The 130,344-nt window shown below is 42.9% G+C and overlaps 4 protein-coding genes across 11 annotated transcripts; 3 read left to right on the plus strand and 1 right to left on the minus strand.

Annotated features, from left to right (window-relative positions):
* On the plus strand, nucleotides 24,083-30,265 carry PANX3 (pannexin 3). Its single transcript, XM_003130019.4, has 4 exons — nucleotides 24,083-24,263; nucleotides 25,108-25,250; nucleotides 27,795-28,009; nucleotides 29,626-30,265. The coding sequence occupies exons 1-4, from the start codon at nucleotides 24,083-24,085 to the stop codon at nucleotides 30,263-30,265; spliced, it is 1,179 nt and encodes a 392-aa protein (XP_003130067.1).
* TBRG1 (transforming growth factor beta regulator 1) lies at nucleotides 35,247-48,194 on the plus strand. The gene is made up of 9 exons (XM_003130020.4): nucleotides 35,247-35,636; nucleotides 37,578-37,648; nucleotides 38,998-39,230; nucleotides 39,965-40,101; nucleotides 40,400-40,546; nucleotides 43,714-43,811; nucleotides 44,037-44,147; nucleotides 44,540-44,682; nucleotides 45,289-48,194. The coding sequence occupies exons 1-9, from the start codon at nucleotides 35,487-35,489 to the stop codon at nucleotides 45,432-45,434; spliced, it is 1,236 nt and encodes a 411-aa protein (XP_003130068.1). The 5' UTR covers nucleotides 35,247-35,486; the 3' UTR covers nucleotides 45,435-48,194.
* Nucleotides 49,155-88,909, minus strand: SIAE (sialic acid acetylesterase). Of its 5 annotated transcripts, none has more exons than XM_013979529.2 (11): nucleotides 88,665-88,777; nucleotides 83,804-83,915; nucleotides 81,280-81,343; nucleotides 75,023-75,198; nucleotides 64,056-64,194; nucleotides 59,550-59,721; nucleotides 58,844-58,953; nucleotides 58,165-58,298; nucleotides 53,694-53,851; nucleotides 52,531-52,723; nucleotides 49,346-50,633 (listed from the first exon to the last, which is right to left on the minus strand). In XM_013979529.2, exons 4-11 carry the CDS (start codon nucleotides 75,179-75,181, stop codon nucleotides 50,352-50,354), a joined length of 1,347 nt encoding a protein of 448 aa, XP_013834983.1. In that variant the 5' UTR covers nucleotides 75,182-75,198; nucleotides 81,280-81,343; nucleotides 83,804-83,915; nucleotides 88,665-88,777; the 3' UTR covers nucleotides 49,346-50,351. The 5 variants fall into 5 exon arrangements, with proteins under 5 accessions (XP_013834980.1, XP_013834983.1, XP_020918717.1 ...); XM_021063058.1 differs by having other exon boundaries at nucleotides 83,804-83,965; nucleotides 88,665-88,736; XM_013979526.2 differs by lacking the exon at nucleotides 81,280-81,343 and having other exon boundaries at nucleotides 49,155-50,633; nucleotides 83,804-83,965; nucleotides 88,665-88,909.
* SPA17 (sperm autoantigenic protein 17) lies at nucleotides 88,851-101,394 on the plus strand. 4 transcript variants are annotated; one of them, XM_003130022.3, is made up of 5 exons: nucleotides 88,851-88,995; nucleotides 90,068-90,248; nucleotides 96,990-97,060; nucleotides 97,996-98,070; nucleotides 101,068-101,394. In XM_003130022.3, exons 2-5 carry the CDS (start codon nucleotides 90,095-90,097, stop codon nucleotides 101,227-101,229), a joined length of 462 nt encoding a protein of 153 aa, XP_003130070.1. In that variant the 5' UTR covers nucleotides 88,851-88,995; nucleotides 90,068-90,094; the 3' UTR covers nucleotides 101,230-101,394. The 4 variants fall into 4 exon arrangements, 3 of the variants coding, with proteins under 3 accessions (XP_003130070.1, XP_005667513.1, XP_003130071.1); XM_005667456.2 differs by having other exon boundaries at nucleotides 88,860-88,995; nucleotides 101,071-101,394; XM_003130023.3 differs by having other exon boundaries at nucleotides 88,860-88,995; nucleotides 101,089-101,394.

Below are 130,344 nucleotides of genomic sequence, written 5' to 3' on the forward strand. Positions count from 1 at the left end.
AGCAAGCCCCCCATACCGACTTCAGCCATGGGGGGAGACATCAGAAGTAAGAGAGGCTACAACTCTTTTATCTGTAAAAAGGTCACCACACCAAAAACCTATAAAAATGAAAAGACAGAGGAGTATAACTCAGATGAGGGAGAAAGGAAAAACCCCAGAAAAACAGCTAAGCGAGGAGGAGATTCTTGGCCTCCAGGAAAAAGACTTTAGATGATGCAAGACATTGGAAATAAACTGGAGGCAAAGATGGATAACTAACAGGAAACACTGACCAAAGAGATACAAGATATAAAACTTAAACAAGAAAAGATGCAAAATACAATAACTGAAATAAAAAATTCACCAGAAGCAGCTAACAGCAGAATACAGGAGGCAGAAGAACGAATAAGTGAGGTGGAGAACAGATTAGTGGAAATTACAGATGCGGAACAGAAAAGAGAAAAAAGATTGAAAACAAATAAAGAGAGTCTCAGAGAACTCTGGGACAATGTTAAATGCACCAACCTCTGTATTATAGGGGTGCCAGAAGGAGAAGAGAGAGAGAAAAGGACAGAAAAAAATATTCAAAGAGATAGTAGCCAAAAACTTCCCTAACATGGGGAAGGAGTCACTCACTCCAATCCAGGAAACACAACAAGTACCATATAAAATAAACCCAAGGAGGAACACCCCAAGACACATACTAACCAAACTGACCAAAATTAAAGATAAAGAGAAAATCTTGAAAGCAGCTAGGGAAAAGAAATCACATACAAGGGAACCCCGATAAGGTTATCAGCAGATTTTTCAGTAGAAACTCTGCAGGCCAGAAGGGAGTGGCATGATACACTTAATGTGATGAAAGGAAAAAACCTCCAACCAAGATTACTCTATCCAGCAAGGCTCTCATTCAGATTTGAAGGAGAAATCAAAACCTTCACAGATAAGCAAAAGCTGAGAGAATTCAGCAACACTAAACCAGCCTTACAACAAATACTAAAGGAACTTCTCTAGGCAGAAAAGAACAAGAGAAGAAGGAAAGAAAAAATAGCAGCAAAAACAAATCCAAAGTAATAAAATGGCAATAAGTACATACATATCAATAATTATCTTAAATGTGAATGGACTAAATGCCCCAACCAAAAGACATAGACTGGCTGAATGGATACAAAAACAAGACCCATATATATGCTGTCTTCAAGAGACCCACTTCACTTCTAGGGACACATACAAATTGAAAATGAGAGGATGGAAGAAAATATTTCATGCAAACGGGGATCAAAAGAAAGCTGGAGTAGCAATACTCATATCAGACAAAATAGACTATAAAATGAAGAATCTTTTAAGGGACAAAGAAGGACATTACATAATGATCAAAGGATCAATCCAAGAAAATTATATTACAATTTTAAATATCTACACACCCAAGTCAGGTTCACCACAATATATAAGGCAACTGATAACAACCTTAAAAGGACAAATCAACAATAACACAATAATAGTGGGGGACTTTAACAGCCCACTTACAGCAATGGATAGATCAACCAGACAGAAAATCAATAAGGAAACACAGGCCCTGAATGAAGCATTAAACCAGATGGACTTAATAGATATTTATAGGACATTTCAACCAAAAGCAACAGAATATACATTCTACTCAAGTGCACATGGGACGTTCTCTAAGATTGATCATATCCTGGGCTACAAATCCAACCTCAGTAACTTTAAGAAAATCGAAATCATATCAAGCATCTTTTCTGACCACAATGCTATACGACTAGAAATCAACAACAAGAAAAAACTGCAAAAAACACAAATAGGTGGAGACTAAACAACATGCTGCTAAACAACCAATGGATCACTGAAGAAATCAAAGAGGAAATTTAAAAATACCTAGCAACAAATGACAATGAAGATACGACACTCCAAAACCTATGGGATGCAGCAAAAGCCATTCTAAGAGGAAAGTTTATAGCAATACAAGCCCACCTCAGGAAACAAAAAAAAAGCTCAAATAAACAAGCTAACTTTACATCTAAAGCAGCTCGAGAGAGAACAGACAAGACCTAAAGCTAGTAGAAGGAAAGATATCATAAAGCTCAGAGCAGAAATCAATGAAACAGAAATAAAGAAAACCATACAAAAGATCAATGAAACGACAAGCTGGTTCATTGAAAAGATCAACCAAATTGATAAACCCCTAGCCAGACTTATCAAGCAAAAAAGAGAGAGGACTCAAATCAATAAAATTAGAAGTGAAAAAGAAGTAGCAACAGACATCACAGAAATACAAAGGACCATAAGAGACTACTATATGCAACTATATGCCAATAAAATGGAACACCTAGAAGAAATGGACAAATTCTTAGAAAAGTACAATCTTCCAAGACTAAACCAAGATGAAATAGAAAAGATGAATGGACCCATCACAAGAACTGAAATTGAAACTGTGATTTAAAAACTTCCAACAAACAAAAGTCCAGGACCAAATGGCTTCACAGGCAAATTCTATCAAACATTTAGAGAAGAGCTAACACCTCTCCTTCTGAAACTATTTCAAAAAATTGCAGAGGAAGGGATACTCTCAAACTCATTCTATGAGGCCACCATCACCGTGGTACCAAAACTAGAAAAATATTCCCCCAAAAAAGAAAACTACAGGCCAATTTCATCGATGAACATCGATGAAAAATCCTCAACTAAATACTAGCAAACCTCATCCAACAATACATTAAAAGGATTATACATCATGATCAAGTGGGATTTATCTCAGGGATGCAAGCGTTCTTCAATAGTTCTTCAATATCCGCAAATCCATCAGTGTGATACACCACATTAACAAACTGAAGAATAAAAACCATATGATCCTCTCAATAGATGCAGAAGAAGCCTTTGACAAAATCCAACACCCATTTCTGATAAAAACCTTTCAGAAAGTGGGCATAACGGGAACCTTCCTCAACATGATAAAGGCCGTATATGACAAACCCACAGCGAACATCATTCTCAATGGTGAAAAGCTGAAGGAATTCCCACTGAAATCAGGAACAAGACTAGGATGCCTGCTCCCACCACTACTCTTCAACATAGTTTTGGAATTCCTAGCCACAGCAATCAGAGAAGTAAAAGAAATAAAAGGAATCCAAATTGGAAAGGAAGAAGTAAAACTATCGCTATTTGCAGATGACATGATACTATACCTAGAGAATCCTAAAGACTCTACCAGAAAACTGTTAGAGCTCATCCACAAATTTGGCAAAGTCGCAGGATACAAAATCAATACACAGAAATCAACAGCATTTCTATATACTAACAATGAAAAAGCAGAAAAGGAAATTAGGGAAGCAATTCTGTTTACTATTGCATCCAAAAGAATAAAATACCTAGGAGTAAACCTACCTAAAGAAACAAAAGACCTATACTCTGAAAACTACAAGCCACTGATGAAAGAAATCAAAGATGACACAAATAGATGGAAAGATATACCATGCTCATGGATTGGAAGAGTTAATATTATCAAAATGACTATACTACCTAAGGCAATCTACAGATTCAATGCTATCCCTATCAAATCACCAAGGACATTTTTCACAGAACTTGAACAAAATATTTTAAAGTTTGCTTGGAAGCACAAAAGACCCAGAATAGCCAAAGACATCCTGAAAAAGAAAAATGGAGCTGGAGAAATCGGGCTCCCAGACTTCAGACTATACTACAAAGCAACAATCATCAAAACCGCATGGTACTGGCACAAAGACAGAGATAAAAATCAGTGGAACAGGATAGAAAGCCCAGAATTAAACCCACGCACTTACAGCCAACTAATCTATGACAAAGGAGGCAAGAATATACAATGGAGAAAGGACAGCTTGTTCAATAAGTGATGCTGGGAAAACTGGACAGCCACATGGAAAAGAATGAAATGAGAACACTCCCTAACACCATACACAAAAATAAACTCCAAATGGATTAAAGACCTAGGTATAAGACCAGACACTATAAAACTCCTAGAGGAAAACCTAGGCCAAACACTCTCTGACATAAACAACAGCAACATCTTCTCAGATCCACCTCTCAGAGTATTGACAACAAAAACAAAAATAAACAAATGGGACCTAATCAAACTTCAGAGTTTCTGCACAGCAAAGGAAACCCTAAACAACATAAAAAGACAACCCACAGAATGGGAGGAAATCTGCAAGTGAACCAACTGACAAGGGATTAATCTCCAAAATTTATAAACACCTTCTGCAACTCCATACCAAAAAAAAAAAAACAAACAAACAAGCCTATCTAAAAATGGGCAGAAGATCTAAACAGACAGTTCTCCAAAGAAGACATACAGATGGCCAGAAAACACATGAAAAGATCTTCAACATCTTTCCTTATTAGAGAACTGCAAGTCAAAACCACGATGAGGTACCACTTTACACCAGCCAGAATGGCCATCATCCAAAAGCCTACAAACAATAAGTGCTGGTGAGGGTGTGGAGAAAAAGGAACCCTATTACACTGTTGGTGGGATTGTAAATTGGTGCAACCACTGTGGAAAGCAGTATGGAGATTCCTCAGAAAACTAAACATAGAACTACCATTGGATCTAGCAATCCCACTCCTGGGCATCTATCCAGAGAAAACCATGACTCGCAAAGACACATGTACTCCAGTGTTCATTGCAGCACTATTTACAATAGCCAAAACACGGGAACAACCTAAATGTCCATCAACAGAGGAGTGGATCAAGAAGAAGTGGTACATATACACAGTGGAATATTACTCAGCCATTAAAAAGAATGAAATACCAGCATTTTTTGCAACATGGATGGACCTAGAAACTATCATGCTAAGTGAAGTCAGCCATACAATGAGACGCCAACATCAAATGCTTTCACTGACATGTGGAATCTGAAAAAAGGACAGACTGAACTTCTTTGCAGAACAGATGCTGACTCACAGACATTGAAAGACTTACCGGGAGTTCCTGTTGTGGCGCAGTGGTTAAAGAATCCGACTAGGAACCATGAGGTTGTGGGTTCCATCCCTGCCCTTGCTCAGTGGGTTAACGATCCAGCGTTGCCGTGAGCTGTGGTGTAGGTCACAGACTTGGCTCAGATCTGGCAGTTGCTGTGGCTGTGGTGTAGGCTGGCGGCTACAGCTCTGATTCGACCCCTAGCCTGGGAACCTTCATATGCCGCGGGAGTGGCCCAAGAAATAGCAAAAAGACAAAAAAAAAAAAAAAGAAAAGAAAAGAAAAGAAAGACTTACTGTCTCCATAGGAGACAGTTTGGGGGTGGGGGGATGTGCTTGGGCTGTGGGATGGAAATCCTGTGAAATCAGATTGTGATGATCATTATACAACTACAGATGGGATAAATTCATTTGAGTAATAAAAAAAATAAATAAACTTCATGTACAAATAAAAACCTGTTAGGACATAAAAATTAACCTCATTTTAAGGGAAAAGTAAAGTAAAATTCCTAGGCCAAAATCTAACAAGAATTTTACAAAACCTCTATGACTGAAGATAGAAACACACCTAAAGAATATGGAACCGAGCAGGACCCTGTGGGGCTTCTGGGCACATGAGCCTTTCTGAGTTCCTCATTTATTGTTTTTAGAAACTAAGCTTCAGGCTCCAAGACCTTCCCTGAGTTCCAAAGAGCAGGTGCAAACATTTGCTAATCAGGGAAGGGAGGGGATGCAAAGACCAAGGAGGAACAGTCAACAGTGACAAGAGACAACAGTGCAGCCTTTGGACAGGGTCCTGGTTCCTCTTCACTGAATATACATAGAAATATCTTTGCCTCAGAACTAAAAACCTCACCAAATGGAAGATATTAGCTACATGATGGAGCATTCTTCATTCCTGAAAAGAGGAAAGGAGGAACCAGTCCTGGGGCCACTAAACACCAGCTTTGAAAGACAATGCAAGCTTGCCTCTACCCTAATCCTTATCTGTGGCCCTATTTCCCACTTCCAAAACTATAAAACCACCTCCTAGTCTTTCCCAAAAGGGGCACAGTCTTTAAGGCTTTAGCCTGCTGTGGCCTCCTTTGCCTGGCAAAGCAGTAAAAGCTATCTTTTTCTCCTTCACCCAAAGCTCTGTCTCTGCCTTTCTATTCAGCACTGGTGCACAGAGGCCAGCTTTAGGCAACAAATGCAAAGAAGATCTAAGAAATAGAAAGACATTTCATATTCTTGAATTGGAATACTCAACCAAAATATCAACTCTTAAGTTTGTTTATAAGTGTAATGTGATTTCAAATAAAAATAACATCGGACTTTTTTTTTCAGGAGGAATATTAAAGAATAAACAAACAAGAATAGCATGAAAAATCCTGAACACATGCATTGTTTAGAAGCTAACCCTAACATATGAAAACATTATAGAGCTTCTATAATTAAAACAGGTTTAGAGTTCCCTGGTCACTCAGGGGGTTAAGGATCTGGCATTGTCAGTGCTGTGGCACAGGTTCAATCCCTGGCCCAGGAACTTCTATGTGCCGTAAGTGCAGAAAAAAAACGGTGTTAATACATGAATAGAAAGATAGAATGTTGGAACAGACTATAAAGCTCACATATAGACCCTTGAACAGTAAAAATGTAAAATGTGAGGAAGGTAGAATCTTAAATCAGTAGGGAAAAAATGGGTTCCCATTTTTTTAAATAGTGATGATACAACTGGATAGCCATATGAAAAATAATAAAATTTGATTCATTTTTCATACCATAAGCAATATAAATTTCAGATGTATTTGAATGCATATATTTATATCTCAAACAAAAATCTAATGTCATTCATATAGAGCTTCTAAAAATTGAGAATAAAAAGACCTACAACCCAAGAGAAACTGGGCAAAAGATATGAAGAGATTCCAGAGAAAAGAGAAAAACATATGAAAAAGATGATCAACTTTTATCATATAAGAAATGTACATTAAAACTTCAGAAAAAAATACTTCAAGAAAAAGTGGGGTTGAGGAGTTCCTGTTGTGACTCAGCAGAAATGAATCTGACTAGTATACATGAGGACACAGGTTCAATCCCCAGCCTTGCTCAGTGGGTTAAGAATCCCGCATTGCTGTGAGCTGTGGTATAGGTTGCAGATGCGGCTCAGATCTGTGTTGCTGTGGCTGTGGCACAGGCCAGCAGCTACAGGTCTAATTTGACCTCTAGCCTCAGAAACTCCGTATGCTGTGGGTACAGCCCCCCCCCAAAAAAAAGTGGGGTTGAGTCTTTCTTTTCCAACCATAATGAAGCAACAAGTTTCAGATTTTCCTTATGCCTCAAACAACTAGAAAAGTAAAGTATATGAAACAACTATTTTCAGACATTGACAAAAGGCAGCAGGAGAATCTAATTCTGGGGGTAGGGGTGGGAGAAGGAAAACAAATGTGATCATTCTGACTTTCTTCCTAGAGGCAATTTCCAAACAGGGGTGCCAGGAAAGGAAAGCAACAGAGCTTGGTAGTCTCACTGAAGTGAGGAGACAGATGCTGGAGCTCAGGGAGCCCAGAGCAGCTAGAATCTTTGGAGCAGAATATTGGAGCTGAGGGAGCTAGGCAAACTAGAACTCCACCAACCTGCATAAAAGTCCAGTTGAGACTTTGACTAAATTCCAAATCTGAGTACAGTTAAATTCCATAAGGCCAGGTTTAAGAAGGAAGGAGGGAAGGAAGGAAGGAAAGAGAAAGACAGAAAGAAAGGAAGGAAGAAAGAAAGAAGGGAGAGAGAGAGAAAGAGAAAAAGAAAGAGAAAAAAAGAATTAATTCCTTGGACAAAGCCAGTTATCAGAGAACAATAAGCAGAACAATCCTAGAACAGTTCCTAGAGCTCACACAGCCTGACATCTTTCAAATTCCCACCAGCCAGAGAGAAAAGATTTCAATAAATGCCTGGGGCATACCTTAGGCTATTCTAGATGTACCCTGGAAAAGCTTAAAAACAAACTTCAAAGGGTCACAGTGATTCTAAAGATACATAAAACGTGCCAGAAGAAAGTCCAGCACACTTTAAAAGAATATAATAAAATCCAGGATTCAACAACATATAATCCATAATGTCCACATCCAATCAAAAATTACTAGATATGGGAGTTCCTGTCGTGGCGCAGTGGTTAATGAATCTGACTAGGAACCATGAGGTTGCCCGTTCCATCCCCGGCCTTGCTCAGTGGTTTAAGGATCTGGCATTATCGTGAGCTATGGTGTAGGTTGCAGATGCAGCTCGGATCCCACATTGCTGTGGCGCTGGTGTAGGCCAGCGGCTACAGCTCCAATTGGACCCCTAACCTGGGAACCTCCATATGCTGTGAGAGCTGCCCTAAAAAGCAAAATAAATAAATAAATAAAAATAAATAGAATTGGAGTTCCCTAGTGGCTCAGCAGGTTAAGGATCCAGTGTCACTGCTGTGCCTCCAGCTACTGCACTGCTGTGGTTCTGGTTCAGTCCCTGACTAGAGAACTTCAGCATGCCATGGGCGTGGCCAAAAAAAATGAATAGAGTTTCAGTAATCTTCAGAACAATATCAAAAAGTCTAACATAGGTATGAGTTGAGTCCTAACAAGAGAAAGGGAAAGAAAAATATTTAAATAAATAATAGCTAAGTTTTTTCCAAATTAGATAAAAACTATATGCCCACATAACCAAGGAGCTCAATGAAACTACAAGCAGAATAAACAAAAATAAAACCACACAAAGCTACATCATAGTCAAATTACTGAATATCAATTATAAACAGAAATTTCGAAAGCAACCATAGGGGAAAAAGCACATTGCATTCAGAGGAACAAAATAAGAATGACTATAGATTTCTCAACAGAAATGCAAAAGATACAAGCAAAAAGATAATGGAATGCATCATTGAAGTACAGAAAGAAAAAAATGTCAATCTTGAATTCTATATTCAGTGGAAGCATCTTTCAAAATCAAAGGTGAAAGAAAGCTTTCTTCAAACAAACAGAAGCTTAAGAGAATCTGCTGCCAACAGACTATACTATAAGAAATGTAAAGGGAAATTCTCCAGACAGAAGGAAAAAGATACCAGATAAAAACCAGGGACCCCCTAAAATAACCTTGGAAATATAAAGTAAATGTAAACTTGGAGAGCACTTAAAATTATAAAATGTGTAGATTTAAAAAAAAAAAGATATTTTTCACTATTTTTTATTATGCTCAAAACTAAAGCAAATAAAGATGGTCGAAAAGGAACGTCATGGGCTACAATTTTAGGTCAAGTGGTGAGGTTAGGCCTCATTATGAAGGTAATATTTGTACAAATACTTGGAAAAGACATGGCCAGAGTTGCGCTCTGTAATATCAGCTATTCTAATGTCCTATTGGGTAAACGTAGCTCAGTGAAACATCCCTCGTGGGCAAAACATTTTTATCATGCACTTCAGTAACTAACTGTACCTTAACCCAAAACACTGGCTCTAAGGGAGAAAATTTTAGATATAGTGAGATCTTAAAGAAGCAAAAGAACTTTCTGAGCATTTTAAGAAATTATAAGTCATAACATTAAGGTAACTATATACACCTAATTCTGTTCTCCAAACACCTAGTCCTGGCACCTCTAAATTCCATACATTGTATAACTGACTTCGGGAAGGGTTTCTCATAAAATCATTCCTTCAAGGACTAATAAAGCTAATGTAACCACCTATACTCCACATTCCTTATTAAGGACTCTTTTTTTTTTTTTTTTTTAATAAAGTCAGACTTTTCAGCCAAAGCAGTAAGTCTGTTTGGGGAAATTAAAGCCCAGTAAGTGGATAAGTTAGAAATATTTTTAGCCAGAGTTAAGTGCTGGAGTCCCCTTGGAGAATTTATGAAATCATGATACAAAGGCCAAAATCCATCTTCTTCAAGGCCTGTTGATGCTTATGAGTATACATAAATACCTAGCAATGATTGCTTTTTCTGTGGCCAATATTCAGTAAAGACTCAGCAATGATGGTGCCTTATTTATAGATCTTCATTTAGAACTTTGCTACATCCTTCAATATCATTAATAAATCCCAATCCCTGTCCTCAATCCCACTGCACAAAATTTATAAATAGAGAAAAATAATGCTTGCTTCAGCAGCACATACACTGCACATAGGGAAAACAATTCATTATCACAAACTTCAAATAAGTCCCAGAAGGCTGACTCTCCTTGGGACTCAAGAGCAAATAAGACCTCAGGGATTCATTAAAAGTTGACTTTTCTCTAAAAACCTTTGAGGTTTCTTGTCTGAATGTTGCAACATCAGGGACAGTTCTCTGAGTTGATGTCACTGCCGAGACTGTTGCTATGGAAGCATCATTTCAAGTGCATTTCAGAGCTCTTTTTTTGCTCTGTTTGTTTTTATTTTTATTTTTATTGAGGTAAAATTCACTATTTTAAGCATTTTAAGGTATACATATTGGTGTTTTTAGTGCATTCACAATGCTGTGCAACCATCAGCACTATATAATTCCAGAACATTCTCCTGGCTGAAAAAGAAACCTCATAACCATAAGCAATCATTCCCTATTCTCCTAACCCCAGCCCCTGGCAATTATTAATCTGCTATCTGTCTCTGTTGATTTCCCTTTTCTGATCATTTCATATGAAGAAAATCATACAGCACATGGCCTTTTGTATCTGGCTTCTTGCACTCAGCATAATTGTTTTCACGTTTTGTCCATGTTGTAATATATATTAAGTACATAATTTCTTTTTCTTTTTTCAGCCACACCTGAGGCATATGAAAGTTCCCAAGCCAGGGGTCTAATCAGAAGGGCAGCTGTAATCTACATTGCAGCTTGAAGCAACTCTTAATCTCTAACCCACTGAGCGGGGTCAGGAATGGAACCTGCATCCTCACAGAGACAATGTCAGGTCCTTAACCCACTGAGCCACGTCAGGAATTCTGGATATATCATTTTTGAGGACTGAATAATATTCCATTGTATGGATATACTGCATTTTATTTATCCATGCCTCAGTTGATAGATATTTGAGTTGTTTCATTTGGGGACTATTATAAATAATGCTGCCTGAAGGTCAGCCAGAGGTGAGAGTTTAGAGTTTTTTCAGGTCTTGTCTGAGCATATGCCCAGCTGTAACCAAGTAGTGGACTTTTACGTTCTCAGGAAAATGTGGGCTCTTTTCAAAGCCCTTATTTTCAAAAACATCTCATTCCCTAGTTTTTCCTCCCAAGATTTTTGGCTAATCTATTGTTTGCTCCAACTGTTATCCCTTGTGCCAGGTGGCAATGACATACATTTTCTTTTAAACATTTTCCACAAATGGCCTCCTCCCCCTGTAGCCCCATCAGCCCTGGGAGTGTTCCATGTTAGACAAAATGGAGGCAAGCAAGCCCTTTGATAGTCTTTCAGAGAGGTCAAAACAAACAACCACAGTTTTTGGAGAATGAGGTCTGTTGTGCTCCTTCCAGTACTGTGCTTAAACCAGGAATGAAGGCTGTTGTCTTCAATGCCAACACTGAGCTGGGAGCAGGAGATACATCCAGAATAAGTTAAAATGCCATAAAGCTCTCTTCACAACATTCAGATTTTTTCTTGATTGTGTTCCCCTAGTTACTACAACCCAGAATTGCAAGCCAGTTTATTGTGAAAGTTTTTTTCCAGTTTATTTACTGTTTTGCAGATTGAAAGACTGTAAGTTCCCTACTCTGCCATCTTGGCTAATGTCACTCTGGACTCAACCCTTTTCAAATATGATATATCCCAGTTGAATGACAAATTATATGACCCTGCTAAGTATTCAGATGATAAACTTTGGAATCAGTCTGGCATCAGTACAAATCCTGGCTCTGACACTTTCCCAACTGAATGACAGTGGTAAATTTGTTTAACTACTCACTGAACTTCAAATCCTTTATCTTAAAAGAGGGATCATAAACACAACTCAGAGTTGTAGTTATGAATAAATAGTGCCATTTCTGGCACCATATTTTAAGGTACAAAGATTATGATGCAATGTGGTTTTCCCTGTCGTTACCACTGCAGCCTGAAGCCTAAAGCAGCATGGTTGGGGCAGGTATTGTTAGTGGAGAGTGTGTGTGGGTGTGTGTGGGGGTGTGTGTGCACTGAGAGGGGAATCCTATGAAACCATGTTTTTTTGTTTGTTTCTGTTTTTGTTTTTGTTTTGCTTTTTAGGGCCACACCTGCGGCATATGGAAGTTCCCAGGCTAGGGGTCCAATTGGAGCTTCAGCTGCCAGCACCACAGCCACAGAAACACCAGATCCGAGCTGCATCTGGCCCTACACCACAGCTCATGGCAACGCTGGATCATTAATCCACTGAGCGAGGCCAGGGGTCAAACACAAGTCCTCATGGATACTAGTGGGGTTCATTACCACTGAGCCACGAAGGGAACTCCTGAAACCATGTATTTTAAAAGGCAGCCCAATAAAGTAAGTTATAAACAGTATATGTAATATGATCTCATTTCAGAAAAAAAGAAATATGTATCCATATCTGGAAAGATAGACATTAAGTAGTTCAGAATATAGAGGAAATATGGTATTTTAATTTCTCATTTTGTTCTTACCTACTTATATTTTCTCACTTGCTTCATACATATATAATGCTTTAAAAATCTTTTTAAATGCTTATGAAATACGGTAATAAAATCTCATTTATCCCCAGAAATTAAATAACCCTATTTTACCTTAAAAACTAAAGTCCTATGCAAAAGTAAGTTAGAGCAAAACAGCACATTAGGCATTCCCGTCGTGGCGCAGCGGTTAATGAATCCGACTAGGAACCATGAGGTTGCGGGTTTGATCCCTGCCCCTGCTCAGAGGGTTAACCATCTGGCGTTGCCGTGAGCTGTGGAGTAGCTTGCAGACGCGGCTCGGATCCCGCGCTGCTGTGGCTCTGGCGCAGGCCGTCGGCTACAGCTCTGATTAGACCCCTAGCCTGGGAATCTCCATATGCCACGGGAGTGGCCCAAAGAAATAGCAAAAAGACAAAAACAAACAAACAAACAAACAAAAAAAAAAACAACAGCACATTACAGAGAGGACAGGATGGACCGGTGTCAGGAGTCCTAGGTACTAGGTCATGCCCAGGTCTGCCTCTTGCTCTCTCTGTGACCTTGGGTAACTTGAGTAAACTTCTTGAGCTTCAGTTTCCTAGAAGATGAAATCAGTAATGCAGCATTCCTCTTTTTCCCTATGCTATGCTGATAAGACATCAAGAAAATCACCCACCTGAGAAATACAGGTGTACAGATTTAAAAAGCTCCACATTGAGAACTATGTCTAGATACTCATGTTGCAACAGAAGAAAGGGTGGGGGAAAAACTGTAATTGCAATGTATACATGTAAGGATAACCTGACCCCCTTGCTGTACAGTGGGAAAATAAAAAAAATAAAATAAAATAAATAAAAATAAATAAAAAGCTCCAAACTCTAGCAGTGGTTCTCTAATATTAATGTACACCAGAACCAGCTAGAAAAGCTGTTAAGACTCAGATTACTGGGCCCCATCTCCAGGTTTTTCTATAGGTCTGGGCTGGGCTTAAGGATTTTTTTTTTTTCTTTTTACTGCTGGACCTGTGGCATATGGAAGTTCCCAGGCTAGGAGTCAAATTGGAGCTGCAGCTGCCAGCCTACACCACAGTCACGGCAACGCTGGATCCTTAACCCACTGAGCAAGGCCAGGGATGGAACCTGCATCCCCACAGAGACAATGTGAGGTTCTTAACCCACTGAGCCACAACAGAAACTCTGCCCTAAGGATTTATATTAAAGTTCCCAAGCAGTGCTGATGATGCTGGTCTGGGGACCACATGTTGACAACCACTGAACTAGAGGCAAAGAAAAAAAGCAGAGAATCTTCAGGTTCAAGTTCCAAGTCACCTTTCTTAGTTTTGTGACTTTGAAGAAATCTCTTCATCTATCGGCATGAGTTCCTTCACCAATTAAAAAATACACACACACACACACACACACACACACACACACACACATATTATGATTCTTGCTAATAAATACCATCTGCCCCCAAGATTTTTATGAGGATTAAAAGATTTAAACTTGTGAAAAGAATGCATAAACTCTACTGAATTATGCAAATAGCATTAATTATATAAGTTAGGCAACTAAAGTAGCTAGAATTTAAATTATTTTTATTTTAGGAAATACATCTCAGACACAAAGATGTCTGTCAGTTTAGATTCCCAACAGTGAAGATTCATGCTTCTAGAAAGCATGTCTGATATTTGAGTCCTTTGCCACTGCAGATGAAGATAACAGTGCCTTAGTTAGGTACCATGAGATGAATATGTAAATAATAATAATAGTAAACAACATAAGAGTTAAAATTTATTGAACACTTACTATTTACCAGGTATTGTGGTAATTTAAACCTTACAATCCATGAAATAGCTGCTATAGTAATTCCCAACCTGTAGCTTTCTAAAAAGCTGGGGCTTCAAACAGTCAAATAATTTGCTCAGGGTCACACAGCAAAGATTAGAAACAGGGTTTTTAAACAATATGCTTACAGTGCTCTTTGTTGATTCATCTAATTTAGACATTATTCATTGATTCAGGGCCTAGAGTAGTAGCTAACCCATGGTAGTTATTGCATCATGTTTTGCTTAGGAAATTACTGCCAATTAGATTTGATTGGGATTTAGACCTCTTATATTCCCCCACCCTCAGTTTGCTTCTCTCCTCCCAATGTGGGTATATCACGATTTGCATTTCTCAGCACTTAATGTCTGCTGTGCTATGGTTACATTCCCTTACTTGCTCCATTTTATTTTTTCCCAAAGTAGACATGTCCTCACAGTTTCCTATGTGCCTCTTCTTAATAATTCCATATACTTCAATATCAGGGGTAGAAGCTGACATGAGAAGAAGTCAGGGACAGACAGACTTCTTGAGACCCCAGTACAAAGGGCACAGAGCAGAGGGGATCTGGTTCCCCACTTAATCATTTCTCTTTTGATCTGTGAGTGTCATATTCTATTTCTAGTTCCACCTACTTCTAACCTGACCTAACCTGAATTTGCCTGAGCTCCTCTGAGCACAAAAGGAGCCATAGACCTCATCTTTTTTTCTTAGTTCCCTTATTTTACTCAGAGTAAGTTATAACCCAAGCCTGATATGCCCAATTTTTTAAAAGCTACAGACTTATTCTGATTCTCTAATTTTTCAAGCTACAAAATTCTCAGTTGCTATAATCTAACCTTTCTCTAGTAGAACAATGCCTTCAACCCAGAGTCAGAGATGCTGGCTTTTCAGCAATTATAGGACTTAAGCCCAATTACCAATTTGTTGGATTCAATTTCATATGCAGAATAAACCTAGTTCTTGGCCTAAATACACATAGTGCTATATCCTATTTCTTTTCATCATTTTAAACAACAAACATATATACAGTTTTCCACAAATATGTTACTGTAATAGCATGCATGTTTTTTCAGATGTGTATAATTCCTTGTTCTTTATTCATTTCCTTCCTCATTGACTACCTCAGGCCATGCTATGGACAGGCCACATGCAGGCACTTAACACAGTCTTCACGGTCTCCTTTTACATCTGTGTGCATTAAAATTCAATTAGGAGTCCCCCTTGTGGCTCAGTGTATTAAGAACTCAACATAGTCTCCATGAGGATGCAGGTTCAATCCCTGGCCTCTCTCAGTGGGTTAAGGATCCGGTGGATCCAGCATTACTGTTGCTGTGGCTGTGGTATAGGCCTGCAGCTGCAGCTCCAATTGGACCCCTAGACTGGGAACTTCCATATGCCACAGTTGCAGCCATAAAGAAAGAAAAAATTCAATTAGCCAAGCTCCATCAGTGCTGATATGCATGGCCTGTCAGGGTGCCCATCATACTCCTTTAAGGAATGGCTTCTCAAGCTCTAAAGTGTTAAGTGTACTTTTTTTAATATTACATTTTAATATTATATAAGCTGTGCCTACATGTTAACCACAATAATGAGATTTGGGGGAGGAGTTCTGTATAGAAGTTTTTAATTCCAAATCAAACTTAAATCTTGAAAACCGATTTTTTTGTGTTTATAAAAGTCCGTCATTTATAACCTCGTTTCAGATTTTTTTGCTTACAAAATAACATATTTCTTTTTAATAAAATACAGATATGTCTCAATGAAAAAGTAGCATTATAAATGTAAATCACATTGCTTCTAAATACCACTGGTTTGATTAAACTATAAAATGAAAAAGAAAAAAAAAAAGGAATGGCTTCTCAGGAACTCCCACATGATGCTTTCACCCCAGCTACTGCCCTCTGATTCACCTGGTAACTGACCTCCCCAAAGTGGGCATTAGATCACAGAGCCTCAAGTCCAGGGAAAAACTAAGGTCAATCTCCAGACGTCTAATGACAATTCACGTTTCTATGACAGACCTATTAAATGTTAACATAGATGTTTTTGTGAAAAGTAACTATATTTTCCCCAAAAAACCCCACAAAAATGTAGTGAGAAGAGTGACACTGCTTTATATAAGTTTTGCAAATCTCTTTAATTCCCTTAATAAAAAAACAGATGGAATCTCCTATCTGCCTCTGCATTCAACCCATTGAAATATCACAGATCATGTAGCCTCCAGAAAAGTTTACATTCATGAAAGAATGAGAGTTAAAGAGCACATAGTGCCAACATTATTATGAAAATTGTTTTGACCTTGCAGATCCCCTAAAAGGGCTTCAAGGACTCTCAGATTTTCCTGGACCTCACTTTGAGAACACTTGCTTAACATCCAATAGACTAACAAAAAAAGTTTTTTTGTCTTTCGTCTTTTAGGGCCGCATCCACCGCATGTGGAGGTTCCCGGGCTAGGGGTCAAATCGGAGCTTCAGCTGTCAGCCTTCCCCACAGCCACAGCAAGGTGGGATCCAAGCCACATCAGCAATTTACACCACAGCTCACGGCAACGCCAGATCCTTAACCCACTGAGCAAGGCCAGGGATCAAACCCACATCCTCATGAATGCCAGTCGGGTTCGCTAACTGATGAGCCACGACGGAAACTCCACTAACAAAAAATTTTTAAGTTGAATGGTCTGAACTTTTGATGAAAATGTAAGAATAAAGGAAACTTTGTGCACCACAGCCATTCCAGGAGCAATATACCACTTAAGAAAAGTTAAGTATTTGCTGCCCTATGATCTAGAAATTCTAGTCCTGATGTATTGAAATCTCTTGTAGGACCATAAGGGGAAATGTGCATTATTTGTGGAGCACAGGCAAAATGAATGCTCATCAACAGGCAAGCATGTAGATAAAATGAAATCTTTTGCAGCAGTAGAAATAACACATTATCTGTGTACATAGCAACACAGATGGACTTTAGAGATACAGAGCTGAGTAAAAAATAAAGAGACAATAAAACATAAAATCACTTAAATGTATTCTAATTATAATGCACAGACTTTCAGGCAAAGTACAGGCAAATGCTCCTGCAGCAAAAAGTAGAGGAGGCTGCATTAATTACAAAAATTGGAGTTCCCATCGTGGCGCAGTGGAAACAAATCCAACTAAGAACCATGAGGTTTCAGGTTCGATCCCTGGCCTCGCTCAGTGGGTTGAGGATCCGGCATTGCCATGAACTGTGGTGTGGGTCGCAGACAAGACTCGGATCTGAGGCTCAGATCCTGCGTTCCTGTGGCTCTGGTGTAGGTCGGCACCTGTAGCTCCGGTTATACCCCTAGCCTGGGAACCTCCATATGCTGCCGGTACAGCCCTAAAAAAAAAAAAAAAAAAAAAAAAATTACAAAAATTATGTTTTGTGGATATCAGGAAGTTGCGGAAGAAATGACAGCAAGATGAATTAAAATTCCCCAAGAGACAGAATGATTTGGGGGTAAGAAGACAATTTCCAGGAATTTATACCCTGGAGAAATTTTCTGCTTCTGGATGCCAACTCACCGTTGGTCTTGGTCCAAGCAGAGGGCCTCTGTGAGGGAAAAAAAATGAACCACCAAGCTTTTAGTGGTTGTTGCAAGGGTGGAGTGACAATAGGAAATTTGAGAGACTGCAAATGCTTGCCTGGTTTTCCCCATAGGACATTTACTGGGTGCTGGGACTAGACGAAAAACTTCTAAAATGCAAAGTGAAATCTCCTACACTCCATGGTAATTAGGAAAGAAATACACTGCAAAGGAAAGGGCCCTACATTCAAATCACTAACACAGACTCACTGAGGCTGTCTCTTCTTCAAAGCATTTGCCAGACTGAGAAGCTAAATGCAGTGGGAGGATAATGAGCTAAACTGAAATCCTCTGAATAGGATAATAGACCCTCTCACAGTCTCTCAGAATTTAAGGAACAAAGACCTAACAGACTCAATCAAAATCCTGGGGAGATCAGGCTCTAGGAATAGGAAAAACTAAATGTACACTGAATCTTAGTAAAACTCCAGTTCAGATCCTGGTTGGATTCAGTGGTCAGCTCCTTACCCTGTATGCCTAATAGAAGAAAGGGGGACCGTCTTTGGTGAAAGACATCATCCAGAGCATCTCTGGTCCATATGTTCCCTCATCCAAAATGTTCAGCATACAATGCAAAATTTCAAACAGCAGTTTTTGCAAAAAGTAGACAATAGAAGCAGATCTACAGATTACCCCAATTCTGGAGTTAGCAGAAAGGATTTTAAAATTACTCATTAATATGATCAAGAAAATAAAAGATGGATGAATTAGGTGAAAGTATGGAGATTTTCACCAGAAAACTAGGATCTCTAAAAAATAATTAAATGGAATTCTCTGGAGTAATGACTACATCCTGGTCCCGACGAGGCGTGAATTACACAGGTGTATGCATTTGTAAGAATCTGTGTATGCATACTTGAGCTTTGTGCATTATACTGTACATAAATTTTGCCTTAAAAGAAAAAAACTGTAAACAAGTATTGAAGTATAGTTAGTGATGTGCATGCTGAAATATTTAGGGAGAAGGATATCAATATTTACAATTGGAAGTGTATCCAAAAGAATATTAATGGATAGAGGGATGAATAGATAAACATGTAACAAAGCAAGCCAAGTGAAATACTAATGATAGAAGAAACTATTACAGATGTTTATTGTAAAATTCTTTCAACTTGGCTCTATCTTTAAGTTTGTTTTTTTTGTTTGTTTGTTTTTTGTCTTTTTAGGGCCCCACCCGGGACATGTGGAAATTACCAGGTTAGGGGTCAAATAAGAGCTGTAGCTGCCAGCCTACACGGTAGCCAAAGCAACACCATATCTGAGCTGTGGCTGAACCACATTTGCAACCTACACCACAGCTCACAGCAATGCCAGATCCTTAACCTACTGAGCAAGGTCAGAGATCGAACCCTCATCCTCATGGATACTAGTCTGGTTTGTTACTGCTGAGCCACAACTGGGACTCCTATCTTTAAATTTTTAATTCCATATAATGAGAGACTATTATGAATGATGGTATGCAAATAAATTTGACAATTTGGATGAAAAATGGACAAAAAATTTAACTTATTTAATGTAATGGTTTAAAATATTCTACAAATTCTTTGACACTCCCTTAAAAAGGTGGAGCCCAATTCCTCTCCCCTTGCAGATAGACTGGATTTCATGACTTCTTCTATTGAATAGGAAAGAAATAGAGGTAGCAGTGGCAACTTCAGAAATTAGGTTATTAAAGGCACCATGGCTCCTGCTTTGCTCTCTCTCAGATCATCAGATGAGAGGTGGAGAAGAGGCCCACATGGGAAGGAACTGAGATCTCCTGCCAACACCCAACAAGGAACTGAGACTCCCAGAAGATATAAATTAAACATATATCTGGTGATGGTCTCATATGCAGAATATAAAAACAAATTCTGCAGATCAGAGTTCCTGTCGTGGCTCAGTGGAAACGAGTCTTTTTTTTTTTTTTTTTTTGTCTTTTTGTCTTTTTGCTATTTCGTGGGCCGCCCCTGCGGCATATGGAGGTTCCCAGGCTAGGGGTCGAATCGGAGCCGTAGCCACCGGCCTACGCCAGAGCCACAGCAACGAGGGATCCCAGCCGCGTCTGCAGCCTACACCACAGTTCATGGCAACGCTGGATCCTTAACCCACTGAGCAAGGGCAGGGACCGAACCCGCAACCTCATGGTTCCTAGTCGGATTCGCCAACCACTGCGCCACAACGGGAACTCCAAACGAGTCTGACTGGTATCCATGAGGATGCAGGTTCCATCTCTGGCCTCACTCACTGGGTTAAGGATTCAGTGTTACCGTGAACTGTGGTGTAGGTCGAAGATGAGGCTAGGATCCTGTGTTGCTATGGCTGTGGCCAGCAGCTAGAGTTCCAATTAGACCCCTAGCCTAGGAACCTCCCTATGCCATGGTTTCGGCCCTAAAAAAAAAAGACAAAAAAAAAATTCTACAAATCAATTTTCAAAAGCCATACAACTCAAGAGAAAAGCAGGCAAAAGACATAAACATACACCTCACAAAAGAAGATATCCCAATGGTCAAAGTGGCCACCTAGGTGTTCCCATTGTGGCAAAGTAGAAACAAATCTGACTGGTATCCATGAGGACGCAGGTTCCATCCCTGGCCTCACTCAGTGGATTAAGGATTCAGTGTTGCCCTGAGCTATGGAGTAGGTCGAAGAAGTAGCTCGGATCCTGCGTGGCTGTGGTGTAGGCCAGCAGCTGTAGTTCCAATTAGACCCCTGGCCTGGGAACCTCCATACGCCGTGGGTGCAGCCCTAAAAAGCAAAAACAAAAAACAAAAACAAAGTGGCCAACTACATTCATCGTCAGAGAAATGCAAGCTAAACCCCAATCCAATGCTATTACACACCTTTTGAAATGGCAAACAAATTTTAATTGCAAAAATGTAAGGATATGGAGCAAATAGGACTCTCACAAAGCGTTGATAAAAATGTAAATTAATACAACCACTTGGACAACGAATAAAGATAAACATATGCAAAGCATTGTGACTCAGCAGTTCCAATATACTAATTCTCTTTGGTATATAACCAACAGAAATGGCATACACAGGACTTCCCTTGTGGCTTAGCAGTTAACAAATCTGACTAGCATCCATGAGGACACAGGTTCGATCCCAGGCCTTGCTCAGTGGGTTAAGGATCCAGCGTCGCCGTGAGCTGTGGTGTAGGTCACAGATGCGGCTCAGATCCTGCACTCCTGTGGCTGTGTCATAGGCCAGCAGCTACAGTTCTGATTAGCCCCCTAGTCTGGGAACCTCCATATGCTGCAGATATGGCCCTAAAAAGAAAAAAAAAAGAAGAAGAAGAAGAAATGCATACACATATTCACCATAAGACACAAATTAGAATGTTCATAGTAGCCTTATTTTATTTTATTTGCTATTTTTCTTTTAGGGCCACATCCTTGGCATATGAAAGTTCCCAGGCGAGGGGTTGAATCCGAGCTGCAGCTGCTGGCCTATGCCACAGCCACAGCAAGGTGGGATCCGAGCCACATCTGCAATTTTTTTTTTTTTTGTCTTTTTGTCTTTTTGCTATTTCTTGGGCCGCTCCCGCGGCATATGGAGGTTCCCAGGCTAGGGGTCGGAATCAGAGCTGTAGCGACTGGCCCACACCACAGCCACAGCAATGCGGGATCCGAGCCACGTCTGCAACCTACACCACAGCTCACGGCAATGCCGATCGTTAACCCACTGAGCAAGGGCAGGGACCATACCCGCAACCTCATGGTTCCCAGTCGGATTCGTTAACCACTGCGCCACAACAGGAACTCCTGCAATTTACACCACAGCTCACGGCAACACCGGATCCTTAACCCACTGAGTGAGGCCAGGGATTAAATCTTCATCCTCATGGATACTAACCAAAACTAGAATCTCAAATGTCTATTGAGAATCTCAAATGTCTGTTGGTGAATGGATAAACAAATGGTTGTGTTTCTGTGCAATAAAAAGGAATGGAAATCTGACACACACAACATGGATGAATCGCAGAAATATGTTAAGCAGAGAATCCAGACATAAAAAATACGATACATATGATTCCATTCACATAGAGTACAAAAACAGGCAATAAGGTGGATGATTCTCATAGATGTAATATAGAGCAATAGAAGCTAAACACAAAAAAAGTATATACATACAATTCCATTCCTATAAAGCATAAGAAAGGCAAAACTAATGTATGCTACTAGAAGTGAGGATAATGATTACCCTTTGGGAAATGATGGTTATTAGAAAGGAGCACAAAGATGACTTCTGGGGTGTTAACTAAGGTTGCGTTTCTATAAACCAGATGAGAAGTTATAGGACTATACACTTATTATATGTACATAATAATGTATGTATATTAGTTTCATCAAAAACAAAGTATTTTTAAAAGGAAAAAGAAAATTCATGCATATAAACCAATAATATTTAGCAAAATACATTTGACAAAAACACACACAGTGGAAAGAGACAGAAATGGGAGTGTGGAGAGGCTAACGGGGAATAGAAGTAAAGGATCATTTCTCCTGCTCCCAGGCCTGGATCGCTGCAGTTAGTACACGCAGGGCAGCTCCGAATCAGAGTTGGCCTCCAGCCTGTGGATGGGGAGAGAGGCATTGCCAGCCCAAGCATTTGTGGGCCCAGGAATAGAGGCCCACATATCAAATACCTAAAAAAATTAGAAGTTATAAATCAAGCTAGCAAACTGCTAAATAAACTGTGCTCTATCTGCCTACCTTGATAAACATAGACACACACACACCCCTTAATAATGATCGAGAATGCCAGGTTCACATTTAGAATCCTCAATGTGAGGATTCCCAGCACAGCTAAGTCCCATATTGCAGAAAGCCTCACAATGACATATGTGGATACCCAGGATTTCTAAATTCCATCCAAACTCCCACAATAAGCCATTCCTTAGGCCCAAGTGTGCACACCAGCCTCATGATCTACTAATGGGAGGATGCACCCAAGAAAAAAGCCTGCACAGGCCCTGGACGCAGGCTGGGGCCATCTGGGCAGGGGCTTAGAGTGCCCCAGGTGCCGGAAGAGTGGTCTAGAGCAGGTGCATGGGCTCTGAATGGGCACATCCTCTTGGCCCCATGGACTCTTTGCCTTGTGGGAAGGCCACAGACAAAGGAGACCAGCATGAAAGCCAAGGTCAGGGCCTCTCCTGCCACATCTCAGGGCAGTACTATAGATCAGAGTGCCCTGTGGCCCAGTGATTGCTTTTTCCAAAGTAATTTCACCAAATTTAAGTGAGTTGGCATTTACTTTACAGTTTACAAAGCATCTTCCCACACAATACTCTTCATCAATCCTCAGAATGTTATACAATCAATATACCATTTAGTAGATGAGAATACTGAGCCAAAATGACTTCCTGCAGTCACGCAATAAAAAACAAGTACTGCTAGGTCTCCAGTGGGAGACTTTTCCCTCCAAATTTCAAAAATCATGTTCTATTACTCCACACTGCCACCCATCCCCCTGCTTTCTAGAGAACTGATGGGAGCTAAAAATAATTTTTTTAAGAAAGGGTAAATATACGGAAAATGTAAATAAGCAGTTGAAACATTTTAGAGAAGGAACAGAGGCAGGGAAGGGAATGTAACACCAAATACAGATCAGTTTCTGGGAAAGAGCCTGGCCCCAAGCAGAAATCATCACTGGGACAAAGAATACTATGTAGGAGCAGCAACTCTAGCTAAGTCTTAGGGGCTCCATTCCCACCCCAAACCACAAAATGAGGGCCTTCAGCATATTCAAGCAATCTCCACCCAAATTCTACACCAATTACATGGGGGGCCTGCTCCACAGCCCTCCTCCCTCCACCAAAAATACTTTATTAATGAGAGGGCAGCATAAAGCCACTGGCTGTATCTGCTCGGCGACAGTCCTGAGGGCAGCCTGGCACCAGCCCCAGATGACACCGGACCCTCCTCCAGTGAGGACCCACTAGGCTAGGCCTGCCTCTAATTACCAGGTGCCTGGCTCAGGGCCTGGCCAGTTATTTAAAGAACCAGTGCCCGCTCCTCACACAGATGTCCATGAGGCGGGGCGGGGTTGCAGGCACTGTCTGCTGAAAGCCGGCTACCTGAAGCTGCCAACTCCTGACTCCACTCTCCTAGAGCCCTCCTGCCACCTCTGCGTCCCAAGCTCGGCAGCATCATGTCACTCGCACACACAGCTGCAGAGTACATGCTCTCGGATGCCCTGCTGCCCGACCGCAGGGGCCCCCGCCTCAAAGGACTGCGCCTGGAGCTTCCCCTGGACCGCATGGTCAAGTTCGTAGCCGTGGGCTTCCCCTTGTTGCTGATGTCCCTGGCATTTGCCCAGGAGTTCTCCTCCGGTAAGTGGCTTCCAAGACCCAGGGTACAAGAGAGACTCACTCTGCCTGGTCCCTTAAGTGAGACAGGCACCGCACTGGCTGAATGACTTGGGCCAGGCATCTCCTGAAAGGCAGACTGTGCATCAGTTCAGGGCATCTGCAAAGCAGAGACACCAAAACACTTTGAAAGTCATTTCCAAAATATTGCAATAAAAAATATTTAGTGTTAATTTCAGTATGTATATTTTTGTGTCATTGAAATAATTAAACTTTTATTTTGATTTTCGTGTAGATGAAAGAGATTAGGATCCTATAATCTTTGCAAGACTTTTGACCTCTAGGGGTCTTAATTAGCCAAGCTTTAGATAAATCCCTTATCTTCTCGTAGCCTCCTTCCTCCAGGGTTACTGACTTGAGAACATAAGTTAAGTGCATGGCATAGCCTGGCTCATCACAGGTGCTGAATAAATCCATTCCATTCTCTCCATGAACTGCAGCTAAACTCACAAACATTAACAAACACACATATCTAGTGTTCCAGGTGCCAGATTAACTCAGCAAATCTGCCCCTTTATTAAAGACAAAGTGGACTTTCTGAGACTTGGGATTTCTGCCTTTCTTCTCTGGCTGTTTGGTGAGCTTACACCCTTTCCCAAGGAGGTTTGTCCCTCTCCCACTGCCTCGTCATTCACCCACAGTGCTGAGCCCAGAAAACTGGGGCCTGGGAATAAGAAATTGCCTGCCAGATACAAAAATTAGCAGAATGGACAAGGCCAATCCCGAAAAGCACTTAGCTGCATGTCCCCTGGATTCCCATCCCTCCACCCCAACTCAGGGCTGCCTCAAAACTGTGTTCCTATTCCAGGGTCACCCATCAGCTGCTTCTCTCCTGGCAATTTCAGCATCCGGCAGGCTGCCTACGTGGACAGTTCCTGTTGGGACTCACTGGTTCACCATGAACAGGATGAGTCTGGCCAGTTCAAGACAAAATCCCTCTGGCCTCACAAGGTAAAGCGGGCTGGGACCTTACCAGGCCGACTTCATGGCCCAGTGGGGGAGAGAGGTGGAACTGCCTTGTTCTGGTCTCTCCTGCCTCTTCGCCACTTGCCCCTGCTTTTATATTTTGGTCATTAACTTTCATGTTTCAGACATTCTTCAAATATCTGGTAATATTTGCTCACCCACTTTAATGTGATTGCAAGTTTTGTGCCTAAGGTTGAGGCTGTCAGTTTAAAGTAATCCTTTTGGGCCATTGCACAGGGAAAACCTCAAATATTGAAATCTACAATCGTTTCTTTTGGGTTGATCAGTTTTCCCAGGAATTAAATCCCTTATTTATGCAGAGGGGACAGTCAAGCTTGGCTGTCACTTCCTGGGAACTCAGCCGCAGGTCTCAGCATTCAGTATTCACTCAACTTATCCCTTTTCTCAGAATGGTCCTCCTGCCTTCAATGGACTCATGTGCAGAATCTTTCCAGTTTAATATTTCAAAGAACAAACCACAGGACTTCTAGGAGAGGGAAAGAGTGGTTGGCTGAGTGCATCATGTTACAGAAAGGATCCGTGTGTCTATTTTCTCAATATTCCCATCTCCAACCCCACCTACACCCCCATTTTTAGACATACCTCGTATCTCCAATTCCTGAGTCTTCCTTTTCTGTGGTGAAAAAGAGCTTGGCTGCCCCCACCTCAACTCTGCATGCTCCTCTCAGGCTGGCACCTTCTCTCATGCACCTGCTTCCCAGGTTTTAATGCTTTGTTATTCTGGTGTCCTCTCCTATTTCTTTCATCCTTATAGGATGATATCCTTTGGGTCCCTTTATTGTCTTTATAGTGTGGTTTCATAAGGGAGCAGAAGTAATATGGATGCTCAATTCACATTTTATCTTTTGTCTTTTGTTGTTGTTGTTGTTGTTGTTGCTATTTCTTGGGCCGCTCCCGCGGCACATGGAGGCTCCCAGGCTAGGGGTTGAATCGGAGCTGTAGCCACCGGCCTACGCCAGAGCCACAGCAACGCAGTATCCGAGCCGCATCTGCAACCTACACCACAGCTCACGGCAACGCTGGATCGTCAACCCACTAAGCAAGGGCAGGGACCGAACCCGCAACCTCATGGTTCCTAGTCGGATTCGCCAACCACTGCGCCACGACGGGAACTCCTCAATTCACATTTTAATCAGAAGTCATTCATAACATTTTCTAGTTATGACAATGTGCAGGGCCTCAAAATGCCATAGTTCGAGGACCCAGACCAAATCAGAGACTTAGTAAAAAGAGTTCATGAGATGTCTGTCCTTGAAAGTGTTAAAGCAGGATCTAGATGGCAAGTTCCAGGTACATGCCAAGAGAGGATTCGTGTGTCAGAAAAGAGTCAAGCTGTCTAATCATCACATCACCTGAGAGCTCTTTAAGCCCAGATTCTCTGGCTTCACTTTACACCTACTGAAACAGAAGCTCTAGGGGTGACGAGTTTATTTTCAAGAAATGTCATTTCTTAGGAGTGAAAAGTTCTAATTTTTTCTCATGCCCTAGAATACCTTGCCTAACCTGTCTCTCTAGTTTAGTTCCAAAACACACACACAACCAAGTATGCAACCCTGTCTCTTTTTCTTTGAACTGTCCTCTAAAAAGCATCCCAGGAGTTCCCATCGTGGCTCAGTGGTTAACGAATTTGACTAGGAACCATGAGGTTGTGGGTTCAATCCCTGGCCTTGCTCGTGTGTTGAGCATCCGGCGTTGCCGTGAGCTGTGGTGTAGGTCACAGACGCGGCTCGGATCCCCAGTTGCTGTGGCTCTGGCGTAGGCCAGCGGCTACAGCTCCAATTCGACCCCTAGCCTGGGAACCTCCATATCCCGTGGGAGTGGCCACGGGATATGGAGAAATGGCAAAAAGACAAAAAAATAATTAATTAATTAATTAAAATAAAAAGCATCTCTGGTTCAGGAGATGCCATGGTCAGTAATCGTTAAGGGAATAAGATCCAAAATCAGACTGCCTGGCTCCAAACCTTGCTCACTCACCTTAGTAGGTGAGTAACCTGTACAGGTTACTTCACATCTTCATGCTTCAGTTTCTCTGTCTGTAAAGTGGAGATACTAACGTACCTACTGATAGCACCCTTGAGGAGATGGGATGAATAATGCACATGAAGCACCTGGCACAAATGTCACTTAACAGAACCTCTTCAAGTAGAGTTTTTACTGTGGGCAAAATAGTGGGTCCAACCTGTTAGGTGTAGTGAGTGTTGAGGAAATATAAGGAAGCAGTCAGAGAAAGAAAAGTGGAAGATTGAGAATGAAGACCCTCTCTCCTAGGATGCCATGACCACCACTGGCCATGATCTCTAGTTAGCCTAGTTTGCTATCCAAGGTAACATCCAACATGCATGGGGAAGGGGGAGGAAGCTAGCTCCCTTTCCCTCTCTCTCTCTCTCCCCCCACCCCCTGACCCCCTGCTCAGGCAGGAACAGGAGTGGGAGCCCCTCACTCAGCATTCTCTCCCCGAGGTCTCAGCCCCCTGGGCCCCCTCCTCAGCTCACTCTTGCCCCACAGGCTCTCCCCTACTCCCTACTGGCCCTGGCCGTGGGCATGTACCTGCCAGTTCTGCTCTGGCAGTATGCAGCCGTGCCAGCCCTCAGCTCAGATCTGCTGTTCATCATCAGCGAACTGGACAAATCCTACAATCGTGCCATCCGCCTGGTACAGCACATGCTGAAGATCCAGCAGAAGAGTTCGGACCCCCATGTGTTCTGGGATGAGCTGGAGAAGTGAGTTGTCTCTCCTACTCTTTTCTGAGAGACTCTGTCAAGCACTAAAATGATATCCTTGCAGAGTAATCTTTAAACTGTCTTCTGTGCCATCCTTCCCAAGAATTTAAAGTGCCTAACACATCATCTCCTTAACTGTCTATCACTTCTGTACAGAGAAAGGAAAAAGGACTCTGCCTTCAGTTTACAGCTGAACCCACTGAGACACAAAGGGGTTGTTAACCTCTAAAATATCACTTTTTCAGGACCTGGAATAGTTTCTTCCAAGGCCAACACTGAAAGAAATATACAAATTCTCCCAAATAGTTTTCCTTAGGCTTTCCACACACTGTCATCAACTGCTTTCTCAAACTTCTTGTGAACTACCAAGTGACAGAAACCTTCCACTCCACCTAGGCAGCCTCTTTCTTTTCTCCTGAACCAACCATTCATTTATTTAAGCATTCGTCAGTCGCACACTGAGCACCAGACACAGCTCTAGGTGCTATGGATATGTTGAGAGGGGGCAGAGGCTTATATTCAATTGAGGGAACACAGACAATGAATAAGCATAACACAATGTAGAGTATATGGTGGCAGATAAGTGATGTAAAGAAAACTAAGGCATGGAGTTCCCTGGTGGCTCAACGGGTTAGGGATCCAGCATTGTTATTGCTAAGGCTCAGGTTGCTGCTGTGGCGCAGGTTCAGTCCCTGGCCTGGGAAATTACATATGCCCAGGCTCAGCCAAAACAAAACAAAAAACAAAAACTAAGGGCAGGGTAAGGGACTCAGGAAAGCTGAGAGGTGGGGTGAGGGAGGGAGGTGCAGCTTTAAATAGAGTGGCCAGGGCCAGCCCCCTGAGCACAGTTGAGCTAGGATCTGAAACCATATTCTGCCTCAAGTTTGTACCTATCTCTGTTCTCTGGAACAGTTCCTTTCCCACCTATCTTTCTGAACCCTATCTGCCTTTTGAAGGCCAGTCTGAGACAGTATTCTCCACAGAGGTTTCTGAACACTCCAGCCCACACTGTTAGTGTCCCTTCCAACTTTTACAGCTACCGTAGTTTGTGGCCATCATTTTAGCAACAAATCAAGCATTGTTTTTACTTCTTATCTGCAAGGCTCATCTGCCCCTTCCCTACAAGCCAGTTTCTAGGCTTCAGAGCAGAGACCAGGTTCCATGTACCTAAAATACCACAGCTCTCAACAAATACTTGTTAGCACACTTATTTTTATAAACTGAATGAACTGGCCTAAAAGTGATACACAAAGTAAACAGACTGAGAACCAGAACATGGTTACCTAGACTCCCAGTCTAGGGAGTCTTAATGCTTCCTGAGGATCTGATTTCAGCTTTTATTTAGATTTAGTCTGCAAAAATCCAGAGTGACCATTCATTATTCAAAGATCATTCACTGGGTTTACGGCATTGCACTCATTTCTTGGAGAATTAAGATACATTCACATACCTCTTTTTAAAAGGGGAAAGGAGTGGTTATGCTCGAAGGCAGATATCTACATGAGCCAAGAATGCCATGTTGGACACAGAGGTTCTGTTACTTCCCTACGTGGCCTCCTCAGGGTACAGATCTAAATGGTCCCTCCTAATCATGCCTCCTTTCTTCCCCTGCCCAGGGCTCGGAAGGAACGATACTTTGAATTCCCCTTGCTAGAACGGTACCTGGCATGTAAGCAGCGCTCACACTCACTAGTGGCTACCTACCTCCTGAGGAACTCCCTCTTGCTCCTCTTCACCTCGGCCATCTACCTGTACCTTGGCCACTTCCACCTGGATGTCTTCTTCCAAGAGGAATTCAGCTGTTCCATCAAGACAGGGCTGCTAAGGGACGAGACCTACATCCCCGATCTGATCACATGCAGGCTGACCTCCTTGTCTGTCTTCCAGATTGTTAGTCTCGCCTGTGTAGCAATATACACCCTATTGGTTCCAGTGATAATGTACAACCTCACACGGCTATGTCGGTGGGACAAACGACTCCTATCCATCTATGAGATGCTCCCTGCCTTTGATCTCCTCAGCAGAAAGATGCTGGGATGTCCCATTAATGACCTCAATGTGATCCTTCTTTTTCTCAGAGCCAACATCTCTGAGCTCATCTCCTTTAGCTGGTTGAGTGTCTTATGCGCACTGAAGGACACAACCACCCAGAAGCACAACATCGACACAGTGGTTGATTTCATGACTGTATTGGCTGGCTTAGAACCCTCAAAACCTAAACATCTCACCCACGGGATGTGTGATGAAAACCCATAGTTAAGAAACCGTGAAGCAAGACATTTTATGGAAATTAAAAATCTCTCCCCTTCTTCACAATCCTCCCACGCTGATATACAAAAACATCCGCTCTAGGATTGCTAAGCTTGGATTTAGCTGAATCATACGTCAGTATTGTTATCCCAAAGGTGAGAAGATATAATCAATACATGGAAACACATCTGAAAGTTGGAGATAAAGAGTTTAAAAACTAGGGAGTTCCCGTTGTAGTGCAGTGGAAATGAATCCAACTAGGAACCATGAGGTTTCGGGTTCGAGTCCTGGCCTCGCTCAGCGGGTTAAGGATCCAGCGTTGCCATGAGACGTGGCTCGGATCTTGTGTTGCTGTGGCTGTGATGTAAGCTGGCAGCTGTAGCTCCGATTAGACCCCTAGCCTAGGAACCTCCACATGCTGCAGGTGGGGTCCCCCCCCCCAAAAAAAAAGTTTAAAAACTAAAAAAACTAGGTCTAGGGCATAATATGAAGATGGGGACAAAAACTAAAACTAAAATTGAAGTGTAGCCATTGTACAAAGGAAGAAGGTTCTATAGGCTATTTATGGAGGCAGTTTCTTCTCACTGTTTTTATTTACTCCTTGGCCTTTCCAGGATATACGTTCAGTTTACCTCAAAGAGCAAAGGGGGTAATCTGATAAGAAAATAAAGATATGAAATCCCTGGAAACCCTCTGGCGTGGCCTCAAATCCCAGGAATTTGCCCAGCCTGTTTTGTGGAAATCACTGATCTTGCCCAGGCACTCTGGCCTGCAAAGTGGTTCAAGAGATACTGTTGACAGGAACTTGTAATCTGCTATTGGGGCTTAAGGCCAGGGTCATGCATCAGCTATGTTTGGAGCCTAGAGGTGTATAAATAATGCTTTTTCATCATTTACACCAGGGACTCACTTCACCAAAGACTGGGAGTATGGGCTGCGGACCCCTTCACAATTCTTAATGAGCCCAGATATGCTTTTAATATCCCAGGGGATGCTCTACCTCCACTTACAGCGAATCACTGATAGCAGCCACTTAAAACTAACAGGATAGACACTTAAGTGCCGTTGGGCCCCATCTCTCTCTTCTGCATCTTAGCCTCTAACTTCTATTCCTATGCCCGGATCTAATAGGGCCAGGCTCAGCCCACAATATCATGCTGTCTCTCATTTGCTATTTCTTTCTTTTTTTTTTTTGATTTTTTTTAATTGTCTTTTTAGGGCCACACCCACGGCATATGGAGGTTCCCAGGCTAGGGGTCGAATCAGAGCTGTAGCTGCTGGCCTACACCACAAACACAGCAACACCACATCCGAGCCTCATCTGCAGCCTACACCAGAGCTTACGGCAATGCTGGATCCTTAACCCAGTGAGTGAGGCCAGGGATCGAACCTGTGTCCTCATGGATACCAATCAGATTCATTTCCACTGAGCCCCAATGGGAACTCCTCATTTACTATTTATTTCTAGAGCTGCATGTGATGTATTTCTTCAGAGAATTTTTGAATAAGTCATTTACACCATTCTTCACATAGGTAAGTAGAAAGAGACAAATTTAGATACATTTACCTAAAACAGCAAAGGGGTTGATATACAGACATTCATCATCATGTTGGCTGTTCTCGGTTGGTACACAAGACCTCTCACAATCCAAATCCTGCCTGCTCCCTCCGTCTCACCTCTTGCCTCTCTCCATATACATCTTTCACGCTAATCAACGACTTGCAGTTCCCACACTTTTCATGATGCTGAGCCTGTGACTATGCTGTCCCCACTGCCCAAGATGCCCTTTTTCGTTCTACACTGGGCCAACCATTAGCTATCTTGCAAAGTCTGCCCAGGCATATTTCCTTAAAAATGCCTTTCCCAACTCCTCCCTCCTTCCCTAACTGGGTGCCACCATATCATCCAATACCTACCTCTGAGATGAAACTTATTATACTGTATTCATATAGTCCATGCATTTTTCTTTCCCTCTCAAACAATTTTCCTAAAGGTTTTTGTCACCAAAGGCACTAAATAAATACTCTCCTGAATACACACGTCACTGAATCAGTTGCTTGGGGAACATTACATTGTTTGGAGCACACAGACCCAGGCACTAGATAACCCTGTATGTAAAAGGCTTTCTGCACCAAGATGCGCTTCACAGCAATTGATGACCAAAAAGTTAAACATGGAGATAATTATGTAAAATTACTATGCCATAACTGGAATATTAAGCAGTCATCTAATATTGCATTTATAAAGAAGTTATAATAACACTACAAAATGACTATAATAATGGTAAGTGAACAAAAAAAGGAAACGTTATATTGAGTATGAACTAACCTATATTAAAAAATATACTAAAATATTAAACATATGCTCTACCACATATACAATACATAAGCAACAAGGATATATTATCTAGCACAGGGATTCATAGCCATTGTCTTTTAATAATTTTTAATGGAGTATAATCTGCAAAAATATTGAATCACTATACTGTGCACCTGAAACAAATATATTATAAATCAACTGTACTTAAATTTAGAAAATTACGCATACATGTTAAAAATGATTCACTTAGTGTGGCAGCATTATGAATTTTCTAAAATCTTTGTATTATGTTTTCTAAATTTTTAAATTTTGCGTGAAATGTTTTATAAGTCATAAGGAAGTGTTTCTAATGAAGAAACAATAAATGTGTTAATGCAAATTCCACTAAAATCCATTTGCTAGAGTAGCTTGCAAACTAAGGCAAGTGGTAACACTTTCCTCCCGCTAGGTATGATCTATGTATGTGCAGAGGAATAGTGAAAATAAAGCCAGATCACAGAGCCTGCCAAGGACAAAATACAGCTGAAAAGCAAATAAATCAGATAGTTAGTAAATAATGGTTTAAAAAGGAAAAGAAAAAAAAAGGGAGGGAAGGAGAAAAGAAAGAGGGAAGAAAAAGAAAGAAAGAGGGAGTTTCCATTGTGGTGCAAGGGAAAGGAATATGACTAGTATCCATGAGGATGCGGGTTCCATCCCTGGCCTGGCTCAGTTGCTCAGTGGGTCGGGGATCCAGCGTTGCTGTGAGCTGTGGTATAGGTCTCAGACATAGCCCTAAAAAGCAAAAAGAAAAAAAAGAGGGAGGAAGGATGGAAGGACTCTCTCTGCTAATCGGAACTATCTATTTTCAGGATCCAAGGCTAAATTCCAGTCTACAGTATGAAAAGCATGAGTATGGATATTTTGTAGGCTGAAAGTATCCTTTGCAATTTCCAAAAATGAATCTATACTCCTGCCTTGCCTATGCTTGTAAAAGCACACTAGAACCATAAGGAATTGCTCTTTTGAAACCTAGCTAGGTCCAACAGGGAAGCTGACAATATGGATGGACCAAAAGGACTTTTGTAAGCTTTCTGTGTTAAAACCATTTTGTAAAGACTCTTGTCATTATTCTTACAATTTCCAAAAATGAGGTACCTGGGTTATCGATTCTAAAACTCTTTTTTTTTTCAAACTTATTTTAGCGTAAGCTTTTTCTCCAGTAACTTATTGAATTTATTGTTTTAACTCTGCACATATTTTCCTTAATTTCCATATACAATTCTAAAAGCCTAAATTTTGAGTATATAGAACAGTAATTATACATCAACAGAGTACTTTTCACTTCATTACCTTTATAACTTTCACTTCATTATTCTAAAGAGTATATTCAGTTTCGAAAGGAAAAACCGGTAACCCAGAGGCTCACTCAGCTAGTTAGTGGAATTGCTGGGAGAAAAATGAATACTACAAGTTTTCTGCCTTTCAGCCCAGCGCATTTACCAAGATTGCATTCTAAAAAACTGTTCACCTTACTTACTTGATGATTTTAGATAGTCTTTGGTTACAAAGAGCTTTATAAATACAAGTGTAGGCACGGAAACATACTTTTGATTTCATTAGGCAGATATTTACTGAGTGCCCACTTGGCGCAAGTTATTAAAACTGCCAGTTAAATCCCTTCCATCTTCCATACTAGATTCTAATCTGAGAGCAGAAGCCTTTTTTTCTATTCACCACTGTAGTCCCAGCTCCCAGTAAAGTCACAGTGTAATAGGCTCTCAAGAAACACCTGTGCAAGCTGTATAAAGGAAGGAAGAAAGGAAAGCCACAGTCCCAGCACTGCTTTCATGTGCATCCTACAATCTAGGAAGGTCAGTCTGTATGAAGTGTGGAAAAGTGATGTTGAAATGCAGTGTGGTGGAATGGATTAGGGGTTTGGAGTTAGTACATGCAAACTGTGACATTTAGAATGGATAAACAAGGTTCTATGGTATAGCACAGGGAACTATACCCAATCTCCTGGAATAGAACATGATGGAAAAAAAATATTTAAAAAAGAACAGGGGTTCCCTGTAGTGGCTCAGCGGAAACGAATCTGTCTAGGAACCATGAAGTTGCCGGTTCTGGATCCGACGTTGTTGCCGTGAGCTGTAGTGTAGGTCGCAGAGGCGGCTGGTTTCCGGCATTGCCCGTCGCTGTGGTGTAGCCCAACGGCTACAGCTCTGATGTGACCCCTAGCCTGGGAACTTCCATATGCCATGGGTGCGCCCCCCCCCAAAATATAGATACACACACATATATTGATATATGTGCATATATATTATATATGTGTATATATGTATCTGCGGGACTGATTTTATATATATATACACACACACATATATACACATATATAATATATATGCACATAATAAATCTTTTTTTTTTTTTTAATTCTGTGGCTCGGCTTGGAGAGCGTATATGAGATAGGCCCGTGTAAGATTTTTTGTTTGTTCCTCTTTAGCTCGACAACAACACGCCTCAGCTAAGCACACACAGGCGCGAATCTCAGAGGGTCACTTCCCACCGCCCTCCTTCCCACCTAGACCGCCCACTTTCCTATCCCCGCCTCCGGGGCCTCAGATGGGCGTGCCCTGCGGACCGACCCGGCTCCCAGCCCCGGAAGTTACACGCGGCCGGCGCCGAGACGTAACTTCCGGCAGAACTGACTTCCGAAGCAGACGCGGAAGTGCAAGGAGGCACCAGGAGCCGGGTTGGCTGCTGGGTTTCTGGCTCCGCTGTGCCCTTCAGGGACGTTCTGGGGCGGTCGGTTCCTTAGAAGCCCGCATCCGCCAGCCCAGACCCGTACGAAGCCGGCGCTTGAGGCCGCTCTGAGTCCGAGGAGCTGATGCAGGCCGCGCCCTGGAGCCCCCGTAGCGGGGCCGGACCATGAGCCTGCTGGGCGGCCTGGCTTCCTCGCCGCGGGCCCCGCTGCAGTCCAGCAGGGCCAGGATGAAAAAGCTCCCGAAGAAGAGCCAGAACGAGAAGTACCGGCTCAAGTACCTGCGGCTGCGCAAGGCGGCCAAAGCCACGGTGTTTGTGAGTGACCAGCGCCCAGCCCTTCTCCGCCTCGAGACTCTCCTGACGCGCGAAATCTTTTCCCCAAACTGTGCCCTTTCCCAGAGTGGCAGTATTAATACAGTGTTAGCTTTTACGATTTACATTACTTCTTGTAAGCCTTGTGCCTTGGACAAATGGTGTAATATCTATAATCCTGTTTCCTCATTTGCAAAAGAGATCGAATAACTACCTAGCAGAGTTCAAGAAGATTAAATGAGGAAAGTAAAGACCTCGTCAGCCAGAAGCGCCAATAAGTTTTAGTCATTATCGTTATTACCGCAAAACTCTTTGAAAGGCTTTTTATTCTCGAGAGAAACCTGAGAATAAGGCACTTTTTAGAATAGCAACACCGAAGCCGGCAGAGATGATTTGCTCACGGCCACTGTGTCAGGACTCAGACTCCCAACTCAGAACACCTGATTCTAGTTTCTTTATTACTTCCATTACACAGCCTGTTTCCCAAGGCCCACAACACACGCGGTAATTGACCCTTTTTTTTCCCCCGAAAAGGCACATGAAGCATTCAATTATCCCTCCTTCCAACCACTTTTGAGTCTTCTGAGTGTTTCTACCCTTCTTTATTGTAGAGGTCCTGGGTTTATTGGATGAATGAACTGGTTTACTAGTCATTACTAAGGGTTACAATATTCAGGCTTGCTCAGGCTCACTCCAGTGCTTGGAAATAGGAAGTGGAGTCCTCAGATGTCTTCCCATCTGAATCACCACCTTACCTTTTCCACCTGAAGCTTGAATGTCCCTCAGGTCTTTGGAAGTGTGAGGAAAGTTTTAGAAATTAGAACATTCATTCCAAAAACATTTATTTAGCACTTGGCACGTGCACTAGAGAGAAATAAGAAAAGTGGAATTAAGAGGATTTGGTATCTAAGTGTTACCATTCTTTTGTCGCCTAAATGTCAAAGATGCCTATGTTGTTAGAAGAGTATTGTTTCCATTAAGCCCCTGAAGTAGATTTTGTGAAGAAAGGGGATACTGTTTTGAACGTTCAAATTTGAGGTCCCAAGTATGGAACACCCAGATTGAAGCACTCCCCTCAGGACTCGTGCTTGGGAAATAGATTGAGTCATCAGTAAAGAAAGATAACCCTTCAGTATACATAAATAGGTTACGAAGTTTAAGAGTTTTATAAGACAAAAGACAAAAAAAAAAACTCAAGAGATGAGTTCCCTTTGTGGTGCAGCTGAAACGAATCCGACTAGGAACCATGAGGTTGCAGGTTCCATCCCTGGCCTTGCTCAGTGGGTTAAGGATCCGGCGTTGCCATCCTCGGCTCGGATCTGGCGTGGCTGTGGCAGAGGCCGGCAGCACCAGCTCCGATTCAACCCCTAGCCTTGGAACCTCCCTATGCTGCAGGTGTGGCCCTAAAAAGACACACACACACACACACACACACACAGAGAATTTTATGGGTTAGACTTGATTTTGTTCCATCCAGATTTTCTCTTAAAGGTTCATACTGCATGGGATCCTTTAGTGTGGGTTGGTTTTGTAAGCTCCCCAGGTGTCAAGACACTTGGGAATGAACTTTTCTCCATATTATAGCATTGAATTTAAGCTTCTGTGGATTTTAGCAGTATGCCCTTTTCTCTGTTAAAAGCTGGCCCTACTAAAGGTGACCATACATTTTGGTTTGCCTAGGACATCCCTACCTTGCCATGTTCTAGCAAAATCATTAATAGCTCCTCCTTTTCACTCACAGGTGCCCCAGTTTCTGTAAATTACCGTGGCGCAGAGTAGAACTTGACCCTACCTTTACTTACAGGTTTACAGTTTGTAAGGTAGACAGATTAGCGCTTCTCAGCCACACAGACTTCTTTGATTTGGAATATTGCTCCTCTTCCCAACATAATACTTTGACTTTGTATTCATTTTGTGTGATTGTATTCAAAATTTTTCTTAAAGGAAAATGCTGCTATTTGTGATGAAATTGCTCGTCTTGAGGAAAAATTTCTTAAAGCAAAAGAAGAAAGACGGTGAGCTGGGTTCATTTTGTGTTCAGAATCATTTTGGGTGATTGCTACAGTGTTACTGATCCAGGGATTTTTCCTCCAGTGGGATTTTTGTGCTTTGCACAGCCCATTGGCCACTATCTAGTACAGAGAAACTTGCAACATGTGGTGTTGGTTCCTTTTTACCCAGGTTGTGTCGGAACATGGTGATAAACCAGCTCTTTCCAGGCATCCCCGCCATGGCACAGCAGAAACAAGTCCAACTAGGAACCGTGAGGTTGCGGGTTCAATCCCTGGCCTCACTCAGTGGGTTAAGGATCTGGTGTTGCCATGAGCTGTGGTGTAGGTCACAGACGTGGCTCAGATCTGATGTTGCTGTGGCTGTGGCTCAGGCCGGCAGCTATAGCACCGATTGGACCCCTTGCCTGGGAACCTTCATATGCCGAGGGTATGGCCCTAAAAAGCTAATCTTATAACTCTGCAGTTGTAAGCCAAGGGACAAAAGAAACTGCATTTCACTTTCAAATATTAGATACTACTCTTTGAGTATATATACATATATAGTTCATGATATTTGCCCTTCAGAAACCTGACACCTTCCAACATCCAGTTAGAAGAGCCCTCCACATGCAAAAAAGTTAGTCTGTAATCCTTTATCCTTGGCATCTTGAGGTATTATCCTCTAGAGCTTCATTTTTCCCCAGGTCTCGTAAGAACCCTAGTTTTGTGAATGCAGTAATCTTTGTATATAGTTCTGGCTTTTCCCAATCCTCAAATAAAATATTGAATTGAGTATAAATAAAACAGAAGCGGGAGTTCCCATCATGGCGCAGTAGTTAATGAATCCGACTAGGAACCATGAGGTTGCAGGTTCGATCCCTGCCCTTGCTCAGTGGGTTAACGATCCGGCATTGCCGTGAGCTGTGGTGTAGGTTGCAGACGTGGCTCGGATCCCCCGTTGCTGTGGCTCTGGCGTAGGCTGGCAGCTATAGCTCTGATTTGACCCCTAGCCTGGAAACCTCCGTATGCTGCGGGCGCAGCCCAAGAAATAGCAAAAAGACCAAAAAAAAAACAAGCGGAGTTCCTGTTGTGGCACAGCAGAAATGGATCTGACTAGGAACCATGAGGTTGCGGGTTTGATCCCTGGTCTTGCTCAGTGGGTTAAGGATCTGGCATTGCCATGAGCTGTGGTGAAGGTTGTAGATGCAGCTTGGATCTGGTGTGGCTGTGGCTGTGGCTGGCAGTTGTAGCTCCAATTGGACCCCTAGTCTGTGAAACTCCATATGCCGTGGGTGCAGCCCTAAAAAGCAAAGCAAACAAAGAAACAAAAACCAGAAGCTTATGCCTCTGCTCCCTTTCCTTCCCAACCTTAGGTACTTGCTAAAGAAGCTCCTCCAGCTTCAGGCTCTAACTGAAGGGGAAGTACAGGCTGCCGCTCCTTCCCACAGCTCCAGTTTGCCCCTGACCTATGGTGTGGCCAGCTCTGTGGGAACTGTACAGGGAGCTGGGCCGATTTCTGGGCCAAGCACTGGAGCTGAGGAACCATTTGGGAAGAAATCCAAGAAGGAGAAAAAAGAAAAAGGCAAAGAGAACAACAAATTGGAAGGTACCTTGGAAAGAGGATGTCACTTGCCCCAGTGGCTCAGCAGCTAATGACAAAGAGCTGGTACTAACTGGTAGACACTCGGTCACAGAAACAACTTAAACTCTCACCTGGTCCTGAAGCAGCCCTGGTAGCCCTGAAAAAAACAAGTGTCTTAAAGCCACTCTGGGAGTTCCAGCTGTGGTACAGTGGGTTAAGGATCCAGCGTTGTCTCTGTGGCAGTACAGGTTTGATCCTTGGCCCAGGAACTTCCATGTGCTGCAGGTACAGCCAGGGGGGAGTATTAAAAAAAAAAAAAAAAAAAAAAAAAAGAAGCCACTTTGGGCAGAAACGCTGCAGCTAGACCTGATTAAACGTGGTGGGAGCAGGCCAAAGCCTCTCTCTTCTCCCACACACTAACTCTCTGGGTGCCTGCAGTCCAGACTCTTCTAGAGGCAGGGAAATGGGCTCGGTGGCCTTTTGAGCACACAGATGGTTTGGGAAATTTCTTATAAATGAAGTAAGAGGCCTTAAAAAATATAAGGCTTTTAGATCTTAAGCACTGGTACTAAAATTGGTGACTGCAAGGTGGGTGGGTGAGAAAGGTAACTCAGGGCTTTGGGGAAAAGTCCCATGTGCCCATTCAGTGAGTGTGTAGAATCAGGATTGGCTTATTGCTCTTAGCATCGTGTACATTTTTCCCTTCCCCTCAGCATTGGGAGGGGTCTAAAGTGGGTGACCCCAGATTTGCGTTTCAGTTCTGAAGAAAGCATCCAAGAAAAAGAAAATGGAGGGAGGTGCTCGCAAGCTGGTTCAGCCCATTGCCCTGGATCCCTCAGGACGGCCTGTGTTCCCCATCGGACTGGGGGGTCTAACAGTATATAGCCTGGGGGAGGTGAGTGAGACCAGCGGTAAAGAGAGAGGAGAATCAGAAGTACGGGAATGGGGTTGAGCCTTCCCTCCCTGGTCCCATTAGCAGCAGCCCCTGGCTGATCCAGACCAACCCCAGAAAATCTCCAGTCCCTAGGAAACCAGGTCAGTTTTGTCCACTACACATCCTACACTCTCTCTCTCTTGTGGTTTGAGTCACTCTTGGCAGCCCCAAGGTGGTTCTAAAGGCTATCACAGTACCCTGGACTTTTTTAATTCTCTAGGAATCTCAATGGCAGGTTGGATAAATCTTTTTTTAATAGATCATCACCGACCGACCTGGCTTTCATGACGAGAGTGCCATCTACCCTGTGGGCTACTGCAGTACTCGGATATATGCCAGCATGCAGCACCCAGACCAAGAGTGTCTGTACACCTGTCAGATCAAGGACGGTGGCACGGGGCCCCAGGTAACCACTCTAAGAATAACCGCTTCCTTTTTGTTTTTTTTTTTTTTTTTGAGAACATTCTCTGCAATAGGTACTTAATATTTATTACCTATTCAGACACTTTACAAGATACATACTGTGCAAGATACAGAAAGTGATTGGCTCTGAGTCACACCTCCATTAAGTGATTAAGCTGGGATGTGAATCTGCATTTGTGTGGTTCTCCCGACTCCCTTTCCCTTGACCATGCTTCCTCTGCTGTCAATACGGTGACCATGTGAGGCCCGATCAAGCTGCTTTTTTGTTAAGTGCAGGCCTACATTCAGGGAAGATTGACACTCTCCCAGTTCAGGCGGGACCAAAATGGAGGTAGCAAAGAAATGGCGTATTTGTTTCTGACTGCACATACTCTTAAAAGACCTTGGAGAACTGAATCCTACCTAGTCTTGTTAAATATCTTTGTTCATCCTTCTCAATGCTGTGGTTCAAGACAGTTCATTTTACCAAACCATCACCTCTGATCGTTAGGGAAAAATAGACCATTTGTGGAGTTCCAGGCTTCACTGCCTCGAGATGTTAACAGAACACTTGAAAATGGGGTGGGAGGAAATAGGAGCAAGGGAAGGAACCTTTGAGCAGAAGCTAAGAGCCTGCCTGACACAGGTGGATAATATTGCATCATTCCCATCTTGGTTAGAACTCTGTTGGATGCACCTTGAGAGTTCAGATGACCTTGGCCATACAACATTTCTCTTTAGAAAATGCTGTAACAGGAGTTCCCATCTTGGTGCAGCGGAAATAAATCCAACTAGGAACCACGAGGTTGTGGGTTCAATCCCTGGCCTCACTCAGTGGGTTAAGGATCTGGTGTGGCCGTGAGCTGTGGTATAGGTCACAGACACGGCTCGGATCTGGCGTTGCTGTGGCGACTGTAGCTCTGGTTCAACCCCTAGCCTGGGAACCTCCATATGCCTTAGGTGCGGCCCTAAAAAGCAAAGAAACAAAACAAAAAAAAGAAAAAAAGTGCTCTAACAGACAGATTCACCATTGTAACAGTATGCCATATTTATAACAAATCTGTACATTCAAGGATCTAATCAAAATCCTAATAGAATGTAAGTGACAACTGACAAGCTGGTCCTAAATTTCCTCTAAAAGACAATTGCTAAATATTTTTGAAAAATAAGAGTGTGGAGTTTTCTATTTTCTTTTTTAGGCCATTAACCCATCTGGGCATGGTTTTTAGGTGCATTGTGAGCTTTAATTTTTTTTCCCAGCTAAGATCAAATGACACCCTTAGTATATACTAAATAAAATGTTTGAATATGTTTCCAGACCATTTCACCTACTTGTCTATAAATGCCAAGGACTTTAAATTTTTTAGCTTTATAGAATGTTTTATGTTATAAATAGGTTAAAAGAAAATATAGAAGAATATTTTTATAATCTTTGGGTGAGGTGAAAAGCTTTTCTTTAGCAAGACATGAAAAGTAGAAGCCATAAAGGAAAAGAGTAACAGATTTAACTATTAAAAATTTAAATGCTTCTGAATGACAGAACCCACCATAATCAAAGTTAAACTTAAGCAGCAAACAAGAAGATAAATAACAGTGGATTAATATCCAGATGAAGTGCTCTTATAGTCTGAACTAAAAAGCAATCAGGGAGTTCCCGTCATGGCGCAGTGGTTAACGAATCCGACGAGGAACCATGAGGTTGCGGGTTCGGTCCCTTCCCTTGCTTAGTGGGTTGACGATCCAGCGTTGCCATGAGCTGTGGTGCAGGTTGCAGACCCGGCTCGGATCCCGCGTTGCTGCGGCTCTGGTGTAGGCAGGCGGCTACAGCTCCAATTCGACCCCTAGCCTGGGAACCTCCCTATGCCGCAGGAGCGGCCCAAGAAATAGCAAAAAGTCCAAAAAAAAAAAAAAGGCAATCAGATATACCAGGCATTTAACAGAAAAGTGAGGATAGACAATAAGAGCAGACCTCACTAGTAGTTAGGGGGATGCAAGTAAAACAGATCTTATTTTTCTCATAGGCAAATATTGGAGAGATTGACAATATCAAGTATTGGCCAGAGTGTAGGAAAACAAGTAAAAATGTATTAGTAGGAATAAAAATTTGTGAAATCTTTTTGGAAGGCTACTAGGCAATAATAACAATTTTAAAATGTATATCCTTTGATCGAGAATACTTCTAGGTATTTCAGTATTTCTTAGAGAAACATGTAAGTGTGAACAAAAGAGTGTATAACAGTATAATTGTGATATGATTTGCAATAGCAGTTAGTTAGATGTAGCTTAAATACTCATCAGTAGGAGAATAGTTAAAAATTAAAATATATCCATCTTGTGTAATAACAAATGAAGTAGATAGAACTTGTTACAGAAGAAATTTTTTGCAAAGTCATTGAACTTTATAGAAAACTGGTCAAGTAATAAAGTTGAGTAGACAGCACTTGTTACAAAAATACTCTCTTGGCAAAAATTCCTCAGTATAATTTTGATTTAACAATTTATTTTTATAAATAGTCAAGTTATTTTACAACTCAAAAAATAAAGTGAGGAGTTCCCATTGTGGCGCAGTGGAAACGAATCCAACTGGTATCCATGAGGATGTGGGTTTGATCCCTGGCCTCACTCAGTGGTTAAAGATCCGGCATTGCTGGGAGCTGTGGCGTAGGTCACAGATGCAGCTCGGATCTCATGTGGCTGTGGCTGTGGCATAGGCCACTGACTACAGCTCCAGTTCAACTCCTAGTGTGGGGACTTCCATATGCCACGGGTGAAGCCCTAAAAAGCAGATAGAGAAAGTGAAATGAGGATTTGCAGTCAAAATAGCCTATACTTTTCCTAGATATTATAAAAGATTACATCATTGGAAAATGATCTTGTTTTTAAAATACCATTTATATTTGTACTTATAAATGTAAGTAAGTGAAAAGAAAGCATCTGGAAAGTACATAACAAATTAAGTGTTGACCTCTGGAGAGCAGTCACGTAGAGAGAATTAAAGGACTTTCTGTTTTCTTGGCTTGGAATTTTTATTAGCCCTCTTGGAAATTGTGCTGGCCTCTTAGCTGGGATACTCAGCTTCAAGTTCCAGAGTGAAGAAATAGTTACACCAGGCAGATGACTGTACTACCTTCTCCTTGAATACTGAGCTCATTGCTCCTTTGTCTTTCTCAGTTTGAAATTGTTCCTGAAGATGACCCCCAGAATGCCATTGTCAGCTCTTCTGCAGATGCCTGTCATGCCGAACTGCTCAAGACCATAAGTGCTGCTATGTAAGTTGACAACCAGCTTGAAGACAGGCTAAAAAGATCACTTTTGGTACAGTAAGACCTTCTCTCTTGCTTTCAATGAGTAGAGATCCCTTATTTTATAGAGGACTGTCCTTTGAATGTCTTAGCAGCTATGGTCTTCGGAGTATCCATGTCCAAAAACCCTATTCCATATGTTTGTACCCACAGTCCACTCCTAACCCATTGTCATCTTCCTGTCCTATTTAGGGGGAAACTAATGCCCAACATGCTTCCATCCGGAGCTGATTTTTTTGGGTTTTCTCATCCAACCATCCACAACCTGATCCAGAGTTGTCCAGGAGCTCGAAAATGCGTCAGGTAAGCGGGGTCAGATCCATCCTCTTGAAAGAAGCTCCATGATCAGTCGGCCAGGGACCTAAACTGTCAGTTTCCGTGCTGCTCATTCATGTATTTACTGAGCTGCTTCTGTGCACAAGGAACAGGCTTCTAGATGGTGAGCAGGACCCAGTACCCGGTACTGGAGTTGTTAGTGTTTTTTGTGTACATCATGACAGCAGACAAGTTGGGAAGTCCTGCAGGATAAGTGTCATTAAGAAGCCTCTCTGTGCTCTTTTCATTTTTTTTGGTTAATATGTTTTTCCGATATTTATGGGAAAGACCTAAAGAAAAAAATGCCTGATCACTTTGGAGGGCAGAGTGGGTTATTATGGCCAACAGACAATTCAGTAATGGTCCCTTTGGCCCTGCAGTTACCAGTGGGTGAAGTTTGACGTGTGCAAACCTGGAGATGGGCCACCGCCCCAAAGGCAGCTGGAGGATGACTCAGCAACAAGCTTTGAAGCCTTTCAGAGACAGACCTTCGATGAAGATCATAATGATCCCATTCTACAAGGTATCTTTATTTTTCCTTTCTGGTTTAAATATTGACCATTTTTGAGGCTCCCCTTCCCTCCTCATTGCTGAGTTCCCCACATGTCTGGGCAGTAATTGAGAGAAGCTTCCCCTGCTCCAACAGTCAAGAACCCTGGGCTGGGGGTCCTGCTGAGATTCTAGGGTGTCTCATTTCCTAACCTAAGTAAAACCTAAGCAGCACCACAAGGCAAAGTTCGCTGTGGGACTCAAGTTTCAGATGAAGTAAAGGGAATAAGATCATGGGCTCGGTTCTGCCTTGTTCCATGGATTCCCTCCCACAAGTGAGTGATCAGGGGATCCAGCATTGGAGTCAGGTGTGGAGAGCTCTGGACTTGAAATAAGAAAATAGAATTAAATTCTCTCTCTTTGCCTCATATGCTCTATAATCCTAGGCAAGTCACTTAATCAATTTCAGCCACAGCTTTCTTCATTGTAAAAGTATCTATCCTGTCTTAGCAAGCAAGGGCAAAATTGGGCTGACAGATGCAAGGGAATCAAGAATTGAAAGGACATACATGTGTCTGATCAAGCCAGTCCTCCTGAGATTCCCAGGCAACAGTGAAACTTAAGGCATTTTTTCCTCTAGGATCCTTGGACCTCCCGGAGCTTCAGCCTACAGCCTTTGTGTCTTCCTACCAACCCATGTTCCTGACACATGAACCATTGATAGAAACTCACCTACAACACTTGAAGTCTCCATCGCATTGTAGCCCAACTCAGTCTTCAGACTAAACAAGAAGGGATCAGATACCACATCATCTTTAACATGATCAGTTTTGTTAACTTAAAACTTAGACTAGAAGAAGGCAGCAACTCAGAGAAGATAGTAAATTAACACATTGTGTCAAGGAGGTTCCCATGGTGACAGCTTTCCTGAGAAAAATTTCAGCTGCTTTATTTTTAGTAATAAATTTCTCTTGAAAACTCTGCTTATTTTCATCTTGCAATCAGGATATAATCTTTTTGCTTAGCTCTGCCTGAGGTAGAGTGAACTTAGGTCCTTTATAAACCGGAGATAGTTGCTGACTCATGAAGAAAGGAGTAAGATTCTAACATCCTTCTACCCTTGATTCTGATCGTAGTTCAGTGTTAAGTTTCCCAGACCTAACTACCAGCTGCTGCTGTATTTTCCTGTCAGTGTCATAGAATCAAATCCTGCTTATCCCAGTCCAAGGCCCACACTGTTCATCTTGTTCACATTTCACACATTCTTCCAGGGGATCTAAAAACCCTAACGCTTTCTACATCCCGTTTATGGTTCCTTACTGGATAATGTGCTTTTAGCTAAATACATTGAAACTGCAGGATAACACAGATTTAGTTAGGACATGAATGGGGATTGGTTCTCATCCTCCATAACAGACTCACCCCATCAGCTCATTAAATCCACTGTAATAACTTTGTATTCTGTATAACTGAATTTTTTGGACCCTACTTATGGCATAAAGGTAGAGGCTTAGGGCATCACCGAACGCCAACCAGTACAACCCCACACCCTGTGGAACGCCCTCACTGCCCATCCCACCAGGTACCAGGGCTGGCTGGCATGGGAAGGAACGGAAGTGTTACCGACCACAGTTCTTGGCCTTCCCAATCAGTAGAAATTGATGAGGCCAGACGAGAAAGTCAAGCAAGGCCTCATTCCAGGAGGGAGCTATGGCAAGAGGGAGCAAAAACAGGTAACGGGTTCTTTTGCCCGATTCCCCCAGGGGGGCAGGGGTTTGCTGGTTTCTCTATAGGGGGAGGGGCAGGTCCATGGGTGAGGCCACCCCTTTGGTGCTGGTTTGTGCTGGGGGAACATGCAGTACCCTGCTTTTGCTCCCAGCTCTTCAGAAGTGGCACTTGGGGATTTTTGATCTTTTTGTATCTTGTCTATAACTTGCCCCAACTAGGCATGCATGCAGTTTTTAGTCCCTTATAGTTTCTTTGTATTTTGTTGTTCGAGGAGATGTTTTTCCAGGTGCAGGCACTGCAACAAAGGGCCCCAGGTCCCAACCTGTCTCAGAAGGATCCCAGAAGTAGAAAAATGGGGAAGGATTGGTAAGAACTGGACTGTTACTATGTGACAGTCCATAACTGCTAAACGGGGAGAAATCGGAACTAGCACTTTACAGGAATATATGTAGACAGCAGAGCAAGGGGATCAGATGCAGCATTTAGAGCACACCATATTGGCCACTGTAAATTATCAGAAACTAAAGTAGCTAATACTAATTTTATGACTCTTAATTATAGTCTTACAAGTTTGTATAGCTTTTACCATGCAAATAATTAAATCTGGATAATAGCAAATCAGGAATGGGAAGGAGCTGTTAATGTTTTTCTTTTGCCTTTTTTCTGTGCATAAAATGTCTGAAATCTATTTGCACTGAAAGAGAAATATATACTGCTTTTATCATATAACAAATATCCATGCAGTTTACAGCCTGAGCAAATCACAAAGTTTCATTTTAAGAAAGATTTTTTTAAGAAATTTTTGGGGAATTCCCTTGTGGCAAAGCAGGTTTAAGATCCAGCATTGTCACTGCAGCAGCCCAGGTAGCTGCTGCGGCAAGGCTTTGATCCCTGGCTCAAGAACTTCCTTGTGCTATGGGCATGCCCCCCCCCTCCTTTTTTGTTAAATAAGTTAGCGCACTGCCTACAAAATATAAAGCTACTTTGTAAATTTCCCAGAACAGTGTTTTTCAAACTACAGATCTCATTAGTTTTTGTTTGTTTTTCTTTAGGGCCACACCCAGAGCACATGGAAGTTCCCAGGCTAGGGGTTGAATTTGGAGCTCCACTACAGCTACCAGCCTACACCACAGCCCCAGCACCTTGGGATCTGAGCCACGTCTGTGACCTACACCACAGCCCACAGCAACAACCAGATCCTTAAACCCACTGACCAAAGCCAGGGATTAAACCCACAGCCTCGTGGATCCTAGTTGGGCTTGTTTCTGCTGAGCTACAAAGGGAATGCCAACCCTTTTTTTTTTCTTTGCTTTTTAGGGCCGTGCCTGTGGCATATGGAGGTTCCCACGCTAGGGGTCGAATCAGCTACAGTTGCCAGCCTGCACCACAGCTCACAGCAACGCCGAATCCTTAACCCACTGAGCAACGCCAGGGATCAAACCCGAAACCTCATGGTTCCTAGTTGGATTCATTTCTGCTGCCCCACGATGGGAACTCTCCAACCCATTAGTTCTTAAACTAGGTAATCAAGACATATCTTTAGGACCCTATGGAGTTGTACTTTATGGTGTTTGCATGTAACAGTTAACACTATTCGCTTAATAGTGAAAAACCCTATATGTTCACTAATGGGAAGTTGGTTAAAGTAAGGGACTCCCAGAGACTGAAACAAACTAAATCTATACTCAATCTATATACGAAAATTATTTTGCTAGAAAACATCAAAAGCACAGATTACAAAACAAGATACCGTGTAATAGTATGTAAAATGTGACCCAAATAAATCAAGTGACTGTTCACCAAAATATTGCTTCCAAACGAATTTTGAGGCGGTTTTTACTTATACGTTTCTTTAGCATCCAAGTCTTCTGAAGTGATTTTATTTAAATTGTGTTTTTCAAACAGTAAAAAGTTATTTTCCTTTGGGAAATAAACTGAATGCCCACACAGAATGTTTTAAATTATTCACCCATTAAAAGTAAATGAACTTTCACTTGGCTTTTCATTAACATATCCACTACCTAAACCTAGTTTTTTGTCCTGATGTGCCCAGGGCTACTGGAGGTGCAGGGAACCTGGAGCCAGAGCTCTGGGCTCTCTGCTGCCTCCAAGTTAGAACAGCCCCTGAGCGGTGTTGGGGTGAGGAGGGGTGAATGGATGTAGATTCGCTTTTTCTCAGGAGTCTGTTACTGGGTTCATGGTTCCCATCAAGGCAGATGAGCAAGAAGTCGAGGTTCACGCAGGGTGTTAGGAGGTCTTCAAAGGATCCAAGGAGTTCCTTGCAAACTGCGGAGCGGTTTCAAATTTTTTGTTTTGTTTCTTTGCTTTTTAGGGCTGCACCCAAGGCATATGGAAGTTTCCAGGCTAGGGGTCCAATCGGAGCTACAACTGCTGGCCTATACCACAGCCACAGCAACGATGGATCCACACCACATCTGCAACCTACGCCATAGCTCATGGCAACTCGAGGTCAGGGATTGAACCCCAATCCTCATGGATCCTAGTCGGGTTTGTCCGCTGAGCCACGAAGGGAACTCTGCTGTTTTGGTTCTTTACTCACTAAAATCCTGGCACTGACTCTTCCTACTGCTCGGCAACACACCAGGACCCCAGGGAGGGCAGCTGGGAAGACAGTGAAGCTTCTGCTGTCTTCTCGTTTCACATTAAGGGGATGGAAGCTACCGATAGGTAAGTCTCATTCTTTTCTCAGTTTCAGAGGACAGTGTGCAAGCCCGCTCCTAAACCAGTTTTGACTGGATATAAACATGTACACATGGCTAATGATTATACTTTTATTTTCAACTTTTTGCAGATTACAGTTATCAAGTGCCATTAGCTGTCTTAATCAACCAGTAAATAGCATAATGATTCTTAACAGTATACACAAAAGCCCCTTTCACATTGTCCCATCTGGATTATTTGTCTAAATGCTTTACTTTCAGCCTCACTTTGTTCTTCCATCTGGATTAGCCTTTTTGTAGTTAAACTCTCCCATCTAAAGAGCATGGTGTCTGTATTTGCCTCTCGGTGACCTGTACTGTCAGGTGGTTCTCACTGGGCAGCTACCACCTTGCCCTTGCACTTCCCTCCCCAGGCAGTCCCTTAGTGCCTCCCAAAGGCCCCACACATGGTTCTGGTTTGTTTTATTATTTTCTTTTGTCTTTTTTTTGCCTTTTCTAGGGCCGCTCCTGCTGTATATGGAGGTTCCCAGGCTAGGGGTCCAATCGGAACTGTAGCCACCGGCCTACGCCAGAGCCACAGCAACTCGAGATCCAAGCCGTGTCTGCAACCTACATCACAGCTCACGGCAATACCGGATCCTTACCCCACTGAGCAAGGCCAGGGATCAGACCTGCAACCTCATGGTTCCTAGTCAGATTCGTTAACCACTGAGCCACGAGGGAAACTCCGGTTCTGGTTTGTTTAAACATTCACATTATCATTATTCAGAGTGAAGGAACAGAACTATTTGGCTTAGAACAAAACAGAGCTATCTTCAGTTCTCTGAAAGACTGCTGTAAAGAGAAAGATTTCAGTTCCACATGAGGAAAAACTGTGGGCAAGTTTAAAATGGAAATTTTATACAGAGATTTGATAACCATTTGTCATATTTGGTAGAAAACACATAAATACCAGCTAGCTTCTTCCATAGCCTTGAAATCTCTTCCAACCCTGAGTTTCCATGCCCTGGATGTAAGGGGACAAAAGTGTTAGGACATTTCACTCCCAATAATTAAGGAAGTGAATGACATTGAGATTCAAGTTGTTTGCAGTTCAGAATTAAGTCTAATACAGATACCTGGCCTCATTGGAGGAGAGAAGGCAAGCATTTCATTTGCCTACTAGCCTTGGCATCTCAGAATATAGAAACAACCATGTGCTAGTTGGGTGCTGTCAATGAGACAGTTCTATTAATTTCCATTAAAAATGATAGTTGTCATTTAAATTCCTAAATGCCCAAATAAGGATCCATACTTACAGCAGGATGTGATCATAATGCATTGAAATCATTTGCCCCTTGCTGAGATCATCAGGAATCTGGTTTGTAATGAAAGCAGTGAAGGGAGGAGCTGGCAGGGTACTGGTGGGGTGGTACAAGGGACATTGTTTATATTCACAAGGCCATGTGCTCCAGGCATAGCGAACAGCAACCAGGGTGTCCTGACAAGATGTGATATCCAGGGCCAAGGTCTGAGTGGAGAAAGTGTCCATGGGAGCTGGAAGCCACTTGCACTGCTGGTCACTGCAACATGAGACCTAAACAGAAGAGTCATAAACAGGAATGGTCAGGACAGAGGGATATACTGAGAGAAGGAGCTGCCCTTTGAGATGGACTCAAAGGAGAGAAGGGGCCACTCTCAGCTAAGGACACATTTCCTCCAATAACCAGAACAAACCTGAGTCCAGATTAGGTCTGGTCAGCACGGCCACAAATGGATAATAAAAGTTCACATGATAAGATAAATAGCTTTTGTGTAACTTGGTCCCCATGCTGTACAGCGGGCGGGGGGGCGGGAGGAATAGCTTAAATCAAAAACTAGAACACTGAGTTACAAGGGAGACAAGGCAGTGTTGTCATGTGAAGCATTTAGGGACAGCTCTCCAGAACATTCTTCCAGTGATCCTCCTGCCAAACAGCAAAGCAGGCAGAAATTTGAGTGAGTAGAGTTTCCATTGTGACTCAGGTAACAAACCCAACTAGTATCCATGAGGACACAGGTTCAATCTCTAGCCTCGCTTACTGGGTTAAGGATATGGCATTGCTGTGGCTGTGGTGTAGACTGGAAGCTACAGCTCCAATTCAACCCCTAGCCTGGAAACTTCTATATGCCATGGGTGTGGATCTAAAGAAAAAAGAAATTTGAGTGAAGCAAATCTGGAGAGCAAAGAAGGGGCCCAGAAGAACTATGGCTGAGAAACTGTCCTCAGGCCAGAAAGCAATCCACTGCAGGGAACACAGAATATCCAGCACACAAAGGTTAAATTCTGTCCTGGCCCCAGCTGTGATTCCAGGTTCTGGCGATGCAGTCCAGGTCCGGACTGCCAGCTGGGGTTCCAACTGACTACAGAGAACTCAGAATGCAGAGACTTCTCGGGAGCTAGAATTCACCTAAAATCTAGCATCTAAAGAAGCTAAGTAGAGCAAGTGCTGAGCACCCAAGCCAAGTGGACATGGTACTTAGGATTCCAGAGGAGGAACAGCCCTGGATAGAGTCCTGTGTAATTAGTCTTTTACATTCTTTCATCCTCTCCAGTGTCCTCTTTTCATACACAGATGCCCACAACCTAGTCTCCTAGGAATCCTAAACACTCATTTAAACGCTCCATCTAGGAGTTCGCATTGTGGCTCAGTGGTTAATGAATTCGACTAGGAACCATGAGGTTGTGGGTTCGATCCTTGGCCTTACTCAGTGGGTTAAGGACCCAGCGCTGCCATGAGCTGTGGTGTAGATGGCAGATGAGGCTCGGATCCAGCATTGCTGTGGCTCTGGTGTAGGCCGGTGGCTATGGCTCCGAGTAGACCCCTAGGCTGGGAATCTCTATATGCCACAGGAGCGGCCCTAGAAATCACAATTAAAAAATTAAAAAAAACACTCCATCTAGGAATGCCTCCATCCCCACCTTAGAAGACCTTAGAAAACTCCTAAATAAGCTCTTTAATACCCCAGTTCCACAATGGAATAATCGTCACCAGATATTAGAAGAAAGTATGAAGATTCATTACAGAAATTCACACTGTTATAAATCACCAAGCTTAAACCTCTTAAAGGTGACATTAAACTCAAAACAAAATCAGAATTTAGGATAGTGTGACCAAAAAAGACATCTATGGGTGAGGGGATATTCTGGAGCAAAGATCCTCTCAAAAGGTAACCTACTAGTAAAGCTGCTGGCCCTTCCCTGAGGATAGACAGTTCTGGGAGGGAAAAGAGAGGAGTATCATTTTATTATGGACTCATTTCCTTTCCTTAACTGTCTATCAACATTGCCTCTGTGGGAATGAATTAACAGCTGCTTATCTGTCACTCTGAGATACATAAACGCAGCCCCCTACCAACCAAGACCTGCCTCCTAGTCACGTTATAATCAGAGACGGGCCTCGGTGTGGAGATCCTGACTCCCACGTAGTATGAACCCCTCTGACTAGTCTCACCTCAAATATCTTTTTGTCCTGCCTCTGCACCAGGATTTGCTGGGAATATGTGAGGTTAAGCAGCCCCCTGTCGGCCAAGAGTTCCATCTTCTGAGGCAGTGGTCCTTGGAAGGTCAACTTCTCCCCATACGCCACGGCGCGGGCCCCCAAGTGCAGCCTGTAGGCCACCGTCTGTTTATCTCGAGGGTGGGCACTACAGGACAAAGAACAAGTAGAGGACTTTGGGTTTGAGCTCAGCAATAATCAGATTAAAAAAAAAGAAAACATACAAAGCACCCTTTAAGGAGGATCAAGTTAACTGATCCTAGCCAGTGATAAACGGCTTGACAGACCAAAAGAAGTGATGAATGGTAACCACAGATGGGGCTCTGGGCCTTCCATGGGCCAGAAATCTTGAAACAACTGGGGATTTGGAAGGAAGGAATAAAGGGAGAGGAGGGAGGGCAAGCAGGCATTGGTACTAACCTGGGAGAGCTCTCAAGAAGCTACTGCAACCACTAAAAAAAGTCCTGTGGTTCATCTGAATCAGCTGTTCATTACCTGGTCCCCTCCAGGTTTTATTCATTCAAAAAACATTCATTCATTCATCAATAAATATTCATGCAACCTCCAAATATAATCCAAACGCTCTGTGTGGGGCTCCATTTCACACTGAAATCTCCTCGTATCCTACAGCTAGCAGGTGGCAGTCACCAGAGCTGTTCACAAATACTCCAGTGGTCCTCCTCTGAGTCCACAGCAGAACTGATTTCCTGCTCTTGCTGAAGACAAGCATGGCCATGGGACTTGCTTTGGCCACTGCAATGTTAGCAGAAGTGATTTCCATTGCCTCTGGTGGAAGCATTTAATTACCAGTATCAGACCCTGACGGTGGAAACACAGATCACCTTGGAGCTGCTGTTGCTCTGGATTTGTGAATGACAATGATAGGAAAGCCTCTCTGTTAACCTTTGGTCACGGAGTGTGAAGAAGAGATAAGGCTCTGCTGCACTGAGGCACTGAGATTCGAGGGAATTTTTGTTACTGCAGCACATGATTAATAGATCATGCTTTTAAGGTCCAATCCTTAGGTCACCTACTCTCTGCCCTCTCACAAGTGAACGCAGAGTGAAGGCCACAAAAAACATACATTATTGTTTAGGCAAAGTCAAAAAAGCACCAACCTGCCAAAAGGTGAATTCCTATCACAGAGATCCATAGCTACAGCCATGAAAGTGTTGGGCATCCTTAGGTTGGGAACGTAGCCAAAGTCTGCTGTTTGATGCCAACGAATGTGGGGAAGTCCCTCACTGGAGGTTGCACCAGACAGAAATGAAGATAACTAGAAAGTAGACATTGTTGTGTCAATTTTATTGCATAAGAACCCTACACTGGAGTCTTTCACAAGTAGACCCTGCTTCTGCTTCACCTGCTTTGCTCACTTGCTCATTCAACACATTATTTACTGAGCCTCCTATCCTTGTGGCTGAACCTCTCATCCCACAGGCCACAGTGTAACTCTGCCACCCCTCTCAGCAGGAAGTGAGTCTATTTCTCCTCCCACTGAACCTAGGCTGAACCTGTGATTTTCTCTGACGAACAGAATACTGCAGGGGTGATGCTGTGCAGCTTCTGAGTCTGCCCTTGCCTCTGACTTCATGAATCCTGAGATGGCCATGTAACAAAAGTGCAGCTACACTTCCTGGAGAAATGTGGAGAGAGCAGCCTTGGAAGTTGGAAGGTCATGAGGAGAGAGGCATTAATGTCCCAGCCATCCCAGCTGAATGTCCCAGCCATCCCAGCTGAGGGACAAGTTGTGTGAATCCTTCAGACTGCAGCCACATGATCAAGTCTGGTTGACATTACAGAGCCAAGATGGGCCATCCCAGCTGAGCCCTGCCCATAAAATCCTAAGCAAACATAATGGCTGACGTTGTAAGCCCCAAAGCTCTGAGGTAGTTTGTTACAAAGCGATAGGTAACTGATACATCTGTGCAGAATACATGGCCAAACACTGCAGGGAAGCAGAGAGGAATTTGCCCTGGAACAGGTGGCAAATTGCAACAAAGACCCCAATTCTTCACACCTTCCACTAGCCACACCCTGTCGCCACATGGCTTTGTGGTTTCTCCCACTAAGAGAAAGAGTGTATTTTCCCACTACTTGATTTTTACTAAAAATCTCTTATGCAAATTTGCATTAACATATGACACGATAAAAGGTGCTGAAGCTTCACAATGAAATTTCATGAAAACTAGAAAAAGGGAATAAAAAGATCCAGTGAGTAATCCTACCACATCCCATACAACACCAAAAAGAAAACTCAAAGTGGAGCCATGTTCAATAAAGTACAATGATGAGGATCACTGCAACAAGGCCACTAGAAAGTGTTGAGCGTGAGTAATGGCCTGAAGCCCTCAGGGAAAAGTGCTAGTAGCAGTCACTCAAGCCAAGGAAGTTGTCTCAAAATGGCAGTTTGCTGAGTATTCCTGCCACAATTTTCCATTCTAGTTCATGGTTGCACGACTACAAACTGGCCACAAGGGGGCACCAGCACACTCCACACCCCAGTGAAATTCCTGTGTTTTTCCTAAACTGAGATAAAGCAGGGCACTTGTCCCACAGTGATTAGTAGAAATACTGCTGCTAATGAAGTCATATAACAGCCAAAGAATACAAAAGTGGCCACATTCAGAGGGCTTTACAATAGCTCTGTAGTTTGCAGTGTATAAAAAACACACTCCTGGAGTTCCTGTCATGGCTCAGCAGAAACAAATCTGACTAGCATCCCTGACGACGCAGGCTCGATCCCTGGCCTCGCTCAGTGGGTTAAGGATCAGGCATTTCCATGAGCTGTGGTGTAGGTCGGAGACATGGCTTGGATCTGGCGTTGCTGTGGCTGTGGCCTAGACCAGCGGCTATAGCTCCAATTTGACCCCTAGTCTGGGAACCTCCATATGCCATGGGTGTGGCCCTAAAAAGACAAAAAAATAATAAAATAAAATAAAAAGCACACTCTTAGGGACTCCAGCCCTGGCCCCTGCTCCTCTCTCTCCCTCTCCACCAGATACATGTGTCTAGTCCTGCTCTCTCCACGTAGTTCTGAGTTCTGCCTCTGTAACTGTGCTCCAGTTATTGCCACCATCATTTCACACTCAGCACTTTTATCAAGCCACTTCAATTTTCCCTATAGACCAACTGTCCCTCCGGATTTTTCTGGCTTCTCGCATTAATAATAAAAAACACTGACATGATCTAGCATGTGCCAGGCTTTATATAGATTAACTCAATGAATACTTAACATAACAAAGAAGTTCAGTATCTTGTAACAATAAAGATGGGTCAGAGCTGGGATCTGACCAAGCAGACTAGCCCCAGACCATCCTCTGAACCATTACACTGTCATATTTGATAGTTCCCTTTGAAGGTATACATTTATACTCCCAGTTTTCCACAAACCAGCATGATGATGATAAAGTTAACACCCAAGGTGCAGGGGCTTCTACTAAACCATGAGGCACAAGTGCAAGACCACTCTCTCTGCTTTATGTTCTATTTCCAGCACCTCACACAGTTCATAGCATATAATAAGCATGCAACACATATTTCTGGTCTGAATTGGTTGAAGTCACATTCAAATCAGCATGTACACAGGCTGAGAGACAAAAAAAGTACCTCAGAGGACCAAATGCAGTTGCCACCAACAGTAACACAGAACTGGTGACAGGAGTTGCTATTTTGAAAATAATGAGCAGAATAATTTTGTTCAAAGTCAAAACAAATGCAAGAAAGAAGAAAGAAAATAACTGTAAAGTAATTATAAGTGGAAACAAGGTCTATAAAAATCTTTATCCAAAAAAGGTATGTGAAATAGGACGAGGTAGAGGAGATGGGAGGATGGTGAGAGGAAAGCCTGTGTGGGGCCTGCAGAGGCAGACGCCTGGACGTAGGTGTGTCCAGCCCAAATATTAAAGTCTATTCCATGTCTATGCTATGAGTTGGGCCTTGTTTTTCTAGCACCTTACTTATTCAATTCCTGTGTTCCAGAAAAGTCAGAACCACCACCCTGCTAGAAGATCTAGGTCTTAGAGGGGTCATAGGAACAGGTGAAGCAGAGCAACTATGAACTTGGTTAAATATGTTTATTCCTTTTAGACAATGCTGAGAGCAGAATCCCCCTGACTAGGTACCACTGACTGAAAGTATGGTTTCCCTTGATGACAGATATATTTATTTGGGGGCGGGGGGGGGGCTTTTTTTTAGGGCCACACCCATAGCATATGGAAGTTCCCGGGCTAGGGGTTGAATTGGAGCCCACAGCTGCCGGCCTACACCACAGCTCACAGCAACACCGGATCCTTAACTCACTGAGCGAGTCCAGGGATCGAACCTGAATCCTCATGGACACCAGTCAGATTTGATTACGCTTCACCACAATGGGAACTCCTTGATATATTTTTTTCATTTGTGTGCTAGACCACATTTAATGAGTGCCAATCAACTGGGTACTAGGGATGGAAATGTGATTCAGGAAAAGTGGTCATGTGCATGCCAGCCAAAAGGGGATGTAGAAGGGAGCAGCCACACCTATGGGGACAGAGTCTGGATAGCCCAAGAAGGCTTCCTAGCTGATATGCAGGCTGAGATCTACGGGAGGAGTGACAGTTACCTAGGGGAGTTCAATGGGCACAATGGATTAAGAATCCAACTGCAGCAGCTCAGGTCGCTGTGGAGGCAGTGGGTTAAGGATCTGGCGTCGCAACTGAGGCTCAGATTCAATCCCTGGCCCAGGAATTTCCATATGCCATGGGGTGCAGCCATTAAAAAAAAAAAAAAAAAAAAAGTTACTCAGGAAAGCATGGCAGAGAGAGGTTGTTCAGGCAAGGAGCACGTACAGTGGGCTGGCGGTGAATGTGCATCACTCTAAGAGGTGGAAGGGCTAACACCAAGTTCAGGAGGGTGTGCAGAAGTGGACACACACTCAGTTGCTAAGAGTATAAATTTATACTAATTGGCAAATTGCCACAGAGAAATTTGGGGACATGCTCAAAGCCTTAAAAAGTATCCAATTTAACCTATTAATTTCATTTCTAGGAGCTTATCTTAGGGAAATAATTAAGCACGTATGCAGTGATTTAGCTACAAGGAAAATAAATACACCACTGCTTATAGAAGCAAAATGTTTAAAGAAATCTGTGGAGACCTAGTTAACTAATTTATAATACAGCCACATCTCAGAATCCAATAATTATAAATTGTGCTGAAAATATCTACTGGCATGGAAATAAATTCACAATATGACACATGTTCATACTAAGAGAAAAAGCAAGATATGGTACAGTATTATGGTATGGATCCTATTTCAAAAACATGAGCGGAAAAGGTGTGCTTATTTCTGGATTGTGGAATTGTGGATGTTTTTAGCTTATTTTTTGCCTTTCTTTTAGATATTTCTTTAATGAACGTGTACTGTTTTTTAGTAAGAAAAAATATTAGTTACTTATTAGCTTTTCAAAGATTGAATTGTCCCATCAGTGAATTGAGATGAATTTAATTCCTACATTCAGTTCTTGACCAGCAGACAGGCTATGAGGGCAAGAAAAGGAATAGAAAGAGACCTCACCAGCACATGAACCCTCTCCCCTGGGCACATACCTGGACAAATCCAAACGGGAAGAAGCGTTCTGTCTGCCCCTGGGAGCCACGGTGGAAGGTTTGGCGCCAGTCTTCGATCAGCGCAGGGAAAGTACAATTGTACAGGTCCCTGTTAAAATTTATATTGGATTCCCCTAAAAACAGTCCATACTGTGAGACTGGGATAGATACAAAGATGGCCACACATCCCCCCCTCCATCCATGCCCTTAGATCATGGGCCTTCTTGGGGTCTCTCTGGACAGGCCTTTTGCTTGCTCAGGCTGATGGGGCATCAGTGAATGTAACGTAAGTAGAGGCTTGGAAAGCAATTCAGCTCTGGGGTTTGTTCTCTCCTGATAGACTTGGAGCCCTGAAGCTTCTATGTAAATGATAAATAAGTCTGAACCAGCTTTCTGAAGGATGAGAGGCCCCAGCAGACAGACAGCCTGGGTCAAAAGACATGAGGGAGAGGCCATTTTAGGTCATTCAGCCACCAGACAACCTGCCAGGTGCCCAAAGACATATAAATGATTCTAGCAGAAATTATCTAAAGCAGCCCAGACAGAAAAACTTGCCCTGCTAACCTAGAAAACAGTGAGCTAAATAATTGTTACTGTTTGAAGTCACTAAGTTCTAGGTTGGTTGGTTATACAGCAAAAGCTAACTGCTAAGAATGAGAAAAGCAAACTGAACACTCACCCTGGTACCATATCACCCCTTTCAGAGTCATGTTATGTAGTGGATGGACCATGGCATTCCAGAGAACAGAGTTTTCACTGGGACCGGTTCCAAAATCAGATGGTATGAACCTGAAATCAGTAAGGTGCACAAGTGTCAGGAGAGAGCTGGTGACTGATCACATGATGACCCCTAAGCTGGCATCTACCCAGCTTCACTTGGGGCAAACTCCTGATGAAAGCCGCAGAGTTTAAATCAACCACTCTGTCCCCATGAGGAAATGTGAATAGTCTCTGAATTTTACTCCAGGCTCTTCCCGAGGTAAGTATATCTGTCAGCTTTCTCTTAAGTTCGGAGTGGGGTCACCTCCATTTCCAGATAAAGTGATTAAAAAGAGAAGGGTATTTTATAATGAGTCTATCACACAGGCAATAAATTTATTTAACTAATATTTAGATTGTTGTAAGCTCTTTGCTTTTATAAGCAATGCTGTAATTACCTTCCTTGAAGCTAAATCATTACATACAGGCTTACTTATTTCCTTTAGAGAAATTCTCAGAGATGAAATTGCCAGGTCAAAAGGCACACGTTTTTGGGTTTTTTTTAGACTCTGAACATGTCCCTAAACTGTCTCTATGAAATACTTTATGAATTTACACTTGTAGAGGCTGTGTATAATTTCCTGGCAGGCTTTTCCCCAGAATGGTGGATGCTTTTTTATCCTTACCTAGGGACCCCACAGGCTTTCAGTGACCTTTCAGATGACCAGGCTTCAATAGGCGTCCCGGCCCAGGAGGAGGCGATCAGCCCGACGGGATACTGCAGAGTGTCGTACAGGTAACGCCCAAAGAGCCAGCACACTGCTGACATGTACTTAAAATCTCCATGGCCCAAGTTTTCTGTTCAGAGAAACAGTTAAAGAAAAACAGGGAAAAAGCAGATGGATACAGACTGTGGCTCCTAAGTGGGTCGAGGTGAGAAGAATGGGTGTGGGTTAGGCCTTGCATTCCTTTCTAAGACATTCCAAGACTAGGATAAGACTGAGAGGCAGCTGTCTCGACAGCAGAAAAACTAAAGCTCTCTGCCAGGCATGCAGGCTTTGCCCCTGCTTCCCCACCACATGCAGGTCCCTGAGAATCTAGGACTATTAAGACTCCTCTTCCACAGGTGAGAAGCGGAAAGGCCTTGGGCCCCTACTCCTCTCACCCAGCATGCATCCCACTTAGCTCTGAAAAAGGGAACAAGCAAGCATGGAGCATGTGGAGAAGAAAGGTATTTCTGGGAGTTCCTCTTGTGGCTCAGCAGGAACAAACCTGACTAGTATTCATGAGGATGTGGGTTCAATCCCTGGCCCCACTCAGCAGGTTAAGGATGTGGCATTGCCCTGACCTGTGGTATAGGTTGCAGACTCAGCTCAGATCTGGCATTGCTGTGACGGTGGTGGAGGCCGGCAGCTGCAACTCTGATTCAACCCCCAGCCTGGGAACTTCCTTATGCCATGTGTGTGGCCCTGAAAAGAAAGAGAAAAGGAAAGGAAAGGAAATCTTTTTCTGGAGAGTTTCATACCCAATTTTATAGCTGTGGTAATGAAAACAAGAACAATCAATGGGGAGTTTGGCCAAAAGGGAGCAACAGAAACCAAAATCAGTATTTAAATGTTCAGCATCACCTAGCTGGTTCATCCATACAGCCCAGAAACCAAAAAGGGCCAGAATGGGCAATTTCCATATCAGAAGAAAGCTGATGAACAGGGGGACATGCACACATACAACTGATAGAATCAATCCAATTCAGTAGCTGTTAAAGAACCGTTACGTATAAATCACTGGCAAGGCACGTGGACAATCCAATCTCAGTACAGTTCTGGCCCTCAAACCTATGATAGTGTAACAATGGGAACTGAAATCAATGGATTGAGCACCTACCAGGTGCCAGTCACTTCTAGATGACTGGGATACAGTATTTAAAGACATATGGAGAGACATGGAACCTCTCCTCAGAGGTCTTATATTTCTACAGAATAAGACAAATACCTAGCTGAGTAAAGTACATGGCAAAATATGGTTTAGCGCGTTAAGAGGTACAAACAAGTGTGAAGAGGTTTCAACAGCTGAAGAAAGAATATGAAATGAAAGGCAGATTGTAAAAAGCCCAGTAAAGATGGATCTTCCCTGCGCTTCCATAATATCAGGTGCTTAGTGCCTCCCTCACCCACTAAACCACTAGGACTTCATCTCATTCGCTTCCATACTCCCCATGTCTGGAACCCAAGAGAGAGTCAGTGAATGTTTGTTGGCTGGTGTTGGGTGGCTGTGGGTAGCTGGAGTAAAGGTGGGTTCACTGATGGGTAAGTAGAACGAAAAGGTATTTAAGAGCTAAGGAGAGGAACTCCCATTGTGACTCAGCAGGTTAAGGACCTGACACGGTCTCCATGAGGATGTAGGTTCGATCCCTGGCCTTGCTCAGTGGGCTAAGGATCCAGCATTGCCACAAGCAGCAGCATAGGTCACAGATGGTCACAGATCACACTTGGATTCGGTGTTGCTTTGGTGTAGGCCACAGCTGCAGCTCTGATTTGACCCCTAGCCCAGAAACTTCCACAAGCCCCAAGCGCAGCCATAAAAAAGGGGGGGTTGGGGAGAGAAGTGACAAGGCCTTGAAAGATGGGCAGGAATTCAACAAACAGGGCTTGCATTCTAGGCAGAAGAAACAGTAGGCACAAAGGCATGCAGAACTGGAAAAAATGTTATAAGTATTTGACTAGAGCATAGATTACAAAAGGAGATTAGTATAACCTGAAAGGGAGGCTGGAGTCACATCTTGGACTAAAGAAAATGGAAAGCCACTGGAAAATGCTTGAGCATGAGGATGTGTGCTGGGCAAAACAGCCTGCAACGACGTCCATGTTCTGAGGCCTAGAACCTATGGATGAACCTTACGTGGCTAAAGGCTCATTGTAGATGTTACAGGGGTAAGGACTTTAAGAGGAGGTGGTTGTCCTGGATTTTCCAGACAGGTCCAATCTAATTACAAGAGTCTTTAAAGTCAGAGACCATTCCCAGCTTGTTCCAAGCTACAATCAGAAACATGATGACAGCAGAAGAGGCAGGAGAGACCTGGAACGTGAAAGGGGCCTGACCTACTATGCTCATCCCCAGACACGTGTGCTGCCTCACCTCTTTCAGGTATTACGGAAATGCTGGGATTTCCATGGCCACTCTAAACCAGAAACCATCACCCCAACCTAGACCCGAGAGCCAAACTGCCCCCCTTTCCTAATGGTATTTTATATACTTATTTTTGTCTCGATACGCATGGCTATCTAAACTATCCCTTGAAACTCAAAAATTTAAGAAGTTTTTTCTCTCAGGTTCAGAGAATAAAGGGAGCCAGTAGCAAGGTATATCCTGAGTGTTGGATGGCAGTAAGAGAGTGTCTGCCATGGCAAAGCAGGTTAAGGATCCCACTGTGGTTCGATCCCTGGGCTGACACAGTTAAGGATCCAGTGTCACTGCAGCTGTGGCGTAGGTTACCGCTATGGCTTGAATTCAGTCCCTAGCCCAGGAACTTCCATACGCTGCAGGTACAGCAGGGAAAACAAACAAACAAAAAAGGGTTCACAGACCAAAGGAGTCATAAACACATGGACCCAAATCTATTCAGTTCCTGAGTTCTTGTAGGGAGAGCTCAGATGGTGCAGCACTGAATAGTACCAGACACGGTATATAAATCACTAATTTTACTCCTCATTTTCTGTACCCACGACCTCCACCCCCGCAGGGGACTGTCAGCTCCAAGAGACCAGGCGCTCTTGTCTACTCTTTATTCACTGCTATACCCCCAGCAGTTAGAATAGGGCCTGGTGCATAGTAGGCACTCAAATATTTGTTGAATGAATTACAACTTGAAAATGTAGGTGCAACGGAGGTTACCAAGGTAACACTCATACAGGTGAAAGAGGAAAGGGACTAGAAAGGGCACGAGGGGCCACAGCTGGAGGAACAGGTTGAAGAGGAAAGAAATGAGCAGGGAGAGGACAGAGCAAGAGAAGAGGGCAAAGGAAGTACCACAGGGCTGAGAGGAAGGTGCAGTCTCTAAAAGCAGTGGTCAGCAGTGTCAGTGCTACAGGGCGTCCAGAGTGCAGCCCTGGAAGGACAGCAGTAACCTTGGGGGAACAAGGTGCTGAGATGGACCAGAAGCCAGGTTACAAAGTGTTAAAGAGCGAACATGTGGGAAAGCAGTGAAAAGAATGAAAAGATGTTCTTAAAAGGCCTAAACAGAGTTCTACTATAGAGATGCACGTTCGGTCCTACCCTGCGCAATGACCTAAAGATTCTGCATTGGCACACCTGTGGCATGGGTCACAGCTGGGGCTTGGATTCGATCCCTGGCTGGGGAACTTCAATATGCCTCCAATGTGGCCAAAAATAAATCAATTAATTAATAGGTTTAACAAAGCAAAGGAGAGAAGGGTGTGTGTTGTCCTTAGCTTTTGGTCTTGTTAGAATAAAAGAAAAGATAAGCTCTGAATGAAGGGACTGTGTCTGTCCTGTTTATGCTGTATCCTTAGGGTCTAGAACAGAGCCTGACGCAGGGTAGGCCTGAAATTGAGCAGACTGGACAGTGGGTAAAAGAACAGAGCCTGAGGAGTTCCTGCTGTGGCACAATGGCATCTCTGCAGCACAAGGACGTGGGTTCGATCCCCGGCCAGCACAGTGGGTTAAGGATCTGGCATTGCTGCAGCTGTAAAGTAGATTACACCTGTGGCTCAGATCTGATCCCTGGCTGGAGAGCTCCATCTGCTGGGCAGGGCAACCACAAAAGAAGAAGAAAAAAAAGCAGAGCCTGAGGGACAAGAAGAGGCCCTGGAGGAGTTAAGAGCCCACATCAGAGGCAGCCCTGAAAGAAAACAGCTGGTTGTATTCAGCCACAGAAACCAAGCAAGAAGAGGGAAAGAGAGCACCGGTGCTGAAGAAACGCTGGTGGAGCTCGTGCTGAGTGGCCTCCATTGGGCCAGCGAAGTTAGAGGAAGGATCATCTGCTCAGAGAAGGGGGAAGGCTCACTATGGAGTTTCCAGAAAAAAACGTAGGAAATGGGTCCCATCAGGAATAGGGGTGGGGGAGGGCCGATGAATAAAAGGATGGGTGAACCATGACAGAGAGATCAGAATCAATTCAGGATCAGATTCCATGCAGGCTACCAGCCCCTCACAGAGAGGTGGCAATCACTCACCTGAGGTAGGCTTAGACCATCGCAGGTCAACCCCAGCAAGGTCCTCCAGCTCTTGCAGGGCCTGATTGAGGGACACGGCGAGGATGCGCACAGACTGATAGGCGGCAGTGTCAGACAACTCGCTTGTGGCATTAAATATCTGGAAAAAAATAGGAATGTCATTTCTTATCTCAACCTAGTGGACGGCCAATGGTCCTACTGCCTCCTAGAAAATACTACTAATGCTCTTAGCTCCTTCTGAGTCTTCAGGACACCAAAACCAAAGGAACAGCCAAAACCAATGATGGGCTGCTCCAGATGACCTTGATCCACCTTGACCAACAGAGACATTGATAAACCACATCCCCCAACAAAGAAATCTGAGATGTCAAGGACAAGTCTGTACTAGATGAGAGGAGCTGTGGACTGGTTTAGGCTGAAGAAGGCCAATATCTTGAAACTAAAATACTTCTATTCAGAAAAAGAACCTGCTAACATAAAACCATGGCATTAAGTTATTTCAAAAATGGAGCCAAAAAGGCTGTGGGGAGGTAGGTTTATATAATCCATTCCCCACAAGAAGAGTGTATTCAAAAGGAACGCATCTGAGAAATGTTCGCTGAACAACTAAAACATACTGAAATCAGTCTCAAAATGCCTGTCTTCTCATCTCAGTCCTGGCAAATTACCAAAGAAAAGCACACGAGGCCTGGCCATGTAATAGGTGGTATTTCAGGTAACTGCTGAGAACGTCCCAAAAAGCCAGACAAGGAGGGTCCATCCACAGACACATCACTTTCTCCCAAACCACTTTATGAAACCTCATCTGTCGCCAAGAGCATGACAGGAATGGCCTAGGGTTCCTCTTACATGGATGCCTATGCTACACCAATGGGTTCCTTTGTTAGTCCTATTAAGCATCAACATCTATGAGCTTACACATAAGCGCACTTTCCTTCAATCCTGATTTTTCAGTAGTTACGTTTCTTTTGGTTTTTTTTTTTTTTTAATGTATCATGAATAGATTGTTTTTCTTTTTTATTAGTGTTGTTTTTTCTAGTCTTCTCTCCATCCCTCTGGACAGTCTGGTCTTCCCAAAACAAAGGGCTAATAGGAGGCTCAGGAAGCCCAGTTATCCCTAGCCTCAGGGAACAAGAGCTCCAGCTGAGACAAGACTGCTACAGCAGAGGCACAGGAGGCCCGGACGCTTTCCATTGGCCGCTGGCCACAGAGCGTGCAGCTGGCTTGCTTCTCCTCCCACCCACCACAGAGAATACAGCTGGCCCTGCAGCCCACGGTGTGGGGGAACCTTGGAGCAGCCAGAGTGCCCCCCACAGAGCATTTCATTGAAATGAGCTGCCCCTTGAATCGCCTTCTGACTTGCCACTGAGTCTGCTGTGGCCAAGAAGATGGCCAGATGCAAAAAAAGTGGCTCTTTTGGCCACAGTGGGAGCTGCAGCCTGAAATGCTCCCTGGGTGACAGCAGCTCTTAGGCCATCAGGGTTACTGGTCCTTCACATGCGGCCTCAGGAAAATTCCACAGGAAATCCAGACCTGCTTGGTTCAGGCTCTTGCCTGGCAAGTTTCATGTAAAATAAACATTAAAGAGTAAGAACAGGATAATGTACTCACAGTGTATTTTGGCAGGGAAATTATTTTTCAGCAGCAAGTACCTGTAAAAAGTGGCCTCTTGAAATTCAGTTCTGCACCAAGCACTAAGGATCATATGTTGCTTCCATGGAAACAGTGGATAAAACTGCTTTCATTCTCTCCACCCACACCAGCTTCCGCACCGACTGGGAACTCCTCCTCACACTGAGCCGCCAGCTTGGGGAGGCAGCGCGGCCAACATGCTCCTGTCTTTTAGACCCACTGCTAACACTCTAGACTATTGCAAGTCCAACAGAATTGGGGGGTGGGGGTGGTTGGCATCCTCCTCTATTGTTACCAGCATACAGGACTGCATCCAAGGCATTGGCTGGAAAACCTCCATTTTCAAACTCACATTTGTGCATTATTTCAAGCCGAAACCCAAAAGCCACAGAAAGTGTTAGCAGAGATGGGGGATGGGAGAAAGTCTGCTGTACCTGGTGACAATTACTTCTGAAATCAGTATCCTTTCCCAGAATCGCCACGCCTTTTTGACGGATTCATTTCCTCAGGGATATTGGCAGCAAACTTAGGAATAAAGAGATTTCAGGAAGATTTTCATTTAAATGACACTTGGTTTCCCTGCTGATGAAAGGGGAAGCCTTACTCCATCTGCTGAGATCAAATTTCATCTCATCAAACACCTCAGTGTAATTATTTTTCTACCAAGTATTGAAATGAGGATGTAAATGAATACCAAGGTATTTGAAGTCATTAAGGCTGCAGCGACTGGGAGAGCCTCTGCTGCCTCCCTGGGGACCTGTGGTTCACCATCAAAGCAGCTGCTCACTGGTGTTCATTTTGTAACCTTTATACCACATTCTTGAATTAATGAAGAAACGTCAAGAATCTATTTCCTTGGAGAATCTTAGCATGGGGTCTTTGTGGGGGAGCAGTGTGTGTGTGTGCGCACGCACTGAAGGACACAGGGAAACTTAAAAGACTGTGAATCTGTATGTTACTTTACCTTCTCTTACAGTAAAATACAGCAAATTTAAAGTTGAGAGAATAACTATAAATAAGCCCCTGGGAATCTTTCATTATAATGTGGTACCAGCAGCCTTTCCGGATGTTAACTCCCCTATTTGTAAAGTAGGAGAGTGGGGGCTGCTGAGATACTGACAAAGGGGTTTCCTATCTAACACTGGTCATCATCTTCTGAGCCTAACTAGAAATATCCAAGTCTTCAGACATACCCTGACTTAGGAGGAGACAGACAAACATTTAGACTTTCCTCCATTTATAAACATCTCACTCAGTGTTATAAATAACCCTTGATTTTAAAATTCCACTTTACCCGAATGACAAAATGGGCATACAATCTGCCATTTCCTTCATCTGGCTGGTTATAGTGGAAACATTATCTCTCAGAAAAATCACCTGGAGGGAGGAAAAGAGACACAGAAACACAGTGTGTGCATGTGTGTGTGTGCGCGCGCGCGTGCGCGCACACGGGGGGGGGGGGGACGTCCTCAAGGGAAAAGGAGCAAAAGGAATAAAAGAATTATGTGATGCATCCTTTTGATCAAAAAATAAAGTTCTACAGAGTGTTAAGAGACTAGAAAACATGGCTTTTGGTCCTGTCAGCACCTAAAATGCTGTCTTGCAGACTAAGTGCATGATTTTAAACAAAAAAAATAAAAAATTAACACTTGGCTGTTTCAAATAGAATCTTTTTTTTCTTTTCCCTGTATCTCTGAGCTTATCGCCTTGGTTTAATATAGAAGATGCTTAACAGCAAATTCTAGGCAGAAAGAATGTGTTCACTCTTAATCAAAATCTGATTTAGGAGAGTTCCTGTGGTGGCTCAGTAGAAACGAACCCAACTAGTATCCATGAGGACACAGGTTTGATCCCTGGCCTCGATCAGTGGGTTAAGGATCCAGCATTGCCATAAGCTGTGATGTAGGTCACAGACTCAGCTCGGATCTCAGGTTGCTATGGCTGTGGCATAGGCCAGCAGCTGTTAGCACCAATTTGACCCCTAGCCTAGAAACCTCCATATGCTGCAGGTGCAGCCCTAAAAAGCCAGAAACAGGAGTTCCGGTCGTGGCTCAGTGGTTAACGAATCCGACTAAGAACCATGAGGTTGTGGGTTCAATCCCTAGCTTTGCTCAGTGGGTTAAGGCATTGCCGTGAGCTGTGGTGTAGGTCGCAGATGCGGCCTGGATCCCAAGTTGCTGTGGCTCTGGTGTAGGCCGGCGGCTATAGCTTCGATTCGACCCCTAGCCTGGGAATCTCCATATGCCGCGAGAGCAGCCCTAGAAAAGGCAAAAAGATAAAAAAAATAAAATAAAAAATAAAAAGCCAAAAACAAACAAACAAAAAGCTGATTTAGATGGACAGAAAACGAGATGCGATACCCTGGCACAGACTGCTCTTGAAAACCAAACTGCATAGCTACAAACAGATCTGGTCCAGGCTTTTCTGTGTGAACAGGGTACTGCAATTAAAGCATTAAGGAAGGGAGTTCTCATCATGGTTCATCAGTTAATGAACCTGACTATAGCATCCATGAAGATGTGGGTTTGATTCCTGGCCTTGCTCGGTAGGTTAATGATCTGGCATTGTCGTGAGCTGTGGTTAAAGTCTCAGATGCGGCTCGGATCCTGCATTGCTGTGGCTGTGGCGTAGGCCAGCAGCTACAGCTCCAATTGGACCCCTAGCCAGGGAACTTCCATATGCCTCGGCTTCGGCCCTAAAAGACCAAAAAAAAAAAGGCCTTAAGGAAAATATTGTTTTCCTTAACAGCAATCCCACTTCTATATAAAACCATGCTTTTCATCATGATATAAAACTTCAATTTTGCTTCTACTCACTTATGTTAAAGTCAAGTTTAATAAACGTTTCAACACAAAAGGTTTCCATATATTTAAGTAGGGCAGAAATCAAGACTAAGTAAAATATTGGTTAGGAAGATATAAATGCAAACATTTAAATTAGAAAACCAAAAACAAAATGAAGCAGGTATGTCCGGATTAGAATCTTTTTAGTAGCACTATCTAGTAATTGGTTAAAAAAAGAAACTAGAAGGAAGAGAAGCTACAGTAACAAAATGCAAGTCATAGAGTATGTGCAAGGTCTTGATTTTATCAATTTTTTTAAAAAGATGAATTGAGATCATGGTCTAGTTGTAGAGTCTTTTTTTTTTTTTTTGTCTTTTTCTTTTTTTCAGCTACAACTACGGCATGTGGAAGTTCCTGGGCTAGGAGTCAAATCAGAGCTGCAGAAACACCTGATCTGAGCATCATCTGCAATATACATGGTACCTTGCAGCAACGCTGGATCCTTAACCCACCTGGTACAAGGCCAGGAATCAAATCTGCATCCTCACAGAGACAACACTGGGTCCTTAACCTGTTGATCCACAATGGAAACTCCTAGTTGTAGAAATTTTTAAATCCCAAATGTGAATACTTCTCAAAGGTGGAGAAGTAGATAGTGAAAAAAAAATAAAAATCAACTTGAGAAGGAATTGAGTTTTAGAGGAAGACCTAGGGAAGACAATAATCTCTTCAAGTTCTTAACCTATTAAAGGAAACAAATGAAAGTACACATCAGTGTACACAGAACATAGTTGTTCTGATAAATAATGCAAATTAAATCATTTATTCCTAAGATTCTCCCTTACATGATATGCCTCTTTATCACAACATTAGTCTTTGATAGATATTTCAGATATTAGTTAAGTGGATATAAATTTCTTGTTTTTATAACTTCCTCTCAAAAATTATAGTTATCTCCTGCCAATTACAGAAAAATCAGAAACTACATGCAAGCAAAGAAAATCAATTTCAATTTCAAATTGTGCCAAAGAATTTCACTCACACTAATTTCGCTGAAGCTCTAATACCAAGTAAAAAATATTGACTAATTGTGCAGCAATATTTTAAGCTGATATACTTTAAATATGTCTATGAACTTGCTATTGTCCAGCCCTGATCCTAATATTTAATGAAACAGCAATGGTCTCCCTTACTTTTATTTTTAAATCAGACAGCTTCCACTAAACAAAGCAATGGCAATTCCGAGGTCCAAAGCAATAACCCTATCACACGCTATCCACAATCTACTCTTTTTATTCTAGACTTTTTGGTGTGTTCACAAAAAAAGTAGAGGAAGTTCATGTGTGGCTCAATGCATTAAGGATCCAGCTTTGCTGCAAATGTGGTGCCCAGGCCAGGGATCTGTGGCGGGGGAGGGATCTGCAACATCGGTTCAATCCCTGGCCTGGGAACTTCCACATGCCATAGATGTGGCCAAAAAAAAAAAAAGAAGAAGAAAGTACAGTTGTTCCCTAAAAGAAATCTGAGTGCTAAAGACATAGAGCACCAATGCTTTTATTCAACCACTGCTGTCTTGATAGAAAGAATACAATTGGGAGCTTAGGCCCTTGGTAAAGTTTTCCAATGTCCTTTTTATCCAACTTTACTTAAGAGACTTCACTCAGAGTCTATCGGAGGGGCTCTGATGGCAATGGAGACAGGAACACTTCAAGATCAGCAGCAATCCCTTGTTCTGACCCACTGGCTTCTCCAGGTACTGTCTATGCCCCATCCCTACCTGGGATCCCAGGTAGTGCTCTCCGTCCCAACATTCTATCAGGATAAAGAGAGCCCAGTGAAGCCTCTCTATAGTTATAATAAGGGGGGGAAAGGTTAGGTCTCAAAATTTAAGAAAAGTTAATCTTCAAAGGCCATGATTGAAAGAAAAAAAATTGATGTTAACAAAAGAAATCCTGGGCTATGAAAAAGTTGAGCAAAAAGAGTCATCACTGGCCTATTGTTTCTCCTTTATTTGACATATGAATATATATATCAATTTGACATACAACACCTAATTGAAGTATCAAGATGTCTGAAGCTTACCCTGAGATGGTTCAACAACAATAGCAATGACAAATAGATAAACTAAATGTGGCAAAATACTAACAACTGTCAATCTAGATGATGAACACATAGGTGTTTTAAGTCTCAACTTTTGTGTGTTTCATTTTTTTTACAATAAAAAGTTTTAAAAATAATGGCATATAGACAGCACTGTTCAATTTAGATGGACCTTTTTTTAGAGACAAATAATTAAATCTTCATAATGGCCCTGTAAATTAGGTCAAATATAATCCCTATTATAGTACACTCATTAAAACTACATCTCAGATATTTGACAAAATTCAACACACTTTCCTGATAAAAACTCTAGGAGTTCCTGTTGTGGTTCAGCAGGTTAAGAACCCAACTACTATCCATGAGGATGCAGGTTATACCCCTGGCCTTGCTCAGTGGGTTAAGTTTCCGGCACTGCCATGAGCTCTGCTTTGACCCCTAGCCTGGGAACTTCCAATATCCCACAAGTGTGGCCCTAAAAAGCAAAAAGCAAACAAACAGAAACAAAAAACCTCTAAGAAAACTAGAAATAGAGGGAAAGTTCCTCAATACGATAAAAGATATTTATGAAAAATCCAGAGATAATATCATAGAAATATTAAAATTTTCCCAAAACCAGTAACAAGACAAGGATGTCTATTTTTGCCATTGCTTTTTGACACTGTACGACAAGTTCTAGCCAGAGCTGTTAGACATGAAAAAAATAAAAGGTATTCACATTGCAAAGAGAGAGAGAAAACTATCTCTAACTGCTCATGATATGTTCTTATACAGAGAAAACTCCAAAATATTTACAAGAAAGCTACTAGAGCTAGTGAACAAATTCAGCAGTTGCAGGATACAAGATCAACATGCAAAGAACATTTGTTTCTATACATCAGTAATAAACAATCCTTAAAGAAAATTAAGAAATTCCATTTATAATAATGTCTGAAAGAATTTAATACTTAGTAATAAATCTAGCCAAGTAGTAAAAGACTTATAACTGAAAACTATAGAACATTACTGGGAAAAAAAAAGAAAATCTAAATTAATGGAAAGACATCCTGTGTTCATGGATAGGAAGACTTAACATTGTTAAAATGTCAATGCTAGCCAAAGCAATCTATACATTCAACACAATAGCTATCAAAATTCCAACAACTGGAGTTCCTGTCTATCATGGCTCAGCAGAAACGTATCTCACTAGCACCCATGAGGACGCAGGTTCAATCCCTGGCCTTGCTCAGTGGGTTAAGGATCCAGTGTTGCCAGGAGCTGTGGTATAGGTCGCAGACACAGCTTGGATCTGGCATTGCTATGGCTGTGATATAGGCCAGAGACTACAGCTCCAATTCGACCCCTAGCTTGGAAACCTCCATAGGCCATGGGTGTGGCCCTAAAAAGGAAAAAAAAACTCAAACTTTTTGCAGAAATGGAAAATCATTTCCTAATATTCATATGGAATTACTAGGGATCTTGAATAGTCAAAACAATCTTGAAAAAGAAAAAGACAGAGGTCTTAGTCATCCCAATTTTTAAACTTACTACAAAGCTACGGCAATTTAAAAAATATGGTCCTGCCATAAAGAGACACATAGAGACCAATGGAACAGAACAGAAAGCCCACAAACAAGCCCTCATATATACAGACAGTGTGTTTTTTTAAAAAAACCCATGCCATTCTTAGCAACATGGATGGACCTAGAAACTATCATGCTAAGTGAAGTCAGCCATACAATGAGACACCAACATCAAATGCTTTCACTGACATGTGGAATCTGAAAAAAGGACAGACGGAACTTCTTTGCAGAACAGATGCTGACTCACAGACATTGAAAAACTTACGGTCTCCGGAGGAGACAGTTTGGGGGGTGGGGGGATGTGCTTGGGCTGCAGGATGGAAATCCTATGAAATCAGATTGTTATGATCATTATACAGCTACAGATGTGATAAATTCATTTGAGTAATAAAAAAAATAAAGTAATTAAGGGGAAAAAAAAAAAAAACATGCCATTCAATGGGAGGACAGTCTTCTCAACCATTGGTACAGGGAGAACTAGATATCCACTTGCAAAAGAATGAAGTTAGACCATCATCTGACACCATATACAAAAAGTGATCAAGAATGATTAAAGGAGTTCCCGTCGTGGCGCAGTGGTTAATGAATCCGACTAGGAACCATGAGGTTGCGGGTTCGGTCCCTGCCCTTGCTCAGTGGGTTAACGATCTGGCGTTGCCGTGAGCTGTGGTGTAGGTTGCAGACGCGGCTCGGATCCCGCGTTGCTGTGGCTCTGGCGTAGGCCGGTGGCTACAGCTCCGATTTGACCCCTGGCCTGGGAACCTCCATATGCCGCAGGAGCGGCCCAAGAAATAGCAACAACAACAACAACAACAACAACAACAAAAAAGACAAAAGAAAAAAAAATAATAAAATAAAAATATCTTAAAAAAAAAAAAAAAGAATGATTAAAGACCTAAGAGCTAAAACTAAAAAACTCTTAAAACATTGGGGAAAATCTTCATGTCATTGGATTTGGCAGTAATTTCAAAATGACACTAAAAGCACAGACGACAAAAGAAAAATACATAAATGGAATTAAATAAAAATTAAGAACTTTTATGCATCAAAGGACATTCTCAAAAAAGTGAAATGACAAAGTACAGAATGAGAAAAAATATTTACAAATCATTTATCTGAGAAGCAATATCTAGAATATATAAATAATTCCTATAATTTAACAACAAATAATTCAAAAATGAGGAAAGGGCTTAAAACATTTTTTCCAAAGAAGATGTACAAATGGCCAACAAGTACATGAAATAATACTCAAAATCACTAGTCACTTGAGAAATGCAAAACCACATTAAGATACCACTTCTCAACTACTAGCATAGCTGTGACCAAGAAAACAGAAAGTAACACATGTTAGTAAGGATGGAGTGAAATTGGAACATTTGCATATTGCTGGTAGGAATGTAAAATGGCATAGCCACTGTGGAAAATGGTTTGGTGATTCCTCAAAAGTTAAATATAGAAATAACAGATGACCCAGCAACTCCCCCCATAGGTACATATCCAAAAGAATTGAAAGCATGAACTGGAACAGATATCTGTACATCGAGGTCCATACCAGCATTACTCACAAGAGCCAAAAGGTTGAAACAACCCAACTATTCATCAATAGATGAAAGGATAAACAAAATATAACATACAATGGAATACAATTCAACCACGAATGGGGATAAATTTTTGATATATGATACATGGATGAACCTTAAAAGCATTATGCTTAGTAAGATAAGTCAGATACAGAAGGACAAATACTATATTATTCCACTTATATCAGGTACCTAGAAGAGGCAAAGTCAGAGAAAGAAAGCAAAATAGAGGTTATCAGTGGATGGAGGGAAGGGAAAGGGGGATTTACTGTTTGATGGGTACAGACTATATGTTGGGGATAATGAAAAACCTTTGAGCATAGAGAGTGGTATGGATACATACAGCATTGTGAATATATTTAATGCCACTCACTGAACTGTACACTTACTAAGGGTTAAAATGATAAACATGTAATATTCATTTTAACCACAATTTTTAAAAGCGTGTTTTAAAAACAGTCTCATAAATACTGAGTGATTTGCTACAAACCATACAACTAGTAAGGCAAAGTCAACATTGTCTCAATTTTTTAATCTCCATGACAACAAAGGACAGAGTATGTCAGCTGCTCAGCATTAAAACAAAATCTAATTGTTTTGATTGCCTAGACTCAATCCAGAAAGTCATCTTTTAAGATCAATCAAAAACAAGAGTAACCTACTCTGCCTCTGATTCCCCCCGACACACTTTTTAGGGCCGCACCTGCAGCATATTAAAGTTCCCAGGCTAGGGGTCAAATCCAAGCTACAGCTGCCAGCCTTTGCCACAGACACAGCAACTCGGGTTCCAAGCCGAGTCTATGGCCTACACCACAGCTCTCGGCAATGCCAGATCCTTAGCCCACCGAGAGAGGCCAGGGATCAAACCCACATCCTCATGGATCCTAGTCAGGTTCGTTAACCACCTTCGTTAGGCTAACGACAGAAGCTAGAGAGTTTCTGATGGTAACTGAGATTTTATATCAAATTGAAGGCAGGAGTTCCCTTCGTGCCTCAGCAGTTAACCAACCTAAGAAAATAGTGCCCCCTCCCCGCACACCAACAGCAGAGTGGCCATAATAACGAAGAAAGCAGGCTCAGGGGTCGCATTCATACCCTGGCCACTATTTTATTAATGCTATGACCTTAGGCAGGGAGCTTAAGCCCAGTTAGGGCCAGTTTCTTCATCTGTGAGATATGAGTAACAGTACTTACCCCATAAAGTTTTAAATTGAATTAACATGTAAAAACAGCACTTAGAGCAGAGCTTGGCACAGGCTCCCCTCCTCCTCCTCCTTTTTCTTCATACCTATCACTGAGAGTCTGCAAATTACCTGTGAAACCGTCATCTGCATGTTACTTTGCCCACTGCAAAGCCAGACATCTCCAAATAAGACATCATGAACTCTCAGGGTGAAGTTCATCCTCCCATAAGTCTGTTGGGCTATAACTTCATAAGGTCCACCAGGCTTCACAGGGTCCAATACCACCATCCAGCTACTAGAGGGTGCTGAAATAACAACAAGGCACCAAGGAATTAATCAATCAACTAAAATGAAACTCAAGCCCAGTCCTGTCACGCATCAGACTCATTTATGGCTATTCCCAGCTTCTCTGATGAACTGAATTCAAAGCTAAGAAGACTGGCCAAATTTCATACAAGTGAAGAGAAATAACAAAAGCCAAGGCCTGACTAACCTTAATCTGTACCAATCCCTCTTTTTTTTTTTTTTTTTTTTTGCTATTTCTTGGGCCGCTTCCGCGGCATATGGAGGTTCCTAGGCTAGGGGTCAAATCGGAGCTGTAGCCACCGGCCTACGCCAGAGCCACAGCAATGCAGGATCCGAGCCGCGTCCGTGACCTATACCACAGCTCACGGCAACGCCGGATCATTAACCCACTGAGCAAGGGCAGGGACCGAACCCACAACCTCATGGTTCCCAGTTGGATTCGTTAACCACTGCGCCACAACGGGAACTCCTCCAATCCCTCCTTACTTTAACGAAGCAGTTACAAGAAAAATAAATTACCCAGTTATAATCCTAAATGAGGACAGACAAAAATACTCAGAGATTAAATTCAAGGGAGTTTAATAAAAAAAGTAAAATAGAAATTCTTACTATCCTATCCAACTGTCAATATTGATATAATCATAATCTAATAGATTACAGAGCACCCCAAATTAACTTGTAATTGTCCGATCGAATGAGGGGACAAGTCAGAGAAAATCATTTATAATCTGAAATTCCTTACTTGACGGTACCATCCTTGTCATCAATCCCCTGACCTCTACCCCATGTTGCTCTCAGGGGTTAATATCACCAGTGGTTCTGGGTTCTCTTATCAACAGTTAAACACGTGAGTGGAGAAACTCACACATAAATAGTAGGAGGTATATAAATTAATCTCTCTTTGAAGAAGATATTTAGACTTGTCCAATTAATTATTTTCAGAGTTATTTACCAGACTTAAGGTTTTCGGACTCAATTAGGGAGATGAAAAGCTATCCAAGACCCTATTTCAGAAATTCATAGCACTTTCCTTGGGAACCACCTCCCTACCACCTTCCTACCTCTCACCCACTCACACCACCACCGCTGCCAACATCAGACTCGGAAACTTAAGAAAAATATCTTCCAAGTGGCAAAATGATGCCTAGGAGGACCAAACAGCATGAGCAAAGTTGTAGAAATGAGAGAAAATGGATAAAATAGAGATAATGATTTTTAAACAAAAATTCTTGGCACAATGCTGAGGAATATGAACTGACTTATAACTGTGCCCATCAGATCAATGTAAATTCGAAGGGAAAAAAAGTGGCAAGAACTGGAAATGGAGCATCCTAAAGATATGATGCCAGCCAGAAAAAAGTAACAATTATAAAAATACTAGCCAAGTGCCTACTCTATGCCAGGCACTGTGGTAAGTTCTTCCTAATCAGCAAGAGCTGAGGGGAAAAGTCCAGATGCACGGCAGGACTTTGGTCAAGGCTCAAACTCTTAAGGACTGCTCAGAGTCCTTGCGGAGATATGCAAAACTGCCAGGCCTCCGAGAAAGGAAGCAATTCGCTCCTCTCCAGAGCACAACCAACTAAGCTTGCTACTCCCACCCCTGAGAGGTCAATTAAGCCCAGGATCAAATGCTCGCTATTGTTTTTAATACCACCAGGAGCCAGACGTCAACATATTAAGTGTAGAATTCACCTAAGCAGAAAAATCGCTGTTTTGGAAACAGTGGGCAGCCAGTACAGACTGCGGCGCCCAGGTGTGATGTGCTCCGTATGGCTCTCTCGGCTGAGCAGGCAGACACTCCAATCTGTCCTAATGACAGCCTTGCCAAGGTCTTTCCAGGCTTCTTGCACCTACATGACTTACTGAAGCTCTGTCCTCCTGCCACCAACATTACTCCTGTGTGATGATGAGGTCAACCCCCAGAAAACCTAGGATGGAACTATTTTTTCCACCTTCTGCTACAAGCTATTCCCAGGCACAGCTGTTAATGAGGTATTTACACTTAGCCTCAAACCAGGCCATATGGCTGGTGGGGAAAACTACCCTCACCAGAGCGTCTGAAAAAGGGTGCCTGCCCAGAAATAAAAAGACAAGGAAGGAAAGGGGAAGACATTTAGGCCAAACATGACAACACCACCCTACTACACCAGAGATGAGCTCCTCTAGAGCCTAAAGCGTCTGAAGGAAACTGAGCCTTGTTTCCAAGAACTGCTCTTCCAAGTAAGCCTCTCAACTTCCTCAAAGACCCTGGAGAACTTCCTTGTGTTCTAGTCTTCAAGTTCTTTTAGTTTGCTGCTTTTTCCTTCTCCCACTTCAGAGGAGAAAAACAGACCCCTGACACGATCATGGGCATTAAGCAAAGTTAACTCCAGACAGGCAGGAGAAAGAGATACACTCCAGAGAAGTTATTAATGGTCAAACTAACTCAGAAACAATTGGTTTAAAATAATGTGGACTAAGAAGAGAAAAATTTTTAAATATATTTGTTTTTATTTTATTTATTTATTTATTTATTGCTTTTTAGGGCCATACCCTTGGCACATGGAGGTTCCAAGGCTAGGAACTGGATTGGAGCTGTAGCTGCTGGCCCACACCAGTCACAGCAACGCAGGATCCAAGCCGTGTCTGTGACCTACACCACAGCTCACAGCAGTGCCAGATCCTTAACCCACTGAACGAGGCCAGGGATGGAACCTGTGTCCTCATGGATGCTAGTCAGATTCGTTAACTGCTGAGCCACAAGAGGAACTCCTAAAAAATTTGAAAAAGGAGTTCCTGTCTTGGCTCAGTGATAATGAACCCAACCAGTATCCATGAGGATGCAGGTTCCATCCCTGGCCTCACTTAGAGGGTTAAAGATCCAGCGTTAGGAGTTTCTGTCATGGGGCAGTGGAAATGAATCCAACGAGGAACCATGAGGTTTCGGGTTCAATCCCTGGCCTCGCTCAGTGGGTTAAGGACCCGGCGTTGCCATGAGCTGTGGTGTAGGTCACAGACTCTCGGCTGGGATCCGCCATTGCTGTGGCTGTGGTGTAGGCCAGCAGCTACTGCTCCGATTAAACCCCTAGCCTGGGAACCTCCACATGCCACAGATGCGGCCCTAAAAAGACAAAAGACCAAAAAAAGAAGAAAGAAAAAAAAAGATACAGCGTTGACAAGAGCTGTGGTGTAGGTCACAGACGCAGCTTGGTTCTGGCGTGGCTGTGGCTGTGACACAGGGTGGCAGCTACAGCTTTGATTCAACCCCTAGCCTGAAAACTTTATGTGCTACAGGTGCAGTCCTAAAAAAACAATAACAAAAATTAAAAATAAAAAAAAATGTAGATTTATTTTCACCTAAATATATACAGAGGAGAGCAGCCTTTGTAAAGGCTGCTTCTTTGACTAAAGGCAAGGGTGGGACATTTCACAAGGAGAACTTGGCCTATCCATTTAGCACTGGGAGGGCTAAAGTGGAGCTGACCACAGGCCCATGAAGTCCAGCCATAGATTTCAGAAACTGTGTTGACCCACCAAGCCCATGAGGTTGAGTCCAAATTATACAATCGAGTCACTGACCACGAGGAATTGAAGTTCACCATCCAGCTGGCTTCTGCTGATTCTGGTGGCTTTCTGAACAACACTTGCTCTGGTTCCTTCCTCTGGGCCCTAGTCACTTGCTGACTTGTAACCTCTCTTACCCATCTAGGCCCAGGTTTCTATAAATTCTCACTACTGATGCATTCAAATTTCTGCTTCTTCACATTTTTTCTTCTCCTATCTAGGAAGATTCATACCCTACCTTCATGGTACAGCTACTTAAGAGTGCCTACCATGTGCCAGGCACTCGAGCAAGTAAACGGCAGAGTAAACCCCCATCCTGGGTTATACTGGCAAGAAAGCCATGCAAACTGATCAGGGCTTTGTGTTTTCCTCGCTAATGGTCAGTGTATCTGGTGGTCTATTTCTCACTGTCCCTCTGCTCTTCATATTCCAGCCAAAGGCATAAGTAAAGAACTCTCTCCATCTCCTCAACCAACCCCCACCTCAAAATGGGAAGAATAAACAATCAAAGGCAAAAAATTAAAATAGTTTGTCTAGAGACATAATTAGTCATAAAGTGCATCTTGCTTTCTTCTCTTTGCTATTCACATCAGATGTTAATTATTTTTCAGGTTATTGTGCCAAATCTCAGAAGCAGAGAAGAAAAAAAAAGGAAAATTATCCATGACCTTTCCCTTCCCAAGAGGAAAAACCTAAAGCTGAAAGCAACCCTAATCACTTCTTCCCCTAGAGAACCCTGGCACTTCACCAGCTGCAAACTGGTCCAGTGGTTTATGGAAGTAACTTGGAGGTAAAGAAGGCCTTACTGCCCAAACTGCCCCTTCCTGATCTGCATTATTCTGTACAAAGTTCACCTGCACCACCACTAAAGATGACTTGTTAAAAAAAAAAGTTTAAATATTTTTCTATCAATAAAACTGTTTATGCAAGTTACTTATTGTATGCTATGGCTGACATCCCTAAGGTGACCCCCAATAAGTCACACCCTTGTATAACTCCTCCCCTCAGGTGCAGGCAGAGCATATGATTTGCTTTCAGTCAACAGAAAATGGCAAAGGGGATGCAAAGCCATTCTTGTGATTAGGTTACATAGAAAAAAGGAAGGGGTTTTGCAGATATAATTAAAATCTCTAATCAATTGGCTAAGTTTATAAAAAGGGCGGTAATCCTGGCTATGTCTTGACCTAAATAAGGAGAGCCCTTTAAATAAGGTCCAGAGGTCAGAGACTCAAAGCAGCAGAGATACTGGCACAAGGAAATGAATCTGCCGGAAACTAAGGGAGCTTGGAAGCAAATCATTCCCTAGTCAAGCCTCCAGACGAGAACTCGGCCCAGCCAACGCCCAGATTTCAGCCTTCTGAAAGTCTGAGAATCCAGCCTCATCATGGCCAGGCTTCAAATCTATAGAAATTGTGAGATGGTAAAAGTGTGTTGTTTGAAGCCCCTATGTTTGTGGTAACATTGTGTGGCACAGAAAACTAGCACACGTGTAACACTGCAACCAGGAGCCTTTTATTTTTCTAAGGGTTTTAATTAGGCTTTTTGTATTTTTCTATTTACCTCAATCATGATGACAAACTCAGACAGACACACCTTCATTTTATCACCTACGTATACATCCCCCATGTGTGTCAAAGTGAAAAGATAAAGCTTTTTGCCTCAATTTTACTCCTTGTGTCTGAGAATCACTATGCATCATTTGACAACATGGTTTGAACAGGCCCAGAACCTGAGCATATTCCCAGTCATCCTTCAGGTTTTAATTTTCCCATTGCTTAACTGTCAGTCTGCTGGACAAAAACCTTCATGTTGTTAAATTCCACTTTGCTGTGGGCACCTAGGGGTTTATAGGTAATAAGTTAAATATTAATAGAAATAGAACAGTGAACTGAGGCAGTCTGGCTGAAAACCCCAGAGTCGTCATCAAAATTTAAACAGAAGTCAACCCTTCAAATTTACCCTGTAGTATTTCCTTTGAGGAACATTTTCTCCGCTGCCCTGGGAAATTTCCTACATGTCTATCTCCTTTATTCCAAATAACACTTTACCCATTTTTCCTCATGAGCAGGACGGAGCAAGCTGTCCACTGAAGTAGGTTTGCGGATCTCTATAAACTAAAATACCTTTCTTCTCTACCCAGTCAGTGCGGAGAGCCTAATAAACAGATCTGTCTACCCCTCACCCCACTAATAACAACAATCTCTTTTCCTGTGAAATTACCATCAATAGTCCACAAATCACTTGGTTCCCTTAAGCTGCTGCTGAATATTTTAACTCCAAATGACACCTCACTTTGCAGTGAAACAACTGAAGCACAATTTGAACCTAAACTGCTAAAGGTGAAAGGACAGCATGAGCGAGTGAGTTCCTGGACAGTGGGCACTGTTTACAATTTTCTTTGTATTTTCTAGGGTCTCTGGCTCAGCGTTTTATACATAATAAGCTCTCAGTTGATGTTTATAGAAATGAACTCCAGAAAAGTGAGCAGGTTCACTGTCACTATAAAGGAGAAGAGGGGTTGATCCCCTAATTATTACCTTTTATTCCTTCTTGTCACCACCTACCCTCCTGCCTCGACTGTGGCCACTCCAAATATTGGTCCTGCAACAGCCATGAAGGGGAAAAAAACTAAAAATCATGCATAGGAACATTTTTAAAAAACTGAAATGCTATATATTATGTGCTTTCTCTATTTCTACAGTACTGTGCAGTCTCTGTCGCCTATTTATTGGTAATGTTAAGTATTAGCACCAAGGAAATCCTATTCCTTATTTTTAAACTACATCAATTCTTTAGGTTTCAAAATCAACATTGTTTTACTGACAGTACCACTTTTTGTACTCTGCACTGTTCATTTCTAAGATGGATACAACACAAAAAGAAAGCACTGCTGGTCTCCTGATTTCCTCATTTTCAGTATAACCTCCAAATCACCAAAAGGTGTTTTTGTTTTGTTTTGTCTTTTGCTTTTTAGGGCCACACCCTCAGTATATGGATGTTCCCAGCTAGGGGTCTAATCAGAGCTGTAGCTGCTGACCTGCACCACAGCCACAGCTATATGGGATCTGAGCCATGTCTGCAACCTACACCACAGCTCACGGCAATGCCAGGTCCCTGACCCACTGAGTGAGAACAGGGATCAAACCAGAATCCTCATGAATACTAGTCAGATTCATTTCCACTGCTCCACAACGGGAAATCCCCCAAAGCACTTAAATCTGTCAGATGACAACTTCTCAATTAGCTTAAGCTTCCCTTTCAGGTTTCTGAGCTTTACTCAGTAACATTCTTACCTTTAAAAAGTCTTAAAACCCAAGAAACAGAGGCACTTACCTTGCATCTATGTTTGGTACTCAGTAATTTTTTTAAATGTGTGTTGAATGGAAATGAATCATTAAGAGTCTGCACCAGGGTCTGGATCACTCTGGACTGGATATCAGTCCTGTATACTGACAAAACCAATCAGGCAATCCTTGTGTACAGGGGCCAATAAAATGTTCGCAAGCTTCGCTAACCGGTATGTATTCAAGTCCCTTCTCAAACCAGCAACCCCCACATTAAGCTCACCGCCCCCCCCAACCCCGCCTCACCCATTCAGACCCTCACCTCAACATCTCTCAGCAACATAGCTACCTCTCACTAAGGTAAAATCAGGTATCCACTTGATCCAGCCCTGAGCATGCCTTCTAGTTCCTCCACACATTGTCTTGCACATCTTTCTCTCTGCTGGACAGAGACTCCTTTGTAGAACCTCTCTGTTCATGAAGCCTGCTAACTGCAATTATCATCTTCCAGAACATCCTCACAGCCACAATTTGGGGTCAAGCATTCAACACCTATTGCCTGAATGTTGTAACAGCCTGCTAATTGGTCCCACCACCTCTCGTCTCATCCACCTCCTGTCCTTCTTCCAGTGCTGCCAGAGTAATCTAAGATAATAAATCTGGTTGTGTTATCTTGCTGCTTAAAATCCATCTATCCAAAATAGAGTACACACTCCTTGGCAATGACAAACCAGCCCTCCCACATTTCCAACCTTGTCTCCTGTCATCCACCACCAGTCACGTATACCAGTGTTCCAGGCAAAACAGCCCACCTGGCATTACTCCACAGACCCAGGCTCACTCAGGTCTCTATGCTCTTGCCCAGGCTATTCCCTTTACCTGGTCTGCCCAGCACAGCTTTCAAGATAAGCCTTAGACTACGTTAATTCTCCCTCCTAAGCACTCCTCTAGCACTCGTACTCCCCACTACAGCACGGACCACACTTCACTGTATAACTACTCAATATATTTTTATATAGATTATTTTTCTGTCTCCTCCCCTAACCTATAAGCTTCATTAGGGGAGAGACCACATCTGTTTTGCTCATCACTGTATAACCAGTACCCAGTACAGCATCTAGCACTTCATAGACAATAAATACTTGAGTGCAGACTAAATATCAGAATAAAAATAATATTAACAATGACAACACCTAACACTCAGTACTGACTGTGTTCCAGGCACTATTTTAAGTACTTTACATGTGTTAACTCGTATAATCCTCACAATAATCCTAAATATTATTTTTATCACTTGACAAATAAATTGTGAGACAGAGTTGTTAAATAGCATTGTTCAAGGTTATGTAGCCATTAAGCAACAGTCAGGATCTGCATGGGGAAGGGAATTCCAGAGCCTAGATTCTTCACCTCTCATCCATACCACCTCTCTTTTAGATGCAATTCAGTTCAAATGTTACCACCTTCAGCGGAAACCTTCCCTCACCATCCAATGGGTTAAATGTTTCTTTTCTGTATCCCATGACACTCCATACCCATTTTCATCTAAGCATCACATGACTTGGTGTCTGTTCCCATTATTCCATGAGTTCCTTGAGGACAGGGACTTTGTATCCTCAGGGCACATGATAAATACTCAAATAACCTGGATGGATGGATGGATGGATGGATGGATGGATGGATGGATAACCTGAGCTGAAGCATTAGCATTCATTTTCAGATCATCCAGTAGGTGGCAGAAGAAGATAAAAGCTCAACAGAAGATGAACTGTCTTACCTTTAACACTGGTCACTTTCTTCATGATGGTTTCCTGATCTTGGCACAGAGTCACTGTCACTGTGGCTCCAGATACGCCATAGCCCCAAATCACTGCCCCTGCAGGCTCCTTCTGCAGCACCATGTAATTATCGATGTAGGAAGCAAACCGAAAACCAACGTCTAAAAAATTTAGCAAACACTTAGAAGAGCACCATTGGGGAGATTCATCAAAGACTGAATCTGGTTAAAGAGCAAGGGACATAGAGTCTTTATACAAGAGAAGCTGAAGATACCCAGTGCTCTTAATTTTCTAAAGCTAGATCTTATTCCTCCTAATTAGGTAAAGCAACATAACAAGAACAGTTTCCATCAATAAGCACCATAGTCAAGATGATCAATAAGGAAAATTCTATGAGCCTAGGGTAACCCATTTGCCACAAGCCTCTTCCCCTTAAGAGCTCTTCATCTTCCACTGCTTACAGGCTTGGCCCTAATGCTTGACTCTCTCCCTGAAAATCACAAAAATGCTCTTTTTATGCACCCCACAGATGGTATTTATGAGAAAAATAAGCCACTTCCTTCCCTGAATTTCCATCACCACTCCCACTCCTCATAGCTGGGAATAAAAAGACCTGCCTTACTCCAACTTAGCCCTTTCTAATCCCCCCCCCATCTCCCCCTTCCAGTCCTCCCAGCATCAGTTTCCCTCAAATAATTCTCCTTATTGTGTTTTTTCAACAATCCACTGAAAATTCTAAATAAGCATTTATGAATACCTATGACAAGGCTGCTTCCTTCTAAGGTAAATTCAGATAAATTAAGATAAAAAAAAAAACAAGGTCAGTGAGAGACAGAAGGTCAAAATGTCTATACAAAAGATCTTTCGCTGCAATTTACCCAATTCACAAGCTAAATTATACAAAAAGAGCAAGAGAAAGAGGGCTTGAAATTGTGGATTCTATTCTAGACAGTCACTAATAAGACTGAATAAGAATTCACTTTAACGAGATCATTCCTATTTTTAACATCCAGCCTATATCGAAGTATTTTATTAATAATAACAAGCATCTTTCCAAATTATCTCAGTGAGTTTTTCATAAAAATTTAACATGAGAAAAAAAACTTTTAAAGTTCCATCCCAATTGTCTGAACAAAACAGAAAACTCCCCAGAGGAAAATAATTAACAAAATTAAGATTTTTCTTAAAGATTTTAAACAAAAATGATAGGCAGGAAAGAGAATCAGAACTAACAAGGTTGACATTTTCCTCCCTGGAAGCGACAAATGATGACAGCCCCTTAGGCCACACTTAACAGGGCAGCACAGCTAATAGGATCTCCTGCACAGACTTGGTGGCCTATTTGTCCTGCACTTGGAATAACAGCCCAGTCCCTAGACATCGCTTAGCTCTCTCTCTCTTATGAGTTTGTTTCATCATAAAACCTACATGACAATCAAAGATCATCCAGAAGACTCACTAGGCTGGAGATGCACAGCTACCAGGAGCAAAAATGCTCTAGGAAGAGACTACAATGGTGCAGAATTGCATAAGCACGTTGGCAGTCTGCTGGAGGAAAGGGGAGAGGCACGTGTGGGGAGGCCTAGTGTTGGGTGAGTGCTTCATATGCAAAAAAACCCTGAAAACCAAAGGCCTAAGAGCTAAGAAGAAAGAGGATGGGGTACAGGACAGATTGAAGAAAACTGGCTGCGTTAGGCAGGCATAAGAGCCCATGCAAATGAGGGGCTCTGGATGTGTGCAGCTGCCCTCTCATACACCAGGGAAAATACCTTTCCAAGTCAGTCCCTTTTTGACATCACACATTCACTGAACCTCTGTGTGCATATCTCCATTCTGAGTTAAAGAATTATAGAGGTGGCTGGAGTTCCCTTCATGGCTCAGTGGTTAAGGAACCAGACTAGGATCCATGAGTATGCAGAGTCAATCCCTGACCTCGCTCAGTGGGTTAAGGATCTGGCGTTGCCAGCTATGGTGTAGGTCACAGACTCTCGGCTGCGATCTGCCATTGCTATAGCTGCGGCGCAGGCCAGTAGCTACAACTCCCATTAGACCCCTAGCCTGGGACTCTCCATGTGCCGCAGCTATGGGCCTAAAAAGAGAAAGAAAAAAAAAAAAAAAAAAAAAAAAGAATTTTAGAGGCAGAAAAGAATCTCTTACACTCTGGGGGATAATCATGTTATTTACTGATCAACACACTGAGACTCAAGAAGAGTAGGTAATTTTTTCAAATAGCTTGGCCACTAATTAATTCAACAAATACTTATCAATGCCTACTATGTACGAGGCACAATTTTAAGCATTAAAGAAAGGGGGAAAAAGCAGACAAAACTCCTTGCCAGCAGGGAGCTTACATTCTACTGGGGAGCTTACTTATGGCAAGCACAGTGCTAAACACATTACAGATGTTAAACTTCTTTGGCCTCAAATCACATAGGGGTAGTTTAGGACCAGACAAGAAGCCAAACCACCTGATTCCAAAGTTACTGCAATTTCTACTCTGCCACCATTAGAGGCTGGTGATAAATCAAAGAAAAGTCATATTCCCTGTCCTTATAAAGCTCACATTCCAAGCTGATAAGCATAGACAGTGGAACATTACGGAGGAATTGAGCAATGGCCAAACCCGAGAACAAGAAAGGAGGCAGGACTAGTAATTGTTTTTGTCAACTACAAGACATTTAATATTTGATTTTTTTTTTTTTTTTGCTTTGCTTTTTTTTAAACTAAGGCCACACGCATGGCATATGGAGGTTCCCAGGCTAGGGGTCAAATCAGAGCTACAGCCGCTGGCCTACGTCACAGCTCACAGCAATGCCAGAACCCACTGAGCAAGGCCAGAGATGGAACCCCCAACCTCATGGTTCCTATTGGAGTCATTTCCACTGCGCCACGATGAGAACTCCAACAGCTGAAATTTTTTTAAGTCTTTAATTTTTTTCCTTCATTTGCGTGTTGGACTAGAAAAAGAGAAATTCGTGTTCTGGGAAGTTAAAAGTGGTCATTAAAAGTAGACTGACAAAATTAGGACAGCAGTTATCCCTGGTGAGGAACTGTTAGATGCACTGGAGAGGAATATCCATGGAGTCTCAATAAAACTGGCAACATTCAAGAAATAGCAACAACAACAACAACAAAAGACAAAAGACAAAAAAAAAAAAAAAAAAAAAAACTGGCAACATTCTAGTTCTTAATTGGGTAGAACTTCCCTGGGTGTTCATTTTATTATTTCATTGCTACATATTTTTGTACATTTCAAATATTAAGTGATAGGCATTCCTGTCTATGGTATAGGTCACAGCTGCAGCTCTGATTCAAGCCCTGGCCCAGGAACTTCCATATGCTGCAGCTGTGGCTGGAAAAAAATAGGTGATAAACATGGGTGCAGGGGGAATGATTTGAAGGAAAGAAGTCAGGATATGCAACCAAATAAAAAAGAAAGAAAATTTAAATCTTTAACGAATGAAAAATCAAGTTATTGTTAATGAAGGTGATGTAACAATATGACCCAAAGGCAATGATAAAATAGTAATATTAAAGTTAACAGCCTTTAACAGAAAAACTATAAAATAACAATCCTGCTCTCTTCTTTTCCTTTTCCCCACCTAATATACTGGACTCAAAACTCACCAAGTGGGGACAAAAGTCAGGAAATGATACACAGAGTGCTGCTAGTTTACACTTTTGATAAACCCTGAAGAACCATTTATGGGCTGCAGTTTGTCTGCATCTGGGCACTGTGTGGGTTCTTAGGCAGAGCTGCAGTCATTTTTCTTGACTCTGTTCTCCCACCTCAACTTTTTTTTTTTTTTTTTTTTTTTTTTTTGGTCTTTTTGCCATTTCTTGGGCCGCTCCCGTGGCATATGTAGATTCCAGGTTAGGGGTCCAATCGGAGCTGTAGCCACCGGCCTACGCCAGAGCCACAGCAACGCTGGATCCGAGCCACGTCTGCAACCTACACCACAGCTCACGGCAACGCTGGATCCTTAACCCACTGAGCAAGGGCAGGGATCAAACCCGCAACCTCACGGTTCCTAGTCGGATTCGTTAACCACTGAGCCACGACGGGAACTCCTCAACTTTCCTTTCTTAACAGGGACCTTTGGGGTCCACTATTTGAGTGGTCGGATAAAGAAGGGGGAAAAAAAAAAAAAATCCAGCATTATCCCTTTACTTGCATTTCTGGACAAGGTCCCTCTTCTGGTTTCTCCATGGCTGTGACCCAGCGTCCAGCCCGGGGTATTCAAACGAAACAATATATGACCTGAACAATAGTCAAAGTGAGTCACCCTCCTCCTCAATGCCACGCATATTATCCCACCACCAATATCTGCGAGCTGCAGCAGGAATCAAAGCTGAGTCTTAAATATTCTGAGCTAGTGAGGGGGTTGTATTTCTTAGCCCTAATCACCACTTAAAACTAGTAAAATTTAATTCCCCCAAGGAACCCAGCCTGAAGGAAACCCTCCCCAAGGGTGCCACTGAGGGGGCAGCACTGAAATGTTTGGGATGACTGAGTCATCAGTTTCCAAATATTATCTAACTAGCTTCGCCCCCTCCCCTTCGAGTTCCCCTGCAATTATTCAGAGACACTAAGGGCCTCGGTCTGAGCACATTTGGGCTTTCCCTCGCTTAGATAAACCCAACTCTCCCACTCCCTGCATCATAAAGGCAGTGGAAGGGAGTGGAGAAAGAGGACGGGCCGGGGCAGCCTAGGCCTTGCAAGGAGAACCAGGCTTCGGCCCGGGGTTCCGTCCCAGACCTACAGAAGGGGACTCGGGGGCCGTCCTACGGAGTAACTCAGAGTCCGCATAGGCGGACGGGCGGACAGGGGTCGGCCCGAGCCGAGCCCGGCCGCCTCACCTGCACTTGCGTCGGCCGGCAAGAGTAACGACAGCACCAACCCAAACACAAACCCCAGAGCGACCATGTTTGCGAGGAGGGCGCACCCCTGCGCCGCCGGGGCGGTGCGGACGCCAGCAGAGGTGGAGCCTTGTGGGCGGGGCCTGCGCAGGGCCGATAAGGTCAGACTCCGCCCTTCTCAGGTCATTAATTCCGCGAAGCCGTCCGCGGCCGCCGGGCTGGCCCTTGCTCTCCTCGGCCGCCGTAGTTGAATGGTTTGAGGGGGAACGGTTTCCCGGCAACGAGAAAAAACAACCGGAACTTTCAGCTCCAGCTCAGAGCGATTGAAGAGGTGAGGCGGTTTACCCCATTTCCTCTCCGAAATCGAGACGTCGCTTTCCCCTTCGCCTCTCTTATTCTCTCAGGGTCCCCGCCGCATTCTGGGAAACTTAGGGAAAACTGGCCCCCAAGCAGCCCATTCTGCTAGTGTGAAATCCCAGATCCTCGACGTCGCGCCTCAGACTAGACCTGTGTTCCCCCTGCGACCCCTCTCCTCGCCCCACCTTGGTTGAGGGTCTCTACCTTTTCACCTTAGAATGATTTAATACCCCATCTCCTGTTCCCTCAAAAAGAGAAAGGGAAAAAATCTTTACAGATTGGGCCTCACTAAACCACGTAGTCCCAACCTAGACCCCGACCCTACCTTACTCGGCAGCGTTGACACAAACAAGCCAGGTCTCTGAGTGTTATTTGAACACTGAGTAGCCCAACATGCTGCCTAGCAGCTATTCTTACCTAGCTCTGGTATTCCAAGATAGGAAAAGAAACCTGTTCAAGATGAATCCAGAAAATATAAGACTCCCCAAACATTGAAGACTGGAATTGCAAAATCATGACCTTGCCCCCAGCACCCCCGCCCCGTTGCCCCTTCCAGAGTATACAGATGCTTCGACGAGGCATTGCAGGTCATGCAGCAGAAGTGAAAGCTAAGGGAAAGACTGTGTGAAACTTATTCGACAAGTTAGTTTTAACAAGGACTAGTTTTTTTGTTTTTTAATTTTAGACCCTTAACAGGGCCTTTTCGGCAATTTAAGATGAATTTATAATAATCACTCTAAATCCCCGTGGGATAGCAGAAATTACTCTGTCTTCAAAAGACAGAGTGAGAAAAAATACTTATTATAGTGAAAAATCTGTGATTTTTGTAATTTTAAAAAATGATTTACCTATTAAATTAGACTGTTAACAGTCTAATAAGGGAAAATTTCAAAAATCTTTGGAAGCAATGGATAGACTTGGGTTGGGTTGGGGGTAAAAAGGATTGAAGTCCAGAAGTTTGGGGTCTCAGAAATAATTTGTCATAGTTGTGGTTATATAAGTAAAATAAGACAAATTTAAAAACAGTATCTTTAACGAATCTCTAGGTACAATAGACAGTTCCTTCCAAGGAGATGTCGATTCCATTCTCCAACACCCACTACCGAATTCCACAAGGATTTGGGAATCTACTTGAAGGGCTCACACGCGAGATTCTGAGGGAGCAACCCGACAATATACCAGCTTTTGCAGCAGCATATTTTGAGAATCTTCTAGAGAAAAGAGAGAGTAAGCTTTTTTTAAAATAGGCATTGGAAAAAAAGAGACTAAGCCTTTGATTATGGTAAAACTTGCTTAAGACCATTCCTATTACACAGAAAGCCTTTATGAGGCAGATAGCTTTAACAGTTATTGCTTTTTAAAACAGCATGTGCCTTTTTGGCAGATTCTCTTATGTCACATTCCACCTTATGGAAGGTTACCAGTTTATCACAGACTTTCTTCACTGTATTTCTCATGAACACATGCAGTGGAAGGGGAGGTCGGGAGAACATTCAGCCCAGCTCTCCATTTTCCAGCATGCTGTCCACCTACATCCTGGGCAGTTGACTGTCTGTTCTTCGTAAGAGGAGTTTGTGGTTTTCTTTACATTTTGACTCTTCTTACTCAAAAAGTATTATTAAGTATTGCAAAAAATAATAATTCTGTGCTCCTTAGATTAAATAAGTTGGTATTCACGGGAGTATATGAAACTGCTCCTCAAAAAAGGCGCACAGAAAAACTGCTTTTGAAAAGAAAACTTTTCAAAAAACTTCAGCTTGGGAAGGTGATTTATATTCTTTTTCTGTATTTCCAAGGTCCCATCCTGTCCAGAGACAGTGACTCTATGATTGAAAGCCAAAGCATAGTTTCTTTGCTTCCATAAATAAAATTTCCACATTCCCAGCCTTGAAGGTCTTTGACTATCAAGACCTGACTCACTGGTCAAAATGGAAATTATTACAGCTGTAGGTTTCTATTAAAAGCCCTAACTAGGGGAGTTCCCGTCGTGGGGCAGTGGTTAACGAATCCGACTAGGAACCATGAGGTTGCGGGTTCCATCCCTGCCCTTGCTCAGTGGGTTAACGATCCAGCGTTGCCGTGAGCTGTGGTGTAGGTTGCAGACGCGGCTTGGATCCTGAGTTGCTGTGGCTCTGGCGTAGGCCGGTGGCTACAGCTCAGATTCAACCCCTAGCCTGGGAACCTCCATATGCTGCGGGAGCGGCCCAAGAAATAACAACAACAACAAAAAAAAGACAAAAAGACCAAAAAAAAAAAAAAAAAAAAAAAAAAAAAAAGCCCTAACTAGGAGTTCCTGTCCTCCTGGCACAGCAGAAACGAATCCAACTAGGGACCATGAGGTTTTGGGTTCCATCCCTGGCCTCGCTCAGTGAGTTAAGGATCCGGCATTCCCCTGAGCTGTGGTGTAGGTTGCAGACTCGGCTTGAACCTGGCATTGCTGTGGCGTAGGCCAGCAGCAACAGCTCCAAATGGACCCCAAGCCTGGGAACCTCCATATGCCACGGGGTGCAGCCCTTAAAAAAAAAGACAAAAAATAAAAATAAATAAAAGCCCTGAGTAGAACAACCATTTTGTTTAAACTGTAATCATCATTACTTTTGATTACATTATTTCAAGAGTAGTAAAGGTAACTAGAAATAATCACAAGCAAATAAACATTCTATTTTAAATCATTTCACTGAGGAGGAAACCTACCACAAGGCTTGAATTGAAACAATACCCATACACATAACATAGACTCCACCCCCTTCTCTTTGCTCTACCCTAACAGAGAAATTTGCTCTGCCAATTTCCTGAATTGCTGGTCTTTTCCATTTCCAGCTCCGTGAATATTTGTTGCACAATCTGAAACCCAACTGCCACTAAAAAGCTATTAAGAGAAATCCTTTAGAGTAAGAGATGAATTATAATAATCATTAATTTAATTTTATTATAATGTTAATTTTACAAATTCATGAGTAAGAGGTTTTTAGTCATTTTTTAATTTTAGACCTCAGAAACATCTCATTACAAAAACATTTGAGTCATTTGTTGCTAGATCATGATAATTAAAGCAATTAGTAATTCAGACTAAGGTTCTCAGGGTCTCTAATAAAAATTGGGTGAAACTATTTGAAAAAATTTTAAGCACCACACCCATTTCTACTCATGTAAACCAAGGTGAATTCTCCAAATGATAGATGGATCAGAACTTAATCTCCAAAAAGGAAGAAAATAGTCCTCTAGCCCAGTCTCTTACACAGTACAAGAATTCTCATGCCAGCATCCCACAGAAGTAATTACTAGTTTTAATTCTTCTTTTTGTGACAGGAAATGTTTTAGTATATGATATAAGTGGTCTCTCAAATCACCAGGGAAAAAGTTGGCTTTCTTTTAAATGATCAAAAAATAAAGATGTAAAAAGATCAAATTGGATCTATTTCTTACATCATATACCAGGATAAATTTCCAAGTTTTTCAGAAATTTAAATACTTTTTTAAATGAAATCATACAAATATTGGAAGAAAGCATGAATTAATTTCTCTATAACATAAAAGGAAAATTCTGCTAGCTAAGTTGCTATAATTACTTTAAAAATCCAAAAGCAATTAGAGAAAAGATTGATAAAATTGGCAAAAGTAAACTTTCACATGGCAAAAATCATTGTATGGAAAATAAAAGTACAAATGATAAACATTTGCAATTTATATTCACAACAGGTTAATAAACCTATGAAATAAAAAGCTTATAGAAATGGTGAAGAAAAAAACAACAACCCTACGTAAAATCTGGGCAAGTGATATGAGCAAACAATTTGCACAAAAATAAATACAAATTGTCCTTAATATATGAAAACATAAACCCGTAATAACAGAATAACAGAAGTCCATATCAAAGCTACACTGAGGAGCAACCAACACAACTCCCCCCATCAAATTGGCAAAAGCAATTTATTTTAAGCAAGCCAGAAAAGAAATACATACTCACATACATTGCTGGAGGGGATACAAAATGATACAACCCCAAGAAAGGGAAGTTGGCAATATCTACCAAAATTATATATATATATTTTACATTTGACCCAGAAATTCCACTTCACTTTTCACTGTATTCTTACTTGAGGAAGCAATCCAAATATTCATCATAGGGGGTTCATTGAATAAACTTGAGTACATCCACACTACTGAATAATATACTGCTGTAAACAAAAATGGAATGAGGAAGATCTCTATATGATGCTATGGAGTGATCATCAGGATATATTAAGTGAAAAAAACATGGAAAATGTATTTAGTATACTACCAATTATCTTAACAGAGGGGTGTTGATGTGAATACATAAGTGTTCCTTTATATTTTTTATTTTTATTTCTTCTTTTACAGCCACACCTGTGACATATGGACGTTTCCAGGCCAGGGGTTAAATTGGAGCTGAAGCTGCCAGCCTACATCACAGCCACAGCCACGGCAACACCAGATCTGAGACGCATCTGTGACCTACGCTGCAGCTTGTGGCATTGCCAGATCTGTAACCCACTGAGAGAAACCAGCAATTGAACCTGCATCCTCACAGAGACAATGTTCGGTCCTTAACCTACTGAGCCACAACAGGAATTCCTATTTATATACATATATATATATATATATATATTTTTTTTTTTTTTTTTTTTGTCTTTTTGCCATTTCTTGGGCCGCTCCCACAGCATATGGAGGTTCCCAGGCTAGGGGTCGAATCGGAGCTGTAGCCACCAGCCTACGCCAGAGCCATAGCAATGCAGGATCCAAGCCGCGTCTGCAACCTACACCACAGCTCACGGCAACGCCGGATCCTTAATCCACTGAGCAAGGGCAGGGACCGAACCTGCAACCTCATGGTTCCTAGTCGGATTCGTTAACCACCGCGCCATGACGGGAACTCCTCACTGTAAATAATATTATTCTAAAATGTTTTATATATTGTAGGTCATGCAAATAAGTAACTACTATTATTAGAAATAGAATTTTTAGTGTAAATAAAATGACATACAAATATAAAAAATGAAAGTAAAAACCCATAATTCTAAATTGAAAAATATCAGTATGACTTTGTGATGCACTTTCTCTTTTAGAAAATGAAGGTATCAGAGTTCCCTTCGTGGCTCAGGGGAAATGAATCTGACTAGCATTCATGAGGATGCAGGTTCTGAAACTAACAGCACTAACGGCCTGAATCTAACCAGAACACAGACTGGGACCTGAACCCATGTGCCGGGACTCAAACCCAGCCAAAACCCAAATTGAGACTTGAACCCACGGTTTTACATTCAAGTTACTCACCCTGTGTTCGGACTCACTGAGGTTCTGGTTCTTTACACCTCCGAACAGAAGGAATTCAGTGAGAGACAAAGTGATAGGCAAGAAACAGATTTACTAGGATAGGACGCTTGTAAGAGATGCAAGCAGGCAGGCAAGGAAGCTCTGCCCAAGGATCAGGTGGGCCACAGTTTTATCATCCAAGGTGGGGGGTGCTGAAAAGGCCCGCCTCTTCCTTTCTGGGAGTAGTAGCTCCTCCTTAGTATCCGGTGAGGTGTGTATTCAAGTCAGCTGAAGGGAGGTCCTCCAACTCCTGCCCCAGGTCTGAATCTGGATGCAGGCCTCAGCCCATCCCCCACCCAATGACCTGAGGCAATTCTCCCACCTCCACTAGTTAAGCAAGCCTGCCTTTTCTTGAACTTACAGTGGTCTCCCCAAATCCCCCAGGTTTCCCTCTTTATCTATGATCCCCTCTTGGGGCTTCTACAACCACCTGTGCCTACTCTAGCCCTATCAGTTCAATCCCTGGCCTTGCTTAGTGGGTTAAGGATCCAGCATCGCTGTGAGCTATGGTGTAGGCTGGCAGCTACAGCTCCAATTCAACCCCTAACCTTGGAACCTCCATATGTCGCAGGTGCGAGCCTAAAAATAAAAAAAAATTTTTTAATTGAAAGTATCATTTTCTGTCTCTATACGTTTTTTAAAGGCCTCAAAACAATGACCAACCCTGTACCAGTGAGCACCTAGTCCCTAGATTGTGGCGTCTTAATTATCATTTCCCAGGATCCTGGGCTTCTTGGAGAACTAACCAATCCCATGTACTGAGCAGGAAATATGCAAGATGAACCTCAAAATTTTGCCTTATGAGAAAATAAGAAAACTATCAACGATTATTAGAGTTGTTTCCAAAGGACTCAGGAACGTCTGAGCACCTAGTAACTCCTGCTGGACAATTTTGGACAATTAGAGCATCAATAAGAATAATAAATGCAGTAAGTCTGAAATTCATCCTATGCGTTAAATATTCATTAGTTCATAATGATTTACCGAAACAAACAAAACCCACCTTGAGAGGATTCTACGGAACCAACTGATTAATCTTAAAACTGATAAATAAAAGGAAAGAACCAAACCTTTATCCTACCTTTTCCTTAAGAACTATATTTCAGGGTAACCAAATATGGAAAATAGTTAAAGTACTCCAGAAATAAAAAAGTAATGATCAATTAGAACATTGCCGTTTCAACTCCTAAAGAAATTATCGAAGCAGTCATCATCAATGGGCCCATAAAAACTGTAAAATGAGAAAGAATCAGATATTATATATCTCCGGACAGAATTACACTGCACTACCTATAAAGTATTCTTGAAAACGAAAACTCAAACTTGAATCAGATGGAACCTATAGATCTAAGAGCAGTCTACAGGAAATTCAGAGGCAGAGGAATTTGTTTAAAAAAAAAATTACAATGGAAATGGAATCAGAAATATCTAAACTATGGAAAACTCCAAAGGAAAAATGACTCAATTCCCTCAACAAATAAATTGCAAGGAAAAAAATGTGGAATGGGAGGGAAGGAGGTTTCAATTAAAAGAGATTGAAAAGTCATAACAAAAGGCTGTATGTGCCCATTGTTTGGGTCCTGATTTGAACAAACCAACAGCAAAAAATAAATAAATAAATAAAAGGTAACCAAAAATATATTAAGCAATGGGAGAAATTTGGATAGTTGATGATATTAAGGAATTATTATTAGTATTTTTAGATGTAGTAATGGTTTGTGGCTTTATATCTTAGAGATACATGCTGAAGCAAGTATCTGTAGATAAAATAGATGTCTGGAAGTGGCTTGAAAAAAGAAGGGCAGGAAAGTGAGTGAAGTTACAAATCAAGTAAGATCAATAGTGAGTTTATAATTGATAAATATGAATAATGTGCACATGTGAATTTTCTACATTATTCTACTTTCTAAGTTTGAAATTCTTGATAATGAAAAGTTAAAGAAAAAGTCTGTTTAAATATAAATACTTCAACTGACTACAAAATATGCCTAATTTTAAAAAACTCCCATCCTTCACTTTTCCAAACTTCCTTACTATTCAGCATTTATGTTTATACATTTTCCCATTGTGGCTCAGATGGTTAAGGATTCCATTTCAGTTCCTGGTCTTGCTCAGTGGATTGAGGATCTGGCATTGCTGCAAGCTGTGGTGTAGATCACAGATGCAGCTGGGATCCCACGTTGCCATGGCTGTGATATAGGCCTGCACCTGCAGCTCTGATTCGACCCCTGGCCTGGGAATGTCCATATGCTACAGGTGCAGCCCTAAAAATGGAAAGAAAAAAAACTTACATAAGGTTATATAATTAAATAGTAATGTTTCTATACTTATATTTAAGTATTGGCATCTGTTTTTTCTCTCTCCCCCATTTTATTATAAATTCTATGAAGGCAGCAATTCAGTTTTTTAACTACCTTTCTAAATGTCCTCAAGGGTTCATTTAGTATTTAATTCATTATCATATATTTAACAATCTAGTTACATCTACAGCACTAGGCTCTGTATAACATCAGTAACATTTTCAACTGGCAGTAAAGGACCTATACTTTGAAAAAGAAACATGTTTTATGTTACTAGTCTGTATTTACTTTAATGAACTCAAGTCTGAAATTATTTTATTTTTTTGTCATTTAGAAACCAACTTTGATCCAGCAGAATGGGGAACTAAGATAGAAGACCGCTTCTATAACAACCATGCATTCAAGGTATGGTCCCATGAAGCTACTGGATTTGGTTAATTCTTCTCCCTATCTCTAATACAGAGATTATTGGGAATCTCCCCCAAATTATGAATATTGTAAGAGGCATTACAAATGTCTTATTAAATCTATTTAATTGTACTGTTCTTTCTGTCAAGAAATTCTTTTCTAAGGTATCTGAATCATGTACAGTACTTAGCTTAAATTTAAAGACGACGAACATGTTTTATATGAATACCGACTGTGATGCAGTAGGTTAGGGACCCAGCATTGCTGCAGCTCTGGTGTAGGTCTCAGCTGTGGCTAGGATTCCATCCCTGGCCTGGGAACTTCCATATGCCGTGGGTGTGGCCAAAAAAATTATGTTTTATGAACTAAAGGAGCTCTTCTCATAGGTTATAAATTAGCAATGCTTCCATTCCGGAGGAAGATTTTAGTAACCATGTCAAAATAGAGCTGGTTTCCCTATTTCCTATATAAATTCTTCCCCATAGCAAAAATTACTTCTTTGACTTAGTTTTTAATCTGCAAACGTCATCAAAAAAGTCAACTTGACCTCACACTATGGAATACAATAATAGCATTTATTTCATTACTATTTGAGAAACTACTAGCACCTCTTTTTTATTCTCTGATGACAATTCATTACAGCATAATATCACAATTTAGTATGACAGTGCTTTGTTTTTAATATAATATAATAGTACACACATTCCAAAAGCAAAAGATCAAATTTTTTTTACCAATTCTTTGGTCTTTAGTATTTTTATTCATATTCCCTTGAGAGTTTTCTTTTTCCGCCTACTTTCCTTAACAAATCATATTTAATTCCCACTACTTATCAATAACTTAAGGTAATATTTAATTACCTTTAAGCTGTTTGATTCAAGACTTTACTATTTTGGAAACATTGCCTATTTGGCCCTCTCCCCTTTTTCCAGGAGCAAGAACCACCTGAGAAATGTGAGCCTGGAAAAGAAAAGTCTCAGACATCTGTGGAGGATACACCAGCCTTAGTAAGTTATATTTTCCATATATTATTGGATTCCTACAAAGAATGACATCACTCAATTTAAAATTTTTCCAAAGATGAATCTAGTCTCTTATCCATATTCCTAAAATTATGATTTTGCTTTCTAGATAACTAGCGTCAGTGATACACTAACTGGTGGATCATTTTTAGCCATGCCTCTTATAAAGGAAAACTCATTCTTCCCCTTAAAAATAACAATCTCATTTTCCAAGATTGTCAATGGAGGGGAGAATCTCCCCAAGCAATACAGACAGAAATCACAGCCTCAGTCTTGATCCTTTGGCTTCCACTTTGGAAATTTTTCACTAATTGATGCTGTCACCACCACACAGTGGCAAAGGTTCAGATGGGGAATTACATACAGCCAAATAAAATGGCTTTATCCAATGAGTCCTACTCATCTTCCATGCATTTTGCCCTGCAAAAATGACTTCCTGCCTGACAGTCTACTCCCAAGCAATATGTGCTAGGTTCAGTCCACTCTCAAAAATGCCTATATTCAGTGGTGTGCTAAAGTCAGCTCTTAAGAGACAATTGTGCACATGCCTACAGAACCCCACATTCAGTAGCATCACTTTGATAGTTTGAGATCAGCCACAGTGGGAGCATTAAGATCATGGTAAATACATAAATCAGGACCATTTTCTTTCTGGAGAGTCAGTTGTTAAACATTTACCAGCATATCATTCATTGTCTATATGCTTCATAGTCCAGACTCAAGAGGACCAAGCCTAGTGAGAAAAAAGAACTCACTATGTACAATGTTGAAGGCCAGATTTCTGAGTTTCTTTACATGCATTGATGTCCCAATTATTGGCAGATATTTACCCAAGAATTGACATCAAAAATGGGCATTCCCCCTCAAGGAATACCTTTCTTCCTACCCAGTGGGACATAATTTTTCCCTGTAACCTTTACAAGTCATTTCAGAATTGTATCAGTACAATTCAATCAGCCCAGCGTTAGCATACGATGAAGTAGGAGGTCAGGAAAGAAGGAAAGGAGTGTCATTTCCTTATGTCTTTAATAGGTGCCCTTGCACAGACTCTTATGACTTTGAATTGAGATCCCATTGATTTCCAACATCAGCATAATTCATTTTGCCCATACTAGGGCATTTTCTCAGAGGATTTTATACCAATCTGTTTGTATTAAGTTTAAAAGAGCTGGATTTGCCTCATTGTTTGTCAAGGGGAAGGGAGAATTTAAACAACCCAAAGGGCCATTAATAAGAGAATGAGTAAATAAATCAAAGTACATCGGTACAATGGAATACAATGGTGTCATTAAAAAAATAATGGATACGGAGTTCTCCCTGTGACTCAGTGGGTTAAGAACCCGACTAGTATCCATGAGGATGCATTTTCGATCCCTGGCCTCGCTCACTGGGTTAAGGGTCCAGCATTGCCATAAGCTGCAGTGTAGGTGGCGGATGGAGCTCAGATCTAGCATTGCTGTGGCTGTGGCATAGGCCGGCTGTTGTAGCTCTGTTTCTATCCCTAGCTCTGGGAATGTCTACATGCCATGGGTACCACACTAAAAAGAATAATAATAATGGACAAAATTATATACTGAATGACAAAAAGAGAGAACCAAGATACATCGTTACATGGAAAAGTAGTTGCACAACTTTGTGATTAGCATGATCTCATTTTTTAAATAAAAAGGCAAATATATATACCCAGATGAATACATTTGCATATAGAGAAATTTTAGAAGGATATTTATACTCAACCCATAGTAATAATTACCTCTTAGGAGTAGGATTTAGGAAGAGGGAGAAAACTTTCACTACCGGTGATATTTAAGTTTTTAAATGTATATGTATCACTTTTATAATTAAAAATCTATTAAAAGCTGTATATCTATTGAACTGTACACTTAAGATCTGTGCATTTCACTATCTGTAAATTATACCCACTTTTTTTTAAAGAGGCTGTACACAAAAATTCAAGAGCTCTCATTGTGGCTCAGCAGTTTACAAACCCAACTAGTATTCATGAGGATGTGGGTTTGATCCCTGGCCTCACTCAGTGGATTAAGGATTCAGATTGCTGTGAGCTGTGGTATAGGTCGCAGACTTGGCTCGGATCCCAGACTTGGCTGGGATCCCGAGTTGCTGCGGCTGTGGCGTAGGCCACCAACTGCAGGTCTGATTCCACCCCTACCCTGGGAACTTCCATATGCTACATGTGTGGCCCTAAAAAGAAAAAAAAAATTTTTAATTAAAATTAAAAATTAAAAAAAATTCAACAAACCAGGATAAAACTGACTTTATTGGACTAAATAGATTTCTCTTTGGCATTTCACTTTATTATTATTTTTTTTAATGTTTTTTCTTTTTAAGCCCGCACCTGCAGCATATGGAGGCTCCTAGGCTAAGGGTCAAATCAGAGCTACAGCTGCCGATCTACGCCACAGCAACTCAGGATTCAAGCTGAATCTGCAGCCTACACCACAGCTCACGGCAATGCCGGATCCTTAACCCACTGAAAGAGGCCAGGGATGGAATCGCAACCTCATGATTACTAGTCGGATTCGTTTCCCCTGTGCCATGATGGGAACTCCGGCATTTCACTTTAAATGTATAATTTTGATTAGCTAATCATTGAGAAACGAAGAACACTTTAATCCATTTTACGTAATGATGATTCTTTTGAAACAGCCCGTTTACTATACTTCTTGGCATTTTTACTGCACTTCAAGGATTCTTATTCCCCCCCCAAAAAAAAGTTAAATAGGAAGCTGTTATGTGGGAGCTGTTTGGGGGGGAGAAATTGGCAATGATCTTTTATTGCAGAGACATATCAAAGACTGACAAAACAAAATGCCTGATGTTTTAACATTCACCATTTGGTACATAAACAATGTGACAATATATAAAATTCCCTCAGGAAGCAACCCATCTCAGTTATTGCATCCCTAAACTGTTTAAATTTGTGCTCTTATTTTTATGGCATCAAAATCTGGGCTATTTAAGAAGTCTCTTCTTCCCACGAAGGAATCTTCAAAAGATAAGAACATGGAGGAGAATGCTGCTCTTAAAATCCAAGCAGCCTTCCGGGGACATTTAGCCAGAGAGGAGGTAAGGAAAATGAAATCAAGTGAGATTCAAGAAAACGAAACAGAAGAAAACGAGTGAGAAGACTGGCTTTACCCTCCAGAAAACACAAAAAAATCCGAATCCATCAACACTGTTCTGATTGTCTTTTTTTCTTAGTGAGATTTGATGTAGTGAAATAACATTTGTTGCTGTTGTGAAAATCTGTCGCGAGCATTTGTTTAATAAACATGCCATTGAACACATGCCTCTTGAAGATTTCTCTGAGATCATGAGACTTATTTATACTTCTCCCAAGTCTATCTATAGAGACCCTTGGATTTAGAGTTAGGAGTATCTGAATTTTCAGAGATCTCAGAGGCTGGGTCATCTAACCATCATCTAATGAAGAAATCCGCTCTATCACATCCCTGAAAAATAGTCCTTTGGCTCCTGTTTCACTCCAGTAGTAGAGAACTTCACTGCCTTTCAAGGAGAGTCCATTTAATTTTTGAATAACTCAAATCTGTCTCCCTGTAAATTTCACCCATTGGTTTTCATTTGTCAGGCATGCATTCAATCTTTTATTGAAAAAAATATATTGATTACAATTCATATGCTGGGATTTAGTAGTTAATATCCATTCTTACAGTCATGTAGCTGACAGGTTGTTTTGTTTTTTTTTTTTTTTTTTTTTTGGTCTTGCTCTCCAGAACCATGCAAAACAAGACTAATACGTAATATTTTAAAAAAACAAAAGCTATCATAACATCATAAATACTCTTATTTAGCTAAAACATTCCACATTTCTTTAATGTAAAAGATAATATAAACTCAGAGGCCTATGTCTTTTTCCAATGAACTGCTCAAACTCCTTGTACCTTATTTTTATAAAGTTCAGCTTTCCTTTTTTGAGGCTTCCTCACCCTTAAAAATCTAAGACAAGATGCAGTTCCCTTCCCAACATGTGAGAAAGTGGAGTCTTATTTAATTAATGCTGTTGCCGTACATGAGCAGACTGAAGGCATGTCCTGGCTGGTTCAGACTCCTGTCTGCACCACAGTGGATGTCCCATACTTTGGTTCTAGGATGACACTCTTAGTTCACAGCCATTGTTCCCCAAAGCTCAAAAACAGGCCTGGGTGGCTCAGACTTGAGGAGCTTCTAAAACCCAGCTGTATGTTATGTAAATCAAGTGTATATACTGTGATCCTTATCCTAAGCTCATTCTCTTTTTGCAAAGCAGAAAGTACCCCATTGCCCTTCCCTCTCACCGAGCTTTCATCAGGCTTTACAACAGTTCACCCATGTGAGTGATCTTCTCCACCCAAACAAAGATGACTTTCAAGATTGTGACATTCATTCTCTAATCTTTACTCACATCCTGGCAGCCAACCCCCTTCCAAGATCTTACTGCCAATAGGGAGCTGCATGCTAGCCAAACACATCTTTAATACCCAATGGACCCTTTCCTCCTATCCTTAACCCCTTCTTCCAGACTTAGGGGGAAAAAAAAACAACTTTCCTCCAGGATTTCAGCTGCTCATGCCCTCATTACATTCAAAACACCTGTTCCAATCCATACCTTTCCTCCCTCTTCTTGATGTAGAGACCTATGAATAAAAAGAGCAAGTGTCTTCTTCTCTATGGCCAACCTACAACAAATAATGGACAGGGACAATATAACCACCAAAAAATACTGTCATTCAAAACGGGGGAAAATGGAAACAAATAGCAGTCACTGGTCCATAACAATTACAAAATCCCACGGAGCAAAGTTCATCAGGTTCCGTTACCTAAGGAGGGAGAATGTTGTTCCATGATTAGGTACTGGTTCTGCTGCCTAATAATGACTAGCCATTCTATTCTCCATAGCTCTTGGTTCCACAATCTAGGCAATCATGCTTTTTTTTTTCCCAGGGCCGCACCTGTGGCACATGGAAATTCCCTGGGCTAGGGTTGAACCGGAAATACAGCTGCCGGCACCACAGCAATGCCAGATTCCCACCCACTGAGTGAGGCCAGGGATCAAACCTGCATCCTCATAGATACTAGTCGGGTTGGTAACCCACTGAGCCACAATGGGAACTGTTAGGCAATCATTCTTTTTCCATTATCTTCTACGCATCTTTTCTTCGAAAGTGCATTGGAAAATTCCCCTTTCTTGAAAGATAAGTAGGTTTCTCAACCTGATTCCTGCCTGTAGAAAACTGAAAGCACACAATTGTTTACATCCTACCCATCTTCAGCCTCTTTAAGCTGTTGGTAATGCTTTTGCCAATAAACTTTTCCCAAAAAATATATGGGTTTTCTATGTGTTTGACCCCAATCAGCTTCGTGTGTCAAAAGCAGCACGCAAAATTTTCTAAAGGTATGCCTTCCTCCCTCTCTAGATTAATTCTATTAAGTGAAGAATTGGAACCAATATTTCAATATCCCAAAGCCTCATAGGTGTCATAACTCATCTCTGCTTTTACTTTCTCCCTTTCAACACAGAAGCCAGAGTATCCTATTACAGACATACAGTCATATGTCACTGCTCTGCCTAAAACCCCCAATGGTTTCTTATTTCACTCAGTGTAAAAGCCAAAACCTTCACAACAGTATACAAAGTTCTATGCAGATTTTGCCTCCTATTACCTCTCTAACCACTTTCCCCTTTTTAATTTTCCTTCTGGTTCCAAACATCATTCCATGTAACTCGTTTACTTTCTGCTTCCTCCTTCTAGAATATATGCTCTTTGAAGGTAGAGATTTGCTGTTTTGTTCACAATCTAGTGCCTTTTTTACATGCAGCAAGAACGAATGAATTAAAAAGAATGAGTGAATTATTTCTAGTGCCTTATACAGAAGTGGGAGAAACTCTAACAAATATCTCTTCCATCAAATTAGCTTTGATTGAGTTATACATCCATCTCTGAATGAATCATTGAGGTAGGGGGGAAAGTATATGCTAATGGGAGTACACCTATCACCATCAGAACCCATCCCTGGAATAGGGGGTCACTTCTGCCCAAAAAAACCTGGTGGAGGAGTTCCCGTCATGGCTCAGTGGAAACAAATCTGACTAGCATCCATGAGGACACAGGTGTGATCCCTGGCCTTGCTCAGTGGGTTAAAGATCCGGTGTTCCATGAGCTGTGGTATAGGTCCCAGACATGGCTTGGATCTGGCATTGCTGTGGTTGTGGTGTAGGCCTGCGGCTACAGCTCCATTGGATCCCTAGTCTGGGAACCTCCATATGCCTTGCATGCAGCCCTAAAAAAAAAAAAAAAAAGGCAGGAAAAAAAAAAACCATGAAAAATGTTGCTCTGTGGGAGGCTGTGTGAGTTTGCCAGCATGAATTTTTCATAAAACGTTCATGTGAACACTGTACCTAGGGAAAAGGAGTCTTTGATCAAGATCATCGATCGGTCCTTTTTAATAAATTTAAGTCCAAGGTAATTTGGAAGGACGTGCTCTCTGTTGCACGGTGTATGGAGCACGATTGGCCCCTCTGTGAGTGAGATGAGGCCAAGATAAGAATCTGATTCTGCCTCTAAACATATTTCACATTTGCTGTTGTTCTAAAGCAAACTAAAAAGTGACTTCTCTAATTTCTCAATAAAATTAACCCAATAGTTCCTCTTCGTACCTCAAAGCAACCTCACTTTTTCTAAAACTTGAAACCATTTCAGCGGGAACTATATTTTCTTCAAACTTTGGGTTTTTGCCTATGAAATCATCCCCATATTCTTATCTTATGGGATGGAGAGGAGGTTATACAGAAGCCAGGAACTATGCTCTCTTGACCTGAGGATCTTTCTAAAGAGCAGGTTACAAACATAGGACTTTGGCAGTTTATTTTTAGCCCTATTTTCCCTCTCCCATATATCTGTAATGAGCATATGATGATGACAAATTTTCTATAAATTTATGGTAAACTCATGTCCAATCTGAGGTGATTTTGACAAATAAAGCTATTGAGGTTGACAGTTATTTATGCCTGTGAGGCTCTCAGAAGAGACTGAACATGCAAAATATTCCACAATGTGAAATTATTTTCATGAATGTAATGTGCTTGGGAGTGGGCAGTCTCTGTTGTGTGGAGCAACAAAGCAAACACCTGCTGGGTGGTGATATTCTAACTAAAATCTCAAGAGTCACCACACTCATCACCAACCACCTTGGCAAAGGATGGTCAACACTCCAGACCAAAAGATCACCAGAGGATGGACGTGTCCTGTGTCAAGAGGGAATCAGATATAGAGGAGAAGTTGTGAACACTGACCATCATTCTGTCCCTGAAGCTTCTCAGAAGCCTGTCTCAGAGGCTTCTGACCAAGAACTGAGGTGTTTTATTCAATCGAAACTATATTACTAAGAAGTAGGGGTCCATTTGATAAATCGGTCATTAAACCAGTTTTGGAATCTATCCAAAAAGATTGTTTTTGAAATCCTTGAGACAATAGAAAGTACACTTGCCTGGAGACCTAAGGAGCAGTTGGAGGAAAACATGATCACTGCAATGCAGTACCCATGATGAACTTAGAGGCACTTGCTTTCTTTTTTTTTTTTTTTTTTTGTCTTTTTGCCATTTCTAAGACCGCTCCCGTGGCATATGGAGGTTCCCAGGCCATAAGGCACAGCAACTCGGGATCCGAGCCGCATCTGCAACCTACACCACAGCTCATGGCAAGGCCGGATCCTTAACCCACTGAGCGAGGCCAGGGATCGAACCCGCAACCTCATGGTTCCTAGTCGGATTCGTTAACCACTGCGCCACGACGGGAACTCCTAGAGGCACTTGCTTTTAGACTGCCTTGGGGAATGGAAGACTGAACCTGCCCCCACCCACCCCACTTTTTCAGGACTGAAGGCTTCGTCCTTTGTAGGAACTGCCTTCACCCAGGCTGTACCCTCCTTGGAGGCAGCTTTCATCCAATGACTAGTCATTGCAGTAGCACAAGGGCTACTGTGTAAAAGTGAGACAAGCCGGAGTTCCCGTCATGGCGCAATGGTTAACGAATCCGACTAGGAACCATGAGGTTGCGGGTTCGGTCCCTGCCCTTGCTCAGTGGGTTAAAGATCTGGCGTTGCCGTGAGCTGTGGTGTAGGTTGCAGACGCGGCTCGGATCCCGCGTTGCTGTGGCTCTGGCGTAGGCCGGTGGCTGCAGCTCCGATTCGACCCCTAGCCTGGGAACCTCCATATGCCGTGGGAGCGGCCCAAGAAATAGCAACAACAACAACAACAACAACAAAAAAGTGAGACAAGCCTACAGCGCCATCCCAGCTCGCAGCCCAAAGATCAGAGGAGCCTGTGTTGTAACTTCATCACACTTCAGCTTGGTCCCCTAGCCAGTCCTGCTTCCCTTCCATCCTTACAGATGTTGTTCCTGAACATACTCACTTCTAAATCAGCTCTAGGCAAACATACAAAGCCACTGGTCTCAAAAACCATTCCTGATCGGTGAGTTGAAAATCTCTGGCATATCTACATGTTTAAAAAGTCTTTTCTGGTGTTCCCTTTGTGGCTCAGCAGGTTGAGAACACAACCTAGTGTCTGTGAGGATGTGGGTTCGATCCCTGGCCTTGCTCAGTGGGTTTAGGATACAGAACTGCTGCAAATCTGTGGTCTCAGATGCTGCTTGGATCTGGCATTGCTGCTTAGGCCGGCAGCTGCAGCTCCAATTTGACCCCTGGTCTAGGAAATTCCCTATGCCGCAGGTGCTACTGTATAAAGGGGAAAAAAAGTCTTTTCTTCCTCTAACATCTATGGGCATACCTACTGATCAGGGGTTAATCTATAACAGAAAAACACACATTATTTCTTCTCTCAATGAATTATAATTACCAAAATTCCAAATAGTAATACTGGGTACTGAATTGTGTCCCCTCCAAAATTCTTTGTCTTTTTAGGGCTGCACCCATGGCATAGGGAGGTTCCAGGCTAGGGGTTGAATTGGAGCTACAGCTGCCAGCCTGGGCCACAGCCACAGCAATGCAGGATCCAAGCCATGTCTGCAACCTACACCACAGCACATGGCAACACCAGATCCTTAACCTACTGGGTGAGGCCAGGGATTGAACTTGCATCCTCATGGATACCATTCAGATTCATTTCCAGTGAGCCACAATGGGAAGCCCCCCTCCAAAATTCTTATGTTGAGGCCCTAATCTTGGATGTGATTGTATTTGGGGTCTTTGGGACATAATTACCTTTAGATGAGGTAATGATGGGGGGTCCTCATGATGGAATTAGTGCTCTCCTGAAAGGGGAGATCCCAGATCTTCTCTCTCTCCCCTCCTTTCCATTACAATGGTGGAAGAGCTAATGGTGATGGCTTTGCACCAAAGGATTATCTTATTAAAGTGGGAAAGAGTAGCAAGTGTCCTTAGCTGCCACTTTGGGCCTCATATTGGATTTGGGAGGAGTGGCCATTTCTTGACTATTCAGTATCACTTCCACTGTCCCCCTTTCTTTTTTTTTCTTTTCTTTTTTTTTTTTTTTTTTTGCTATTTCTTGGGCCGCTCCCGTGGCACATGGAGGTTCCTGGGCTAGGGGTCGAATCGGAACTGTAGCCACCAGCCTACACCAGAGCCACAGCAACGCTGGATCCGAGCCGCGTCTGCAACCTACACCACAGCTCACGACAACGCTGGATCGTTAGCCCACTGAGCAAGGGCAGGGACCGAACCCGCAACCTCATGGTTCCTAGTCGGATTCGTTAACCACTGCACCATTACGGGAACTCCCCCCCTTTCTATTAGTACCTAGATTTTCTTTTTAGTTTCCACCCTTCATCTACACAGACCAAAAGTTAAGCCCACTCTCAAAATAAATCCAGATCAGCTTAAGCCAATTAGCCTCTTTCATCCTTCAGCAGGCTCTCATTATTCCAAGACCAGACATGCAATTTAAACCCATCTAATTAAGGTAGAAGCTCTCGACCAGGAGTGATTTCACCCCCAGGAGACAATGTCTGACAATGTCTGGCAATGTCTGGAGACATTTGGTTGTCACAACTCAGGGTGTGCAGGAGGGAAGCTATTGGTATCTAAGGGTAGAGGCCAAGGATGCTTCTTATTATCCTACAACACTCAGACAGACCCCCCTCCCGCACCCCAAAATTATTCAGCCCAAATGCCACTAGTGTCAAGGTTAAGAGATCCTGAATTAGGCATAAAAATGTCATGTGGGTGCGAGGGAGAAGATTTCACCCAGTAAGAAGTAGGGCAAAAAGAAAGACATCATAACTGTTCCCTTAGTGCTCATATCTATGACCTACTGAATCAAAGCTGAAGTCTGAAGACCTTCCACCTGTATGAGTCAATTATCTTTATTTTTATAGATTCCCAGCTGCAGCTGATATTCTTATAAACTTGTGAGTCCTGCATAAAAGGATAGGAAGGAGAAATGTAGATATGGGGGAAAAAAGGAAAAGAGAGGAAAGGACACAAGACAGTGACTAAAGAGAGCAGCAGCTACGGCCCGATCTACAGAGAAAAACAACAAGCTGATGTCTACTAGTTGGGTCTTTCTGACCTACAGTTGGGAGTTACTGGAACTGACATTGTAGAGGATGAAATAAGCACAGAAGTCATGATCCTTTCCATCCTCAAGGGACCATAGACATTCACCGATTCACCAAAGAGATAAAATGTACATCTGCAAAAAGAGTACAGAAAAGAAAGACAAAGGATTTTTCTAATATAACACAAAAAGCATAAACCATAAAAGAAACATCTGATAAATAGGATCACATTAAAATTTAAAACTTTCAAATACCAAAAAACACCATAAGCAAAGCAAAAAACATAGTGCAGAATGAGAGGAGATATTTGCAATTCAAAATGCATAAAATTAACAAAAGATTAGTATCCAGAATATAACTCCTACTCAGTATAAAAACTGTGCATGAGAACGATAAACACTAAATTCATGATAGTGATTTCTGTGGGAGGGATGGAGGAGAATAGGACTGGAGAAGGGAACCAAAAGGATCTCAAGAGTATACAGTTGTCCCTCAGGATCCATAGGGTATTGGTTGCAGGACATCCCCCCTGCCTGCTGGCCAATACCAAACTAAGAAGATGCATAAGTCAACTCTACCAATGTGCAGGGTGCAGAACCCGAGGAGTGTTCATTGTGTACATTTTTCTGTTGTTGTTTTGTTTTATAGCCACACCTGCAGCATATATAAGTTCCCAGGGCTGTAATCCAATCAGAGCTGCAACTTCGGTCTACACCACAGCCACAGCAACACTGGCTCCAAGGCTTGTCTGTGATCTACTCTGAAGCTTGCACAACCACCAGATCCTTAATCCACTGAGTGAGGCCAGGGATCAAACCCTCATCCTCGAAAACACTATGTCTTTTTCTTAACCCGCTGAGCCACAATGAGAACTCTTGCTTTGTTTCATTTTGTTTTTGCTTTTTAGGGCCACATGTGGAAGTTCCCAGGCTAGGGATAGAATCAGAGCTGCAGCTGCCAGCCTATGCCACAGCCACTTGGGATCCGAGCCATGTCTGCGACCTACACCATAGCTCACAACAATGCTGGGTCCCTAACCCACTGAGTGGGGCCAGGGATCAAACCCTCATCCTCATGGATCCTAGTTGGGCTCGTTACCACTGAGCCACAATTTTTGTTTTTTCTAAGCTGAAGCAAATAAGACAAACAAAAACAAGACAATTCATATTTAATTAAAAACATGAATATTTTTATATTATCATCTTATTTGTATGTTTGAAATAGGTTTTACCAAAAAAAACTATGATTTCCCGCAAATGACTAAGAAGAAAAAATTAGACAAATGGGCAAAAAATATGAGTGGAAAAGGAAATTCAAGTCCAATAAGGAAATGGCAAGAACATGTCTGACCTCCCCAATAAAGAAGAATTAAATAATGAGATACAATATCTCATTCATAAACTGGCAAAATTTAAGTCTAACAATATGAAGTGGATGGTGTGAAACAGCCAGAACTCACTCACACCACTCTTGGGAAGGGAGGTAGAGTGGCACAGTAGCTGATAAACTTGTTAATGATAAGCACACCTATTAAGAAAGTTTATATATAATACCCCTCTCTTCTCAACCCAAATTATAAACCAGTTGAGGGAAAGTAAGGAGGAAAATTGGGATCAAAAGATAATGTTTAGCGGAGTTCCCTTCATGGTTGGGTGTTAACAAACCCATCTAGTATCCACGAGGTTGCAGGTTTGGTCCCTGGCCTTGCTCAGTAGGTTAAGGATCCAGCATTGTCGTGACCTGTGGTGTAGGTGGCAGATGAGACTCAGATCCTGCATTGCTGTGGCTGTGGTGTAGGCCAGCAGCTGTAGCTCTGATTCAACCCCTGGCCTGGGAACCTCCATATGCCGTGGGTGCGGCCCTAAACAGACAAACAAAAAAAGGTAGTCTTTAGAAACAGAATATCCTGGAGTTCCTGTTGTGGTACAGTGCTAATGAACCCAACAAGCATCCATGAGGATGTGGGTTTGATCCCTGGCCTCTCTCGGTGGGTTAAGGATCTGGCAAGTGTTGCCATGAGCTGTGGTGTAGGTTGCAGATGCAGCTTGGATCCCACGTCACTGTGGCTGTGGTGTAGGCCGGCAGCTGCAGCTCCAATTCAACCCCTAGCCTAGGAATTTCCACGTGCCATGGGTGCAGCCCTAAAAAGACAAAAAAGGAAGGGAAGGGAACAGAATATCCAGATGGGATTGTGACCGCATTTGTTCAATAATTAATGTAGCTCAGGTAGACAGTGAGACCATCTCTCACATATGGAAATAATTTTTATTTGGACTTTGTGTCTCCTTCTTTGGAGATAAAGTGAGGTTTTGTGAGAAGGTATAAACAGAGTGGATCTATTGTCATATGCAAGTTCACTTAGGCTTAGCAGGATGCCTGTGAATCCAAGTACCTCAAAGAACAGACTATTATTAAGCTACTGCCCCTCCACTCCAAGGCCACCTTCTGGTGGGCTCTGTGATGCTGGGACTGGGCTCTGCACACCACATTTCTCCTTTGCGGGCTGGACCTCTTTTAGGTTCCTTCAGTAAGGCCATTAGCGAGAGACTGTGAGGCTGGAGGATGAGGATGACACATGCTCCTTTCTGTCCACTTCCTGTTGGCTTCCTCTGCCTCTCCATGTCACATTGCTTTTTCCTCCCCCCCAGGGAGGCATTCAGTGCAGAAGCAGCTGAATCCCACTTTCTAAGGGTCACAGCCAGCCTCAACATGTCCCCTTACAGGCACTAACCCCAGACAAGCAGTGCTTGTCCTCAGAAATCTGAGTCTCAGCACCATGAGGTCCTTTCACTAAGTTTCTAAGTTTTAATAATTCCAACTTCTCTGTGTTTCTCCAGGCCTAGGAGTGGTAGCTGCTTCCTGCAATGTCTGTCACCGCAAAAGCTTTTTTTCCTCCCTTAGCTTCTTCAGTCACCGTGTTGACAATTCTTTCCACCTGATTAACAAGCCTTTATGTTAAATTCTGTTTATTAAGATAAGTATAGTGGGTTTTGTTCCCTGATTACATGGTGTCTAATTCAGGTGGGAATCAAAATACCAGATTTTTTTTTTTCTACTTAAAAGGGTGGATCACAGACTTCTGGATTAAGGAAGAAAACTGAACACGTGCATCTAACTCTGTATCCTCCAGAAACCCCATTGAAACATCATCAAATGATTTTTTTTTTTTTTTTTTAACATTCAAACATGGTTAGTGCAACAGGAAATGAGGCAAAATCAAGTTTTGGAAGCTGGAGACCAGGATTCGGCTGAACTAAGAGAGTCACATCCCAAGGCCAAGGTGAGTGAGGAAGGCTGAGAATCAACACGATTTGCACCACAATATCTGCAGGAAGAGGCAGTATCAGCCCTGGAACTGGAAGTAAATGGGGGGAAAGCTGCATAAAGGAAAATGGGGTAAGAGCGGCATGAACAGCAGTTAGATCTCCTTTTGCTACTCCATGGCACTGAGAACCTGCCCCACCACCCCATCCTAGCCAAAATTTGGAGGTTTACCATCCAAAGAGACTAGAATAGCCCCTAGACTGGGAAATACTGGCCCACTTGAGGACAGAACCATCATGCCCACAGAATAGTGACCACGTGCACTTTGAATCCAGAGACACCCAGCTCTCCTCCCCATTCACCCCTCAGAGCACAGGTAGAAGGATCCTAACCTCCAGATTAGAGACTGGAAGGTCCTTCACTGAGGAATCTGACCAAAGTAACTGTCATCAGGGGTTCTCAACAAACAGCCCATGAAATCACTTTGAAACTCAAAGTCAACAAGACTACCCACATGATAGAGCATGATCCAATCAGTTTTTTGGTTCTTTATCCTTGAACAAAATCATTCTTGATCAGCCAAGGATTATGAGGCATAGACATATTTTTTCATTTTTTAAAGTTTTATTCAAGTATAGCTGATTTACAAGGTTGTGATAATTTCTGCTATACAACCAGGTGATTCAGTTATACATGTACACACACCCATTCTCTTTTAGATTCTTTTCCCACATAGACTGTCACAGACTATTGGGTGGAGGTCTCTGTGCTATACAGCAGGTACCCATTAGCCAACCTTTCCATATACCTCAGGAGGCATAGACATTTGATATTCTTTTTTTTTTTTTTTTTTTTCTCCTTGGCCATGCCTATGGCATGTGAAAGTTCCCAGGCCAGGGATCAAACTCAAGCCATAGCGGTGACCACACCAGATCCTACACCCACTGCGCCACCAGGGAATTCCAAGGCGCAGATATTTGGGCAAAACTTTTAATGTAGAAAACAGACGGTTTTTTTAAAAAAAAATTAAATTAACTTTTAATTTTTGAGACAGACTAGGCAAGGAGAGGAAATCTTTTTAAAAAATTTCATTGATATCCTCAGAGAAGAGAGAGATTACATGCAGGCTTTTTTTTTTTTTTTAAAGGATAAACACTCAGGAAATGAAAAGCTCTTAGAAATGTCAAACTTGGTGGCAGAATTTTAAAACTCAGTAGACTTTGGCAGTTCCTCAAAAAGTTAAACATAGAAGTGCCACATGACCTAGCGATTCTACTTCCAGGCAGGTGTATACCCAAGAGAAAGGAAAACATACGTTTATACAAAAACTTGTACATGAATGTTCAGAGCAGCATTATTCATAACAGCCAAAAAAGAGGAAACAACCCAAATGTTCGTCAACTGATTAGTGGGTAATTAAGATATGGTATATCTATACAGTTGACCTTTGACCAACAGGGGTTTGAATTGCAGGGGTCCACTTACACCTGGATTTTTTTTCAATAAACACACAGTCAGCCTTTCATATTGATGGATCAGCAGATATGGAGGGTCAACTCTATTCCTTGTACTCTACCATATGTAAGGGACTTGAGCATCCATGGATTTTGGTATACACAGGGGCTTCTGGAACCAATCCCCCACCGATAGTGAGGAACTATTGTACAACTCAGTATTATTCTGCTATAACAAGGAGTAAAATATTGTTACATGCTAGAACACGGATGAACCTTTAGAACACTATGCTGGGTGAAAGAAGCCAGACACCAAAGTCGACACATAGTGTGATTCCATTTATATGAAATTGCTGGAATAGGTGAATCCATAGAGACAGAAAATAGATGAGTGATTTCCAGAGAACAGGAGTTGGAGGGAATTGGGATTAACTGCTAACAGGTACAGGGCTTCCTTAGGATGTTGGAAATGTTCTGGAATTTAAAAGTGGTGATGGTTGCACAACATAGTAAATATTCTAAAAATCACTGCATACACTATAAAGTGGTTAATTAAATTATGTATGAGGCATATCTCAATTTAAAAATGCTATTAGGAGTTCCCATTGTGGCTCGGCAGTAATAAACCCGGCTAGTATCCATGAGCACTCACTCAGTGGGTTGAGGATCCAGTGATGCAGTGGCTGTTGTGTAGGTCACAGATGCAGCTCAAATCCTGCATTGCAGTGGCTGTGCTGTAGGCCAGCAGCTGCTGCTCTGATTCAACCCCTAGCCTGGGAACTTCCATCTGCCACAGGTGCGGCCTTAAAAAGACAAAAAAATAAAAATGCTATTAAAATAAAACAATATAATTGAAGGGAAAAGCTGAGGAAGTCTCTCAGAAAGACGGGTAAGAAGAAAAAGATGGCAAATAGGAGAGAGAAAATTGGAAATTTAGAGAGAACAGGAAAGCAGAATAGGGTAAATTATCAATAAAATAATTCTAGAGGGAGGGGGTGGGAGCGGGATGGATTAGGAACTTGGGGTTAGTAGATGCAGACTATTGCCTTTGGAATGGATAAGCAATGAGATCCTGCTGTGTAGCACTGGGAACTATATCTAGTCACTTATGATGGAGCATGATAATGTGAGAAAAAAGAATCTATACGTGTGTAACTGAGTCACTGTGCTGTATAGCAGAAAATTAACAGAACACTGTAAACCAGCTATAATGAAAAAAATAAAAATCATTATATATAAAAATGATAATAATTCTAGAAACTCTTTCAGAACTGAAGGACATAGATTTCCAGATTGAAAAGACCCCATGAGTATTTAGAACAATGACTGAAAGTAAATCCACTGAAAGGTACATGGAGAAGAGTTGTGAATATTTGGGACAATAAGATTCTACTCATTTCAAGAGAGAAAAAAATAACAGGTCACACATATAGGGTAAGAGATCAGAGGCTCAAATCTTAAAACCTGGAATGCCACCTTGGTTGATTAGTCAGAGTATGTTTTTATGAAAGTCAGGTAAAAGATGAAACTTCCATCCAAACTCAGTGGGACCATGGATCTATTTCATGGTTCTCAGTCTCAGAAGGTATATTTAGAACAGATATACTTATCAACTGGAAAAATCTTCATGTTGGTTCCATGACCCACAGAGTGAGGTCCCTAAAGGAGAACCAAGTAGAAGGCCCCAGAACTGTCCTTGCCATATCAGTGACTTCCTAAGGACCTAGTGGTCTAGTTCATGTCAGAATATACCCTCTAAAGTAAAAGACATTTGGTTGCATCTACCAACAAAAAAGAGGCTCAGTGCTTCACAGGACTCTGGATTTTAGAAGCAACATCAACCGCATATGAGTATGTTGCACCTACCTTCCTATCAGGAAACTCATAACAAGGCTGTCGGATCAGTGGTGGGTGGGACACATAGTACATTCTCCATGAGAATTACTTTACACGGGAAATAGATCAAGGAAAGCATCTTAAGGGAAAAAGAGGTATGGGGTCATATGTTGGGAAGGAAGGATGAGTCCATTCCATTCAGGGAAAACCAGTAAAAGGCTCATATATTTCCATTCAGCTTGCTTCAAAAACTCCAAAAACCTCAGGAAAAGTTATCAATCTTAAATTAGAAAGGTCGTATTGAAGCTCAGAGTTTCTGGTCCTCTGGGAACACAATCAGGATTAGGGACCATGGGCTGGCTTCTATCCAAGTTCTTCAAATCCAAATCCCAATGTAATAGCGAGTGTTTTAAGGTGAGTCTTTGCCACCAATTCCATATTTGGCTAAAATTATATTGGGAGATGACCCAAAATGGGGGGTGGTGAGAAGAATGTGATATCCCTGAGCACATCTGCAAAACCGTTTCCATTCTATAATGGAAATCCACACCCAGATCCACACTCAAAGGCCAGAGGAAAGAGAAGAGTGGGGAAGTGTACCCTGCCTGGTTTTTGTTTTCGTTTTTGGTTTTTTTGTTTTGTTTTTTTTCCCTTTTGGGTTAGATGAGGTTGGAAAAAAGTGACACCCCACACCCATCTCCCCGAAAGCTGAGAAACGGCAGGAGCCAAGGGAGTCCAGCGAACAGTTGTGGGTGTCATTTGTGAGATCAGCAGAAAGGATTCCTGAGATATGGGCTGGAGTGCTTCCCTCACCCCGCGTCTGCCCTTGCCCCCCCATCCTTCCGGGGAAAGAAATTGTATCCGAAGCCTCTGCCAGTCAGAATCCTGCGACGCCTGAGGAGGCGGGGCCAAGAGCATCGCGAGGGTGTAGGTAAGTCGGCCGCCTTCAGAAAGAGGATGGAGACAGGGTGCGCTCAGAAATCTTGGAGGCCCAGGCAGCCTCAGCAAGATTCTTGCTCCTCCTCCAGAGGAGAAGGAACAGGCTTGCAATACCTGCCCGCGGAGAGTCAGCTTTCCCCCTTCCCTGACGGGGGGGCTTCCAGCATCTCGCAGAGGGGCGGCCTTGCTGAAGGAGAAAAGAACCAGGCGTGGGGACAGCCGGGGGCGGGAGTGGCTGCAGCGTGTCAGCAGTCGGGCTGCGAGGAGGCGGGTGGTGGCGCCCTCAGTGCGGAGAGCTGTTTCGGGGGCTGGGTTGCTGCAGGGAGAGTTTCAGGCGGCATAATGATTTGTTGCTGCTCCACCGCACTGTGGTTAGCGGTGTTTTTACTGTGGTTTAGCGCTCGGCAGCGCCTCGCTTCCTTCCGTGGTGCCTAGAGCTCTGCCAGCCCCTCTCGGACCCAGCCCCCACCAGGCGGGCTTCTCTAGGTCTCCCCTCCTCTTCCACCGCCTCCCGGGGAGCGTGCGGCTGGGGAGGGGGCAGGCGCGATGCTAAGGTACTAATTGTATTAATGAGAGTGGCAAACACACATCCTTTCCATCTGGCAGCACAAAAGGAGAGGCTGTTGGGAATGCAATTACCTACTACAGGAGAAAGTAAAATATTTGTCAGGTTTAGCAATGAAATTAATATCGCCAATTACCAGAACCTCACTAATGAGATGATCACAAATTGCCTTTCTTGGTTGCAAGAGGAAGAAGCTGTAGCATAAAATCCAAAAGGCCATTTGATCGCATGAATCTCTGCCACTGAGACAGGCACTTTCCGTGTGTGAGGATTCAGAGTAGTGAACCGGAGACCATGATCTGACTGTTGGTGACGCACACCCTGACATTACAAACTGAGGTTGTGTGTGTGGGCCTGTCCATCTGGAGCCGGGTTCCCAGGACTCCAGAGGGCTCTGGACAATCCCCAACCCGCATGATGGCCAAGGACCCCGTGAACCCTTGGCCTACCTGGTCACTGTTCCCAGGCCATCTGTGCAGCCCTTCAGGTCTCCTGCAGCAAGTGGTTGTAGCCCAGTTTGGGCCAGATATTTCTGCAATTTCTGACTTTTTTTCCTTTATGAAATTTGTATATAGCAAAAGCTGGGTTTGCTTTAGGCAGAGCATATGCTTCGTATTTATTGGAATAAGTTTTCCAGTTCCTTAGCATTCTGTTCACTGATATTCCGTATGTTAAAAATATCTCTGCTTTCCCCCCTGATACTCAGTAGTAGGCAGCCACAGTCTTCCTCTATAGCTTTTCTGGGTAGAAACCAGAACCTGCTCTCCACAGCCTGGGGGAGTATTCTATACCTTTGGAGAGGATGACCTGATTTCCTACCCATGAAGAGAAAGACGATTTTCTTACTCTCTATCGGTTTCATGGGTAATGATATCAGGCAGCCTGATTCCTCGTGAGTGAAGACCCATATTTTAGAAAGAAAAAAGCTAAGGCCAAAGACTTTGTCTCTCACTGAGGAATTTTGGAATTCTGATTCTTCCCGCAGGTCCATAATGTGTTGGGTAGAGGAAGCAAAAGAAGAGGATCTGAACACTCCAACGAATCTGAGACTCAATGAGACTGCAGACAAGCTCAGCAGATACACACTTGCCAGGAGGAATGGGGCCATAATCCCCTTGGGACCTCCTATGCTGAACCCACAGCTAGAACGGCCTCTGTGATTTCCCAGAGGTCCAATGGGAAGGCCCTTGTCCCTGCTCATCCCCTAAGAGACACAAGGAGCAAGTACCTCAGCTATGGGAAATTGATTTTTATGACAATTCCAGCAGCAAGAAAATAATGAATAAACCACATCTATCCACACTTGAAAAACAGGATTTGAAATTTAAATGGCAGAATCAATTGGGGCAGGGGGTGGGGATTGAGAGATAGTGTCAGAGAAAGAGAAGAGAGAGAGGGACTGCGACAGTGTGGTGGGTTGGGGGAGATGTTTACAATTAAGAGGGAAGGACAAACCACTCTTGGCGAGACCTCAGCTGCATACACCCCTCATCTGCTGGAAGAGTGGGATGGAGGATGGAGTTGCCAAGCCGGAGGCCGACTATCCACTTTACTGACCTCAACAGCCCATCAGAGATCTCCTGGGAAGACCCTCCCCCTCGTAAGCCATTTATATGAATCATGGCAGTTTGTTGTCATGCCTGAGCCAGGAAACTGTCCAGAGCTGGGCTATAGGTCATGGCTTGATAAACCCACCAGCAGATCAGATAACACACCCTGGACCCTGACTAGCCTTCTCTGAGTCTGGCCTCAAAGAGGTTCAGCAGACCAGAATGATGACTTCCTTATGCTTCAAATATTCTTTTGTAAGCTGGTTAGCTTGAATTTAAAATGCCTTTTCTCACATAAACAACGCATTAGTTCATTTACTCAACAACTGTTTATTGAGTGCCTACTATACCAGGCGCTGGGGACATAATGGAAAAAAGACGTAGACATTAGGTTCCCAGATCAATCATTAAGAATTCATTTAATCAATGATAAAGGGGAGGTAATTTTTGTGTGTGGGAGAATTCCATTCTGAGCTCCATCTCAGGCTACCTGGAAAATAGCATTCCCTGCCTTGGCAATAGCAGTCGAAACTCCCACCTGGTCCCTGAGCAACTGCAACCACAAGTAAGAAGTGCGGAAACCTGTATTTGTTGAGTGCCTACTGGATGTCTGGCTGTGCTAGCGCTCCACATACATCTATGCAGTTCGGCTCTAGGAGAAAGACACAGTTGCTCTTGTTTTGCAGATAAAGAGTCCAATTCTCAGAAGCAAAGTCGAATAAGGTCATTCAGGTAGTCACTAAGCTAGAATTTGAGCCCAAGCTGTTGATGCCCAAGTTCTTTTTTTCTATTCATCAATCGACTGCCTCAATTCCATTGTGGGTTTTTTTTTTTTTGGGGGGGGGTTGCTTTTTAGGGCCATACCTTTCAGCATATGGAAGTTCCCAGGCTAGGGGTTGAATCTGCAGCTGCCAACCTACACCACAGCCACAGCAACTCAGGACCTGAGCCAGGTGTGTGAACTATACCAGTTCATGGCAACACCAGATCCTTAACCCATTGATGGAGGCCAGGGATCGAACCTGCATCCTCATGGATACAGGTTCATTACCACTGAGCCACAACGGGAGCTCGGGCCTCAGTCCAGGCTTTGGCTGGGAGGGTGGGGCACCTTTCCAGGGCTTTGGCCATGAGGTACCCTGGGGTCAGGGGGAAGTTAAGCAGGCAGATATATTGGTCATTCCTAGATCGGTGGTTCTGAATTCAAGCTCTGAGTACACCATTTCCCTGGCATAGCTTGTGGCTCTTGTCCACCCCGTAACCCACCCTGGAACCCTCATGATTGGACCATGCACTCAAGTGGCCAAGACTTGGCTACATCGAAGAATGCTTTTCTTCCACCATGTTTTCTGGGGGAGAGGCTTTAGGAAACTTGCAGGGAAAAGCCAAAGTTTGCATAATAAAGGAGTTGTTATGTAAAAGGAAACCACACTGTCTAGGTCACATGGGCCTCTCCAGGAGCTTGGGAGCCAGGGTTCTGTTTCAAGCTCTACCACACATGGGATCTGACCCTTTGAGCGAGTCACCCCCAACTTCTCTTGTCCCCTTCTTTGATGAAGTGGCGCTCTCCCTCCCCTTTCCTACTGAGAGACCCCACGAGCTCCTGGGCATGACAGCCACCAGGCACTGAGGGGCACTCTTAGTGACAACCCCCAGCCAATGCCCCCCTCATCTTCAGGGACTCACTTTTCTGAGGCACTCCACAGGGGTTGTGGCCCCCATTTCTCTCTCGAATGCCTTTAGACTAATTTGCTGCACCTAAGAATATTGTGGTTCTTTTTCCCCCAAAGCCCAGCAAAGTTATCATGGTATCTAATTGTCTAGCTATAGCCCGAGGAGGGCCTACAGCAGCTTCAACTCAAAATAAAATGAATCTCGGCCTGGATACTTGTTTTCTAGTTCCACCCCTGTGTACTGTGAAAGTCATTTACCTCTTCAGACCTCAGTTTCTGCATTTGTAACACAAGGGGATTAAGGCAGTGGCTTCTAAGAATCTTTGCAGGTCCCCTCCCCTAGGTATCTGAGCCTTCTATTTCATAACCTTAGGAATGATGACAAGGCTTGGGTGGGTTGATTCAAATGGACACATGGAAACATGCCCACAAATCCAGGCCCCTCCAAATCACACACCTAGTTAGACCCCTGGGGTCAGGTTCTGAGAGGCCGGTCAGGAGCTCTCTTAAATATACTGTGGCTGCTGCTGTGTTTCCTACCCATGTGCTTCTCCCCAGCACACGATCCTCTTCCTCCATCTAGTTGTCTAGTTCATTGCACAGCGGGCGGCTGCCCACCAGACCATCCATCCCTCTCTGAAGTTAAAGGAGCCAGGCTGTAAGAGGAGACTTGTTCCTCGCCCCAGCCACCCGCATCTCAGCCTCAGGACAGTTTTCTCTGCTCCACACGCCCTGCGTGGGTTGGCTCCTGTTGCTAGGAGAACCTGACCATTTGCATTTCCTGCTGTTTTTATTTTAGATTAGCAGCCGCACTGCTGCAGAAACACAGGGTATTTTAAGAAAGACAGAAAAGGGAGAGTGAGGGAAGGACATAGCATGGGACCTCCTTCCTAAAGGCCTCCAAAACCCTCAGACCAAGGTGGCAGCCATGCCTGCCCCCCAGCCCCACCCTGGCCTCTTTCCTCCTCTCCCTGAACAGCACCATCTCCCCGTCCAGACACCTTCACAAGCACTTTCAAAGCTGATGCCGCAGATCCGGTTGAGCCACAGCAAGAACTCCAAGACACTTCCAGATTCCCAAGGGAATTGTCCAGCCCTGCCCAAACACCTGATCTCCAAAGATTTTTTTTTTTTCTTTATCTTTTCTAGGGCTGCTCCCGCGGCATATGGAGGTTCCCAGGCTAGGGGTCAAATCGGAGCTATAGCTGCCAGCCTACGCCACAGCCACAGCAATGCAGGAGCTGAGCCATGCCTGCGACCTACACCACAGCTCACGGCAATGCCGGATCCTTAACCGGCTGATTGAGGCCAGGGATTGAACCTGCATCCTCATGGTTCCTAGTTGGGTTCATTAACCACTGAGTCATGAAGGGAATTTTTTATCCTCTTATTACCTCTAGAATATTTTTCTCTCTATAGATGTTCCTTAACACCTTTTAAAATTGGTCTATCCCCATAAACATGCACTGAGCCTGACCAAGAGCTGTCTTCTATAGATGATCACAAAACATTCTCTATCATCAAAGAGCTGTCAGCCCAGGGGATGAAGACAAGTAAATAGTTTTAAGCAATATGATGAACGTTGTAATAAAGATATGTTTGTTGTGGCTCAGCGGAAACAAATCTGACTAGTATCTATGAGGATGCTAGTTCAATCCCTGGCCTCACTCAGCAGGTTAAGGATCTTGCATTGCCATGAGCTGTGGTATAGGCTGTAGATGTGGCTTGGATCTGGCATTGATGTGGCTGTGGTATAGGCCAGTGGCTACAGCTCTGATTCAACCCCTAGCCTGGGAACCTCCATATACTTCGGGTATGCTCCTAAAAAGCAAAAAAAAAAAAAGGAGAGAGATGTTCAAAATTGCAACAGGTTTCCTGGGGAGTGGGGTGGAGACATCAGGAACAGGTCCACGGAGTTGTCTCTGGACAAGGAACCAGAAGTCCACTGTGGGATGACCACTCTGAAGAGATGGAACAGCAAATGCACCAAGCAGTGAGAAGTGCTGAGAGAAATGGAGTGAACTGAATATACCACCCAGGCCCTTCACAAGTGGACTCTCACCCTGGTCCAGTTCACCTCTCTGACACCCACACCCCAGACCTGCCCCCATTTGCATCTTTCCTAGGAAGCACAAATGTCTTCCCTCTCCTCTGTCACCTGTTCCAGGCTGTGGAGTGCCAAGTACTGCCAGGAAGAAGATAATAATGACAGACCAAACAAAGCCATTCTGCAGTGCACACCACAAAGCCCGCTCCTTCTTCAGCGGAGCAAGCATCCATTTGTTTGGCCTCCTTTCAAATAACCTGTCACAGGCCATACCTGCCAACCTCACTTGAGAGCACCAGGCTCTGAGGAAAAAGTGTGAACTAGGAGTGCCTGATGAGTCCCCAAAACAAAGTGGGCACTTGAACCCTTGGCCTTTGCCTTCAGTCAGCTTCGTCTGGGCAGTGGGCACGGAGACCCTGGAGAGGTGGAGTATCTCCTCCTCAAATCTGAGATTCTTGTCCTTGAGTGAGACAGAGACTGTGGAAGAAATTCTTAATTATCTGACATTCTCTCTTTTTCTTTTTAGGGCCACAACTGCAGCACATGGAAGTTACTGGGCCAGGAGGCAAATTGGAGCTGCAGCTGCAGCCCTACACCACAGCCACAGCAACACCAGATCCAAGCCACATCTGTGACCTAAGCTACAGCTTGCAGCAATGCCTGATCCTTAACCCACTGAGTGAGGCCATGGATTGAACCCCATCCTCACGGACACTATGTCAGGTTCTTAACCCACTGAGCCACGATAATAACTCCTTATCATTCTTTTTTTCTTCTTAATGTAAACAGAGTGGTTTTGTTTTTGTTTTTGCATTTTCAGGCCTCACCCAAGGCATATGGAGGTTCCAGGCTAGGGGTCAAATTGGAGCTGTAGCTACTGGCCTATACACCTCAGCCACAGCAATGCAGGATCCGAGCTGCATCTGTAACCTACACCACAGCTCATGGCAACTCGGGATCCTTAACCCACTGAGCAAGGCCAGAGATTGAACCTGTGTCCTCATGGATGCTAGTCAGATTCATTAACCACAACAGGAGCTCCAAACAGAGGTTTTATTTGAAGCTGCAACACAGTCAGATGAGAGACTGTATTCCCCAGCCTGTCTTGCAGGTGGATGTGGACAGGAAGATGGAAGTGGACTTCTGGAACAGCTCATGAACAGGGGGACAGAAAACTGGAGGGGAGCTTTTTGGCCCCTCCCTCCCTATCCCACCTTTCTCCTGCTTCTTGTCTGGAAGGCAGATGTTCGGCAGCCATCTTGAACCACAAGACAGGTACCATGGTAATGATGACCCAGTGGAACATCATACAGGCTCAGATGGAAATTCCTAACTCTCCCCCAAAAGCTACATGCACACACACAGCTTTACAAACAATGAGCAGTTTCGTGAGCCCTGAAACCAATGCATGGACCTCAGGTTAAGAACTCTGCCTTAGAGATGTAGGGAGAGCCGGCTCTGCCCCAGCTTCTTAGATCACCATGTCACATTGGGGAGAGCCTAGCATTGTGTCGAGACCCATGTACTCTGTGACCTGACAGCCCTCTCCTCCCCCTCTCTTGCCTCCTTCTTCCTAAGAGCTCTGCAGCTAGGCTGCCCATCTCTCACCTCCTTGCCTTCCCTCTCCCCAGCTAATCTCCCTGGGCTGCCAGTCCCATTCCAAAGTCACTTTATACCAGGAAGGAAATTAGCATTTGTGTTGGGACAGAAAGTGACACTGCTCAGCTCTCACTGTCATTCTGCTCTTAATTAATATTTAACCTCAGAGATTGTGTAGCAGACGGAAGTGGCTGATGGGAGAACAAAGCCGGAGCTAGCTCTCCTTTTCAACACTGCCTCCCCCACATCCAGCTTCTCTCCCTGTACCTTCAGGCCCTGAAGGACCCAGGGGGCCCAATGGAAAGGGGGTGGTGGTGGCAAGGGACGCCCCTGAGGACTCTCAGTTGTACTCTTTGGACTTTCTTCCCTGGATCTCTTGTCTTTTGCAACAAAATGAGAGCAGCTGGAGCCCAGAACCTGATTCCCAGGGCGCAGAACTAGACCCAGGCCTGGCCTGTCCGGAAGGATGAAGAGATAGGCGAGGGGGAGAGAAAAGCAATGCAAATGTGCCCCTCAACAGATTATATTTAATGCACTATTTTTAGTTGCCTTCAATCCCTCGGGGCTGTCAGGGCGGTTGCAGCCCCACTCCCCCGGGAGAGGAAATGACAGGCATTATTACCCAGCCCAGAACACTGGTGCAGTGCGTGGTGGGTGGGGGAGGTGCCTCCTTGCCAGCTCCAAAATTGGGGAATTTAACTTTCAACGGGAAATTGAGGACACAGAAGAAGATCAGGCCATGTACAGAAGGCCCACAGGACCCCCTCCTCTGTTCCCCGCCAGCCTGCCAGACCATCCCCAGGCACAGTCCCCTGGGCGGGACCAGGAGTGGGGGAGTCTCTCCAGTGCCCAAGTGTCTCGAAAAGTAGGTTATACAACATCCCTTACTGCCAAGTTCTTCCTTCTCTCTAATCTTAGCCCTGCCTTCCGTCCAAGCCCGTTTCCCCTTGCTCCACGCATGCAGAGGCAAAGGGGGACAGCTGGTCACCACCCCCCAGCAAGAGTGCTCTTCTTTGTCTTGAGGGAAATGATTCAATTTCCTCGCGGCCTTCTCTTCTCCAACCTGAGTCATTCTGGTTGCTTTAACCTTTCCACACATGTCATGTTTTTTAGCTCATCTCCTTGTCACTCTTCTAACCCTGCTCTGCATATATCCTCAGGTTCCTCCTTGGAACCTGAACAGATGCTGGGCCTCTTTTTTTTCAGCACACCCGCAGCATATAGAAGTTCCCAGGCCAGGGATGGAATCCAAGCCAGAACTGTGACCTGAGCCACTGCAGAGACAATGCCAGATCCTTAACCTGCTGCACCACAACGGAACTCCTCAGAGAAATTTTTCTAATTGTCTTAGTTATCCTGCCTCCACAGGACCAAATTCTCCTTACAGATCACATCCTTGACTTCTGCAGCCTCCCTCATCTTCTCTACACAGGCTAAGAGCAAGACTTCTCAGTAGTGGTACATGCATTTTCATTGTGTTTAGTTTAAATTAGATGCACAGATAAACTTTTTCAGCAAAGTAGTTATTTATTTTTTTTTAATTATCATTTACTTTGTAAATTATACAATGGCATCTAAGTGGTAGCTTTTACTACTGTGGTGCCTGCCAGAACTCTGGAGAATGTTTATTTTCTCAAGTGTAGCATTGCAAACCATAGCATTGTTTTGTACTATATTCATTGGTTTGGTAAACATTCATTGACTTCCTATATGTCGGGCACTATGCTAGATGCTGAGATGTCAAAGTGAAAGGCCAAATCTTGGTTCCATTGACCTTCACAGCTAGTGAGGAAGAGAAGATGTAGACAATTACTGGGCAGTGTGGTTAAGTGCTAATAAAATATTAGTGGAGGAGTTCCCGTCGTGGCGCAGTGGTTAACGAATCCGACTAGGAACCATGAGGTTGCGGGTTCGGTCCCTGCCCTTGCTCAGTGGGTTAACGATCCGGCGTTGCCGTGAGCTGTGGTGTAGGTTGCAGACGCGGCTCGGATCCCGCGTTGCTGTGGCTCTGGCGTAGGCCGGTGGCTACAGCTCCGATTCAACCCCTAGCCTGGGAACCTCCATATGCCGCGGGAGCGGCCCAAGAAATAGCAACAACAACAACAACAACAAAAAGACAAAAGACCAAAAAAAAAATAAATAAATAAATAAATAAATAAAATATTAGTGGAGAGTTCCCATCGTGGCGCAGCAGAAACGAATCCAACTGGGAACTATGAGGCTGCAGGTTCAATCCCTGGCCTCACTCAGTGGGTTAAGGATCCGGCATTGCCGTGAGCTGTGGTATAGGTTGCAGATGCAGCTCAGAACTGGTGTGGCTGTGGCTCTGGTGTAGGCTGGCAGCTGTAGCTCCGATTTGACCCCTAACCTGGGAACCTCCATATGCTTTTTAGGGGTGCAGCCCTAAAAAGACCAAAAAAAAAAAAAAATACTAGAGGAATATTAAGAAGGAGACTGACCACAACTCTTTATGACTCCACCTTGTTAGTGGTTGATGTGTGTGGGTTTATGGCTGTCAGAATCCCCTCCTAGGCTTGGCCCAGTCCATATTGTCCTGGAGTATTTCTCAGTAACTTGGACATATACCCAAGTAGGACTGCACAGACCTCTTTCAAAAAAATTGGTATATGCAGGGAGTTCCCCACTGTGGCACAGTGGATTAAAGATCTGGCTTGTCTCTGTGGTGTTGCCGGTTCAGTCCCTGGCCCTGTGCAGTGAGTTAAGGATCTGTTGTTGCCGCAGCTGTGGCATAGCCTGCAGATGCATCTCTGACTACAACCCTGGCCTGGAAACGTCTAAATGCTGTGTGTGTGGCCAAAGAAGAAAAAACAAAATTGGCTACATACAGAGAGATTATCTCTCTTTCTTTTGCAGTTTTGGGCCTGTCTGCAGCCCTCACGCCAATGTGAGAGTAAAGCTAACACAAAGACTCTGAGGGAAGCTGTGCTGAAAGATAGAAAGGGAAACAGAGACCTGACAACACCGTTCTCAGCCCCGGGGTCCAGCTGTGCCAACCCAGTTAAGTGGCTCAATACGTTCTTGGTTTTGTTTAGACTAGTAATTCCAGAGGGAAGCAGAAGCCTGACAAGAGCCTTATTCCCAAGGTCCTTTCCTAGAGGGGAGCAGAAGGAGAGAAGGTGGTTTTCTAATGTGCAAAGTTAGACTGATTTGTCTTAATGGTCCATAACTCTAAGACACATGAATTGAAGAGAAATTCCTCTAGGCAGGAAAGGTGGCAAGGTGATGGAGCAGCTTCGGAGTCAGACCTAAGTGGAATCCCAGCTGCCTGCTGGCTCTGTGACTTGATGCTCAAGTTACTTAACCTTTCTTTATCCACATATTCCTTCCCAGTAAAACATGGACAATAGTATTTATTTTATTGGGCCATTGTGAGTATTATATGATGTAATGTACTGAGATGGACATGCATTCATTACTTGGCCTGGTCTGGAGCAACCCTCTTTGTTTTGGGGAACTGCTCTTCCTCTACTCTGACCAAGTGGTCCCAGAGGGCACCACCAATCAAATAATCCAGCTGGCCCCACGGTCACACACAGGTACAAGATTTCATCCTTCTAGCCACAGGGATGGGCATGCAACCCAAGTCAACCAAGAAGCCCCAAGAGACTGCTCCCAGGAATTTAAAAATTATTATTATTGAAGTGGAGATTGAAGAACACATTTCCTCTTTGTTCCCAAGGCTATATTGGCTTAAGTTCAGAGATGCCTATAGCCATAATTCTAGTATTATGGGAATGACAGCATCATGCAGAAAGAAGCAGAGACAAAAGAAAAAAAAGGAAGAAGAGAGATTTGGTACGATTTTATATTGCTGGATCTGGTTGTTTCTGAATCCCCATCTCTGGCATCACAGTGCAGAAAGAAGGGATAGAGAAGTCAGGTTTCTATCCCTTACACCCAAGAGAGTCCTGATGGACACCACATGTGACGTCCCTAGTGTAAGGCGGCTGGCATGGAATAAACGTCCATAATAAATATTTGCACAGAAATTGCTCCCAGAAAAATGATTTGAGATCTTTCAGACTTCTGAAAGTTTTAGTTTAAGGTAAATTCAGAATTCCCTGTGTATCTGTATATACCGGTGTACCACAATAAAGATGACCATTAATAAATGCCCTCCCTAGTGTCTCAGAGATGTCTGCTTCTGCTCCTAAAATATATATATTTTAGGGCCACACCCGAGGCTTCTGTAAGTTTCCAGGCTAGGGGTCAAATCAGACCCTCAGCCGCCAGCCTACACCACAGCCACAGCAACACCAGACCACCTCCAAGACCTACATCACAGCTCATGGTAACACCAGATCCTTAACCCACTGAGTGGGGCAAAGGATAGAACCCACATCCTCATGGATACTAACGGGGTTCATTACCACTAAGCCACAAAAGGAACTCCAAAAATGATGGCTCTTTTAGAGGAGACAAGCCTACTTTACCCAAAGAACTGGTGGAAAATCTTTGTCCTAAGGACATCTGCTTAACTCTTCAGCATATTAGCACAACTAGTCTGGCAACTGCATGTGGACTACAGTCCTGTCCACAGGAATGGTGGGGAGAGCATCCGTATTTTAATTGGTTTTTATAAAAAGACTTAACATGAGGTATGATTTTTACCTTATTCTTTAGTCCAGTTTAAAGATCCTCTCTCCTTTTGTGGTGTAGCTGGACAATCAGAGAAAAGCATTCCTGGTTTTACCACTAAGTGTTTGTGTACAAACAAGAGATTCTGGATAAATATCTACTCGGCTTGAATTTGTCCCCTTCCACTGCTAACCCTGGAGGGTTTTATTTTTAGTAAAAAAGGGGGAAGTTTCTTCAGTGGGTGATCTGATACGGTTGATCCCAAATTGAATAAGTTTATATGTTAATGATTTCTCCAGTACAAGCCTATTGGGTGGCTGAAGACAATCCTGTCACTGCCACTTATAAGGAATTAGGGCTCTCCCACTTATCACTTTCAAACAAATAATAAAGATCAGCTGTATGACTAGAGATAAAATGCCCAAACTCATCTAGTCCTCCACTATCTCTGGGTTCTCTTCTCAGTGTTAAAGGAATTTTCCCCACTCGTCAGTAATTCTAAGTATAGCACCCACACACCAGACATGGGACCACAGAGAGAGGTTGATGTGATAGCAATGCTGAGAGAGACCAGGGGACAAAGGCTTTGAGCGTGACTACAGGAACTATAAATGGTCACCCAGAATCCTGCAATGGTTCCTCAGCTAAGCAGAGCCAATCTAGGACAACCAAGGGGCGTGAGAGCACATAAACTCATGTCTGAAATGTTACCTCTTCGAACTTAGAATATTCAGGGTCTGTCATCAAAGAATCCCTGGAAATGACTTGCGCGTGCTGCCCCCATCCTGTCAGAATGATAGATACATTGATCTGATGCACTCAAACATCTCTGGTATCATTATGGCATATTAGGGACTCACTGGGTTAAATCTTATAGAAAGCCTGAATGATACTGGCTTGAATATAGAGGAGGTTTTTTCCTCATGGTTTTACCATTTGATTTGTTGCTTGGTGGTCAAAAGACAGCTGGCGCAGCTCTAGACTTCAGTTCCGTATTCGAGGCAGAAAGAGGAGGGACTGGTGGTGCCAGCTGCCTCTGCCTCCTCCTAGTTGGAGAACAAGAGCTTCCCCACAAGATTTCTCAGCAGAAATCTGCTTATATCTCATTGGCCGTATCTTCGCCTTGTGATCAGCCCTAGCTGTCGCAGAAGCTGAGAAAGTGGAAACAGGCTTAGACTGATTATGACACGTTATCAGGTCCAGACTCATAATGGCCCCAACAAAACTGTGCTCTGTTAGGAAGCAAGTGTAGGGAATGCATGGATGTTGGCTGTGTAACCAGTGGTGTCTGCCATGATGGTTTCATTAAGATCTACACATCCTGGAGTTCCTTCTGTGGCTCAGCAGGTTAAGAACCCATCCCAGTGTCTGCAAAGATGTGGATTCAATCCCTGGCCTTGCTCAGGAGGTTAAAGATCCAGCATTGCCACAGCTGCAGCTTAGTTCACAGATGTGGCTGGGATGCGGTGTTGCCATGGCTATGGTATAGGCCTGCAGCTGCAGCTCTGATTCAACCCCTAGACCAGAAACTTCTATATGCTGCAGGTGAGGCTGTAGGGGAAGGAAAAAAAAAAAAGAACTACTCATCTTCCCATAGTAAAACTGACAGCACGAAGGGCCTGAACCTAGCCAGAACACAGACTGGAACTTGAACCCACGTGCTGGGACTCAAACCCAGCCAAAACCCAAACTGGGACTTGAACCCACGGTTTTACATTCAAGTTACTCACCCTGTGTTCGGACTCACCAAGGATCAGGTTCTTTAAGTCTCTGAGCAGAAGGAATTCAGCGAGAGACAAAGTGATAGGCAAGAAACAGATTTACTAGGATAGGACGCTTGTAAGAGATGCAAGCAGGCAGGCAAGGAAGCTCTGCCCAAGGATCAGGTGGGCCACAGTTTTATCATCCAAGGGGAGGGGGGGCTGGAAAGGCCCGCCTCTTCCTTTCTGGGAGTAGTAGCTCCTCCTTAGTATCCGGTGAGGTGTGTGTTCAAGTCAGCTGAAGGGAGGTCCTCCAACTCCTGCCCCAGGTCTGAATCTGGATGCAGGCCTCAGCCCATCCCCCACCCAATGACCTGAGGCAGCTCTCGCACCTCCACTAGTTAATAAGCAAGGCTGCCTTGTTCTGATGGTTTTCCTGAACTTACAGTGGGCTCCCAACATCCCCCAGGTTTCCCT

This window comes from Sus scrofa, chromosome 9 (assembly GCF_000003025.6).
Source record: "Sus scrofa isolate TJ Tabasco breed Duroc chromosome 9, Sscrofa11.1, whole genome shotgun sequence".
NCBI lineage: Eukaryota > Metazoa > Chordata > Mammalia > Artiodactyla > Suidae > Sus > Sus scrofa.

Excerpts from the sequence above, each read along its gene's own strand:
- PANX3 (XM_003130019.4), top strand. The coding sequence starts at position 24,083 with ATGTCACTCGCACACACAGCTGCAGAGTACATGCTCTCGGATGCCCTG. Across the intron at positions 24,264-25,107 it reads TGCCCAGGAGTTCTCCTCCG|GGTCACCCATCAGCTGCTTC; the intron begins GTAAGTGGCTTC and ends TTCCTATTCCAG. Across the intron at positions 25,251-27,794 it reads AATCCCTCTGGCCTCACAAG|GCTCTCCCCTACTCCCTACT; the intron begins GTAAAGCGGGCT and ends CTTGCCCCACAG.
- TBRG1 (XM_003130020.4), top strand. The coding sequence starts at position 35,487 with ATGAGCCTGCTGGGCGGCCTGGCTTCCTCGCCGCGGGCCCCGCTGCAG. Across the intron at positions 39,231-39,964 it reads AGAGAACAACAAATTGGAAG|TTCTGAAGAAAGCATCCAAG; the intron begins GTACCTTGGAAA and ends TTTGCGTTTCAG. Across the intron at positions 43,812-44,036 it reads AAGACCATAAGTGCTGCTAT|GGGGAAACTAATGCCCAACA; the intron begins GTAAGTTGACAA and ends TGTCCTATTTAG.
- SIAE (XM_013979526.2), bottom strand. The coding sequence starts at position 88,731 with ATGGTCGCTCTGGGGTTTGTGTTTGGGTTGGTGCTGTCGTTACTCTTG. Across the intron at positions 52,724-53,693 it reads AGGAATTCACCTTTTGGCAG|TGCCCACCCTCGAGATAAAC; the intron begins GTTGGTGCTTTT and ends TTTGTCCTGTAG. Across the intron at positions 50,634-52,530 it reads AGGACAAAAAGATATTTGAG|GTCTCATGTTGCAGTGACCA; the intron begins GTGAGACTAGTC and ends TCTTCTGTTTAG.
- SPA17 (XM_003130022.3), top strand. The coding sequence starts at position 90,095 with ATGTCGATTCCATTCTCCAACACCCACTACCGAATTCCACAAGGATTT. Across the intron at positions 97,061-97,995 it reads ATAACAACCATGCATTCAAG|GAGCAAGAACCACCTGAGAA; the intron begins GTATGGTCCCAT and ends CCCTTTTTCCAG. Across the intron at positions 98,071-101,067 it reads TGGAGGATACACCAGCCTTA|AAGTCTCTTCTTCCCACGAA; the intron begins GTAAGTTATATT and ends GGGCTATTTAAG.